Raw genomic sequence first — 144,179 nt, forward strand, 5'->3', positions numbered from 1 at the left:
GTTTATAGTATACAACATAATGACTTGATATATGTATATATAGTGAAATGATGACCATAATAAGTTTAGTTAACATCCATCACCTCACCTAGTCATAATTTTCTTTTCCTTGTGTTGAGAACTTTTAACATCTACTCTTAGCAAGTTTCAAATATATAATATGGTATTGTTAACTATAGTCATCATGCTGTACATTACATCCTTGGGACTTATTTATCTTATAATGTGGAAGTTTATATGTTTTGACGTTTTTGTACCTTTTGAATTGGGTGAAGGTGGTAAAAAGGTACAAACTTCCAGCTTAAATTAATTCTGGAAATTTCAAATCCTACTTATTAAAAACAAAGGCCAAGCATATGTCTAATATTTATTGTACTACATTTTTATTGTTATGAAATATTGCTTGAAACAAGTAAGACTTCGTCTAGGACATAGCCAGTTTTTATCACATGTAGATCTATGTCGTAACTAAATGTGTTGTGACGGAATTTTACCTATAAACCTGAGCTAGTCATATTCAATTGTGGTAGACAGAATAATGGTGCCCCAAAGATATCCACATCCTAATCCCCAGAATCTGTGACTATGTTACCTTACCTGGCAAAAGGGACTTTGCATATGTGATTAAATTAATGATCTTCACGGAGTGAGAGTAGCCTGGATTAGCCAGATGGGCTCCATGTAATCATACGGTTCCTTCTAAGAGGCAGGGAGCAGAGTTAGAGTAAGTGTAGGAGATGTGATGATGGAAGCAAGGTCAGAGAGAGAGAGAGACAGAGAGAGAGAGAGAGAGCGATTTGAAGATGCTATGCTGCTGCTTTTGAAGATAGAGGGAGGGGAGGAGTCAAGGAATGGCCTCTAGAAGCAGGAAAAGGTGAGGAGATGGTTCTCCCCTGGAGCCTCCAGAGGGAATGCAGCTCTGCCAATGCATTTTAGACTTCTGATCTCCTGAATTGTAAGATAATAAATTGTGTGGTTTTTTTTTTGATTTTATTTATTTATTTTTTCCCCCCAAAGCCCCAGTACATAGTTGTATGTCATAGCTGCACAACCTTCTAGTTGCTGCATGTGGGACGCAGCCTCAGCATGGCCAGAGAAGCGGTGCGTGTGTGTGCGCGCCCGGGATCCGAACCCGGACTGCCAGCAGCGGAGCGCACACACTTAACCGCTAAGCCACGGGGCCGGCCCAAATTGTGTTGTTTTAAGCCTCTAAGTTTGTAGTAGTTTGTTACAGCAGTAATAGGAAAATAATACATCAATCACCGCTGATTTTATTTTCTTAACATGTTACAACAAATACTAATTAAAAGCAATTTAAACTTGGGACACTAGTTTTCAAATCTTTAAAGAAACAAGCATGATGAATGTAAAAGTCTGGCTAAATGAAACTTCTGACATATACTGGCACATCAAAAGATGGGAGAGCTGGTCGTGAGCATACAGTGCTTGTCCAGTCCCTTAACACCCATCAGCCTTTAGGTCTACAATGTCCACCCCACCTGGGGCTACTGGGCACTGGAAATGCACCAGTGTGAAATGAGATGTGCTGCAGGTGTAAAATACACCATGAATTTTATAAAGAAGAATGTAAACTATCTCATGAATAATTTTTTAATATTGATCACATGTTGAAATACTATTTTAGATATATTAGGTTAAATAAAACATATTATTAAATTAAATTTCAATTTTTTTTCCTTTTTGAACGTAAAATGGGAAAATTTAAATTACATTTGTGCATCATACTATGTTTCTATTGGACAGTGCTGCTCTAAACAGATGAATTCTATGTAATGATGTAACTAACACAATATAGATTATTTATCACGTCAATGGATATGTTATTCAGTAATGAGTATACCAACACAGTTGAGAGACTTAATGGGTTTATTTGTATATCTATTTATGCATTTTAAAATTAATATCTTCATTTGTTATAGTCACATCCTCCTAGAATCTGATTGCCACAATCTCAAGTTAAATTGTGATGAATTAAGTTAGACTTTGAAAAAAGATCTGGAGGGAAAGTGTAAGGGATTGTGGGAAAAACTGTTGACAGCTCAAAGGTGGCGTTTTTTTTCAAGGGGAAAGGTAGAGTTTTCTGTGGTGGATGAAAGTGATGTTTGCACATGTTTTGTTGCTTTTTTTTCCAAGAAAGGAAAGGTGGTCTATAAATATGAAGGCACTGTTACTAGGAAAACCTCAATTTTAGGTAATGTTTCTTTGTAAAATCAAAAACGTATTTTTCCCCTGGTGTAGGAATACTCACAGAGAAGGATTAGAACTAAAAAGAAGGGGCAGCTTGCCTGGATGAAATCATTCAACTGAAGCCATCAGGAAAAATGTAAGACTTCTTGATTCACTAACACAAATGCGTCTGGGTGAGAACAGAGCATGCTATCAAATGAATGATTAGCTTATAGCTGCCTGGACCATAGGTGAATTTTTATACAGTTTAGGAATATGGATAGAACTAGTATGACAACATCAACATTTGGGATACATATGCCTTTTTACCTTCAGGCAGTAAGGATAGTTTTGAATCACTTAGATCTTTTTGTCTTCTCACAAAGACCTCACATCTTTCTTTTCCTGAAGAAATAGAATTTATTTTGTAATCCAGTCAAAGTTTCATGAAGGCATCTAGCCAGTGTAATTTCCTGGACCAGATCAATGTTTGTAGGATCAAGAAATCTTAGGAAACTAAACAGAATCTGTAAGAAATTATATTTTGAGTGGTGATTACCTTAGAGTTCAGTGAGGAAAAAACTATATATGTATGTATTAGGAATATATATATAATATATGTTTGTATATATAGAATATGTGTGTGTATTAGGAATATATATACATATACAATGTATATATCAATACATATATATTATATATTATGTAATATATATATTATGTATATATACATATGTATCACACATATGTATTTCGAATATACCCATATAGTTATATAAATGCTAAAGCAAAGTGATGAATGTTTGATAAAAGATAGACTTTTGGGCCAGCCCCAGTGGCCTAGTGGTTAAGTTCAGTACACTCCACTTCGGTGGCTTGTGTTCGGTTCCCAGGCATGGACCTACACCACTTGTCTGTCAGTGGCTATGCTGTGGCGGTGGCTCACATACAAAAAGGGAAAGATTGGCAGTGGATGTTAGCTCAGGTCGAATCTTCCTCAGCAAAAAAAAAAAAAAAAAAGAAAGAAGACAGACTTTGCCTTCTGGGCACTCCATGCTATTTTGGGAATGCCAAATATCACCTAGGACAGGAGGTTTGTGGTTCGACCTCAGCCTGAGCAAATCTATATATTAAGGAAGTTTACACAAACATTAAAATTTCAATAAGTGAGTAAATGTCCTAAGTGATTCTTGGCAGGAAGATTTCTTAAATTGCTTGGATCATCCTCCTCCACCTCTGGTTCTTCACTCTATTTCTAGGGGCTGCCAAACCCAGCATCTCCTGCTTGGTGAAAGTATTGACCATCTAAAGTGGTCCATAATGAAATGGTGACTTTTGAAAAGGCTTCTCCACTTTCTGATAATATCCCTGTGTACATTTTTCATGTAGTATATGGACAGGGAAGTTATCAGGGAATAGGGAGAGCTTTTCAAGGAACACTTGGACTGGATGGAAGTCAGCTATCAGAGGCTAATATCCAACTGCACTTCTATTGGCAAATGTCCTGTTTCTTTCCCAATGGAAAATGGAATGTAAATTTCTTGGCTTGCCAAGGGCATAAAAATATCCCATTCATTAAAATAACTTGGCTTTCGTTCTTCAAATAAATAATTCCCTTGATTTCTTAGATAGGATACCAATAGACACAAATGCACTTAGACAGAACCTAGTGTAAGTGGTTACCCCAAATCCAGGATTGTTTTTATATTTGTAGACCATGCACCTCCAGCCTAAGTGCTCTTGATTAAAGTTGTCCAGGCATGAGGCTGAGTGAGGACACACCTGCTTTACCTGCCTTGGGGCGTTACTGAGACTGGTTGGCTTTTCCAGGGCCATAAAACTTTTTATTATTTTTCTGCATATATTATGCCATGGAACCGTGTGGCCTTCTGGGACTTCTGTTACTTATAAAATGACCCAACATTTTTGTTGGCTGAAGTGCTGGGTGAGAATTGCTCATCACTCTTGCAGAGCAACTGGAGACCTCTTTTGGGGTTCATTGGTTAACTGGAGGGCAGTTAATGAATCAACGAAGGAAATGTTAACATTAAATTAAACTGTGTGAGGAAGGATTCCTAGGAGCATCAGATGAGCTAGATGCAGTCAGGGAATTGAGTCAGAATGCAGGGAAAGAACCAAGTGCTTTGTTCTTTTCTAAGGCATGCAGAACTCATTAATGTTGATGGAAATGAAATCCACAGGGCTGAGTGCCTCAAATAAGTCAGAGGTTGGAAACCTTTTGGCTCAACTTTATAGGCCAAAGAATTTCTCTAAAGAGAAGCTTGCTTGACCTACTGTGAGAACATTCATTATTTTCATAAATAATCAATATGCATATTTCTACATATAGTTTCATCACATTTTTTAAAATCCAGCTTCTTAATGGCATAGAGATTATGGGTGGATTAAAACCAAAAGCTTAAAATTTGCTCCCAGAGGATATGGAATTGGTTTTAGAAGAAAGTAATCTTTGGGCTGATACTTAAGTCATAGGACCAGGTGTCTCTTCTTGGTAGGTCCTACTGAATTCTTAATATTCTCAATGATTATAATTGGGCCATTCAGAGCAGGCAAAAGAATGACAGGCAATATAATGCAGAAATTATAAATCAGGCCTTGGAATCAGCATATCAGATGCTAAATCCTTACTAATTTCATTCCTATTTGACATAGTAGAATTTAGTGGTATATAGTATAACAAAATAGTTTACTTCTACTAAATAGAATTTATTTACTAAATAGAATTACATTCTAATAAATGTAATTTAGTACATATAATAGAACAAAATAATTGTGCAAAGGTTTATTCAGCTCTTTTGGTTGTAAAGACTAGAGAGTCACCTATTTCAATAATTAAAAAAATTTTACTGTAGCAGTATACATTTATTCTTGAGGAAGATAGTCTCTCGGAAACCCAAGAGCAAGGTTCATGGCAGAACAGTCTCCATAGAAAATGGAATAGGAACTGGGAAATGGTTTGGAATCCAAGACAAGTCTGGGACCCTCAGAAGTGGGAGTCTATTAATTTCACTCCAGGGGACCAACTTTAATATGAAGACACAATGCATCCAGTGTCTTCTCTATGGCTGCCAAACAACCTGCTTTTTCTGTATTTCACTATTCAGGTTCCTAGAGGTGTTCTAGTCTGTTTGGGTAAGCATTTATTGGCCATGCCACATCTTAGCCCAAGGAACAGTCTATGGATTGGCTGGCCATGGGGTGGGTCTTTGCCCCTAGCCCAAACATGGGTGGTCACTAAGGGAGATATCCCTTCAGCAGGGAGAATGAATGGATGGCTTACTTTTGCTAGAGTTGTGGGTATGACTAGCACAACGATTGATGTGTCTGATAGTCCTTGGGAGTTTGTTACGTTTGGGCTTGACCTACATACCATCTTATTTTCTGACATTTCTCCACAGTCAATGGGACACAGGTGGAAAGAAGACAAAGACTTCTTTATCTGAGAGCACATCTTCTGAATGTCCATTCCAGGAAACTCAGATACCTTTTCTAGGTAAGACTCAACTTTTTAAACTATTCACCTTATAAATGTAAAACATAGAGATTTTCCTACAGGTAAGTGACAGAGCAGAATCAATCTTAGGCAAAAGGGTCAAGAAGACAATGAGATTTTGTTGTCAGGGTCATTCTTTCTTCTCCAACTCAGAGACATTTTACACTCTAGTAAATTAAAGGCAGCTATAGTTTGGTAGGAAGAGGATATGGCTTAGAGTCAGGAGATACCTTTAAATCACACCTTTGCCCCATATCCTATAGCTTTGGGTAAATAAATGAGCTTCTCTGACCTTTAATTTCCTCATTATAAAATGTAACTACTGGGGCCGGCCCCGTGGCCTAGTGGTTAAGTTCAGTGTGCTCCACTTTGGAGGCCTGAGTTCAGTTCCCGGGCATGGACCTACACCACTTGTCAGCGACCATGCTGTGGCAGTGCCCCACATACAAAATGGAGGAAGATTGGCATAGATGTTAGCTCAGGGACCATCTTCCTTAAGCAAAAAGAGGTAGATTGGCAACAGATGTTAGCTCAGGGTCAATCTTCTTCAGCAAAAAGAAAAAATGTAAGTATCATACAAGGTTGTTTTAAATACTATCTGAAAGAGACAGGCATACAGTGGGTGATTATTTAATAAATACTTAAAAAAAATGAGAGTTAGAAGGAGCACCTTAGCACTATCATTTTATAGATTGGAAACTGGGGTCCAGATATGTTATTTCACTTTTTTAAATTCAGCCAACTACTTAATTGCGGTTAAAACTAGAACCCAGGTCTCCTGACTTCCTAGGCTAATGGTGTTGCAAGCTCCTTCTAAGTCTCTCCACTATTCTCAAAACTTGCTCTTTAGAAAGATTGTGTGAATGCACGTAAAGTTATAGCTTCGGTTTCTTTCAATGAACAAAGCATATGTTTATAATCAGACTAAAAATTCCTGAAGTTATTTTTTTAAAAAAAGAAAATATCTGATTCTTATTTACTGTGAAGAGTGAATAAAAGTTAAATAGCCTGAATTGCAAACTGTCCTAGAGGAACACGTGTTTTAATAGCAACTCAAGGCTTAAAGGAGTGAAACTCCTTAGTGAGGCATCCCTGGGCCTGCCTGGCCTCCTGCAGTCACTCTGGCCACCGGCTTACCTCCTGTGGCTCTAAGCCCCAGCACAAAGCCAAGCCTTCTAATTGGTAGTCAGATGCTCCAGACTGAACGACCATGAAACCCAAGATGGTCTGGGCTCACCTGGCTGAACATCACAATCCAGAAGTGTGCTCCATGCCATACATTCCTCTGCCTCGTGGCCAAAACAAGGCATGGGGCAGTGGAAAGTTTGTGTAATTCATTATATTTTCAATTACCAAGGAGTTGACTTTTAAGAAATGTTTGAGTACTAGATTCCAGATCTTCTCAGTAGAATGCAATTGGCTTGTCTGCATAATTATTTTCTTTGCCCAGGAGTGAAAGATTTTCAAAACCTGTCTTCCTTCTTCCACTTATTATAATTCCCTCACAAACACATGTTGTCTATTTTGTGCAAAGCACCATGGGAGATACAAAATGGTATTTGATGCTCTCTTTCCTAATGGAGTCCATTTTCTTGTTGAGATGAGAGTGAATGCTCCATGAGGTCTGGGACCTTGTCTGTTTATTCACTCTTGGGGTTCAGTGCCTAGAACAGTATCTGGCACAGAATAGGCACTCAGGAAATATTTGTCTAATGCATGAATGAATATATCTATATCAAACATTAATCATAGCTAACGTTTATGTCTGCTAGTTTTCTAAGTACAGCTGCTGCCTCATTCCATCCTCACAACGCTATGAGGTAGGAACTATTAACATACCCATTTTGAAGATTGGGAGACTGAGGCTTAGAGAGATTAAATAGCTATCCCAAAGTTGCCCAGGAGTGATCTAGGGATTTATACCAAAGTAATCTGACTCTGAAGTCCGTGCTCTTAGCCACTATGTTGCTCCTGCATGTTATGCTACCTTCTTCCTTGGGGCAAAAGACACTCCTTCCATGTTTTTAAAATTAAAACTGAGGGGTGTTTATAATGGAATCACATTTGTGGCATAAACAGCAAGCGAGCTGGAAAGTTTTGCGGAGTCTGAAACAGATGTGAGACCACAACCACCCCGAGGGATAGGAAGGATTTAACAGGCGAGAAGTAGAGTTCATCTCCCGTTGACTTCTGGGAGAAAAATGACCTTGAAAATCCTCTTTATAATATGATTATGTTATAATCTCATAAAACATTATAATATTATTTTTCATCTTTCACCCGGTTTCAACATCTTAAACAGTTCATGTGGGTGAGAATCCAGTCTCATTCAGATATTTCCTCAGCACTAGCGTGATGCCTTCCTATTGATCAAAAGGAGTTGAATTGTCACTAGGATGGTGAGCTTGAGGGGTTGGGGAAAGCTAACTACACCAAAATATCCTTGCCAAATTTGAATTCTGATAAGCTTGCCTCTTTCGTGCTTTTCTCCAACTTTTCTCATTCTAAGAAATCCTAAAGGAAAAAAACAAAAACAAACCACCACTATTCATATGAAATCATTTTTGGCATCTTCCGAGTTTTCTCTAGGTTCCGGCCCAAGCCAAACTGCTGTTCTTTTCTACCTGCATTCTTCCTACACTTGAGGGATTTCAAGAAATGTCCTTCATGTGTTGGACTTGTGTTAATTTTCTCTAGCTTATTGATTTTTTCCTGAGGTTAAGAACATTTTGCAAATGTGCAAGTACCAAAAGTATTTTGCACACAATGAAATAGGTTTTAAAAAAAATCAGATCAGATTCTGAATATTTCCCCAAGGAAAAGAAGTGCACAAAATAGTCAAATGATTAATTGAAAAACAAAGCAAAGGAACTAAAATATCTCCCTGAACTAGTTCCTAAGGTATGCTTTTTTTCCATTAGGAAACACTGACGAGTCTGCACTGTTTTTTTTTGAAGTGAAACTGTGATGGGAAAATTAATAACTGAATTCGCTGTGTATTTCACACTAACATTAACATTCTTTTTCTTGCCAAACATTTTGCTATGAGCTCAGGCATTTATCCTCTATGCATTTTCCAGCCACTTCAGGTGTTCATCTTTTTTATTCCCAATAAATATTCTACTAAATTTTCTTTTTTTTTTTTTTCAAATTTTATTTATTTTTTTCCCCCAAAGCCCCAGTAGATAGTTATACGTCACAGCTGCACATCCTTCTAGTTGCTGTATGCGGGACGCTGCCTCAGCATAGCCGGAGAAGCAGTGCGTCGGTGCCCGCCTGGGATCTGAACCCGGGCCGCCAGCAGCAAAGCACGCGCACTTAACCGCTAAGCCACGGGCCGGCCCATATTCTACTAAATTTTCAAGTCAATCTTCATGAAAGGTAGAGCAGGTCACCATATCTTTGTAGAGATTGATAATAAGAGCAAATTTTCTTTTGTTCGTCCATAATAAATAACACAAACTCCTGGTTTGAATTTTACTCCATTAAGTAGGGTCTCCTGAGGATCTGATGTTGATAAACAAGTCAATTTTGGAAATGCTTGGTATCCGAAGAAGAGTGGCAAACTATGTATGACCTAACTGATAAGTTGATAAAATGATTGAAATTGCTAAATTGACAAAATGACCAAAGTTGATGAATTGATAAGTGAACATTTCTTGGGCTATATATGCAAAGCCAACTTCAAATTGAGATTCGTCGTCTCTTAAACAGAGGTGGAGATGTAGGGGCTCGTTAGCAATGTGCTTCTTGACTCTCTGCCATAAACCACGGACGAGAATGAGCTCTTCCCAGCCTGTTGTTCTTTCTGACTTACTCTGACCAGGCAAGAATCGGACTTTCACACCCAAATCAGTCAGTCTTTGTAACTGACTCTGCTGCATTGTGCCCCACAGCAGTGCCACCATATAATATTACTCCTGGCTTACTTTGGAGTTAACACAAACTTTTCTTTCTCTGGATCTCATCTTGCTGAAAAACACTCCCCATTCCTGTAAGATCTAATTATAGCTATTGGCATAAATCAAACTCAAAAATGTTGATAGGACTTTATCTCAGGGACTCAGAGGACTGTAAAGAAACACGAATAATAGTAGTATAAACATCAGTAAAAATAGTAGTAAAAGTAGTAAGAATAGTAAAAGTGATAGTTAATGTTTACTGAATGCCTTCTACCCGGGCACAGTGCTAAGCACTTGATGTGCAGTAACAACTTCCTTTTACAGAAGAAGAAACCAAAGCTCAGAGAGGTGAAATAATCTGCTCCAAACCTCACACAGTCTCAGTGAAGGAGCTGGGAAATGCATTTTTCTTTCGAGTTTAGCAGAACTCGCCATCTGGGTGTGTTTTTTTAAGAGGGGAGGTTTTTGACTCTCATTTCAATTTCCCACTTTTCGTTGGATAGATTGAGTTTTCTTCTCCGGGTTTAAAAGCTTTATATTCTATTTTTATTCTTATGGTGGCTGTTCTTCGCTTAAGCCCATTGTCGTATTTATTTTCTTCTATTGATTGCTGCAACTTTTCAATGTCCATATTTCCCCTGAACCAGACAAGCCTCTCTTGTCATTTTGCTCTCTTTCCCCACCACTTCTTATGCCAATATTTTCTGGACTAATTCTAGGGCATATATTATATTTTTTTTTGTTTTGGTCCTAGCCTTTTAAAGATGACTTTCAGGTTGTTTAAGTCTTCTACTCCTTCACTGATTTGTTTTTGTCTGCTTATTCTATCAGTTACAGAAAGAGATATGTTAAAATCTCCTACTATGATTGTGGATGTTCTATTTTTTCTTTTAGATTTTTCAGTTTTTGCGTTATAGATTTTGAACCTATAGTAATAGATGACCAAATGTTGAATAATCATGTATTCCTGGTGAATTGAATCTTTATTGTTGTGAAATGCTCCTTTTCATCTTTAGTAAAGCTTCTTACCTGAAAGTCTATTTTGTGTGATATTAGTATACGTATACTAGGTTTCATTTGACTGATGTTCAGCATGTTTTAGCTTTGTCTATCATTTTATTTTTAATTTTTTTGTGTTTTTTTAGTTAAGGTATATGTTATGGATTGAATGTTTCTGTCCCCTCCCCCCCAAATACATACGCTGAAATCCTAACCCCTATTGTGACTGTATTTGGAGATGAGTCTTCTAAGGAAGTAATTAAGGTGAAATGAGGTCATAACGGTGGAGCCCTGATCTGAAAAGATTAGTATGCTTATAAGAAGAGACATTAGAGAGATTGTTGTTTCTTTCGGCACTCACCCAGAGAAAAGACCATGTAAGGACATAGCAGGAAGGTCGCTATCTATAAGCTAGGGAGAGAGCTATGACCAGGAACCTTGATCTTGGGCTTCACAGTCTCCAGAACTGTGAGAAAATAAATTTCTGTTATTTAGGCCACCCAGTCTATGGAGTCTACGGTATTTTATTATGGCAGCCAAAGCTCATTAATACAAATTTTGGTACCAAGAAGTGGGGTGCTGCTCTAACAAATACCTAAACACGCAGAAGTGGCTTTGGAACTGGGTAATAGTTAGAGGCTGGAAGAGTTTTGGGGTGCATGCTAGAAAAAGTCTAGATTGCTTTAAAGGAAGTGTTGATAGAATATGGATGTTAAAGGCAATTTTGGTGAGGTCTCGGAAGACAATGAGGAACAGGTTATTAGAAACTGAAGGCAAGGTGATCCTTGTTACAAAGTGGCAAAGAACTTGGCTGAATTGCGTTCCAGTGTTTTGCGGAAGGTAGAATTGAATTTGGGTGATGAATGAATTGGATGTTTAGCTGAGGAGATTTCTAAGCAAAGTGTTGAAGGGGCAGCTTGGTTTCTCCTTACTGCTTACAGTAAAATTCTAGAGGAGTGAGATAAAGAGAAGGAATTATTAAGCAAAAAGGAACCAAAACTTGAAGATTTGGAAAATTCTTGACCTATTGATATTGTGAAAAATGAGAAACTACATTCTGAAAAGGACTGTAAGAGTGTGGCTGAACAACCATTTAATAAAGAGATCATGGGTACCTCATGGATTTAATCAACCATCTCAGCAGAAGTCAGGAATAGAGATGGGATTATACCAGCAGAGACACTGGCAGTTTGAACCACAGGGGACAGAGGAAGTGGGACGGAATGAAGGAAGGCTGTCTGACTTCTGGGATTCTACGGGACTGGACAACAGTGTTGTTCAGCTGCAAACATCGTTTATTCTTCAAGAAAAGGAAAGTTTAACCCTGAAGGTGATGCAGAGATCATCAGGGCTGCCACTCCCACCACAGGCTCGGAGGGCAAGGCTGCTTCCTCCTTGGTTTCAGAGGGTTGGGCTGCCTCCTTGGTTTCAGCAGGCTAGCTGTGGGGGCCTTAAGTCCAATGACAAGTGTCCTTGTAAGAGTGAGGCAGCAGAAGATTACATACAGGCACACAGAGGACAAGGTAAAGTGGCCACAGCTGCAGAGACTGGAGTGACGCAACCACGAGACAAAGAAGAGCTGGAGCCACTAGAAGCTGCAAGAGGCAAGGACTGGACTCTCCCCTAGAGCCCTCAGAGGGAGCGTGGCCCTGCCGACACCTTGATTTCGGACTTCTGGCTTCTAGAACTGTGGGAGAATAAATTTCTGTTTTTAATGCCACCAAGTTTTTGGCAATTTGTTGTTATAGCAGCTGCAGGAAAGGAATACAACCCACTACCCTTTCTAAGGTGATTCTCCCCTTCTCTCCCAGCCATTTGTAGTTCCATTATCTTGTTTATTTCACGTTGAGTTTAACCTCATTTCTCTGGGCCTTAGCTTTCTCATTTATAAAATGAGGTGGTTGCTCTAGATACATTACAATTATAACTTGCCTGTTAGAAGGCATGAGCCAAAATAAATGACCCCTTCAAACTCTATTTTATCAGAATATCCTCTCCCCAAATTCACACTTACAAATAGCCCATTAATTTTGTTCGGCAGGTTTTTTGTTTTTATTTTAATTTACACCTAGATAAACAGGAGCGAGCAGCACTTTTCACAAGAAAGAAAGAAAGTAGGAGGGAAACTTCTATTTCCCTCAGCTTCTGTTTCTGGTGTCCAATTTCTGGCTTAAGGACCGTCAGCCTCTGAAGCCCCAAGGATCACTTTTCAAGAATTGTTTGGTGTTGCTGGATACTCCTGGCAAGTTTATTGCACAGACAAGAATAATGGGAGAAAAGTTGGGAAAATGGAAATTGGTAAGGGGAAGGAATAATAGATAAAAGAGATAAAGGAGGGAGAAATAAAAGCAGGTAGTATGGTAAGGGAAAAGACTGGAAAGTGGTATTTTGTGGAAAGAAGCTTGTGATGACCCCACTGGATGTATGCAGATTACCCTGTTAAACACAGCACTATCATTGCAGCCACTATGGAAAACAGTATAGAGATTTCTCAAAAAATTAAAAATAGCAATCCCATATGATCCAGCTATCCCACTACTGGCTATTTATCCAAAGAATATGAAATCAATTCAAAAAGGCTTATGCACCCCTATGTCCATTGCAACATTATGCACAATAGCCAAGACTTGGGAGCAACCCAAGTGCTCATCAACAGACGAATAGATAAAGAAGATGTAGTATATATATACAGTGGAATACTACTCATCCATAAAAAAGATGAAATCATGCCATTTGCGACAACATGAAAGGACCTTGAGGGTATTATGCCAAGTGAAATGAGTCAGACAGAGAAAGACAAACACCGAATGATCTCTCTCATATGTGGAAGATAAACAAACAAACACATAGATAAAGAGAACAGATTAGTGGTTACTAGAGGAAAGGGGGTTAGGGAGAGGGCAAAAGGGGTAAAGGGGCCCGTGTGTATGGTGACGGATAAAAACTAGGCTCTTGGTGGTGAACTTGATGCAGGCTATACAGAAACTGAAATATAATAATGTACACCTGAAATTTACACAATGTTAAAAGCTAATATGATCTCAATAAAATTAAAAAAACAAAGAAGAAATTCTCTAAAATACAAAACAAAACAATGCAAAAAAACCCTTAGCACCATCATATTAAATTATGTTATTAAAAAAAGGGCATTTCAGGAGTATTAGGTTGTTGAGTTATGAAAGTTACAAATGGCTTAACTTTTAAGGGCATGGGTTGGATGAGAATCCACCTTCTCTTAGCTCTGTGACCCTAACTTCTTTAAGCTGTCATTTCCTCATCTGTGAAATGAGCATCCTAATAGTAGCCCCTTCATAGGGTACTTCTGGGGATTAAATAAAATATTCATAGTTAAAACCTTGCACATTGTAGTACTCAATAAGTGTTAACCACTTTCAATATTATTATCATTGTTATAATTATTATTATTGGCATACTAAGTCAGTAACAGAAAATTATAAGCCTCATATTCTAATTCAGCCCTAACTGGAAATTATAACTCAATCTAGCAGCTACAGGTGTCAATTAGCAGTTTAATGAAGAGCTAGTTGTCATAAATTTAAATTATACCTATCTGTATTTAGTTTCATTTTACAGTAAAATTGAGTTATTCCCAAGTCTGTTTGCTAAGAATGGAAAAGAGCTTTCCTATAATAGAAAGAAGTTTTGTTTAGTAGTTTTAAGGACCTTGATCTCTAACTTGGAGACCTTCTAACTTTAAACATGGTTGTAGAATGTAACCTGTGTGCATCATTGTTTGCTGCATGAAGTTGCATTTGCTTGTTGTATGTTGGTTAAAGTACATTATATTTGTTAGAATATGTTTGTTGTAGGAATTGCATTTACCCACCAAGACTTATGATCTACATACCAGCACTATAATCCTTAGCTTGCTACTCATAATTTCTGACTTGAATCTGTGACTTCAGTAGAATATCAGTAACCTTTATCTCTGCAGGCATATTTATAATAAATCTAATTATTCTAACAGATGTAATTGGTAAAGCAGATGCAAGACTTTGTCACTAGAAATAAAGCATTTTAGAAATAACGTTATGTCTTTACAAGATGTCTTCCAAGGAAGACGAATCTGTAAATTTCTTCGTGTCATCAGAATTTATATTATTATTCTGGAGTAGGAGGTCATTATTCCTATTTTGCCAAAGAGTACAAGGGGATCAGTGGCTTCATTAAGGCCAATAGCTGCTCTCTGGTGTGACCAAGACCATAACCTGAATCATCTATTACAAATTCTCTTTCCAGTCTATGACAGTGCTGTACAAAATTGAAATACTTACATGACACCAAAAAAACTAGTGTGTCCTAAATCAGACATCAACCTTTATACAGTCTCTGGATATGAGAGCTGCTCAGGAATTAATAAAGATTATTTGCCTTATTGGATGGAATGCTAAGAAGTTATTTTGGTTGGATTGTGAGCATTTATTAAAGTCTCTATGTGAACAGCAATAAAAGTGTACTACCTATTAAAAGTTACCTATTTGCTTATTTTGCCCACCATTTTCAGATATGAGCTTTGGCATTTCAACAAAATTAATGACCAATTTATTTTGGGTCACCAATTCCTTGCAGTTGATTATTTTTCCCCAGAAATTTCTCTAAGCCAAGTCTTATAGCCAAAATAATTCTTCAACAAAAAGTAATAATTGAGAATAGAGATAATAACTCCATCAAGTCATATGACATAGAAGAAGCTGTCAGTGTTCAACAAATGAAGAGGATAAATGAATGGTTTATGTGTAAAAGAGTAAATGAATGTCAATAAGAAGTAATACACTCACATTCCATCTGCCAGAAATATCACTTTCGGTGGTTGGGGGGAATACCCATTATTGAAATAGTTAAGTGAATATGGAGAAATCTGGAGACTAAAATATTAAACAACCAATCAGCATGTTAATGTCTATTCTGTGCATGACATTTCCATAGACTCTGTGGGAAATACGGACGTGAGTAAGGCACAGCTACTATTTCCAAAGACTTCATAATTTGATTTGTAAAGCAATATTTGATATAGAAATAACAAAACTTTAGAGTGTGAATCAAAAGAGAAAATTTTACAACTGGAAGAGACCTTAGAGATGACCTAGCCTAATCTTCATGGTAAAAGAAATAATTTAATGAGACCTTAAAATGAGTTGGCTTTTTATAATGGTAACTGACGTGACAGGTTCACTCCTTTCATATTTTTTATTTTCTCCCTTCATACCAAGTGCTACTTTCTCAGTTGACCATATGAATTGAGTTATGAATTCCATTCATAATTCATTGAGTTATGAATTCCATTCATAATTCATTGAGTTATGAATAAGAATTGAGCTTTCAATTCCTATGTTGAAATCCTGACACCCAGGGTGAAAGTGTCAGGAGGTGAGGCCTTTGGGAAGTGATTAGTTCCTGAGGGTGGAGTTCTCATGGGTGGGATGAGTGCCTTATTAAAGAGATCTCACAGAGCTCTCTGGCCTTCTTTAGTCATCTACCAAAGGTGTCGTTTACTTTGGAAGGCTTTTGATTTTAGCTCTCTCTCCAAATATACAAGAAGAGGGGTGGGTAAACTTCAAGTTTCGGAGTGGCAGCTCTTTTATCTCCATAGCCTATAACTCCTTCATCCAGCCAAAGGGAGGATTCTGCTCAATGGGATGGTTAAGACTGTTTCTGGGGAGAGGGCAGCAAATATTCAGGAAGGCCAAGGATTAAGAGCTGTTTCAATGATCCCACTATTCTTACTCTGAGAAGCCCAGGAATGACATGACTGTCCCTCTTTGGAAGTCTCCTAACCTGACGCTCATGGACTTCCAGAGATCTGGCAACTCTCTGAATACACATGAGGGCATTTCCTTCTAGAGAAAGAGTGTCTAGCTTTGCTCAATTTATCACCGATGTCTGTTATCCTCCAGAAGTTAAGAACCACTTATTTCTCTAAAGCCTGGTGATACGATAGAATAAAGTGGAACCTAAGTATACCTTGTTTCCAAGGATAAAGTTCAGACAGTTCATTTATTGATTCATGACAAACAAACAAACATTGAGGAAAAGGATGGATAGCTTTAGGGCTTTGGGGGACATGGTTACCTGAATTTGGTTCCTTTTCTCTCTATAGGGAGAGCCTGTGGGGGTTAAGGACCTGAGGTTTCCACACTCAGGCCTAAGGGGGCAGAGGATGTTTCTCCTTCCAGCACCCACGAGAGTCCAACCATTGAGAATTCTCCAAACCACAACTGGAGTCCCAGTGAGCTGTTAAGGATAAGTAGCATCAAATCTCAGGGTTTCATAGGTGAGGGAAAAATAATATCAGGCAGATAACGTAGAGCACAAGTCCAGTGGAACAGAATTGTTGGAAGAGCAGAAGAATGATTGAGTTAAAAAAAATGAACTTCACTTAAGTGCAGCGGATAAAAGGCTTCTTTGAATTTGACAACATGATTTCTGAATTAAACAACTCAGTAGATGAATTGAAGATAGGATGGTGGTTGTTGATGCCTGAATTGGTCAGTTGGATGATCAGCTGCAAGAATTGTCTCCAAGCACAATTGGACACCCTAATTGAAAATGCGGGGTCCAGTCTGGTGGCATAGTGGTTAAGTTCCATGCGCTGGGCATCAGTGGCCCGGGTTCAGGGGTTTGGATCCTGGGTGCGGACCTATACCACTCGCCAAGCCATGCTGGGGCAGCGAGCCACATACAAAATAGAGGAAGAGGAGCACAGACGTTAGCTCAGGGCCAATCTTCCTCAGGAAAAAAAAAGAAAGAAAAGAAAAGAAAATGCAAGCAACTTGCATGTGTGATTTGAAGATCCTTACCATGGAAATAATCAGTGTAACCAAAGGGAAAAAAGACCAGATGGAGAATAAGCATAATTAACAAATACTAGAAAAACATTTGTCTGAAGTAAATAAAGTCCTGAGACTGTTGATTGTAAAAGCTGCCCAAATTATGGGCTTTACTGATGAGAAACTGGTAAGAAAAGGCACATCCCTAGGCATATACTGACGAGGTCCTGGAACTGTAATAATGAAGAGAATATTATAAGCTTCTAGGCAGGAAGAACAAACAACCAACCAAAGCACATATCATTGAAGCATTGGATAATGGCATCCTTTTTCATTTTTCGGTTGAATTTACTGAAAGCTGACAGATAGTGGAATAGCATCAATCAAAGAGTTGCAACCCAAATATTCTCAAATAAGATGTCATTCGCCTGTCAGAGTGAAAGAAAGATATGTGAGCATAAATAAGAATTCAGAGAATATATCAACCATGCACTCTTTTTAAAAGTCCTTGCGAAAATACTCTGAACAATAAATGGACCACAACAGAAATATTTAGATGGAGAAAATATAGAGGCAAGGCAACAGTGGTGAGCAATAAATGTCCCCTTCGTCCCTCCCTCCCTCCCTTCCTCCTTCCCCCCTTCCTTCCTTCCTTCCTCCCTTCTTGTTTCCATCTATACATCTATCTGAATAAGAATATAATACCTCAAAATGTGATCCAGAAGTACTATGCGGGGTCTTTGAAACAGGAACAATATGCTTTAAGGAAGTTTCTTTTCTTTGTTTTCAAACCACTTTATTGAGTATATGTATTTCATGTATACAACTTGATGAGTTTGGAGATAGACACCTGTGAAACCATCACCAAACTCAATACCATAAACATATCCATCACCTCCAAAAGTTTTCTCCTGCCCTCTTTGTTTTTATTTTTTATTTTTGTGATAAGAACACTTAATATGAAATTTAGCCTCTTGGCAAACTTTCAAGTGTACAAGTAACAATACTGCCCAGTATTGTTTACTATAGGTACTGTAGTGTACAGCAGATCTCTAGGACTTATTCATCTTGCATAACTGAAACTTTGTACTCTTTGACCAACACCTTCTTGTTTCCCCTCCCCCCAGCCCTAAGTAGCCACCCTTCTATTCTCTGCTTCTATGAGTTTGACTGTTCTAGATTCCTCATATAAGTGGGATCATTTAGTATTTGTTCTTCTGTGTCTGGCTTATTTCACTTACCATAATATCCTCCATGTTCATCCATGGTGTTGCATATGACAGGATTGCCTTCTTTTTTAAGGCTGAATAATATTTCATTGTATGTGTATACCACATTTTCTTTATTCATTCATCTGTCGATGGACGTATAGATTGCTTCCATGTCTTGGTTATTGTGGATAATGATTCAATGAACATGGAAATGCAGATATCTCTTTGAGATCCTGCTTTCAATTCCTTGGGATATATTCCCAGACACGAGATTGCTGGATCATATGGTAATTGTGTTTTTAATTTTTGAGGTACCTCCATACTATTTTCCATAGTGGCTGCATCAATTCACATTCCCACCACCAGCATATAAAGATTCCCTTTTCTCCACATCCTCACCAACATTTGTTATCTTTTGTTTGTTTTTGTAATAGAAATCCTAACAGGTGTGAGGTCATATTTCATTGTGGTTTTGACTTGCATTTCTCTGATGATTAGTGATGTTGTGTATATTTTCATATACCCGTTGACCATTTGTATGTCTTCTTTGGAGAAAGAGCTATCTATTCAGGTTTCCAATAAACCTTATTTTGAATAAGTCCTATTGAGGTTTTTTTCTTTTTTTTCTTTTTTGCTGTTGGGGGGTTTGAGTTCCTTATGTATTTTGGATATTAACCCTTTATCAGCTATATGGTTTGTAAATATTTCCTTCCATTCTGTAGGTGGCTTTTTCACTTTATGGATTGTTTCCCCTGCTATGCAGAAGTTTTTGTTTGAAATTTCTAATATGTACTACACTAACTCAGAAACACTTAGGAGTTGGTGATTGCATAGATCAGCGGGAAGTAGAAGCATTCCAAGGTTTTCATTTGGGGCAGACGGTGAAGGAGGGGAGGAGAGAGGAGAACGAAGATATTCTATGGGCCTCACCTTATTGGAGTTGAGGAGGAAGTAGAGGTGACGTAGAGCATCCTGGTGGGGTAAAGAGCAGTTAGAGACATAGTTGACAGAGAATGTAGACTAGGGTTCAAATAAAATGTAGCTATATGCTATTTACAAGAAAATAAAACCTCATTTAGGCAATATTATTGGCTAAAATTAAAGATGGAACAAAGAGATAAATTCAAATAAAAAGAAAGAAGGAGTGTGTGGTGGAACTTGGCAGCTGTTTTGTGGTCCAATCACATAAAGATAAGAACAAGGATAGAAGGTCTTAATAGTGGGATTACAGGCTGAGTTGGGTCAGCATGACCTGTGAAGGAAGAGTCCATTATTGTCTGAAACTCAAAACCAACTGCAATATTTGATGCAATTTGGATTGTGTTTCTGTGAACGTCTGACCACTCAAGAACGCTGTTCTTAGAACATATGTAGCTTTGTGACATAAATGCATGCTAGTTAAACAGTATAAAGACTTACATGGAAAGTAAGTCTAAGACTCCATTTCTCAACAGGAGGGCATTCATTAGTCATTCTTTATAAGACCCAGAACAACTATTTTACGACATGAGTGCAGTTTGCTTTATGCAACAAATGGCAATATTAATGACAGACAATGTCAAATTTAAAGTTAAATGCCCTGAAGAGGTACTTTATATAATAATAAAAGGAACAATTTATGAAGTGTATATTACATTTATTAATCTGTTTGTACCAAACAGCATAGCAGCTAACTATACAAAGCAAAATATTTTAGGACAGAGGCAGAATTTGAAAAAAGTAAAATTATTGTGGAAGACAAAATATTTATTTTCCAGAATTGGACAAGTCTAGTAAAAAACAAGAAAAGGACGCATAGGAAAGAAGGATACAATCAATAAACTTTATTTAATAGACATATATTAAACCTTCCATCCTTTGAAGTGAGAATAAATATTTTTCACATATGTTCACAGAACATTTACAGAATAGATCTTGTTCTTGTACTGTACTTGGTCTCAGAAATTCAATAAAATTGAACAAAAATAATAAAAAGTTGGCCTAAAATTTTAGTCCCTTTAGATGACATTTGTATCAAATAAAATATTAAAAGGAAAATTACAAACTATATTGAAACAGTGAAAAGGAGGGGACTTCACATCTAAACCTTTAGAAGCCATCAAAGTCTGTACTCAGAGGAAAATTTTTAGCTTTTAATGCTATCATTATTAAAGAATAAAATCAAATAGGTGCAATAATGACTCCACGTAAGTAATCAGCAAAGGAAAAACAAAATAAACCAAAAGAGATGAGTTGTAAGAAATAAAAACCGAAATTAATGAGCAAAAAATTAACAAAAATTGAGAAAAAGGATAAACAAATCCAAAAGTAAATTTTTAAATACTCATAAAGTAGATGAGCATCTCACAGCCCTGATTAAGGAAAAAAGTGAGAAAGAGTAAAGATGAAGAACAATAAAAGAAACAATCACAGAGAGAAAAGCTTAAAATAATTATAATATAAAAATGCATGCTTCAGGATACAAAATCAACATGCAAAAATCAGTTGTGTTTCTATACACTAACAATGAAGTAGCAGAAAGAGAAATTAAGAATACAATCCTATTTACAATTGCAACAAAAAGAGTAAAATACCTAGGAACAAACTTAACCAAAGAGGTGAAAGACCTGTACACTGAAAACTATAAAACACTGTTGAAAGAAATAGAAGAGATAAAGAAATGGAAAGATATTCTGTGCTCTTGGATTGGAAGAATTAACATAGGTAAAATGTCCATACTTCCTAAAGCAATCTACAGATTCAATGCAGTCCCCATCAAGTTCCAACGACATTTTTCACAGAAATAGAACAAAAAATCCTAAAATTTGTATGGAACAACAAAAGACCCTGAATAGCCAAAGGAATCCTGAGAAAAAAGAACAAAGCTAGAGGTGTCACACTCCCTGATTTCAAAATATACTACAAAGCTGTAGTAATCAAAACAGCATGATACTGGCACAAAAAAAGACACACAGATCAATGGAACAGAATAGAGATCCCAGAAATAAACCCACACATCTATGGACAGCTAATCTTCGACAAGGGAGCCAAGAGCATACAATGGAGAAAGGAAAGTCTCTTCAATAAATGATGTTGGGAAAACTGGACAGCCATATGCAAAAGAATGGAAGTAGACCATTATCTTACACCATACATAAAAATTAACTCAAAATGTTTATAAAGGCTTGAACGTAAGACCTGAAACCATGAAACTTCTAGAAGAAAACATAGGCAATATGCTCTTTGACATTGGTCTTAGCAGCATATTTTCAAGTACCATGTCTGACCAGGCAAGAGAAACAATAGAAAAAATAAACAAATGGGACTACATCAAACTAAAAAGCTTCTGTACAGCAAAGAAACCAACAACAGAACAAAAAGACAACCTAACAATTGGGAGAAGATATTTTCAAACCACATATCTGATAAGGGGTTAATATCCAAAATATATAAAGAACTCATACATCTCAACAACAAAAAAACTAACAACCCAATTAAAAAATGGACAAAAGACCTGAACAGACATTTCTCCAAAGAAGATATACAGATGGCCAACAGGCACATGAAAAGATGTTCAACATCAGTAACTACCAGGGAAATGCAAATCAAAACTACAATGAGACATCACCTCACACCTGCCAGAATGGCTGTAATTAACAAGACAGGAAATAACAAGTATTGGAGAGGATGTGGGAAAAAGAGGATTCTCATACACTGCTGGTGGGAGCACAAACTGGTGCAGCCACTATGGAAAACAGTATGGAGTTTCCTCAAAAAATTAAGAATGGAACTAACATATGATCCAGCTATTCCACTGCTCGTATTTATCCAAAGACATGAAAACATGAATGCATAAATATATATGCACCCCTTTGTTCACTGACACGTTGTTCACAATAGCCAAGACTTGAAAGCAACCTAGGTGCCCATCAAGGGATGGATGGATAAAGAAGATGTGGTGTATACACACAATGGAATATTACTCAGCCATAAAAAAGGATGGAATCTGGCCACTTGTGACAACATGGATGGACCTTGAGGGCACTATGCTAAGCAAAAGAAGTCAGAGGGAGAAAGTCAAATACCGTATGATCTCACTCATAAATAGAAGATAAAAACAACAACAACAAAACACATAGAGACAGAGATTGGATTGGTGGTTACCGGAGGGGAAGAGAGGAGGGAGGAGGGTGAAAGGGGTAATTAGGCATACGTGTATGGTGATGGGTTGTAATCAATCTTTGGGTGGTGATCATGATGTAATCTACACAGAAATTGAAACATAATGATGTACACCCAAAATTTATATAATGTTATAAACCAATGTTACTGCAATATAAAAAAAATGCTTGCAACTCTAGTGTAATAAATTTGAAAAACCTAAAAAAAAATTTCCTAACGAGATAAAAGTTACCAAAACTGACCTCTGAGTAGATTAAATCTTAGATTTAATATAGAAAAGGTGACTATAACCTAAACATTGAAAAAGCACCATCATCAGATGTTTTCATAATTGAGATTTAGCTAATCTTTAAGAAGTGTTTAACTGCAATATTATTTGAGCTGTTGAAGGAAATCTTTCAAATTCATTTTATCAAGCCAAAATAACTTTAAAATAAAACCTGCTAAAGATGGCTAACAAATAAAACCATAGATCACTCTAACTAAGGAATGCAGGAATGCAGAGGGTAAGTCTTAATAAATTTTACCAAATAATATCTGCAGTGCATTTTATGGAGCAGATTTCTCCACTCTGATTTCCATGAGTTGTTGACTATCAGGAAATCTATCAACATAGTCTATCATATCAACACACTAAAGAAAAAAATGTAATTGTATCAATAGATACTTAAAGGCTTTTGATAGAAATTATTAGTCATTTCTTTTTTTTTTTAAACTTTATTTATTTATTTATCCCCCCAAAGCCCCAGTAGATAATTGTATGTCATAGCTGCACATCCTTCTAGTTGCTATATGTGGGACACGGCCTCAGCATGCCCGGAGAAGCGGTGCGTTGGTGCACACCCGGGATCCGAACCCGGGCCGCCAGCAGTGGGGGGCGCGCACTTAACCGCTAAGCCACGGGGCCGGCCCTTATTAGTCATGTCTAATAAAATTGTCAAGTAAAATAGACTATAATGAAATAAGAAAATATAAAGCCACTCAGCAAATACTTTCAATTTCAAAACACGAAAACTGTTTCAATTAAATTAGTTACTAGATAGGGATATCGACTATCACCTTATACTTAACATTATCTTGGAGATGCTAGTGAATGTAGAGGGTAAGAAAAGAAAATAACTTATTTTAATAAAAAATTACTTTTGAATTTGTCTATCTTTTGTCCTAATTTTCATTTATTTGTTACTCATTAATTTCAGATTTTATTTCTTACAACTCTTCTCTTTTGGTTTATTTTGTTTTTCCTTTTCTAATTTCTTAAGTAGAGTATTCTATCTACTTGATCTTCTTCTTTAATAATGAGGGCATTCCTATAAACTTTGAAAAAAGAGATAAAATTATTTCTTTTTGCTGATGATATTATATATCTAGAAAATTCAAGATGTGTAGTAAATATCACTAGATTTAAAAAGGAGAGTTTGGTAAGGGCATGGATACAAGATAAATTTTTAAAAAAACAATAGTTTTTATCTACTTTAACAAAACACTTAGAAATGGGAAAAAATTTTCATTTACAATCATTGGAAAAATATAAAATACTTAAGAATAAGTTGAATAAGAGAGGCAAAGTATCTCTATAAATAAAACTGTAAAATCTTACTGAAAGAAATTAAATAATATTTAAGCAAATGGAAAGGCATACTTGTTTGACAGGAATACTTAATAACAGAAACATTAAATACGTATAGCTAATGGATTTGTAAACATAATGCACTAAAATTAGAATTGGCACTTTTGGGGGGGATGACTGGTCAAAGAAGGTTAAAGTCCATACTGAAGAATAAAGGCCCCAGAATAGCTAAGAAAATATACAAAGGAAGAATAGTGAGAGGTCTTACCTTACTGGATATTAGTACGTATAATAAATACCGCATAATAACAAGACTGCATCTCAGTCTTGTGGTATTGGTGGAGAAATAGAATAAAGAATGAAGAAATAGAGCCCATTGTAGATGATAGTGTATTATATTTCCAAAGTGGTAGTTCATTTTAGTGGTAAATGGGTCAATTATTCAATAAATGATGTTTGGACAATTGGATATTCATCTGGAAGAAAAGAAAAGTGGATTTCTATCTTAGTCTACACTTAAATATAAATTCCAAATGGCTGAAAAGCTTACATGGTCAAAATAAAATTGCAGAAGTCTTACAAGAAGATCTATAAACTAAATATATAAAATCTGTGGACTGAGGAGCATCTTTTCCAGAAGGTATAGACATTCAGAAGCTATAAAAGAAAAGGTAGACGTATTTAAATTTGTAAAAGCTAAAAACCTTGATATAACAAAAGATACCGTAAATAAAACAATATACAAACATTCAACGTGGAGCAAAATATTTGTAACTTATTTGTCCAAATAGCTAATCATTTGACAAAAAGAGAAACAACCTAATTGAAAAATGGGCAAAAATTAGTGAATCCAGTGGGTAACAAATTTATAAAAAGATTCTTAAATTCATTACTAGTAAAGAAAATTCAGATTAAAGTAAAAATAAAATGTCATTTTACACCAGACTGCCAAAAATGGAAAAGAACTACGATAACTATTACTGGTGGTAATTTAGGGAAAGGATTACTCTCATGGTTGGTAGAAATATAAAGTGTTATAGGTTTCAGGAAATCCATCTGCCAACATCTATTAATTTTTTAAAAACATGTATACTTTTGGCCTAGCAATTCCAGTCCTTGGATTCTGTCTCACAGAAAGGAAGGCATCAGTATGTAAGGCTATGTTTGTAGTGGCAAAAACCTCATTAGAAATAATGAATTAGTGCTATATCTCTTGACTTGTAGTGATTTCCACAAGGCATTTTTGAGTGAGAAGGGCAAGACATAGAAATTTTCAGATCCTTGTTTGTAAAATAACCAATAATACTTATATATGTAGACGTATTTACATGTACATCTCTATATAGGATCACTTAGTCAGAGATTATATGAAAGGTTAGGCTAATGGGAGGAGTGGAGAGAAAGAAGATGGGTACCTAAAAAAATCATCCCTTCTCCACTTACAAAGGGTGAATACTAGCCACTGTTGAGGATATTTAATATTGCACAGTATCGACTATGAATGAAATTCCCAATGAGGAAGTCAAACAATTCAAGCTTGTCAAATTGACCACTTTGGAGGATACAGACTTTCTGATATTTGTGTATGAATATGTATTATGTGTAAGTACATATGTATGTATATAATTTTTTGATCTGATGTTTTTGGAAGTAGGTATTATATAACCCATAAACAAGCAATAGATTTTTAAAACCTTTTTTCTAAAACAATAATACCTATAATACCCTAAATAGTGCAAGTGAATATTTGTTTTATGTTTAGTCTTTAATAGCTGAGAGAAAAATAAAACTAAGGGATTTACTTTTTATTCAGAAGATACTCTGTTTCAGACTGATGAAATAATTTTTTTTCTTACATTTATATTGTAATTGTTTGCTTCATGTTCTTTTACTTTCTATGTTTGGAAAATCCTCTATTGAAAATTAAAATTGGACAATAGAATGCTTTTCAAGGAATATGGGGAATGAAAGCCAGGCATTTCCTAGGGCACAAGTGTCCTGCCAGCATCAACCTCAGAAGATCTTCTATGGAAGAAAAGTTAGGGATGTTCTTTTCCTGTCTGTCCACTAATTATCTAAGGTATTTGAGAACTCGGCCCTGTTCAGAGAGGTTTCAACATTTAGATATGGCAATTATTAAATCTGTATTCCAATTTCAGAAGTATTTTTAAGTCAAGTTTTGGACCAATGTGTGGGATGTAAAATTTCTCTTTATGGTCATGTAGTATCAAGTCAAAATCTTGTCGACTCATTTGAGGTGGTATGACACAGGTGTGGACTTCCTCCTCCAACTCTTCACCTTAGTAATGAAAAATGTAGGCACTGATACATTTTTCCTTGACAAATGGCATGAATTTTATGCTCAGCAGCATTGAATTTCAAAGAAGCGTATATTGCCAATTTCAACTACTGAAGAATAATCTACAGGAGAACCAGCATACGTCTTCAGAAATCGAACTCAAATATCAATAACCATCTTTGGAGCAGATGACCTAAAATCAATTTTGAAAAGAAAATTAAAATATTTAAGCATTGGAAATATACCCAATTCACTCACTGGATAAATGCAAACTCAAATTACAATAAGATGTCATTATCCTCTGACTAGCTGTTGGCATCAAAAAGTGCATCTTGACGAAAGTATGGAAAAGCAAAGACTCTCATGTTTTGCTGGTGGGAATATAAACTCGTTTAAATTTTTGGAAAGTAGTTGGTAATATCCACAATAATTTAAAGTAGACAATCTTCAACTCAAAATTCACTCTTCTGGAATTTTTCTACAGATAAACTCTCACATGTATGCATGAGGATGTTCATTGCAACATTTTGCACAATATTGGAAACAATGTGAATGTCTGCCAGTAGGGACCTGGTAAATAAATTATGGTACATCCATAAAGTGGAATATTATGCATCATTTCTAGAAAAATGTGGCAGATCTAAATGTGTCAATAGAGAAATAGCTCTAAAACATTTTAAGGGAGAAAAGCAATGTGTGTACGATGTGAAAAAAGGAAAACATGCATACATAAGATATAAATGGTATACACAAGTATATGTATGTATGTGTCTGTGTTTGTATATACATAGAATGTCTATGTACACACGGGATATATAAAATGATACAAGGGGTTATCCCCAGGAATGAGAACTGGGAAGCTGGAGGACATGGATGGGTTTAATTGTATATTCTTTTATACTATTTGAATTAAAAAAAAGCCAGCATTTATTTAGCACTTAGTATACTCCAGATTTTGTTGTAAGCACTTTATACCCATTTTATGGATGAGGAAACTGAAGTCCAGTAAGCAAGATACTTGTGTTTCCATAGCTGGTAAGGAATGGATCTGTGTTTGAACCCAGGTGCTCAAACTCCAGAAGCTGTGTTCTTACCTAAACATGTGTGTCTATGACCTCTTTCCATAAATTAAAAAAAAAATTTTTAAGTTAAAAACAACCTCATCTAGTTAGAAATTTCAAAACAGTGGAGCCAAGAAAGAAGTATAATTTCATTCACGCTGTTTAGTTGGGAAATAGTTTCTTTTTGCACCTGGTAAAACATTCTCAGTCTTGGACATGTTGTAAGAGTCACTTAGAAAAATCTTGAAATTATGTAACTGCCATGGCTGGACTATGTCATATCCATATGTTTATGTGTCTCTGCAGTAAAGTTATAAGTAGTAGCCTTTGGGCACGATGCTCTCAGGAACTGAAAAGATTTGATGACATGTGCCATGTCTCTGGGGCTTGTGTTTGCTTGGCCTGGTGTGACTAACCTCTTGGCCTACAGGCAAAGCCGACCCGAACTGTACGTGGTTTCATTTCTTCCTGATCAAACTGTCAGTGGTTTTGTTTGTTCTTGATCAGACACTCTTGAACATAAAGCACGGAAGTTAAGTCAAGAACATAAGACAGAAAATATTACCAATTGGAAAGAGCCAGAGGACTTAGGGCAAAAGACCAGTTTTAGATCTTGGCTGATTGTATGACTTCGGACAAGTCACTTATTGTTTCCGAGTCTCAGTTTCCTATCTGTAAAATAAAAATGCTAACGCCTACCACAGAGGTTGTTATGAAGATCAAATGAGGTAACATCTTAAAGTAACCAGCTCAATATCTAGCACATGATAGGTGCCTACATAGGTTGAAGTGTTCAGCTCAACATGCATGGTTGTATGGTGGTTACTCAAAATAAATGAGCTGAGTCTGAATTTGAGTTTCCTGAGAGCAGACACTCAATTCGTAGTTGTTGCTTGAAGGTATGAATTAGTGAATGGATGATTATGGTTAACATAGTCATCTGTATGTAGTACAATACCTGTTTGTTGAATCTTTAATGATGGATAAGTGAGCCAGGCCAAAGACCCAGAGTGTGAATATTTGTCACCCAGGTGTGAGAATGGGAGAGTTAATGGTTCTTGGGTAAAGCATGACGTTTTGAGCGAGTTTTAACTCTGAGTATAGTACACAGTTTAGAATAATCTTCTCAATTCATATCATTGTACAGGTTCTTTGGTGCAATAGAATCTGCCCTCAATGCAGTGATTCATTTGTTAGTTTACTACTGTTATTATATTGTGTTCAAAAGAGCTCAAGTGTTCCAAAGCTTTTGCTTCCGGCTCTCATTACTAATTATTTACATCAATGGTAACCGAGACTCCTGAAGAGTTAGAGAGGGAAAAAGACAGGACGACTCCAGAAGTGGGGACACACTCGAGACAAGTCCTGATTGTCATTTCCTCTCTCAACTCAGCCTCGTGATCATATCACCTTTGGCTGAAATCACATCCTGAAACATGACTGTGCTTCTTTGTACTGGCTCGAGAATGCTTGTCCTACAATGTGAGATTTTGTGCCCCTTCCAGGGAAGGATACTTAAGTCCAGCCCTGATAATAAGGCAGAGCGACTCCAGGGAGAAATGCCCAGTGTCTGGGCCCTGCTATGTTGGGTTTATGCTGAAACACTGAATATCAAAAGCTTTAAGCACAACAATTGTGCTTTTAAAGTCTGGAAGCACTACAAAAATATATGAACCCTCTTAAAAAGAAATAGTTCAGTTAGTAAACTCTGCTTGGCAATTTGCTAATAAATTAAGCTGTGTTTTCCCTGCAAAATTTTTTTAGTAAACAATTATACTATACACATTACATTAAAAAAATCGAACTGAATAGTGTTTTTGTTTTCCATGAACTTGTGTACAGATAGTGAAAATGACATAGAATACAGACGGGCACGGGCGTGAGTCTGACAATTCTTGGCATACGGATGTCACTATTTTCAATCGCTATTTGAAAAATGATAGATACTGTTCTTTTTTGTAACTTTAAATTATCAAGATGCTGCTGTTTGTGTAGCCATGGCATCATGTTGCATCTCTCCTGTCCCCACAAATTGATTTCTACTCATTTACTGAATAGCAGTAGTCATTGGCTCATAAACCTATAAAGTTGAGTCCAGTAGAAATCAGAATGGAACACAATACACATTAAAAAAATTTTTGTTTATTGATGGAACATTAGTTTCTCCCTTCCTTTTTGCTTTTCTCTTTCACCCCTTTCTTTCTTCTACCCACCCATCTTTTAAAAAATATTTTGAAGATATTTCCTGCTGTAAGCGTTTGGATGTACCATACCCAGGATTCTCAGTTTCAAATAACAGGATTCGACTCTGGTTAACTTAAGTCAAAAGAGAAAGAGTTTAATGAACCTCTGTGGGATAACTCACAGCTTGGAGGACCAGACTCTGGCAAGAATTCAGGGAGGCAATGCCAGGCTAAGATCTTGGTGAAGACCCGCTCTCTAACTGGGAACGGACAGATCTTCTGCCTCGTAAGCTTCCATATTGGGAAGTGGGACCTCTACCTCACCCCTTTCTAGAAATTTACTCCAAGTGAGCAGAATGTTTCATGCCAGTCAGCACTAATGAAACATGTCTATTACAATGGGTATCAATGAAACCTTTGCTTTGATGGAAACCACATCTCTGTTTTTCAGAGTTCTAGGAACAAGTAAAGAGCACAGGTTCTTGTAAGCTGATTGATCTAAGAAAAATACCTCTTTGAGAGGACATACTTAACTCTCCCCATCCAGATGACATAACATTCACAGAGCTTTGTCTTTTAAAAGGAATTGCTACAGCTGAGAATGGGCAACCAAGGGGCGAATCACAACTAACAAGAATTGGGTAGTGGGAGATGCCTAAGAGTTTATTGTGTGATTAGAAATTTTACTTGTTCTAAAGGATTTCTCAAGAGGCAGCCACAGACCACCTTCATCAAAATCATTGTTAAAAATGAAGGTTCTTGAGGATCACTCCAGGCCTACAGAACTAGAAACTCTGGGACTGGTCCTAGAAATTGGCAATTTTTACAAACCCCTAAATGAACTATAATCCCGCTAAAGTTTGAGAGACACTAAGGATGTAAAGGAATGTTGGTCTATTAAAAAACTGTTAAATTTTTGTTATAATCACTCATTTTTAGCCTCTCCTCTCTCCACTTACACTTATTGTATCTGTTTTTATTAGATACTACATTTACAGTCATGTGTCACTTAACAATGAGGATACTGTCTGAGAAATGTGTCGTTGTTGTGCAAACATCATAGAGTGCACTTACACAAACCTAGATGGTATAGCCTACTACATACCTAGGCTATATGGCACTAATCTTATAGGACCACCATTGTATATGTGGTCTGTCATTGACTGAAACATTGTTATGTGGTGCATGACTGTAGTTTACAAGGAAAGACGCTATTCTGAGGCTCAATGGATTGGTTGTTGCAGCCAAGTGGGACTCCTTATAGAAAGATGGATATTTGTTTTTTTTTTTTTTTATACATTCATTTTATTTTATTTTATTTATTTATTTATTTTTTAAAATTTTTTGTTTATTGCAGTAACATTGGTTTATAACATTGTATAAATTTCAGGTGTACATCATTGTACTTCTATTTCTGCATAGATTACATCATGTTCACCACCAAAATACTAATTACAACCCATCACCACACACATGTACCGAATTATCCCTTTCGCCCTCCTCCCTCCCCCCTTCCCCTCTGGTAACCACCAATCCAATCTCTGTCCCTATGTGTTTGTTTATTGTTGTTATTATCTACTACTTAATGAAGGAAATCATACGGTATTTGACCTTCTCCCTCTGACTTATTTCACTTTGCATAATACCCTCAATGTCCATCCATGTTGTCACAAATGGCTGGATTTCATCGTTTCTTATGGCTGAGTAGTATTCCATTGGAAAGATGGATATTTGTAAAGCGCTGGTCAACTATTTGGGTAAAGAGTCAATGAGCCCAGTGAAAACTCTTAGAAGGTGAGCAGCTATAGAGTTTCTGGAAGGAAAGGGAACATTTTCTGACAGTGGTTGGTCAGTGCTGAACTTTTCTCCACTGCTTCCAAATTATGAAGATTAATAGTACAAGGGCTTTCTAAACTCAGTGGCTTGGAGTCTGTCTGTGGTCTGTTTTACCGGTTTAGTGTCTGGTAGCTTCTCAATTTGGAAAAAACACTGAACCTTCAATTTTTTTCCCAAATGTATTGTTCAGAACTGGCACTGCTGTTGTGAGTGTTCACTTAGTAGGTCTCAGAGACTAGTAGGTGTTAGAGCCATCTACACTCCCTACCTCTCAGGGGTACATTAAGGATTAAAATGACAGATTCAGTGTCTGGTGAGGGCCCTTTTCCTGGTTTATAGATGGCTGCTTTCTTGCTGGGTCCTCACATGGTGGAGAGAGACAGAGCAAGCTCTCTCCTATCTCTTCTTATAAGGACATTAGTCCCATCATGAGGGCTCCGCCTTTTGACCTAGTTACCTCGTAAAGGCCCCATCTCCAACTCCATCACATTGGAGATTAGGGTTTCAACATATAAATTTGGGAGAGACACAAACACGGATGTTCATAGCACATTGGATCTGCCATATTGATGGCACTTAGTATTTGTTGAATAAATGATTACGTGAATGAGTAAGCACATATTTCTTCTGACATTCTCTCCCGGATTATCTGGGAGATTTTCAGTCTTCTTCACTCTGCTCTAAACTCTCTCTTAGACTCTCTGAAGGTGTCCTCATTGGGTCCCTCTGTTTCACCTTATTGGATGATGTGGCTCACGCAGGAAGGACATACTTGCATGTTGAAGACCCTGGTTATGCCAAATTCTTCTCAATCATGAAGATTCAGCATATGGGAGCACTCTTCTTTTTAACCCACTTAGGCTGAAATTCATCATCATAATGAATATTTTAATTGTGATGGAGGGGATTATTTCCACCTGAGCAGCATTTAGCAGGTTTACTTGGTTGCTGGGAGGATGGGTTAGTGGTTAGTTCAGTGTTTGCCTGCAGATTCTTTATGATGGTTTGGGTACTTTCCTTGGTGATGATCCTTGTTACTGTTGGAAAATGTTTTGTTATCAATTTATTTTTATACAGTATGTGGATGACCTTGGTGAAGAACAACTTAAAGAGCTATCATTATTTGCAGGATGTGCTGTTGTCAATAGTGGCCTCATGCTTTCCATTCTGGCGGAAAAGTCAATTAATATTCAGTCATGGAAGAGAATTGAAATTGCTCTGGCATGCTCGCTCGTGGCACTAAAGATCTTAGGTGGAATCCACATACCGACCAGAGGGATTCTTCCCCTAGATTTAAATGTTCTTCAGCGTTCCATCATCCTGAACTGTGTGTTTATTCCGCTTAGCTTATTTTTTTTTTTTTTTTATGGGGGGAACCAAAGCAACACGGGACACTCTGCCAACATTTACAAAATTTTTTTTCCTGTCAGGGTGTGTGCGCACACGTATCAGGGTCCTTTAAGGCTGTACTTATAAAGGGATCTTAAGTGTGTGTGATGAGTGTCAAAAGGCAGTGAGGGTGACTTCCATCTACGGGGTGTCTGGATTGCTCTGTTTGTGCTGAACTTTTCCACTTTCACGAGTTTAGAAAAACTGCAGGCCTGTGAAGTCATTTAACGTTTTTTGACCATTTAAAGCAAATACATTTCAGCATTTACAGACTATTTTTCTGGATGCCCTTTTTTCTTCTCTTGAAGGCCATAGGCTGAAATAGCCATCCTGGCTCTGTGCCCATCTCTTCAACCAGCCTCTTCTCTTCCCACTGTGTCTTCCTCTCTTTTGGCTGCAGCCACCTGATAGGGAGACGCAGGTGGATCCAGGCTCCAGTCTCTTGAGATCACTTTTACGTGACCAACTCTCCTGGGATTGAGGAGTTTGTCAGACCCTGGACTTTCAGTGCTAAAATCAGCAAAGTTCTGGGGAAACCAGGAAGGTTAGTCACTCTACTTTTATTCTTGTCAAGGGATCTTTAAGAATTCCTGGGGCCAGCCTGATGGCACAGTGGTTAAGTTTGCACTCTCCACTTCAGTGGCCTGGGGTTCACAGGTTCGGATCCTGGGCCTGGACCTACACTACTTGTCAAGCCATGCTGTGATGGTGTCCCACATGAAAAATAGAGGAAGATTGGCGCAGATGTTAGCTCAGGGCTAATCTTCCCCAGAAAAAAAAAAAAAAAAGAAAAAGAAAGAATTCCTAATTCAGTAGCTCCAGTGACTGGACATTAAGTCTGTGACCTTGCATTATTGCCTCAGCACTGACTTTTGCCTTGGTCTAAGGTCAAGAGTCCACTTTGCACCTACATCCAATACAAAGGTCTTGATCATATTTCTTTATGATTGACATCCTATTCTGATTATCTGCCTGGTACTCCAGTTCCTCATAGCCTGGGTCCTGTCATGTTAACTCAGATATGCTCAGGACCTAGAGTCCTGTCCTTGGTCCTCAGCCCACATCTCCATCTAATATGGCCTGCTCTAGTTCTTCAGTGCCAAGACACTACCTGCACCACCTGTTACCTATGCTTAATTGGAAGTCTACCTAGCACTTATGGCAGTGGTCCTCAAAGTGTGATCCTGGGTCCAAGAGCATCAGCATCACATGGGAATGTGTTAGATATGCAAATTCTCAGGCCTCACTCCAGACCTACTGAATCAGAAACTCTGTGGGGTGGGGCCCAGTGATCTGTGGTTTTTTTTTTTTTTTTTTTGCTGAGGAAGATTCGCTCTGAGCTAACATCTGTTGCCAATCTTTCTCTTTTTTTGCTTGAGGAAGATTAGCCCTGACCTAACATCTGTGCCAGTCTTCCTCTATTTTGTATGTGGGTCGCTGCCACAGCATGGCTGATGAGTGGTGTAGGTCCGCACCTGGGATCCAAACCACGAACTCTGGTCCACCGAAGTGGAGTGCACTGAACTTAGCCACTATGCCATAGGGCTGGCCTCCAGTGATCCGTGTTTTAACAAGCCTTCCAGGTGATTCTAATGCACTGTCACGTTTGAGAGACACTACCCTAGATTGTGCACTGTGCCTTGCCAGTTAGACCTTGAAGCCTAAAGCCAAGTGTACCCACCTTGGTGGATATTTATTGTCTCACTCCCTGCCCATTGCTGGCATGGCCTATCTCCTCCTTGATCAGCCTCAAGCTCCCATTCCTACATAGATCCTTAAAGTTTGCTTACTTCCACTTCTGATAGGGACTGTCCAGATTTGCCCAGGACTGAGGGGTTTACTGGGCGTGGGACTTTCAGTACTAAAACTGGGAAAATTCTGGGCAAACTGGGCAGATGAAAAACCTAACTGAGAAAGTCCATTAATGTAGTTAGTGTTATTGACTCATGGAGACAGTAGAAGCAGAGAAGTAGAAGGAGGATTATTGTTGCTTCATGATATTGCCTCATTTAAAACCAAAAGAGGGGCTGGCCCCGTGGCTTAGTGGTTAAGTGTGTGCGCTCTGCTGCTGGCGGCCCGGGTTCGGATCCCGGGCGCGCACCGACGCACTGCTTCTCCGGCCATGCTGAGGCGGCGTCTCACATACAGCAACTAGAAGGATGTGCAGCTATGACATACAACTATCTACTGGGGCTTTGGGGGGGAAAATAAATAAATAAATAAAATCTTTAAAAAAATAAAAAAATAAAACCAAAAGAAAGAAAAGCCAAAAGGAAGACATTCTGTTATGTGTGCATGTGCTAATTGTATACTTGAATAATTTTCAGAATTGAATAGGTTACATTTCAATCAAGGCTGTTTAAAGAATCGTTTTATTTCTTTTCTGCGAAGCAAGCCCAGTGGAGTCAGGTTTTTAGAACGAACTTGCTCTGTGATCTCAGGCAAAGTACTGGTCTTCTGCTTTATCTGTAATTGGGACAGTCATAAATTTTTCTTCTAATTACATCACAGGGGATGAATTGAGGATAAATGAGATTAAGTGGCGTCTATAAAAATACTGTGTTTCTTGGATGGGTGGATGCTGTATAAATATGTCATTTTATTAACAATAATAAACTCATATACAGACACTGTCCAAACAGAACATAATGTCTTTTCCAAGATATAAGAAGAAACTAACGGTAGCATCTGACCTCCTCAGATGGGAGTCATTTCTCCCTCCTGTGAATTCCTGTAGGGCTTACTGTCCAGACTGGTTCTCAGCCTTGACTGCATGTGAGAATCACCTATGGATCTCTTAAAAAACAAAAACAAGTGGATGCTGTCTGGCCACACACCCAGTTGGGTGAGCAGGGCGGGATAGATTGTGGAGAGACCAAAGAAAAGACCCAGAGATGGCAAATGAGACATAGAGGTTTATTGGGAATTACTTACAGGAGATGTCCAGTCGCTGCCCGCTGGACAGCAACGTGCACTGGCAACTGCAGGTGGGGAGGGGGTTGCTTAGGACACAGGGGACACAAAGGCTGTATGCTTGCCAGGAGGGGCTGTCCCCAGTACGGCCAGCATTCCCAGGAACAGTAGCTCACGTGGAAGGGCTCCATGTTCCTTTAAGACGTGATGTTCTTTGAGTGAGATAAGGTAGGATCCAGGCTGGACAGGCCCTGGATTGTTACAAATCCCAGCAGCTGGACGTCCTGCCCGGAAGGGAGCCAGAAGGACGCCTGGTTGCAATGGACTTGTGGGCTTTGGCTGAGCAAGCAAGGCCCGGGCCCTTACAGATGCCAAGGCCCCTTTTCCCCGAGACGGTCTGATTTAATTGATCTCCTGTGGTACTAGGTCATCAGTGGTTTTAGATTCACCAGGTGATTCAAATGTGCAGCCAGGTTGGAGAGTCATGGGTCTAGAATAGTTGCAAACATTAGTCATAAGAATCACTGGGGAGCATGTTAGAAGTATGAGATTAGCCTTTTCTTCAGTCTGCTTGAGTAGATCTGGGATGGGATTCAGGAATCTGCTTAGTGCATAAGCTTACTTGAGGGTTCTGACGGAGCTGGTTGGAAATTTGGTAACTTTAGAAAACTTCAACTCTGACTTTTTTTTTTTTTTTGCACAGTATGTAGCACGTGGTTAGTAGAGGGTCTAACATATGGCAGGTGTGTGCTGAATGAGGCTTGCTGATTTGTGTCTACCAAGTGACAGTGATTTCAGCTCTTAGATTGTAGGGACCAGGCCTTGGGACGTGGGGGCAACTTTTTAAATTATTTGTGCCTCCGTTAAGTTTGATGCAGTTGAGGTAATGTAAGAGCTCAATATACATCTCCATAGTGTTCAGAACCTTAGCCAGCTGGAAAATGCCCCAACAGTAGAAAGATAACCTCACACCACTGATTAGTTTGTAACTCAGCCTTGCGTTTCAGTTTCAGAGATGGTTCAGGAAACAGAGATCCGAAGCAAATTTGAAAAAAGTGCCAGCCAAAAGATATTAGCAGAGCGCACTGCAATATCTGAATCAATGATTTTATTCCATTATTTTTTTCTCTTAGAACCCAGTTTCTAAGCTTGAATTCAGCAAACAATAATCCATTGAGTTTGCTACATGCTATCGTGGCCTCAGAAATGAAAGCCTGCAGAGCACTTTGAACTTTCCTGCTGAAAAATCACAACAGAAAAAGCAAAGCCTTCAGATGTAAAATTGTCAAAAGCCTTTGGACATAAAATTGTTGACTTGGCACTTTAACAAGGCCCACCCTGTTTGCTGCAAAAGGCTAAAAGTCCAAGACAAGCAAAGGCCTATAGCAATCACTTAGAATTAGCCCTGCTGCCCTGTTCACATTACATTACATTTGTCAAGCTCGATAGCATCTCTCTTCTGGAGGAACCAACTTTTTTTTTTAAAGTTGAATTTTGTTTTCTGAGCGATGCCAACATTCCAGCCACATGAGAAAGCCTGAACAGATTTAAACCCCAAATTCAAAGTACTGTTTGTACTACAAACATGTTACAGTTGTCAGTGGGTGGTACACAAACACATTAGGAAGGGGGAATGGAAATTGAATGGACATTAATTTCTGCGGTGAGCTGCCAGGTGGAATGCTATATTTCAGAAGGTCCATCCAAACAGTAAAATGCTTCCCAAAAGTCGATTTCAAGTCATCATGGGGCAAAGCTTTGTTGAGGCTAATTACGGCAGCTCAGCTAGATACTTAAGTCACACCTTCAGTAACAATTTGGGAAAGGCAAGACTTCAGCTGGAGTTCCTCTGCTCTTTCATAGCAAAGCTGGCCTAACAATCCAACAATTAAGAGGGCCCAGGGACACTTATATATATAGTGTGTTGTAACCACTTTTATGGTGTGGCTCATTTTAAGGAAATAAACTAGAGAAATTCCTCACATACTTCATCCCACAAACATTCTATAAAATTCTTGCCGCAACTGGTCCCTTATAATGTCTTTTTAGAACATGGGCCAAGAAATCTGGCATTTTTAAAGAATATTACTATTTCATATGATTTGTGATTTAAATTGTGGATATCTTAATACTGTCAATAGGACTTAAAACATGAATTGCCAAATGTTTAAAATAATTTGACCTTATTTCCTGCTTAATTTGGACTGATACTGTTAGGTAAATTTGTAACTGCTAAGGAAATTAAAAAAAGCTTTATTTTCTTTGTCCCAAATGGTATATACAATACTTCCCCAAGTGCTTCTAAACCCATTGGCTCCACTATAATGTCAAGTAGGACAATGACTTTTGAGAGTTTGGCTAAGCTGGTGACTGGAATTCTGCAGCATGAAATGTCCATAAAAAGGGAACAGAGAATGTGATATTCCACAAGATAGAATAACTCTCTTCTTTGCAGCTGTTTGTCCAAATTCCCTTATTCAGTTGCCCTAATATTTGTGTTTATGTCACTTTTTGGCACTCCAGGATGTATTACTAGAATGAACTTTCAATATCTAGCTCCAAGGAGTAGGACGGTGAAAATAACTGGAATAAACTACTAACAAATGCTTCTATCAGCAAATGGAGATAGGAGAAGGTCATCAGCAAACAGAGATGATAGGACAGGGTCTTGAAGACCTTTTGACTTGTAAATAAAATACTAAATTATGCTTTAATTTGAATACATTTGATTATATTAAAATTTTATTGAAGATTGAGCCACCACTATAGTCTAACAGCAAAAAAAATCAGATTTGTTGGTTGTATCATTAACAATTAGAGGAGGGGACAGTAGAAATTCTTGGTTAGAGAAGAGTGTTCTTGAATCTTCTGAGACTGTGGAAAGTTGGCAGTGGATTCTAGTGATTTTTTTCAGACAAACATTTTAGTCTCTTTTCTTTGGCATTCTGCCCTTGAATTGGTATTTAGATTGTAAGATAAAGGCTTGTGGTGGTCAAGTGATATGAGTTTATAGACACAATCATTATTCTTCTTCATTCCAAATTCCTCAAACCAGAGAAGAGAAACTAGTGTTTATTGAACATCTATTATGAGCCAATTTCTTTCAGATAGGTTAACTCATTTAATCATTTCAAGAAGATTACTCAGTTTGTGCTATTAACTCCACTCTTACAGATGAGATAATTGGACCTCAGAGAAGTTAAGAATCCTGCATGATATCACACTACCACTTAGTGGGGCAGCAGGGCTTCAGACTCAGGTTGCTGATTCCAGAGCCCACACCCTCCGCCACTGCAGTGCACTGTGATGCCAGATGCTAGGTTTCAGAAGCTGTCAGCAAAACAAATGGTTGGAGGTGGGGTAGGGATCCTCAAGAAAAAGAGAACAATCGAATGAGGCTCAAGTCAGACCAAAGCTACATTTCAGGCATTTCACCACCTATGCTTTACTCTGCCCACATCTTTACAGACTTTTAAATACTATAAGAAATGAAAGCATTTGGTTTGTGGAAACCTGAAAAAAGGAAACACACCTGGTGGGAGTGGGGAGTGTTAAGACAACTGGGCTGCATTTGGAATTTAGCTTCTGATGTACATGTTTGATGAGAAGCTGCTTTACTTGAGTATTTTAGGTATGAAATCAAACAAATGCATATAGGATTGTTTTGGATCCCCTGCATTTTAGGTTCCCCCCATTTTTATTAGACAAAAAAAGCCCCACTATTGTAAATATTCTAAAAATAAGTGCCAGAAATATAGTAAATCAAAAACAATGTGCTCTAAAGCATTTGGACATCATGATGAAATCTGGAAATTTTTTGTACACTTAACTTGTTACGCAAAGGAGGTAATTTGCCTACATAAATTTTTCTGGATTTTTAAAAGTATACATGTGTCATCACCCGTGATGAGTATACTATCATCAGCCTCACCTCATATATTCTACCCCTGAATTCATGTCACTTACAGTAAATTGAAAGCCAGAATGATATTTCTGTGACGTTTTAAAAAAACAAATCATTGGTGAAGAAACTCACGCACCTTAAGTGCAATGTACGTATTGAGTCAGGGACCTGGGATGATTTTTTATAATTTTATTTATTTATTTTTTTCTCCAAAGCCCCAGTAGATAGTTGTATGGTCATAGCTGCACATCCTTCTAGTTGCTGTACGTGGGACACGGCCTCAGCATGGCCGGAGAAGCGTTGCGTCGGTGCGCACCCAGGGATCTGAACCCGGGCCGCCAGCAGCGGAGCGCGTGCACTTAACCGCTAAGCCATGGGGCCAGCCCTGGGATGATTTTTTAAAGAAATCATTAAAAAATAAAGGGAGAGGGCCGGTCCGGTGGCTTAGCGGTTAAGTGCACGCGCTCAGCTACTGGCGGCCCGTGGTTCAGATCCCGGGCGCTCACTGAGGCACCGCTTCTCCAGCCATGCTGAGGCCGCGTCCCATGTACAGCAACTAGAAGGGTGTGCAACTATGACATACAACTATCTACTGGGGCTTTGGAGAAAAAAAAGGAGGAGGATTGACAATAGATGTTAGCTCAGAGCCGGTCTTCCTCAGCAAAAAAGAGGAGGATTAGCATGGATGTTAGCTCAGGGCTGATCTTCCTCACAAAAAAAAAAAGGAGGGAAAGCTAAAGGACTATTTTGTAAATCTTCCACTAACTACAGATACAATAAGCCAAAAAAATGCCCAAATAGTGTCACACATTTGAGTTAATTGATTTGTCAGTGACTTTTACCTATGCTTAAATCAAAAAAGTTAAAAGTCTGTGGGGGTAGGGGGGCGGGAACAAGGGGTGAAGGGAGACATGTATATGGTGATGGACAAACAAAAATGTACAACCAAAAATTTCACAATGTTAGAAACTATTAAAACATCAATAAAAAAATTAAAAGAAAAAAGTTAAAAGTCTTCATATACACTATATAAAAATACTTATAAACACATGAATGGCATAGATTTAAATGATGAGGTTTTCTTTTAAGCTAATAAATTATATGGTTGTTGTTTGGTTTAGATGGCACATTTTGACTCTGCAACACAAAGCCTTTGTGTATCTTTACGTCATGCGTACCCAACAATACACATCTAGTTTTACTTGAGGCTTTTCTATACCCTATTATTTGTTGGCTTTTTCTTGAGCAACTAGCAGAGCTTCAAGTATTCCCATTTCTTCAAGTATTTCCTAACTGAGGGGAACTAACACATTAATGACTGATTATAGATAACCCACAATTGTTAGGCTTGAAAATGGTAAAAGTAGGGATATATAAAGAGGAACATCGAAAACAAAACAACAAATATAGGTGATAGTTTAACATAAAAAGCGACTTTTAAGTCAGCAAGAACATATCTCTGTAATTCTGCTACTTTTGGCATTAAGAAATGAATCCTACTACCGTTCTCTGTGGCCTTCTCTGCTTCTTTCTGTGAGCGACCAGCATGATTTGAGGAGGATGTGAAAACAATAGTTCTTGGCCTCAACATGTTGGTGATCGGTGGTGAAGCGAGGCTGATGCTGCCAGAGCTTTACACCAAGTTGCATGGGCTGTGATAAAGATCCTGTGAGGTTCTGGGGAAGACACCCCGGGGTCCAGCTGCGCAAGCCCACCATAACAACCTCCCTCCACAACTGTTCCAAGTTCGGGTTGGCTGAAAATTCCTAAGGAGAGCGTGGGAAAAGAAGAGGAAGAAGAGAAAAGCAGAAGGTAGTTTGGAGTGGGGTGGGTCTCAGGCTCTTTCTAGACATTACTCTATATTCCTGTCCATAAGTGCAGATGGTTGTCACCAAGAGAGGCTTACCTTATATTATTTTATTTACAGCACAGCAATTTTACAAAGTGGTATTAATTCCACTTTAACAATGGACAAACCATAGCTCCGGGAAGGTAAGTATGGTGACTAAGGTCGCTAGGACATGGGGAGCTGGGACTTAAACCCCAGTCTGTGCTTTTGATCACCATTTGATCACTGTGTTGTCTATCTCCCAACACAAACAGCCAAGGAAAAGGGGCAATTGAGGAAGGTCATTGCTTTCTGCTCCTTTCATAGGCCCGTTTTCTTCACTCCATCAGACATCCATTAACAGCTACTCGGTACAACTACTAATCTTAATAAGATCCATCATTTCCCTTCTTTAATGACTCCCACAAGGTGTGTATTTCTCAAAAATGAATGCGTAAGAAATGAACCATTTTAAGCTTATGTTTTTCACTTGAAATCTAGAGTTAGTAAGTATCTAAACATTACCCCCAAACAAGAGAATTATGCTTTCACTTTCTTCCTCTTTGATTAACTCCATACCTGCCATGTTGAAGTTATTTGTGATTTTGGTTATAAATATTTATTAGATTAAAAAATACATTTATTGATGTAAAAAGATACATCAATAACTTTCGAAACGGCTACTGTTTTCTTCACTCTCCACAATTTATTATGTTCCACATCTTCCTCTTTCTTGTATTTTATTTTTAATTTTTTAGAGTGCATCCTATGAGAAATTATTTCAGAAAGGGTAAAAAATAAGATTTTTGAGTCATTCCATATCTGAAAATGTCTTTATTTTGTGTTTCCATTTGAAATTTGTTTGGCATAGGATTCTAGGTTCAACATAATTGTTTTTAGAATTTTGAATATAGTATTCCAACATCTTCTCACACCTGGTGTTGCTGTTGAAATGACAGTGATCTAATTCTCATTCCTTAGTTGATATTTCCCCCCTCCCCAGAAGTGTTTAGGATTTTCTTTTTATCGTTGGATTTTTGAAGTTTCATGTGAATGTGATTTGCTATGGTTCTTTTATTTATTCTGCTTGGCGCTTGGTGGTCCATTGGAATGAAAAGATTCATGTGCTTCTTCAACTCTAGAGAAGTTTCTTCAGTAACTTCTATGTTATCTCCTCTTTTCTATTATCTCTGTGTTCACTCTGGGATCCCTAGCAGACAGCTGCTGAAACGCCTAGATCTATCCTCCATGTCTTCTGGGTCTTCATTCATGCTTTCTATCTCATTTTTCTTTTGTGCAGCATTTTGAGAGAATTGCTTAACTTGATCTTCCAGCCTACCAGTTCATTCTTCAGCTATGTCCATTCTATTTAGACAACATAAAAATGTTTTTTCAACAATAACACTTTAAATTTCTCAGTTCTTTAGTTTGTTTTTCTGTGTGGCAATATCCACCTGATTTCTCTCTGAGAACATCACTATTGTATTAGTTTGCTAGGGCTGCCATAACAAAATGATAGACTGGGCGGCTTAAACAACAGAAATTGATTTTCTCACAGCTCTAGGGGCTGGAAGTCCAAGATCAACATGCTGGCAAGATTGGTTTCCTCTGAGGCTTCTTTCCTTGGCTTACAGATGGCCATCCTCTTGCTGCCTCTTCAAATGGTCTTTCCTCTGTGTATGCACGTGTCTGCCTTCCTTTATGTGTCCTAATCTCCTCTTCTTAGATAAGGACATCAGTCAGATTGGATTAGGGCCCATCCTAACGACCTCATTTTAACTTAATTACCTCTTTAAAGGTCCTATCTCCAAATATAGTTACATTCTGAGATACTAGGGTTTAGGGCTTCAACATATGAATTTGGGGGAGGATACAATTCAGTTCATAACAAAAAATATAAATTTTACTTAAAGTCCTTTCATCACAATTGTTCTATTAATTGTGTTTTCTCAGATGTTATTCAGTTGGTTGGACTTGGTGCCATTCTTTGATGGTGTTGTTTTTACTCAAAAGTTTGGTAATTTTTGGTTGTTTTCTCATCTTTGCCCTTGTCACTTGTGTGAGGATGATGATTGTGGCACCTTTAGTGATTGTGTGGGAGGGACAGAATGCTCTGCTGGGCAAGAGGTGCCATGTAAGGAGGTTCCCTGCTCCTTTTTGGGTCAGTTTCTACCTGGATACCACTGGGTCTTGGACCCTCAAGCCAACATCAGTGCTTTAGCCCAATTGCCAACCTCTCTCCTGGCAGCTGTTTAGCAGGATGTGGGAGGGACTAACCAGTTTAACATCTTCAAAGCTACCTTCAGACTCTTCCCTATTATTTTGTCTATTGACTCCGGAACTTCCTGAACTGCGTGTAGCCTTCTCCTGCATGTGTTTTATGCTGAGGCTCTTTTCAGTTTTGTGACTCTGGAGATATGATTCTGTCTGCTTGCCACTTTTCAGAGATTCCTCAAAATGTCTTCAGATAGTACACTTTCTTTTCTTCTAACATAGTGGTGAATTTATCCTTTTTTATGGATTGTTTTGTTTTTCATGAAATTTTCGGTAGGAGTGATAATGTATATATATATGATTGCTTCTAAAATTGTACATCATTATCAAATAAACTTGGAAATGCCATTGTATTATCATTCAATAGCAGAAGGTATTCAAATACTTTAAAAATGCCATCAATATCTCTGGCTGGATCACAAATAGCTGTTGCCTAATGCCCAACAATCTTCAGATTTCAAATTTTTACTGCTACCATGTTTGTTTCCACATCTCTTCTTTTTTTTTTTTTAAAGATTTTATTTATTTATTTTTTCCCCCCAAAGCCCCAGTAGATGGTTGTATGTCATAGCTGCACATCCTTCCAGTTGCTGTATGTGGGACGCGGCCCCAGCATGGCCAGAGAAGCGGTGCGCACCCGGGATCTGAACCCGGGCTGCCAGCAGCGGAGCGCGTGCACTTAACCGCTAAGCCACGGGGCCGGCCCTCCACATCTCTTCTTAAATGTCTTTGATAACCATGTAGATCTACAAGACATCTAGACCTTAGGATGTATCCACATTTTTGATGAACCATGTTATTAAAAAGTCACTAGTAACCTGTTGAGAGGAGAAAGGTATAAGGAACAGAGGAATTTTATTTTGGATATGTTGTGTTTGAAGTGACTGATTATACGTGGGAACATTGAACAACCAGTTGGAGACACAGTAGAAAACTCTTCAAGCTCCATCTTACCATTCCACATTCATGGAAATCCTACTATATAATTTATGTTATATTATATATAGAGGTACAAAGATTAGCAAAGCATGATACTTCCACTCAAGTAACTCAAAACCTAGTGAGAGTCAGACACATGAGAGAGTCAGACACATATAGAATTACTATAAAAGGTGTGTGCAATGGATACGGAGGATGAGTGGAATAGTGAGGATAAGCCACTCCCAAATCCCTCCCCACTCTGTGGATTCTCTTTGCATTGGAATATGCCAAAGTAAAGTAATATACACGCATCTGGATACTTTGTATGTGCTTGGCTGGCTAACTGGAGCGCTGTTCAGTATGTATTGCACAACCGATCCTTTTCATGTTAGGGGCTTAATCATGGGTGTAGTGAGAGTCTCTCCACACTATTCCTCCTCCACTTCTCTACCCACAATGACACACAAAGTTACTTGAACTCTGGAAAAGTGGCTTTTTGGAAGATGAGGTGTGGTTTCCATGGGGGAGCAGATATAATTATAAGAAGGACCAGCAGAACACAGACTGGGGAAGGAGGAACACTGAACTGAGTCTCAGGAAGGAAATCATCACAATGAGAACACTGGGGAAAAACAAGTCTTGATTTCCTGGGAGTGGTTTTGGCTATGGGTTGTGAAAAAAAGAAAAATGTGCTGGATACTGTCTATTGGTTTTCAGCAATATCCTTGCTCTTCTAAGCTCTGCCTTGCATTGGGGCACTGGAATGCTAACAATTACGTTTCCCAGTTTACCTGGTCAGCAGGTCCCAGTCTAGATTGCCCTAATGTAAGGCATGTATGTGAATTTGGGAAAGCAGAAAAGAAGGAGCCATTGATCTTTGGTTGTAGTGGCAGGAGCTGACTGAGCATCAGCAGATGATGAAAGTGATATTTTGCAAATGGCTACTGGGTGGGTGTCTTCCTGAGAATCATCCATTCTGATGCCAGTGGAAATTTCTTGGGATTCTTGCCCTCTCAGATTGATTGAATATAAATGGAGGCTTCCATGACTGTTGCTCCCTCAGTTTTTCTGACAGTTCTATAAGTCTCTGAATCCTTTTATTAACTTATTTCTTGGTTGAAATACCTAGAGGGGCTTCTGTTTTCCTAACTGAACCCTGATTGACCAAAGAAAAATGACTGCTGCCCGAACTGGCAGGAAAGGTGTGTGTGCCATTTAGGGAGCCTACTTTAGTGCTTTTTCCTGAGATGGTTTCCCCGAGTACAGAGGCATGGATGGATGCTGCTGAATAGAGAGGAGTACATTTCTGGCTGGGCAGAGCATTGGCTCTGGACTGAGGGAATCTCTCTGCACCATGGCCACAGTGACCCCAGGCATTCAGACTTGTTGGGCCTTGTTATATACCATTTCTATAGCCGTGTAGACCATGAAATTCTGTGGGACATCAAGGCAATGAGAGAATGCAAGGAAATTTATACCCAGTTATTGATAATCCTACAAGGTTTGGATCAAACCTGCTACTTATTCCTTGAAGCATTTCCCTGAGTATTTCAAACTTCTTTTTATATTTCAAAGATGAAATTCCTTTTGGTTGGCACTCAAGATAGATCCAACTGCTTATGAATTCTGTCTGTAATTAATAGCTTTATAATGAGTTTTCAGCATAATATATCAAAGCATTTTAAGAAAAACATTAGAACTAAAGACTTTTTTCCTGAATAATTTCATCCACATAGGAGAAAGTGCTTCCTCATTTCAGAATATTAAATGTATATTAGCCTTATAGTAAGTCATTCTTATAATATAGGATCTGATGTGGGGATATCCAGCTGTGGCCTTTTAAATGAAGTTATCACAATGTCATCAGGAACATTAATTATTTATTTGGCTTTGCATAAACATGGGCACAGGAAAATTGTGTTCAGCCCTCATCTGGACTGTCAGCTGTAGTGGTGTTTATATCCACTATCTCCTCTCAGAGCTCAGGCTCTCTCTGACTATGGTCTAGCTGGAAGATTTTCTTTTGCCATATTTCTCTGCTTAAAAACCTTTAAGTAAGTGGAGCGTGAAATTCAAACTCAGTAGCCTGTCATTTGAGAGCTTCTGTCATTAGATACCAGTATCTCTCATAACTGTCATATTTGGTTCCTCTCTCTACCTTTGCAACATGTTTTGTGTATCTCTCCCTCGGTACCTTTGTTTATTTTCTTCCGGTGTCTTTCCTACCGTTAATCTGAATGCTACCCTTTCTTCAAAGGGTAGTTCAGATGTCTTATTCTCCAAAAACATTTCTTAGTTCACACTGCCAATTAGCAATCTCTCCCACCTTTTGAAGTCACAACTAATATATCACCTCTATGATGAGACTGTGAATTCATGTAGGGCAATTCATCTAGGATAGAATCTTATTTTGCTTTATTATCATGCTAGGAAGAGAGTACATAAAATTTACTGAATTCAATGACAGTTTTAATCTGTTGTCCTTGAGTGCTTTAAAAATGACATCTTGGTGAAAACTAATAATACCATTCTCTTAATTAAAACTATTACATTTGAATCAGTTAAAATGCATCTAGGTAAAAGAAGAAGAAGAAGAAATGTCTTTACTTTCAGATGACAGGATTGTTTACATAGATAATCTTAAGAATCTACAAAATAACCATTAGAATACATGAGAGAATTTAGCAAGTTTACAGGATATAATGTTAATATTAAAAAATCAATTATATTTTATACAATAGCAGTAATCAATTGGAAAATGAAATAAAAGCAATTCTGTTTACAATAACATCAAAAAAGTAACATATTGAACATCTAACTGTATGCCAAAAAATTAAGTAACCTAGATGAAATGGACAAATCTCTAGGAACACAAGACCCACCAAGAGTGAATTATGAGGAAATGAAAACCCTGAATATAAGTAGTAAGGAGATTGAAACAATAATCAAAAACCTCCCAACAAAGAAAAGCCCTGGATCTGATGGCTTCACTGGTGAATTCTACCAAACATTTAAAGAAGAATTAATGTTAATCCTTCTCAAACTCTTCCAAAAAAATTGAACATGTGGGAACACTTCTTAACTTATTCTGTGAGACCAGCATTACTCTGATACTAGAGCCAGAAAAAGACACTCCAAGAAAATAAAACTCAGAGAAATATCCCTTAGGAATATTGATGAAAAAATCCTCAACAAAATACTAGCAAACCAAATTTAGTAGCGCATTAAAAGGATCTCAACCATGACCAAGTGAGAATTATTCCTAGAATGCAAAAATGCTTCAACATATGAAAATCAATCAGTGTAATACACCACATTAACAGAATAGAGAAAAAAACTGCATTATCATCTCAATTGAAGCAGAAAAAGTATTTGACAAAATTCAACACCCTTTCATGATAAAAACATTCAACAAAATAGGAATAGAAGGAAACTACCTCAATATGATAAAAGCCATATGTGAAAAATCCATAGCCAACATCATACTCAATGATGAAAGACTGAAAGTTTTTTTTTATGTATATAATCTCTATATGTTTTTTTGCTGAGGAAGATTGGCCCTGAGCTAACATCTGTGCCCATCTTCCTCTATTTCATATGTGGGATGCCTGCCACAGCATGGCTTGATAAACGGTGCATATGTCCGTGCCCGGGATTCGAACCCGTGAATCCTGGGCCACTGAAGTGGAGCATGTGAACTTAACCACTATGCAACCAGGCTGGCCCCAGAAAGACTGAAAGTTTTGCCTTCAAGATCAAGAACAAAGCAAGGATGCCTTCTTTCACCACTTCAATTCAACATAGTACTGGAAGTTCTAGCCAGAGCAATTAGGCAAGAAAAAGAAATAAAAGGCATCCAAAACAGAAAGGAAGAAGTAAATAGTCTTTGCAGATGATATGATCTTATATGTAGAAAACCCTAAAAAGTCTACCACAAAAACTGTCATAACTAATAAAAGAATTCAATAAAGTTATAGGATACAGAGTCAACATACAGAACTTATTTGTGTTTTTATAGACTAAAAATGAACAATCCAGAAAGGAAATTAGGAAAACAATGCCGTTTACAACAGCATCAAATAATAAAATACGTAGGAATAAACTTAAGCAAGAAGGTAAAACTTCACTGAAAACTACAAAACATTGCTGAAAGAAATTAAAAAAGACACAAATAGATGGAGAGACATCCTGTGTTCATTGACTGGAAGACCTAATATTGTTAAGATGTGCATACTACCCAAAGCAATCTACACATACTATGCAATCCCTATTAAATTCCCAACAGCATTTTTTACTAAATTCTTTTATTACAAATCTCCATCTCAGAGGGAGTACCCCAGGGAACTGACCTGGGAGCGTATTTTGGCAGTAGAACTTACAGGACACACAGATAGACTGCATATGGTAGTAGGGAAGAAGGAAGAAGACTCTTGGGTTTCAGCTTGAATAACTTAGTAGATGATGATGTCATTTACTTAGATAGAATAGACTAGGGGAAGTTTGAGTGGGCACTGGATTCAAAGTCTTACTTTGGTCATGCTAATTTTGAGATTACATTAGATATTCAAGAGGTGCTATCCAGGGAGTTGTTGGCGATTTGATTCTGGAGCTGAGGGAGAGGTCATGAGTAAAGATAATACCTTTGGAAGTCATATGATATAAATGGCAGTTGAAGCCCTGAGCTGGATAAGTTTACTTAAGCAGGGACCTGAGTTTAGTTCTGGCTCCCTCTGACATTTTCCAACAGTCACAGCTGCAAATACCAGCAAGTGCTCTATATTGGCTTCCTAGGGCTGCTATAACGAAGTACCACAAACTGGATGGCTTAGAAGAACAGAAATTTACTGTCTCACAGTTCTGGAGGCTGGAAGTCCCAAATCTAGGTGTCAGCAGGGCCATGCTCTCTCTGAAGCATCTAGGGAAATATCTCTGCTTGTCTCTTCCTAGCTTCTGGTGGTCTCAGGCATTCTTTGGCTTGTGACAACGTGACTTGAATCTCTGCTTCCATCTTCACATGGCCTTCCTCTCCCCAGGTGTGTCTTCACATGATCTTCCCACTGTGCCTGGCTGTGCCTGTGTCCAAATTTCTCATTTTTGTAAGTCCATCAGTTATATTGGAGTAGAGTTCCACCCTACTCCAGTATGACCTCATCTTAACTAATTACATCTTCAATGACCCTATTTCTAAATAAAGTTGTATCCATTCTGAGTTACTAGGGCTAGGACTTCAACATATCTTTCTTGAGGGGACACGATTCAACCCATAACAGGATCCTAAAAGAATTTTCTACCAAGTTTACAGAGTTAAAAGGATATTCTTAAATTACAGTCAATGTCACATATGGCATATGACATTTTACATTAACCAGCATATTAAACGTATTAAGCCATTGCATAGTACATCCATTCTGAATAAATAAGAGCCCATAATTATCTATCCTGACAATATTTCCCTTCGAAAGTAAATGCAGAACACTCCAGAAGCATCACACACAGATCAGAACAGTCAGTGTAGAGTAGAGGCATGGAGATGTAATTCCTGGAAAACACCCTCGGATTCCACGTATACAGTGCTTTACCAAATTTGTAGATAATAGTCAAACAGCTGACTCATGTTTCTGGATTTTTGGAAAACAGACACTACGCCACAGTACATACTGATGTGTGTACTCAAAAACAAATGAGGGAAAAGAGCTCACAAAACTGCTGAAGATTCAGAGTAGGCAGAAACACTATGTACTGGCTGAGTCCTTGGACAACCTCAATTTCAACTTTCTGTCCAAGGCTTTGCTTGTTTCAGCTTCACATAATTTTTCACAGTTGTATACTTTTAAAGCATGTAGCACCTATCATTACACTAGTTTCAGAGATAAGAAAGCAGAACGTTTGAAAAAATGATGTAAAGTCATGCAGATGTGTCCGTGGAGATGTTACCCAGCTGAAAGATTCAGGGACTTGAGACTGAGTTTTGTTTTAGAAGCAAGTCAGCTGATGGAGCCCTCCAAAATCCTGACAAGCTGTGTTGATTGGAAATGGCTAGTTGTAATTCCCAAACGTTTTGGTTTTAACCAACTTTTTTTCCTTTAATAGAGGTATAGTTAGAGATAATTAGGAAATCTGATATGGTACTCATTAGTTTGTCTTTTTGCTCAAGCTACTAAGCAAAATTCTATCACGTAATAACCAATAATGTGGTTCAAGAGCCTATGTGATGCTGGGTACTGGGGGCAGGTGATGGGAAGGAAAAAGGCAATGGGATCTACATGCCACTGAAGCCCCCTATTGCAGGCATAGAGCACACTTGAAGTTTTGTTGGCTTGTGGCATGGCCTGGTAATAAAGTTGGCTTTGTAGCCAACTTCCTTGAGACTGAACACACAACTCTACCCTGTGTCATCTGGTTGTCCTGACAAACTGTTTAATTTCTCGGTGCTTCAATTTTCTTGCTTTTGCAAGATGGGAACAATAAAAATCATTTTACAGTGTTGCAATCAAGAGTCAATTTTGTTAAAAGCACAGATTCTTGGGCCTCAAAACTGAATCATCATTTCCAGGAGCAAGGCCCAGCAATCTGTATATTTAATGACAATCTTGGTTTCTGCATATTTAACAAACTCTCAGGGTGCTTTGAGAAACATGAATTACACAGTATGTAAAGTGCCTAGAATAGAGCATATGACGTAATAGGCACTCAGTGAATGTTGGCTTTTTTCCCATCCCTTTCCTTACCAAGTATGTAGAGATGAAGGAAATGTGCTCATGTAATGTGGTCATAGTTGAGCAAGGCAGCAGAATGATTCTCCCAGTGTCTCTCTAACTCCTGATTATCAAGTGTTCTGAGTGATAAAATGTTTGGATAGGATTATTGATTTATGATCCACCAGCCTAATAAGTGTCATAATCTCTTTACCACAGAGCATATCATTTTGGGGGAGCACATATTACTTTTAAAAATAATTTCAACTTTTAATTATATGACATCTAAATTGATTACTGGAATTATTGTTGATAGCTAAAAAAATATCTGGCTGTCATCTTTATTTTGAATTAAAAAATGTCCAAGTTTTCTCTTGCACTTTTTTTTTAAATGGAGAAACTTTACCTAAACTTATGTTGCCAGAGTGCTGTATAAGAAACTCTTGGGGTACATTCGAACTACATGGAAAATCAAGTAAATTTGTCAGAACCTCTGGATTCGAGAGGTGATGGGAAAAAAAAAATGGTTCATAAGACAGTAGCAATTCATTTAGAATGTTGGCTTCATTTCTCAGACATTGATGGAACACTTGTTCTTCATTATTCCATTCCAAAACAATTTTCAGTTGTGAGTTTTCCTAAGGAATATGCTGTGCTCATCTTTTGAGAACTTCTGTTAACAGCACAAACATTGTGATAATTGCAAGTGTAACAGGGACAAAAATTGTGAAGGTGCACAATTTCTTTCCCTTCTCTTGCCCATGAAAGACAATTCTGGCATTGCTCTGCAGGTCTTGCTCCCCAACCCAGCCTTTATTATTCAGCTTCAGTGATCGAGATTGCCCAAGAAATGGAAATGGATGATGCACATTTGAACATGTGAGAAGAGGGAAAAGTAATGGAGGTAGAAAGAAATGGGATAGAGAAAGAAAATCCTTTGTGGATGAGGGATGAAGGGTAATGGGAAGGGAGAGAATTTTGGGAAGAAGCTATACCAGTTGCATGGAGGAATCTGATAGCGTCTATGATGAGATAGGATTTTAAAGATCTTTTGGGGTATTAAGACCGTATTTCCTTCTTTGACATTTCCTTAAGATGCTGAAAAAAACCTTGGAAAGTTCTTTTCCTTATTTATGGCTGTCAACTACAATTCTTTGATTGCAACCCTAGGCTGAACTTGGACCACACTGGGCTCCAGAATTTAATTGGGTTTCACAGTTTAATCGAATTCATTAAGATAAAAACTTTGATTATTTCAAAAAACCTGACTATGTATACAAACACCATTTATAAAGATTCTAACATTTTGGATGATGACAAACTTATGATTCAAGATGATTAGGTTCCAAAGCTCAAGGTTTAAAGATGTGTATGATAATCCTATTGGATTAAAATCATATATATTCTGATTAATCGCTTAGAAGCCAAGAGAACATGAAATATGTAAGAAATCGAGGGAAATGAATTTTTCTAAGACTTCTGCTGCCTGGAACTTTGAGAAGCAAGTTGCTTTCCTTTGGGAACTAAATTAGTATTTTGAGTTATCTCTGCTGGCAAGTACAGTCATGTGTACAACCAGGGCCAAATTCATGGGTGTCTGACTTGTGTAGTCTCACAGGGCCCATGCCCAGAAGGGCTTCAATGCTTGGTTTAATGCTCTGCTGCTGCCATCTTTAAATTCCTAAGAACTTTTTAACAAGACGCCCTACATTTTCATTTTTCAATAAGCCCCATAAATTGTGTACATGAACCTGTGTATAAATGACATAAAAAGACATCTACTCAGATTCTTTGTTAATCAGCCACAAGACTAATTTATTTTTAATTTATTTTTTTACATGTTTTGAGTAGGTAATGCATTCACCTGGCTCAAAATGCTACAATTATTAAAAGAGTGACAGGAAAATATCTTTTCCATCTCTGTCTCCCATCTATCTAGTTCCACCTCCCTCTCCACCTAACAGGCGTTATTTGTTTCTTAGGTTGCATCCCTCCAGAGTTGCTTTATGTATACAAAAGAACTATGAATGAAGAGTCTTGTGTTTCTTTGTTTCATTTTACACAAAAGGTAACATACACTACACAGTTTTTCCACTTAATATTTCTTGGGGATCTTACCATATCTGTACATAGGGAACTTCTTTCTTTTTAACAAGCTGCATTGAAAGTCATTATATCAATGACTCATTGTTTATTTAATTGGTCTCTATTGCTGGACATTTGCCTTATTCCCACTCTTTTGCTATTATAATCAAAGCTGAAGTGAATAACATTGTGCAATCATCATTTTGCTATGGATAAGTATAGCCATTTGATAAATTCTCCAAAGTAGAATTGCTTAGCCAAAGGTTATATATACCTGTAATTTCAGTAGATATGCAAATTGGCTTTCAAAGATATGTTAATTTATGCCAATGATGTGTAAGAGCAAGTTTCCCCTGCAGCCTCACCAACTAGTGAGTTTCTAAAATTTGATTTTTTCCCCCAACCTGATAGTGATGTTTTAATTTGGGATTGAACATCCTTTCATATGTTTAACAGCTTTTAGTTTGAACCATATGAAATTACCAACTTTCAAACACTTTTGACGTGCAGATATTGACATACATAAATCAAATTTCACGACTTAACCTAATTTTATACTTCTTTTATTTCTAAACTATCTGTTCATATCCTTTGCCTATTTTTCTATTGTGTTGGTCTTTTCCTTATTGATTTCTAGGTGAGCTTTACATATCAGGGAGATTAGCCTTTCATGATATGTTTTGAACATTTTTTTCCAAAATTGCCTTTTGACTTGCTTTTGATATGTCTATCCATGCAGAAGTTTTATATTATCAGATTGTCATCTTTTTTCTTTTATGGTTTATTGATTTTGAATTATGGTTAGAAAGATCATCTCCAGTCCAAAATTACAAAGGAATTTCTTTAAATTTCCAAGATTATAAGGGAGCTATCTCTTTTTTTAAAAAGAACATTTATAGTTTTATTTTTTACTATAAAAATCTTTGCTCCATTTGCAATTTGCCCTGGTATAAGATGTGAAGTATGAATACAATTTTATTTTATTTTATTCTTTCTAGTTGGCTACTGAGTTGTCCCAACAGATTTACTGAATAGGACCTTTCTCTCCACTGGTTTGATAGGCCACCTTCACCATATGCTAAATGCCTGTAAACATTTGAGTCTATTTTGAGATTTTCTAGTCTCTTCTATTGATGTATCTCTTCATGTGCTAGTACCTTGCTGCTTTAACTATTGTTATCAGCCCCATGACCCATAGAGAGAAGAATCTGTCCAATAAGGACAATTTTTCATCTTAATGTCCCGATAGCCTCAGTTAAGGACATAAAAGTACTATGTAAGCAACTTCATGTCAAATATTTTTCTGGTAGAAGCTGACTTATAGCAGTAGAAAGTGGAAAAGCAATTGTGATTGTTAATGCTATGTGTCAACTTGGCTAGGCTATGTTTCCCAGTTGTCTGGTCAAACACCAGTCTAGATGTTTCTGTGAATGTATTTTTTTAGATGTGATTAACATTTACAGTCAGTAGACTTTGAGTAAAGCAGATTACCCTCCACTTGTGGGTGGGCCTCATCCAATCAGTTGAAGGCCTTAAGAACAAAGATTGAGGTTTCCTGGAGAAGAAGGAATTTTAACTCAAGACTGTGACATAGAAATCCCACCTGAGTTTCCAGCTTGTCTGGCCTGGCCTGTGAATTTTGGGCTCAAGACTGTAAGGTCATCTTACCTGAATTTCCAGCCTGCTGGCTTGCCCTATGTATTTTAGAATTTCCAGCCCCCACAATTACATGAGTCAATCACTTAAAATAAATCTCTCTATATGTATCCTATTTATCCCCAGAACACTTTTGTCAGAGCTGGGCTTAGACGGAAATGTGAAGCTCGTCCTCTTTTTCCTTCCATGTTTCTTTCCTCTTTCCTGTGAGCTGTCCCCCATCTGGTACCCTGTCCTGCCCCACAGACATCTGTCTCTATACTCTTTCTCTCTACCATTCTCACTAGGTTGCTTTATTTTTATTGGGGAAAGGGGCTGTAGGAGATGAATGGAAAGATTCTTTAGTCAATGAAGGGCCCACAGGTTATTTTATTTAGGAGATAATATATTTTGCTTTTCTTTTGGCTACTTTTGAAGCCTGAGATTGTTACAGAATAACATGAGCTCCTTGAAATCATTGAAAATTGGCCTTTTCTAAAAGAATATTTACTCAGGACTTGACATTATCCTTCTATATTTTGGGAAAAAACTTCTTTTTTTAAAATATGGAGATTATTTAGCACTTTTCCAAATTTTAGATTTCTCCCAATCCTCGTCTACAAACATACATATATATATATACACTTATGATTTCAGTTTTACTATAAAGGGTACAGATCAGGACCAGCCAAATGAAGAAACGCACAGAGTGAAGTCTGGATGGGTCCTCTCTCTGCTTCCACAAATTTTAAAAGAAAAATATTACATTACAGCTTTGTTTTAACTAGACTTTTTCGTGGTTGGGTTGGTTTTTTTTTTGTCACAATACTAAGCAATCCAAGATTGTGTAGTCTGAGAATTTCACACATACGTAAGCATAAGATGAATAAGTCTGGTGTTTATATAAGTGCCACTGCTTCAAAACAAAGGGGCCACTTGGAAGTGAGAGGCAGATAACTCATACATGGTGGCACTGTTTTGATTTCTCAACCAACTGTAGGTCTGGACCAGTGAAGACAACCATTAGGAGTTTCCCTGTCTTGGAAAACACTATGACACATAAATTGCAGCATTACATGCATAGAACAGGATTGGCAAATCTATAATGTGAGTCTCAGAGTGTACCCTGCTAAACTCAATCATTCTTGGAACATACTACTAGTTGGAGAAACGAAAAAATGAGTATCTGGTGATTTGATTGAAGCTGGGCCTTCACATCCCTGAACCACAAAAAAAGGAAACTCGTAAAAGATTATTCCAAATTTGGGCATGCCAAACTTTATACCTGATCAAAATCAAGGTATCAGGATAGTTTTGTGTAAATAAAGATACAGAACTACGAATGCGCAGATAAATAGAAAATGATGTTTTCTATTCACTTAAGAAATATTTTTGAAAATCTCGTAGGGCTTTCCAGAACTTCAGGAATTAACACTGATTTGGTTATCAAAATACAGCAGAGAGTTTAGATCTGTAGTTTTAAATAAGGAAACCAAGTTTTGTGCAGTGGCTTTCACAGTTTTTTGAAAACTGTGAGCCTTTTGTCTAAACCGTACTATGAATGAAGTCAGGGATGGGAGTGGGGTCAATAAAGAAGACAAATCAGAGGAGAAGTACTCTGAGTGAAGGGGGTCTGGGTCTTGGAACCCAGGTTCTCGGTCATGCCACCTGCCCTGCCATTACTAGGGAGGTGCCATGGAGTTTGGAGCTCTTAGTGCTGTGCATAATGCAGTTTGAAAACCACCAGTTCAGTGTTTGTTTGCAATCATAGCACAGCACTTAGATCCAGCAGGTAGACAGAGCATCTTGAAAGATCCTCAGGAAAGCACACACATCTCAACTTATGGGTGAGAGATAAAGCAGCCTTTTGCTGGAGGAGATATGATTGCTCCAGGATAGGCTGCATCTCTGCCTATAAGGGTAGTGGCAATGAGAGATGCAATGGAGACGTGTGTCCTTAGCACAGTCCCATCCACAGAATATTAGCTATTACTCTTATTGCAGCTGCTACTACTAATGGCGTGATTCCTACTAGGACTGCCATCACTGAGCAAAGAGTGGGGATCAAAAGGAAAAAATGAATGCCCACAGATCCCTTATTTTAGTTTTCATTTACTCTCCAGATTCCAAACTTCATTGCTGATAAATAGAATAATGAAAATAAATAACTAAAAATCGTTGATCTCATTTATCCAGTTATTAGCATGGTGTCTAGCTACAGAGTAACTGCTGAACATGCAGTATGGCATTGCATTCTCACAGCAACTCTGTGTGGTGGGTACTTTTATTATCCCCATTTTACAGGGGAGGAAACTGAGGCCCAGAGGGGTCATTTCAATTGCCCATGGTCACAGAGCTACAAAGTGAAAAAAGTAGAACTAACTATTCTGTTCGTATTATGATTGATTGGGGATTTCATCCAGAAAGGGTCAAGAGGTTTTGAAGGAGTGGTATTAAACACACAACCCAAACCCCACTCTGAGATTTACACACTCAGAGCTCCTCTGTACCCTGTGTGCAGAGAACCATTGACAGTGGGAGCGGCTGCTTGATGATCGAAGGGGAGGCAACCTCAAGCAAGGAGAGCAGAAGGATGGTTCTGCAATGCTCGAGATGGCTTCCAGCAAAACAGGGTCACTTTTTTGGAGGGATTCTCTGGACTGGCTGTTGGCAGACACTAAGCCAAAGAGGAAGCAGGGTTCAAGGTGCTCCAGCCAGAAATCAAAGTATTGCAAATTCATGAATAATGGAGGAGAAATGTTTGGTGGGTATCCATCAGTTCAGCCACGCAGATAGAAATCAACAGAAACCTTGATTGTCTATATCAGCTCCAAATACCCCTTTAAGTCTTTCAGTAGCTCCTTTTGCACCCACACATTACAGAATCCCTTATTTTTACCTTGGCTACCAGGCAGTACCTTTTTATCTTCCACCCGTCACCTCCTATTTGACTCTAGCCAGTTTTCTTCACTATTCTAAAGTTGGGTTTTATTTTCCTGTGCCTATCCATTTCAAGTGTTTAGCTCTCATCCAAGTTATTTTTTCCTGCCCTTTAGTATTCAGAATTGAATTCTTAAGTCTCTAAATTCCTCTTTTTCTTTTAAAAACTTATTTTGAAAGCTTCTTCCTAACTGTCTCCCTTCCTGACACCATCACTCACCTCCTGTCCTTCCTGTGCCCCCTCAGGACAGGGGCACCATGTGCATTCAACAATGAGGAAGGTCTTGGCCTGGGTGAAAGGTTAGTGTCTACAGATTGTTGTTGATGATTTCTGCAAGGAGGGCATAAACCAAGAATATCTCAACTTCCAAGACAGTTTACCAACTCCTCAGCTCTTCTAGGAGAAAGACACATTTTTCATCCTAGAAACTTCAGAAGAACCAACCAATGGCCTAGGGAAGACTTAGGGGCCACCAACAAAACTCAGGATAAACCAAAAATATAAATAAATAAAATAGCGACCCTAGAAAAAACTTTAATCACGTAAAACTTAAAACTTTGTCTAAAGTTTATATGGAAGTGCCTTTGATATTAGCTTTCACATCGAAGGGAACCACCAGCAGACCTTTAAACTGCTAATCAAACTGCAGCCCAGTCAAACTGCTAATCGCTTCCTAACTCAGATTTATTACATTTTCATCACATTAGGGCCAAACCTTCAACATCACTTCAGGATAATTTATTTTGGTCACATACCTGAACATTACAAAATCCTGAATGAAATTTCCTTCTTGATCGGGTTCTAAGTTCCCCAAAGTATGCCCCAAATTCACACTGCTAATAGCTTGCATTTACTGAACATTGGGCTACTTCTAATGTGTTTTATGGATCAACATGATTGGGATGTTTATATGTAGTTGATACTTACATATGGAAATGGCAAATACTCCTGGAATGTTCTATATTTTTTCCCCCAAGCCTTTCCCTTTTTTTCTGTACCTTTTATCTGTTCACTCAGTGAACACTTATTGAGTACTTTATGAGTACTTATTGAGTATGGGTGATCACTGTGCCAGATGTTGCAGATGTAAAGATAAGGAGACATGGCCCCTGTCCTTTACGAACTTCCAATAGAGTCAGATGGAACCAGAGAGAAGAGGCTCTTGGCCAATGGTCAGCTTATTAGAAAGACTTTTATTTGAGGTCCTCATTAGGTAGTGTTTTTCCATCAACTGGGAAGTAGCACAGGCTCGGGGAGAGAAGGACCTTATTCATTATTACTTATTATATGATGTTGGGGAAAGTCCCTCAAAACATTCTGAGCTTTAGAGTTCTCATCTATTAAATCAGTATTATTTATCATGGATTTATAAATGAGAGCCATCGTTATCTGGTTAACTCTGTTGCTCTCTTCCTTCCTTCTCAGTCTACCTAAAAAACTTTGAAAACAACATAGATGAAAAATAATGGAATGACTTCAACAAAGACAGTATTCTCCTCTCCTGGGGACATGGTTCATTCTCTGCCAAAATGCTCATTTGACCCTACAAGGTAATTTGAAGTTTTATGTAGTGTTATATTGGGATGTACTTATCAAGAAAAACGCAGAACCTAATCCTATGACACATCAATGTGCTACAGAACCAGGTGTGGACTTCAATGGCACCCATTTGTGGACTCCTGGGCTCCAGAATTCTATCAGCACATTTAATGGAACCGTCTCATGAGCATACCACAGAATCCACACGTCTTACTTGAGTCTCATGTTACATAGAACCTCTCATTCCCTAGGGAACAAACCACCTTCACTGAGTCAGACATCAAACAGAGGCGCCTGGTGGCCAATCTTATGGTTCTTTAGTGGTTACTTGTCAACTCTGAAGTCTGTGAATAATTTAAAACAGATTCTTCATGCATTATTCAGTAAAACCAAACCTGTGATCCAATGTGTGAATACCACATTTCCTGAAGGGAATTTGCTGCCTTTGATTATTTGTACATTTCCTCTTCCCAAATTCCCAAAAATTCAGTTACAAGATTATCTGCTAATCCGAATGACAGTTTTATTAATGTCCCCTTTTAATTGTATTGACATCGTTGTTTTCAGTGTTCGCATATCTTCCAAATACCTCACATGATGGGCAATTCATGAACATTCCTGTTGAATTTACAATGTTGCCCCAACTGGACCTGACATCTGAGTTATTCTGATTATACTACCCATATTTAGGCAAAACTCTTGCTCCTTCACTTTCTCTCTTAGAAAGGAGAATTTTATTTGACTGATCCTTCAGCTTCAGAATTTTTAGTAGAAACATCTGAAACGAAAATTTTCATATCCAAAATATTTTTGGAAATAATGACTAGGAAGTGAAGCATTTATACTATCAACTGGATAGCATTCTGTTATGTTGTAGACTGAAGAATTTACACGTGTCATATAAAAAAAACCACTTTAGGGGGCTATTTCTAGCAGCAGTCCCAGTTTTGGGTGAGCGCGCCCCAATTCCATGGGGCAAATGTTCGCAAAAGCTTTACTCTCTGCCTTACTCTTTTTCCCCTTGACTTCTGTTGGACCAGATCATTAAGACCCTCCTAATTTTGTTTGTTATTGGCCAAAAGGTATGTACTTCCCCTGGAGAGGCATCCCCCAAGACAAGCTCACGCTCTCTCCGGCACAAAAACAAACAACAAACAACTTTAGGTACCTAGGTCATTTCTGAACATGTTATTTTTGTTTCCTGAAGGAATATACTGGACAGGAAGGAAGAGAACACTGTTTCCTGTGCCTGCCGTAACAAATTACCACAAACTCGGCGCCTTGAAACAATAGAGATTTATTGTCTCGCAGTTCTGGAGGCCAGAAGTCTGAAGTCAAGGTGGCAGCAGGGCCACATTCCTTCTAAAGGCTCTAGTGGAGATTCTTTCCCTGCCTCTTCCAGCTTCTGGTGACTTCCCGTGTTCCTTGGCTTTGGCTGTGTTAACTCCAACCTCTGCTTTCCTCTTCACATGCCCTTGCCCTTTGCCTCTTCTCCCTTTGTCTCCTCTTTTCTGAGTCTCTAATAGCATTATCATTGGATTTTAGGCCCACCTGGATAACCCAGGATGATCTCATCTGGGGATCCTAACTTAATTACATCCGCAGAGACCTTTTTTTTGAAATAAGATCACATTCATAGGTTCTAGGGATTAAGATGTGGACATATCTTCCAAGGAGCCACCATTCAACTCACATCCTAAGCTAAGGTTTTATCACTAGCCATTTCACTTTGGGTGTATATAAACTACTTCACAACAACCACTCACTTTCATCCTATCGATCATATAACCTCTGAATTCACTAAAACAGACTTATTTGCCAGAATCAAGAGGTTGATTTTCCTTTATAAGTTCAATTCAATTTCAATAGTTTATCCTGGAGATATTTTCACACACAGCTTGAAAATGGCAAAGCTACCTTTACCAACGGGTATGTTTTGTTTTCTGCTGATGAGTTGTTGAAATTGACCAGCCACTTCCCTAATAAAAGCTTTGCTAAGAATTGAGAAACTTTGTATTTGCAATTCAGCGGTACTCACCACTAGATGGCAGTCTTGGCTCACTAGAGAGCACTCGTCTCTTGCCTAATGGTTTCTCTAGAAGTGGTTGCACTGAGACCACCACTTCCTAAGGCAGTTTTTGCTTCCCTTTAAATACAACAACACAGTTAAAACACTAACATACATATGAATAAATTTATATTCCACAGAAAGAGAAATGAGACACTGACTTAAAACAAAAATGCAAGAACATAATTCCCAGACATTTTGAGCAACCTTCTTCAAGTTTTCTTTATTTTGGGCTAAAGTTGTATGTAGTTATAAATCCAGTTTGCATTACCCATACCCCCTATTCTTTGGTGCAGTGGTTCTCCACCTTGGCTGCACATTGGAATCCTCTGGGGAGCTTTAAAACATACTGATGCCTAGGGGCCAGCTCAGTGGTGTAGTGGTTAAGGTGCACTTTCTGCTTTGGTGGCCCAGGGTTCACAGGTTTGAGTCCCAGGTGTAGACATACGCACCACTCATCAAGCCGTGTGTGGCGGCATCCCACATACAAAATACAGGAAGATGGGCACGGATGTTAGCTCAGGGCTAATCTTCCTCAGCAAAAAAAAAAAAAAAGAAGAAAGATACCGATGCTTGGGTGCCACATGAGAGATCCTGATTTGCCTGGGCATTCGGAGTAAAAGCTGAAAAGATCCAGAGAGAGCCAAAATGCAGCTAGGCTCATGGGAAGGCACAGGAAGCTGTACTCTGAAGGAAACATAGTGAGGTAGAGGAAAGATGCCGTATGGAGGGGAAGGGGGCTGAGAAGTTAGAAGCCAACAGAGGGAGAATTGCCACCTCACCCTGATGGCAGAGGTTCAATAAACAGCTGTTGTTGAGGGGGTCCATTTGGTGATTTGGAATTCACCTTTCTCTTATTGCCCCGAGTATCCACCTAGTAAACCCTCAGGACTTGAGACAGCCTGTGGGACTCTTGTTCTTGCCACCACAAGAGCAGGAACAGAGGACCTTCCAGTGGACAGCATGTGGACTCAGGGGACTTGAGCACAGTGGATTCGGCTAATCCTCCTCTGCTTAAAGCTACCAGGTGACTGACTCATGGCTAACTCAGGCACCCATAAATCCAGAAGCAGAAGACACTGGAGCAGTGGTTCCCAACTTTGACCCTGTCTGACACAAAATTCTGTTTCTATTAGAGATTTCTTAAAAGTTTTTGTGCTTTTCTTTGAAACATTAACATTTATAAGTTTATGTCTAGTGGAGCACCATAAGGGGAATCTCGTCGGAAGAGGAAACATAGAACACTCAACTTCCCTTAGCCCCCGCCTGCTGTTTCTGTGACCCCCAGTTGGGAACACAAAGCACAAGAAGATGAATGGTTCTCAGGCAAGAAGCGACAATGCAACACTGACTTAGAAATGGAGGGTGGGTTTTATCCATTCTTTGTCTAGAATAGAGTTATATGCACACTTTTCTTGGGCAGAGAGGAGAATCAGAGTCTATATCAGTCATTCTCAACCTTGATTACATAATAAAATCCCTTTTTAAAAATATTGATGCCTGGGTTCTACCCACACAGATTTTGATTGAGTGGGTGTGAGACGTGGCTTGGAAATCAGGGTTTTCAAAAAGCATCTGAGGTTATATTAATGTGCAGCCAAGATTGAGAGTGTCTACATACTCTCCCTGATCTACACAGTTACAGCCATCATTTTCTGTGCCCAACCACCAGCCCTCAGTTGGAACGCTGTGTAGACAGAGGCATTTCTTTTACTTTATTTTCAACGTATGCTTTAGAACAGACAAAAATGCATTTAGAATGTACACATATACAATATCACTTAGGTTATTTCCAAAATGCATTTAGAGTTCATTTTTTCCTTTGTTAATATTTCTTCTGAAAGTTGGAGGGAAGATAGAGAAACGTTTATTGATTCAATGAGTATGTATCGATCACCTGCCATGTGCCTGGCACTATTCTATCTGATACTCATGTTGTGTTTTTTTCACATCAGCCATGGAATAACCTCGTGCTCTGTTTTCCACAGTTAACGACAGATGGACACTGCTGTACTCAGAACAGTCACACTATGTCCAAAACAAAGACTCAGCAGAACATCTGAACTTTGCTACCCCCTGTGGCAGTCCGCAAGATGCTTGACAAGTGAGAGTTCACTGATTTAAGTTCTTTCTGAGTAATACAAAATGTTTTTAACAACAATAAAAGCCCCAAACCTCACCAAATAACACTTTGATGTTCAATGGAACTGGGAGAGTGGTTTGGAAAAATGTTCTTAGTTTATTGCAGGTGTTTATCATCAAAACAGAATCACGTTTCCAAGTTTTTGTTTTGAAAGCTGGCATTCCAAAAGATTTCAGAGATGTTTTATGGTGCAGTTCATTGCTTCAAGTTACTGAAATTCATTTAATTTTGTATTATGTTATAAAGTGATTTAGCCACAAAATGGCCAAGCTTGTTAAGTTGTTAGAAAAGAAAACATCAAGTTAAAAACTTAGTTAACTTAGGTAACTAAGTTAGTTAAAGTTAACTAACAAGGCATTGGGTTAACAGCGCTACTTTGGTGTTTGACCTTTATAGCAATATGGTAACACAGCTAATGTTTAACAACAACAATACTAATAAAAATCTTCGTATGGGTACTGTTGTAGTCTTCCATGGGTAGGATATCATGGAAGCCATTGTCTATGAGTGGTTAAGTTAGTGACTTTTGTCTGGTCTGGGTCTAAACTTTCTTTTATATTTGCTCAGGGGCTACTGTACACTAGCCCTAAGCAGAACTTTATCTACTTTGGTCACTTTTATTCAGAGTGGTTTTGCAGACCTGCCAGTCTAGAGGCTGAAACAAATATATGTAGACTTGTTGTTGCTTGTAAGACTTTCTCCAATTATTCATGTAATCCATATGTTGGCTGTTTTGTGCAAACTTTAAGTAGGACTTGGCACCTTTTAGTGGCTAAAAAGAATCAACTCTAGAAAGAATCTATTTAGCCCTATCCCCATGCATTCGTGAGCAACGTGGATTTTGCTAATGTATTTGTGGAGGATAAGGAAGATGATTTTATACCTTAGGAAAATGGCGTAAAATTTCATACATGTCCCTTCCTTGTGTCCCTTCTCCCACGTGTCCCTTCCACGTGCCAAGTATCTTGTCTTCTTTTCCTCTCCTTGCTCACACTAATCTTCCCACCTTTCGCTTGGGCCATCCATAGCTCTCCTTTTTGTGTGAAGAGCATTTAGTCTCAGCACCTCACAGCCCAGCTTACATATTCACAGCCTTATAATGCAGGAGAGCATTAAAAATAAAAATAAAAAATAGCCCCCTATCCCTAGGGTTTCCAGATTTAGCAAATAAAAATACTGCCAGTGTTGCAAGAGACATCTTTACACTAAAAACTTACTTGATGTTTGTCTGAAATTCAATTGAACTAGACCTTTTTTGTGTTTTACCTGGCAACCCTAACTGTCGCCTTCAGAAGCCTTTCTGACCTTCTACCATTTAATATTCTTGGGGAGTTGAAAGCTGACGATTATCATAAAAATTCGCCCTGAGCTACAGTTTTGCTTTTTAAACGTTTCTTGTTTAGCGCACATGAGTTACAGTTTTATTTCTTTTTTGCCCTTCGTCAAACTCTGGTGAAAATTGTCAACATCCGGCCTGACCTGGCTCTTTTAATTGAGAGGGAATATTCCACAAAGAATATTCCCATGTGCACGGACTGAGGCTGGTCTCTGCTAAGCCGCTCACACCAGTGATACTCAACTTCCTGCTCTGCTCGATTGCATCCTTCAAACTTTCTACATATGTTTGAATACGTCCAATGATAACAAACCATAAATTGTAAAACTCAGTTAGAAAACCCTGGGTGTTTTATGTGTATACAGTCAAGATCTGGATATTAGATATCAATTTTGAACTCACTTTTTCAGTGTTTACAATTGGATATTTGGTAGAATGTAGAAAAATTTTAAACATGTGGTGGGGCCGCATATGCTTCTGGAATTGTCTGTGGAAATGGAAATTGTAATCCTTAGACATGGCAACTTATTTTTCAGACTTGTGTTCAGACATTTGGCAGGGCAGCAAGAAAAAGCTTGAGTTTAAGATTTTCATGAACCCTTCTTATGAAAGAGGGCTTTTGGTCTAGATCTTGTGAACCGATTCTCTGTAAAATTCCTGTGAGGGCTTAACGTAAACATATTCAGAATTACCAGGTTAAATCATGTTATCAGTTTCTGTTTTTCAAGGTGCTGATATGAGACACAGAAATTGCAATTTTGGCATGCTCTGAAATTCTCCAAGGATCCTATTCTTGGGTTTTGGAAGCTAAGAAACTTATGTTGATCAATTAGAAAGTCAAGTTTGGTTAAAGGAGGTGGATATTTGGCCAACGTATAAAATCTCAGTCGATATTTAGATTCTTACCGAAATTAACCAATAAATTGTCTTTCACAAAATCAGCACAAGGAATCCTTTGTCTATATGCTGATAAGCTGTTTTTAATCACAGATGAAAAGCAAAACATGCTTTCATAGCCACGTGGCAGAACCATAGTATCGTCTCTCGGGGTAAAGGGCTGGTGGCTGTTTCCCATGAGGCCAGTAGGGTGGCGTCATTGCCTTGGTAGGTGTCATGTTTGATCTGGCCTTCTGTCTTGCATGCTCTAAAACTGGATTTTGGCAGAACAATGAGAGTGGATCCATCTCTCTTGAGCAGACTCGTTAAATAAGCTCACACGGCCGAGGAATGAAGTCAGAATGTCTCTGTCTACCTCTCCCGCGGCATCTCCAGGCCTCTTCCCCATTGTTCCTTCTGCTACAGTCATATGAGTTTTCTTTTAGTTCTTGAATGTTCCTTGCTCTTTATTTCCTATCCATATACTTATATGTTGTTCCCTTTTCCAAGGATGTTGATTCTGCTGTCAATGCCACCTCCACCCCATCTCGCTCTCTCACACACAGACACACACACAGATGCACACATACACACACACAAGCTCAGAGAAGTCTTTATGGATGTGTGACCCTCACCCCTTCTGCTTGGCCCCAGATTATGTTAGGCCTCCATGCTCCATAACCCGTCTCATGCATGGCATTTATCATTCTTCTTTTTTTTTTTTGGTTTTTTTTTTTTTGAGGAAGATCAGCCCTGAGCTAACATCCATGCCAATCTTCCTCCTTTTTTGCTGAGGAAGACCAGCCCTGAGCTAACGTCTATTGCCAATCCTCCTCCTTTTTTTCTCTTTTTCTCCCCAAAGCCCAAGTAGATAGCTGTATGTCATAGTTGCACATCCTTCTAGTTGCTGTATGTGGGACGCTGCCTCAGCATGGCTGGACAAGCAGTGCGCGCCCGAGATCCAAACCCGGGCTGCCAGTAGCAGTGTGCGCGCACTTAACCACTAAGCCACGGGGCCTGCCCCCTATCATTCTTATAATTATTTATTCAATGTCTACCTCCTCCGCGAGGTTGTGAACTCTGTGAGGGCAGACACAGTCCAACACTGGATGACTGCATGATAGCTATGGAATTAACTGTGATGCTTTTATTTCAGAGTGTTTTATTCTCTTTGACAGGTATGGGATCTCAGATCTCAGTTCTGTGAGATGACTATGCTAGCCATCAGTGGGCTTCTTTCTCAAAAATTCTCAAGAAAGATTGACATTTTGCTTCTTGTTGTTCAAATGTGCTCTTTTAATGATTTCCGCTATGTCCAAGCAGAGAAAGGAAGGAGCCCATGGTATCAGGACTTAGGTTTGTGATTTTCTACCTAAACCATAGACTCTGAGAGTGAATGGTGTCTGACAATGATGGCTGGCTCAGTTCTGGACAGCTTGACACATACTAGCTCAAGTTATTGGGCTTTATACTATAAACCAACCAAAAAAAATTCTTAGGAGACCTTTTCAATGTTTTCCCTTTAACGACTTCATTTTTAATGACTTCCCTTTAATGCCTCTTTCTGCTAGGATGAGAAACCTTTTTTTTGCCAATCAAGTTAATTGGTCAGAAGGTTTTGTTTTGGCATGGATGGAATCAGACAAAGGAGTTAGCTGATCTCATAGATTTCCTTCTGGCCTTGTTGGGACCTGGAAGGAGCTCTAGATCCAGATTCAAACCCAGAAAAGTTCTGCCACTGATGGCCTCGTCTTGCCTGGGTCAGTTTCCGCATCGACACGCTTTCTACAGTTCATTCTCATTTGAAATTTTTTATTTAGTATAACAGGCAGAACGTGTGCTATGAAGGAGTCCAGGGATCTTGAAATCCCAGCTCCTCTGTTAATGCATGTATAACTATGGACACGTGATATAAACATTCTGAGCCTCAGTTTCCACTTCTATAAAATGGGATAACGTTGGCATCCACTTAATAGGATTATTGTGAGGCTTAAATGAGACAATTCATGAAAAATCTTCAGTGTAGTTCTCGGCACAGGAGAAGAACTCATTAAACTGTTTCTCATATTTATAAAATGGGATCAGTAATGCCTCCTACCAGTGTTCTTGTGAGGATCAGGAAAGACAGCATACGTGGATGCCAAGCTTTATGTCTGGCCATATGTTTGTCCAATAAAAGTAAATTCTCTCCCCTTCTCTTTGCATTTCAGAAAATGATGTATCATCCTGAAAACTAGAACGAGCCTCTTTCTTGCTCAGATAGTTCCGAGAACACAACACATTTTCTTCTTTTTAAAATTATTTATTTTCCTTCCGACTAAACTCGTAAGTGATCATTATTGCACTGATGTTATAATGACCAGCCTGTAACCCAAACCCTATGATTTTACCCCATTTCTTCATCTTTTCCGCTATCATATATTCCTTGTAGTGATCTTGGTCTTGAGTGACTCTAAGTTATTTTAGTTGTGGGTCTCCTCTATGTTATTTAGATCTCTGCAATCCAAAAGACAATGAGGGCTACTCTGATTTTCGCCTGTCTCTTCTGTCATCTAATTATGTGAGTGCTTCTCAATTTTTAAACATGTTACACTTTGAAACTTCTTTTTGATTGCTTTTATAAAAAGTGACACTGACAATTCATTTGGTTGTAAATTTGGCTCCCATTAAGCAGAGCAAATCTGAATTCTGGGCCCCGGAGCAAAATTCCAGATCAAACCCCTCCTTATGTTTCATTAATCGGAAACTTAAGAGCTTTCTAGAAGGAAAGCTCCCTTTATTTCACGGGTCTTTTCATATACGACTAGCACTGATATTATTTACATCTGTATTTGTGACAGCAAAGATGTCACTTGCAAGTTTCTTTTAGTTACTCCAGTGTATTTGTTTTCACTGAATGTTCTTTCTCCTAAGTTTTGGTCAATAAGTTCCATTACCAAAAGCCATTGCCAGTTTTATAGTTTATTTTCTAAGAGAGGCTTTATTTTCCCTTTTTATAGAATTTACTTGAGTTTTTTTATTTTCTAAAGGACAGTTATAAAAAACCATTCCTTCCCTTCTCTCCCATTTATAGTTGTGTTCATTCCTCTTCCTAAAGAGGTTTAGGGTCATGACATGGGCCTCCAGGAATTCCATTAAGATTGACTGTGGTCTCATATGAAGTCACTTCTTGGTTCTGTCACTGATTTCCCTTCATTCAGAGCAGCTTCATATTGCACATAGAAAGAAATCTTGTTTTCTTGGAACAAGATTGTAGTCGATGGCTCTCTGAGAAGTTATTCTTTTCTTCTTTGCCTGTGTAAGTCTGTGTCCATGCTTGCTCTTCTGTAAAGTTGAGTTCTTCTCAGCTACCTCATGACAGCAATTTTTAAAAGATTAGGTCATTGGCTTTTTCAAATTCCCTCAGGGAATAAATTTTCTTTTCCCAATTTTATATTGTTTCCTATCCTAAATTCAGTGGATGCAGCATCAAGAGACGTCTCAACAAAATAAATACCTACTATATTTTCATTTTATATATTTTTCTTTAAGTTATTCAAGCTTCTCTATCAACAGTTGAAAGTCTTATGAGACATTTTGTTTTCAGCTTTTTTGAGGTGTAATAAAATTGCAAGATATTTAAAGTGTACAAAATGATGATTCGATATATGTGAAAAGATTCCTCCCATTGAGTTAATTGAGACATCCACCACCTCAAATATTTACCTGTTTTTTGGTGAGAACATTTAAGTTCTATTCTCTTAGCAAATTTCAAATGTACGATACAATGTTAGCACCTATAGTCACTATGTTATACATTAGGTCCTCAGAACTTATTCATCTTTATAACTGAAAGTTTGTACCTTTTTACCAACCTCTTTCTATTTCTCCCATGCCCCAGCCCCTGGCAATCACTTTTCAACTCTCTGTTTCTATGAGTTTGACTTTCTTTATTTTTAGATTCCACATATATGTGATACCATGCAGTATTTGTTTTCTTCTGACTGGCTTATTTCACTTAGCATAATGCCCTCAAGGTCCATACATGTTGTCACAAATGACAGAATTTCTTTCTTTTTTAAGGCTGAATAATATTGTATCATCTTTACATTCACATTTTCTTTATTTGTTCATCTGTCGATAGATACTTAGGGAGTTTCCCATACTTTTGTTGTTGTGAAAAATGCTACTCTTTCTTTTTTTTTTTAAATAATAGTTATCTGCATAGAAACATTTTGAAAATTGATTTTAAAAATATCATCAGTCTTTCTTACACCCAAGTAATGTATCTGGCAACAGATAACATCAGTATTTTTAGAGAATTACAATTCCATGATGGGGTATTAGATTAATTTTTCTTTTTTGTATTTTAAGAGCAGTTTTTAAGTTCAAAGGAAAATTGAGAAGAAGATATAGAGATTTCCCATATACTCCCTGCCGCCACACATGCATAGCTTCTGCGTTATCAGCATGCCCCACAGCATGGTACATTTGTTACAATTGATGAACTTGCATTGACACATCATAATCACCCAAAGCCCATGGTATATATTAGGGTTCCCTCTTGGTGTTTATTGTACAGCCTATGGGTTGGACAAGTGTATAATGGCATGTATCCATCATTATAGTATCACATAGAGTATTTTCACTGCCCTAAAAATCCTCTGTGCTCCAGCTGTTCATCCCTCCTTCCCCACTAACCCCTGGCAAACACTGATCTTTTGATTGTCTCCTTAGTTTTGCCATTTATGAGATGCCTCTTTAATATCTATTGACTTGGATCTGGATGATTATATCCCAAGTTCCTTGAGAAAGGGCCTTGAAAAAAACCTGAAAAGTGAAAATAATAAAAGCCAAAGTAGTAGAAATTATTTAGGAACCAGAGAGAAAAAGGATCATGCTTTTGAGAAACTCTGAAGATCTATAAACACAATGAGAAAGCTCTTGCTGTCTCAGCAAAAAGCCTTGACGGCAGATAAGTGTAGCCTGACCGGGGGACCTGGTGATAGATAAGTGATGTCACTGCGCAATGATATCACAGTCACAGCTCAGGAGCTGTATCAAGAGTGAGTCAAGAGCCAGACCTGCAGGGGCACATAAAGGCCACCAGGAGAAGAAGATGGTGTCAACCATAGCCACAGAAGAACTATAATAGCAGCTTAGAGGAATTCCGCAGTCTTCTAGGACTCTTCCAGGGAGTTGAGTCTTGAGAGATTTGAACAACGTTTTTATTGCGTAGATGTTGAGTATGACCACTTTAGTGACTAAAACCTTAGTTCAGTAAATATTATTGTGATCTCTCTGAATCTCAAGGTTCAAAGGAACTTTGAAAATTGTCCAGTTCAGTCTCCCACAGTTACCCAAGTAGAACCCAGTGAAATTTCATTTGCCACATCAGGACCTGGTCCAAAATATGGTGCTTATGATGGGAATCCAGTCCTTGTTGGATACTGTGGCTCTTCCTGCCATGGGAGGTTTTCGTTGGAGGGTTTTTGTTTGTTTGAAGTGGCACCCATGATCAGTGGGCAGATGGTGTCACACGTCTAATAGAAAATAACGTGGCAACAAAAGGAGAAATTCTCAGGCAACGACTGCATTAATCTCAGATATAGATGACTCTTTTTATTTTAAGGAAAGTATTTATAATAAGCCCTTCTTGCACACTCAAAGAAATCCAGGAGCTAAGTTGCAGGTGGGTGTTTGGAGTTGAATTCCTCCATCTTATAAAGAAATAGACACCTTGGAGCTATCCCTTGGTGCTGGAGATGTTGGGAAGTGGAAGAAGAGAGATGACAGGGAAGGTCTAGAGAGGAAGTGCCTGAGAAACATGGCAGAGGTCATGGCCGAAGGAGACACAGGACCCATGAGAAATACTTGTGGAATGGCTAAAAATTTTCAAGAATAAGGTGTCTGATATTCAATTTGAAGTCCTTATTTTCATTTCTGGTATGTTGTGTCTGAATCCCTTTACTAAAATATAATTTTCAAAAACTAAAATCATTATTCTCTTAGAAAACTGTTATTTAATTCATAGTTTAAATTCACTTGTTTAAATAATAATCTGAAGAATAGCTATACACACACATACACACACATATAAATGTGCAGACACACAAATATATATGTGTATATATGTAATATATGCACACACATATGTGTTTAGGTAATCAAGAATGCTGAAATAGATGCAAAATTGAGTAATATCCTACAGGGCAATAAAATGTAATGTTTGGGGTCATCATTTTTACCGGGTGGAAATAAATTGTAGTTATAATGGATACAATTTGTTTATGTTATTATCAGTTTTCTACAGCTTACCCCTACAGAGTCGTAAAATAGCCTAGTCAATAGGTAAGACAATCAAAAGTCCATACCCCTTGGAGGTTCTGCTAGACAATGCCAGCACTGCATGGAAAGGGCATCTGGTTATTGCTTTTGCAATTACTGTACCCATTTCCAAGTCTTTGATAATTCATCCTGACATCCTCCAGAACCCTTCAACTATCATAAAATTCTCTTACAGCAACCGTGTTTTAGTGGTGCTTTGCTAAAATGGAAGTGGAATGAGTGTAGACAAATGTAGAGCAAAGCGGAACAGAATGGACACAGCACATAAAGAATGCCGGAATATCAGTGGATGCCAAGACTCAAGCTGAGAGTAGGATTGGAGCAGAAATCCTCGGGAATCTCAAGGAATATTCTGGCCTCTGCAGCATTTGGGATTGAGGACTTAATTTTATTTGGATAGTAAAATAAAGGAGGATCTCAGAAGGCTGGAAGACTTATGGACAATTGGGTTAATAGATTCTTTGAATAGTAGGATCCAGGAGAAAAGAGGAGGAGACACCTTAAGTGAATTCTTTGATCTTTTCCTCCCCATTAATGACTATTTTTAGAGTTTTAAGAAAGATAACACATGGTAATTTTAAAAAGTTTATAGATAATACTTTCACATAGTTCAAAATATCAAACAGGTGTAAAAACATACTTATTGAGAAGTCTCATTCACATGCTGGTTTCTGTCCATCCTGTTAGGGTTACATTTTATTACATTTATATATTCTCCTATTGCTTTTATGCAGACATATAGACTCTTATTTTTCTCCCTGGTCAGCAATTAGTAGCATCCTTTATGCTGTTTTGTGCCTTACCTTTTATTGAACATATCTTGGAAATCTTTCCATGTCAATACCTAGAGGTCTTCTTGATTCTTTTTGACAGTTGCATAGTATATCATTATACAAATGTACATTTTATCAGTCCCTTATAAATGAACACTGGGATTGTTTTCAATCGTTTTATGTTAAGCATGATAATGCAATAAATTACCTTGAACATGCAGCATTTCCCATGAATGCAGGTATAACTGTAAGATAAATTCCCAGAAGTGGGATTCCTGGGTCGAAGGAGAGGTGTACTGTAGTTAGTTGCATTTTGATAATTGTCTTCTATAGAGGTTGTGCTGTTTTGCACTCCCATCAGTAATATAGAGAAGAGGACGTGATTCCCCAGAGCCTTGCTGTGTTGGATAGTTTCCATTTGCTTCTCCCAATCCACTCTTCAGTGTTCTCCATTCTATCTGTACCCTGGGAGGCCAATCTTAATGTTCAGCGTTAAGAGACTACCTTGTCCTATGGCTTTGTGTTGGGTTCATCTAATGAACGGAGGAGAAGGAGGCTGGAGAGGGAGGAGAGAGAGGTCACGGTACTTATTCTCACTCCTGTTCATGTCAAGTTGCTGTGGGTTGACTGAATCCCTTTACCAAAGACCTCAACTCTGTCTCCTACTTCTGTTCTCTCTGGGTTCTGGTAATCGCTTCCTCTCCTTATTCCTTCAGGCCTACGGGTGGTAATGGCTTTTAGCTTTTGCTAATTTCTGTGCCTATTGGTTTTCCTTAACCCGCATCTTTGTAAATATTCCCTTTGTAAATAGTCACCCCATTCGAATGCGCCATCTCTTTCTTTAAATGACCTTGACTGAAACATATGCCAACAGGATGTGTGGCTAGGCTTTAGTTGACAAGCTGATATGTGGGATCGGTATTTCGGTACAGTTTTAACTTTTTTTTTTTATATTTTGAGAGAGGCTGAACATTTTCCCTATGTTTAAGGGCCATTTGTAATTTTTTTATTCTATGAACTGCTTGTTTCCTTTGTCGATTTCATTCACGTACGTATTCACTTACGCCCATAAATTCACCTATATATTATTCTGGAACATTTTGTTTTACTTTTTTATATCTTTATATTTGATTAATTTGGAGTTTTTTCTGGTCATGGTCTGAGGTATGGATTTGATTTATATTTTCTATAGGCTACCCTGGAGAAGTGGTAACAGATAGATTAAAAAGACCATATTTCAAAGAGTTCTTAGACTTAACCCCAAAGCATGATGAATAAAAGGAAAAATTGATAAATTAGACTTCAAATTTAAAAACTTTTGCTCTGTGAAAGCCCATGTGAAAGGGATGAAAAGAAGAAGTATAGTCTGGGAGAAATATTTGTGAACCACATATCCAACAAAGGCTTGTATCTAGAATATATAAAAGATTCTTAAAACTCAACTAAATTCAAGTAAAAATAATCAATTAGAAAATGACAAAAGATGTGAACAAACATTTTAGTGAAGAAGACATACAGATGGCAAGTAAGCACGTGAAGAGATATTCAACATCATTAGCCATCAGGAAATGCAAATTAAAACCATGATGAGACACCACTACATACCTATCAGAATGGATACAATATAGTGACAGCACCAAATGCTGGTGAGGGTGCAGAGAAACAACCACTCGTATGTTGCTGGTGGGAATGTAAAATTGAACAGCCACTTTGGAGAAGTTTGGCAGTTTCTTATAAAATAAAACCTGCAACTACCATGTGACCTAACAGTTGCATTTTGGGCATTTATTGCAGAGAAATGAAACCTTATATCCATATGAAAACCTGTACACAAAAGTTTATAGCATTTTTATTTGTAATAACCTAAAACTGGAATCAGTCTGTTTTTCCTTCAACTGGTGAATGGTTAAACAAATTGCAGTATTCCCATACCAATCCATACGATGGAATACCACTCAGCAATACAAAGGAATGGACTGTTGATACATACAACAACTTGGACAAATCTCCAGGAAATTATGCTGAGTGAAAAAATCCAATCCCAAAAGGTTATATACTGTATGATTCCACTTACATGATATTTTGAAATGACAAAATTTCAGAAATGGAGGATAGACTAGTGGTTGACAAGGGCTGGCGAAGTGAGGGGGCGGGTGGTGAGTGTGGTTGTATAAAGACAACATGAGAGATCCTTGTGGTGTCAAAACTGCTCAGTATCTTGACTGGGGTAGTGGATGCACAAGGTTTCTTATTGTTTGAGCTACTTCAAATCAGACATTCTGTGACTTGCATCAAAAACTTTGTAACAGATACATCTAATACTTACAGAAAACCAAAGGAACAAATTTTAGTGAAAATCATGTTTAATAATAAATAGAATAATCACAGTCTTCAGTCCTTCCCTACTCTTACCACACTTGTGTGAGTACCTCCAGGATAGGATTACACACAGCAGCCTTGTGTATAATGGGGTGATTATTCTCTGACTGCACCTCATTCTGTCCCTACTGTGAGATGGGCTGATGCAGCTGAACACAGGCAGATAAGCCACTGGTCCTATGGCCTCCACTTGTGTTAAAAAATGTGTAATTTTTGTCTTGGGCCAGGCTGCCTATACAAGGCATAGGAAATTCTGCCCATGTTTTCTTAATGCCTCAAGTTTTGGAATGCAATCCTGACTTCATTGTTGCTTACCCTTCTCCACACTTGAGGTGTCACCGTTGAAAGTCTCGAAAGTCTATAAGTTCTTCTGCGCGTTGCCTATCTTTACTGTACTATCCCTCCTACTATCTGTCACCTCTTCAATCTCTACCTCTCTACTGGATCTTTTGCAACAGTATTTAGAGTCTCTCCCATCTTAATAAGATCCACCCTCCACCTTACTTTCTCTTCCAGCATTGCCCAATTGCTCTTCTCTTCAATAACAACTTGAGAGTATGCACACTTAGTGGCCATTCCCCTCCTTCCCACTCACTCTTCAATCTTTTATAACCTAGCTTCCATACCCATCGCACCACTGAAACTACTGATGTTAATGTCAACCAACGATCTTTTATGTCACTAAATTCAAACACCCTTTATAGACCTCTTTGTTGAACTTCTCAGAAGAATTTGATATTGTTGGGAAAAAAAAACAACCCTAAACAGTATCATTTCTTGACTTGCATGAAAACTCATTCTGTCATTCTCTGGGTTTTCCTTCTAACACTTGTTCCCAGCCAGCCCTAGGACCCAGGTCTCTGGGTTCATAGTCAGAGTTGCAGGATTAAGAACACAAATGATAAGGAACACTTGGGAATCTACTCTTAAGTTGTGCTTGATTTTCTTCTCTACAAAAACAATCTCACAGCATCTGTGAAATTTGTACCATTCTCGATATTTGTATGCAGAATCCCAGCCACAAATTGCAGCCTGGGAGTAGTTTTCCTGCTATAAGACATCAGGTTTCAGGTCGTAGAAAAACAAAATCAAACCATATTGGTGAGGTCTTGGTTTTCAGGGAGATGTGGTGGGGAGACTCGTTCAGAACATCAGTACAGCATCGCGACTGGGATTTTCCCAGAGATGGTCCCCGTCTTTGGATTTGTCTTTGCAAGTACCCTCTCCACGCATGGCTGGCGATCTTGGTCTGTATTATTCATGCGATCTCAGTGGCATGTTGTATATATTTGAAATGCAATTACTAGAATGGTCCCTGTCTTTCCTAATAAACTCTCCTTGCCCACTCCAGGCATATTCTGGATGAGTATTTTTCTTTATAAACAATCTTTTAGATTTTTTGGATATTAAGAGTTAGAATATTCTATTAATATGTTTCTACATTTCTTTATAGGAGGTCCATTCTGTGTCCTTACTGAGCATTATATTTCTAGTTGCTGATGATGCCTAGAACGTATTAGGTGTTCAAACATCTTTTGTTGATAGTAAAGGAGGGAGTTACTGAGTGAGGGAATAAATGGGAGAGTTTAAAACAAAGCATTTATGGAAGAGCCTACTTTAATTAATCATTTACTAGCTTGCCAGCAAGCACCTCAAATCAGGCCAAATATCCAGTGCATTATTCACCCACTTGGACTGTGGTATCTGGTGTCGTCCCAATCTGAGACAGCATATGAATCAGAAAATGTTTTGCTTATCTCCTGGCACCTACTGGAACTCAAAATTAAGACTAGAGGAGAGAAGGCACTAGAACTATTTGTCCTAACTGATTGAGATTTGGGTTTCATAATTACTGAAATGAGCAAACTCCTTTGAACAAAGCAAGAGAACAAGCTGGAAAACAATTTCTATCTGATCAAACCCGTATAATTTCATGTAACTAAATCAATCATTATTGCATGCTTACTAGTTCCAATAATTCCTGGAGGCACGCTATCGCTTTCCTGGGATGCAAAATGAATAAGATGCTGTCTGTCCTACTGAAGGTATTATAACTCAGCAAGACAGACACAGGCAAGTAACTATAATGTAAAGCAAAATGATCATTATAAACGCTGAGTGAAGACAGAAGCAACATCGTTGGGAGCAAAGAGGAACACTTCGTTAATGCTGCTGGAGAATTAGGAACAGTTTCATGGAGGAGAGTGGTATCTGAATTAGGCCTTGAATGATAAGAAGAATTTTGAGAGACAGAGAAGGGGATAAAAGGACATTCCAGGCTCAAAGAATTATGTGAAGCAAAATTTCCCCAGACATTGTAATTTAAAAAGATATTAAATGAGGTAATAATTATAACTCATTCCAGATTTTTCCTCTGACAAGAAGCAGTTAAGAATATTCTAAGGTATAAAGGACCTCTATCCAGAATTGGATAAAATCTGGAATGCTTTTTAAAAAACTGACACAATGATTAATAATTCTTATGGCATTAAGACAGTGTAATGAGCTGTCATAATGAGAGACTAGTCAGGCAACATTTTAAACAAGCTGAATATGCCCCATAAGAATATTTTAAAGGCCAATTAAAATATTTTCTTCAGTCATAGCGTGCTTTCAAAGTTTACATGTAGATCCTGTAATATAAACAAAGATGTTCTCCACTAAGGTCACCTTATCGTCTCTCATTTTTTGACTTTTAGGTCTTGCTTAATATAGGCACAGCTGGGACATACGTTTTATTACTGAAGCCTCTTGAATTTATCTTCTGACTAATGGGCTTTGATTTCAGAACCACAAAACAATACATTTTCTCCACATGGTCTCTTCCGTTCTTGCAAACCCCAGAGAACATGCCATTTGAGTGTGATGGAAATTATTTCACTTTCTCTTGATTTATGGTTAGTGGAGAGAGTAGTTAAGACTGGCATCAGGTTACAGGTTTTATTTATTTTTTTTTCCTCTCAAGATTTCTCATTGCAACAGCATGTTCCAGGGTAACCGCTCTCCCCACCCCCAACCGCTTTCCTGAAACTAGATTCCAGGAAGCACCAGTCCTAAAAGCGATGGGTGTGGAAGTGACAGACAGTTGGCCTGCTGGGCCACTGGTCCCAAAATAGTGCCCTCAGAGCTTTGCTCCAAGCAAGGTGCTGTCCCCTCAGGACATTCTTGGAAAGTCAGTTTGTTTGTCCTTTGTTCACACTCTTCCTTCTTCCTAAAAGGACTTGGGGTGCCTCACAGTGAAAGATTAGCATAGTATTAAAAAGGACATAGAGAATAAAAATCCACCACAAAGATGGGGGTGGTGAGTGGGCAATATGCCAACCAGACCAAACCTCTAGAGCTGGTGTCTTGCCCTCAGCACCATTGACATCCTCGGCTGGGTAATTCTTCATTGTGGTGGGCCCTCCTGTGTATTGTAGGATGGTTATCAGCATTCTGGGCCTCTACCCACTAGATGACAGTAGCAGCCCCCAGTTGTGACAACCAAAAGTGTCTCCAGACATTGCCAGATATCCCCCAGGGGGCAAATCACCTCCAGCTGAGAACATCTGCTGTAGACTAATAAGAAAATATCTGACTTTATACTTCCCATTCATCTCTCCCTGATTCATAACTCCAGACGGTGTACATACATTCCAATATTGTAATACGGCACTTGGCTGTCATGATTCCCATTCCCAGAGCACATTGGTGACCACAGACTGGGATTCAAATCTGGGCTTGCCACTTACTAGTTGTATGGTTGCTACGTCTCAATATCTGTATCTATAAAATGGGAATAACAGCATTATTTGTGAGGATGAATTAACATTATGTTTCTAAAGCACTTATTACAGCATCTGGCACGTAGTAGGTGCTCTATAAGTTCTAATGAGTAGAGGATGGGTCTTTTTTTTTTTTAAAGCCAACGTTCTTTCTCCATCCTGCATGTGGCTAGGGTAAGAGAAGAGAGGTGGCATTTAGTACTGACTTGAGGTGGAGGAAGAAACACATAGCATAGTTATTTCAGAAGATATCCCAAGAAGAGTGCTGGGAAAGGTCTCAGTATCTTGTAAATATTTGACTCATTTTGGGAAGCTCATTCCGCATCCTTTTCCCTTCACCTAGAAAGAGGTGGGACTGAATAAGTGAGGAAAACTCAAGAGCAGCCCAAAGGGAAGGGAATAGGAGCTTAAGGAGACTGGGTAGCCATGGGTGGATGTAGAGAAGAGGAAAAGTCCCAAAGAAAGGTTGTTTCCCTACCTACTGTGAGCCCAGTGGCCCATTGAGGAGTAGGATGTGGGTGAGGGTTGGTGGAATGCACGAGAGTGGAGGAGCTGTTCCCAAACTCTCCCCCTTTGTGGAATCCTATGTCAGCTAGACAAACCTTCTTCAACAACAAAAATCCTTGCTGCAGAGATGGCAAATAAAAATCACTCACTATGGTACAATCTAAAGATAAATTCAGCCCTCAGACAGTAGTTACTCTCGCCTTGGAAGTACTGCCCCATGGTGCCCAGAGTGCTGGGTGATGACTTTGAAACATCCAGATTTAATTATGTTGTAGCCCATTAGCTTAAAGGCAGAAGATGGTTAGTCAAAATGTGACCCTTGTATGCAATTCATTTGGCGAAAACCATTGCTCACACAAGAAGCCTTTTCAAAAGTGATTCAGAATAGGAAACCCTTCCATTTAAAAAACTCTGAATTTTTGTCCTGGGAACTGGACAGCTAAAACTCGAGCAAGATAATTTTAGCCTGTGCAGTTTTTTCCACATAGGACAAGAGAGCCTTCACTTCATGGATTTTGTGGAGAAATTTTTCAGTTCACTGGTCTGCTGTTTGAATCATTATGACCAAGTGGGAGAGAATGAGGATTTGTTCCACTGGGAAATATTCAAATTAGGAAGGATTAAAAAATATCTACAATTATTTTGTATCATCTCCAAGGGAACCCACAACCTCACTTTAATAATATGCTAGGAAATTTCCATCTGGAATAAAAAAGACAATGGAGTCTAAATATGGGTGTCTTAGTGCACACGTGGTGCTGTTAGGAACCAAACCTCTGGCTTTGTTCTGCTTTGCTGAAAGTTCTAGTATATTTTGACCTTCAGTGTGTGGAGACAACCAGGGGACCTTCGACATCTTGTTGAGCTGAAATGTAAGTCCAAATATTATGTTAGCTAACTCACAGCCCAGAATAAAACTTTTGCAGCTTTTTAACTTTTCCTACATACTTACACATCAGCCGGGGTCAATGCCAGAAGCTTCAGAGATTGGGTCTTGTTTTGAACCTGGGGGACCCAGGTGGGACTAAGATAACTGACCTCTAGAGGCATCTCATATCTGCTAGTGGACCAGTCAGGATCCTTACCAGTGTATAAACTGTAACTGGATCCTAGAGCAATGGCGCTCAATCCATCAAGAAACTGATGGGGAAGGAACCTGGACCACCAACTTTGGTACCTGTGAGTTGCTACATTGGTTGTGCTCTAGATGCGACTGAAGAGGAGCTGCATCTTCCCTCCTGCCCCCCTGTCTAGGAGTGGGTGGTAGGCTGAACATGAGAAAAAGGGTACTTCTTGGACGAAAGTTGGGGAAGGAGAGAGCAAGTCCCCAGTTCCTCTGAGCTAGGAAGGGGAGTGTGGGATGGTTGGGCTCTGAAGTGGAGAAGAAGTGGTATTTACATACAGGGAACACTTGGAAATCCTGCATGCTTTTGGCTGACACACGAAATAAGGTGGATGTGAATAGAGTAGACGTTGTCCAAGTGGCTGGATGCTGCCCACTGCATGCCTAGGCAGTAAGAGACCTCACTCTTCACCAGGAGTCTGTGGCTTGGTGGGGAAGAAGAGGCACTCATCCTTTGAGCAGACTCAGAGAGTTATTTTAGGTAGAGAGTGTGGTTGGATGGCCTTTTGCTTCCCCCAATCTCCAAAGCTCCCCATATCCCCATTGAAACTTGGTACAGGGGTAACAGAGTGAAGCCCAGGGTAAGAGAAGTGCTTGCTGTTTGAGCAGAGGAATACCACATGGGAAATGTGCTCTGAAAGGAGGTCAGCTCTAGCTGTGAGAGGACTCAGTCCTTTGGAGACACAATGAGAGGCAGATTCTCTGCTACCCCTTTTCCACACTTTCCTGACACCCTGATTGCTTACTCCTCAGCCATAAAGGAAGCAAATGGAACAGAACAACTGACAAACATGTTGGAGACTGAGGTGAATAAGAGGGAGGGCACTGGGGAGGATGCATAGAGGACCTAAAGGGACTGAGGGGCCCTGGGAGAGGAGATTTATCCCTACCAGCCATAAGACACAGGGCCATGAGGGGAAGTCTCATGAGCCATGTCTATCAAAGATTTGGGAAGGATGAACTCAGGAAAGAAAAGAAGCCACTTCTGAGCCCCCTGATCTACCACCCATCCACATATGCCTCAGCCATTGATGAGTTAGAAGATGTGACTTGAATGTGTAGCAAAGGCCTGTTTTATATGCTCTTCTAGGCTCTATGCGTGGTTACAACAGATTACAGTAAAGTCATTTCTTAATGAATTTTACAGCCCTTTTCTTTCATTATTAAAATCATTACACCAATTAGCACTATATTGTTCCTCTTGTCAGTTCTTTGACAACTACCCTTAATCAGATAGGTTTATGTGCAGGCTGAAGTTGTGAGTTCTGAGGTCTGGTCACTGTGTGGTAATCTCACCAATTTTTCAAGAACATTATTCTTTTTTAATCTCATGCCTTTGTTTCAAATCATGGCTCTTTAGCTAGTCACTATTCACAGGTCTGGCTTTCTTTAATTTTTCCTGAAGCTCAAGTGTGAGGAAAATGGAGCCCAAGGCACCAAATATTTCCTTCTGTTTGGAGGTTGATTCTGACCTGCATCAGACACAGTGGGAATTCTCCTGTTCTCTTTCAGATCTGGTCATGGTCAGTCAGGATTCCTCTTATCACCCAACCCAAGGAGTTGTGTGTTGGTGGAAATCCTTTTGGCTAGTTTGGTAGCCTCCATATTCACTATAACAGGTTTTGGAAAGGTAATGACAAAATCAATAATTTGCAAATCACATGGTTTATTGGTTAAAACTTATTCAAGATAAACCGCCCAATTTTAGGATTAAGAGCCAATAATAAGTCAATACAAGATTATCGTCAGCATATTAGTTATCTATTGCTGTGTAACAATATTACCACAAACTTAGCAGCTTAACACAACACACTATTATTTCACAGTTTCTGTAGGTCAAGAGTCTGGGCTTGGCTCAGCTGGGTCCTCTATTTCACAAGGCTGCAATCAAGATGTCAGCTGGGGCTGCAGTCTCATCTGAGGCTTGACTGGGGAAGGATTCACATCCAAGCTCATGGGGTTGACGAGAGAACTCAGTTCCTTGTGACATGTCGGATTGAGGGCCTCAGTTTCTTGTTGGTAGTTGTCTGGAGGATGCCTTATGTTCCTTGCCATGTGGACCTTCCCCACATAGCCACTTGCTTCCTCAAAGGCAGCAAAGGAGAGAGTGTCCTTGCAAGACAGATGTTATAATTATATATATATTTTTTCGGTAAAGAAGATTGACCCTGAGCTAACATCCATTGCCAATCTTCCTCTTTTTGTTTGAGGAAGATTGTCCCTGAGCTAACATCTGTGCCAATCTTCCTCTATTTTGTATATGGGATGCTGCCACAGCATGGCTTGATGAGTGGTGCGTAGATCCATGCCAGGGATCTGAACCTGCAAACCCCGGGCCTCCAAAGCGGAGCATGAGAACTTAACCACGACACCACCAGGCCAGCCCCTAGATGTTATAATTTTATGTAATGTAATCACATATCCATCCATCTTTGTCATCTTATATTGGTTAGAAGCAAGTCACAGGTACCACCCATACTGAGGGGAGGAGATCACACAAAGGATTGAATACCGGGGGGATACTATGATTATCAAGTGGATCATGGGGATCAACTTAGAGTCTATTTTCCAGTTAGCAATACTGAAAAGCTAATAATACCCATGGCTGGAATTAGAAGTAAATATAGCTGTCACTGCACGTTCACGCTTTGCCAAAGCACATGGGGGAAAGACATGGAATGATCATATTACCTGATTCCTGGCCACTCAGGAATGGCCCACTTGGAATGGGAGCCTGTCTCCCTCTCTTCCCTGATGGTCACAACCTTATGTTGTATAGGAGGCAGCATCTACTCGGATCTGCAAATACTTCTAAGAGGCAGCAATACTGGGTAGGTGGTCAGCTGCCCTCTCCATTCTCTCCTGGTGGGTAGATACAGAGCCCAATTGGTGGACTGCCAATGGGACCCATTTCTTTATCTTTTAAAGGACTTTTGTGTATTTGTGCATATCCTGATAGAAGATACGTGTGTCAGAGGTAATATAGGTTTCCTTGTAGCTTCTCTCTCTGTCCTCTACATTCTTTATTACAAGGTCTTTCCTGTTTTCATCTTCTTTTGCTGCCTCTGCAGAAGTATTTCCTGCTCAAGTTCTCTCTTGCTCTTAGCAGCTTCAACCACACTCTGAAACTATTATATTTAAAGTTAACTCACTCTAAGCTCTCTTTTCCACAGAGTAAACGTGCACACACAACAAATTGCAAACACAGTTTGTCCTTCTGACACAAATCCCAGGCTTGTATCTTGGACTACCTGCTGGTGCTGGGTATTTCTGCTTGGCTCTCTTGGGTTGGATCTTCCTAGTAGCAGATTCTAAGACAAGGATTTGAGTGTAAGTGGTTTATTTGGGAGATGATTCCAGGAAACAGCAGCAGGGAGTGGGGAGGTGAGATAGAAAAGACAACAAAGCTTTTAAAGGGTGTGATGTCAAGCAGGTTACTGCTGTGTGTGGCAGCTGTTTAGTTCCACCAGGATCTACTATAGGATGTGCTTGCGAGTTGTTGCCCTTGCTCCCACCCCCAGGGCGAGGGAGCTGCAATTTTTCAGTCATTGGTTGAGGACTGCCTTTGGGATGCATTAACTCCCTAGCATTTTTGGCCTGCTCCCTGTGGTCCAAATGGGCTACAATGGCCAGAGACTACCTGAGGGTGAGAGTGGCTGGTGCTTGCAGTTGAAAGCCATTGGATTGGGGTCACCTATCACATCTGCTTAACTGTCTCTCAGTTTGTCCCGGAAAAGAACATGGCCGTATTCATCACCTCCTTTCTTTTTATGTCAACATATCTCCCCCTCTTAACACCTCTATCTGTCAACATCACCACTCCTCAGTCACCTAGGCTTGAATTTACTGGATTATCTTCATTTTTCCAATGAGGAATCTGAGGCTCAGAATGTTCAAGTGATTTGCCCAATGTCACGTGACTGGTTGGTAACAGTCTTTCCACTACTCTCTATAGCAGGGTGTCCCAGGAATGGAAAGAGGCCACAGCAGCCCTGCCTACAGAAGCTCTGACTTCAACAAAGTCAGTGACCTAACCTGAGGCAACAGGGGTCACATTCCAGTAGTATTTCTCTCTGGGCTTTCTGTTTTTAACTTCCTGTTTCCTCCAAGCTGAAATTGGTGCACCAGTTCTCTGTACTTACGTAGATGGTTTAATAATTCTCCTGAATCTTTGCCCTGCTACCAATTCCAATTAGTTCTGGAAACTTAGACAAAACACATGCCCTCTCCAGAGCTGATTTTTCTCATTCAATGAATTTAGGGCACCCGTTGAGCCCTAACAATGGGAGACAGGTGACAGAGGTCTTGCTTTTTATAGCGGGCTGGATACAAAGGAAAAACTCAGCCTTATTTATTTTTAATATGGACGGTGGTTTGGATAACCTTCATATGTCAAGCAGAAAATATTGTAGACCTTTTCAAAATATCCATGGGCATGTTCTTTGTCTTCTTATGCAAAGACTTAAAAGTGTGACAGGAATAGCTGCTGATGTGACTAAATAGGGCCATAGCAGTAAAGGCTGTGAAACGTAATGTACTAGAGATAGCATCTCCAGGAGTAACACATAAGCAGCATTCCTCTCATGGTGCGTGAGTTCCTGCAGGTTGTCAGCAATCTGAGGACAGCATTTTTTCTTAGGGTAAGCTAAGATATTCAGTGTTACCCCAGAGGGAGTATCAAATTATCTGGGAGTGTAAGGAATACACAATGGTAGAGATTTTATTTCTAATGAGCAGAGATTGGAAACACATTTGGAAGTCTATCATGATGTTTCTTTTCCTACCTCAGTCTAGTGATCTCATTGGGTTGAATTCTCCGTGGTTTGGCTTCGAACTCGTTTCATTCCCATCTTCCTCTTTCCAATTTGCTGCCCCATTTTATGCTCTGCATCTCGCCTCCCAAGTTCTTGCTCCTTTTCATCTTATTGATTCCTCATCTGTTATTCAACCTGTTGCAAGCCCCCGCTGGTCCTTACCTCCACTTAGTCTTATAAAACAGATTAGTGCATGTGGCAACTGGGGGGACACAGAACAGAGAGACACCAGCAAGCCTCTCCAAGCCAGGCTATATGGTTTTCCTTTAAGGCTTTCTATGCCCCTCCCAAATACCAGATAATAAATTGAGGAAAAGCTTTGTAGAGCAGATAGGGAAACTGAGTCACCAAAGGAGTAAAGGACTCAGTTGGGATTATATGACATAAGTAACCCAAAGAACAAACTTCAGGTCATCTGATTTTTACTGTAATCTTTGATCCAATGGGATGACTCTTCCCTCCAGAGGAGAGGTTGGCAAACTTCAACCCCTGGGCCAAATCCTGCTCAACACCTGTTTTTGCAATTAAAGTTCTATCAGCACACAGACACCCCCATTAGCTTACATGTTATCTCTGCCTGCTTTCGGGTTATCACGTGTTGTCACGGCAACACTCAGTAGTCGCAGCAGAGATGTGTGAGCTGCAAAACCTAAGATATGTCCTCTCAGGTCCTTTATAGAATAGGTTTGCTGACTCCAGAAGGTGGTGAAAGCTTTGAATTTCCTGGGCATGATATTTCTCATAATTGACTTTAGAAATATGCTACAAAGTCTAATTGAAGCTCCAGAGGCCTCCGAGAAACTTGTCTGTGTACAACAGTTTTATTTTCCATCATTGTATTTGTCAGGATTCTCCAAAGAGACAGAACCAATAGGACGTATATATATAATTTATGTATGTATGTATTGTATTTGTACATATGTTATATTCTATAAAGTATATGTGTATATGTTATATATATAAGCAATTCTTTATTTGCTATTCTATATCCTTATATATATCTTATTATATATTATATATTCTTATTATATACATATAAGAAAATATAAGAAAAAAATATATGTATGTAAGAAATTTATTCTGAAGAATTGGACCACATGATTGTGGAGGCTGAGAAGTCCAGACCTAGGAGAACCAATGCTGTAAGTTCAAGTCTGAGTCCGAAGGCAAGAGAAGACTGATGTCACAGCTCAAAGACAGCCAAGCAGTGAGAAAGAATTCTTTCTAACTCAGCCTTTTATTCTGTTCAGGCCTTCAACAGGTTGCATGAGGCCCACCCACACTTGGGAGAGCAATCTGCTTTACTCAGTCCACTGATTCAGATGTTAATCTCATCCAGAAACACCCTCACAGACACGCCCAGAAATAATGTTTATCCAGATATCTGGGCACCATGGAGCCCTATCAAGTTGACATATAAAATGAACCATCACAATCCTTCTTCCCACCCTGGGAGAGGGGAGTTGTGATTCCCCTCTTCTTCTTCTTCTTCTCAGTCCAAATAGGAGTAGTGAGATGTCCTGGACCATTGCTGCATTATGAGATCTCCCAGACTCTGTGTGGTAGTTTGTGCTCTGAGGAAAGAAGACCTGTAGAGAGGCTGTCATTTGTGGTTCCAGAAGTGAAGACATATCTGTCCTTATCCAGTCGGAGTGAAGGACACAGATCCCAGGCAGGACTAGCTCCATAATTTATGAGGCCCAGTGCCAGATGAAAATGCTGGGCCCTTGTTAAAAAAAAATTATTTTGAATTTCAAGATGGCAACAGCAGAGCATTAAACCAAGTGCAGGACCCATCTGAGCACAGGGCCCTGTGCAAATGCACAGATTGCATGCCCAGGAAGCCAGCCTCGATCCTGGGACTTGGGAGCTCAAAGGGGCATCAGAGGGCACCTATTCATAGATTATGACTGTTGCACTTTGAAAACTGGCTACGCCACGCTTCTCAGCTGACTACCTGGAGCGAGAGTGCAGCCGACTTCGGAGAGAGGCCCCACCAGGAGTGCCTGCTTCTCTAACTTGGCATGAGTTGCTGGATTGTGTGCTTTCTGGATCTAAAGAGCAAGTCTGGATCCATAAGCCACTCAGCCCCAGCCTACTCCCCAGCTCTCCCAGTACCTGGACGTTATTTTTAGGTGACCAGGGGTGGAGAGGTTTGACTTGTAATTTTCATGCCTGAGGATTGGATTTCACAGGAAATGTTTCAAAGAGTTTAATACAATGCAACACACGCATATTGACGAGGGCGTATTGGCTTTGTTCTTGTTGCCTTACCATTAAGAATTTCTATTCTTAGTCTGTTTCTCTTCTTGTCACTGCTCCTTCCGAACTCAGTTTTCTCCACCTTCACAATTCTCTCTCGTGCCAGTTCCTGAGCCCCTCACTGCCACACAGATTTTCTTTCCCTCCATCTGCTGCCAACCCCTCTGGTTTTCTATGATGAATAAGTTCATGTTGTTGCCAACTTCCTTTCAGTTTTTTCTAGACTCCTTTCTTTTACTCTTTGCTCTAATCAGATTCTTCTCCTAATTTTTAGACCTTGAATCTAAGGACTGACTTTCTCCCTTTGTCCCTCCGAACCAATCACACAGTGCAACTCATACTTATTCATGGCTCCTGCCTTCCCTGTCCCTGGTGTTTGCTCAACCTTCTCTTCCGTCTTCCATCTTCACTAGATTGCTAAAGGGTCAGGAAATAAGTGACTGGCCACTCTGAATGCCTTAGCTCATTCATCTTTTGTCTTAGTTGTACTTACCCTCCCATCTTCTTAGAAGCTTACTTAGTTTATATGTCCAGCCCTTTCATATTGGTGAGAAGAAAATCATCCACTGTTCTCCCCTGCCCCAAAGTAAAAAGAAACTGAGCACATGGTATATGTATGATCTGCCTGCATTGGAACGGGCAATGAGGAAGAGATTGGAAGTTAAACCACACAGCACTTGAGCCACCAACTGGTGATCTTAGCCAAGGTCAGTGTGGTTGTGGTATTCGGTGGCCTCATGGTGGGCAAGTGCACAGCTCACAGGGAATGTGTGGTTGAACAATCCATCTGCTGCTGTTCAGAATAACAAAGTATATCTATAGACACTGGTAATGAATCAAATGCCTGACTTTGCCTTATGTCCTCTTGAGTTATGGAGAATACTCATGAAAACTGTGCCAATGATCAGAAGTTACTCAACTCCAATTGCTACAATTCAGGCCTTAGAAATGTGGGAATTGGGTTTCCACATTTATTTTAATGTTTGGTTCAATATACCTTTTTTGCTAGAATATGTTCTTTGTCCTCTGTCTATCCTTTTCTCTCCCCCTCACCCAATCCATTAATAGATGGACCAATGCTTTCTTTTTTTTTTTTAATTTGTTATTTATTTATTTTAATTTTTTGTTTATTGCAGTAACATTGGTTTATAACATTGTAAAAATTTCAGGTGTACATCACTGCACTTCCACCTCTGCATAGATCACATCATGTTCACCACCAAAACACCAACTACAACCCATCACCACACACATGCACTGAATTATCCCTTTCACCCTCCTCCCTCCCCCCTTCCCCTCTGGTAACCACCAATCCAATCTCTGTCCCTATGTGTGACTTGGAAGCAACCAAAGTGCCCATCAAGGGACGAATGGATAAAGAAGATGTGGTATATATACACAATGGAATACTACTCAGCCATAAGAAACGATGAAATCCAGCCATTTGTGACAACATGGATGGACATTGAGGGTATAATGCAAAGTGAAATAAGTCAGAGGGAGAAGGTCAAATACCGTATGATTTCCTTCATTAAGTAGTAGATAATAACAACAATGCTTTCTTTATAAAGAAAGGGCATTACTCTTATTTCAATCTTATTAACTATCTTCCCGGCATGATGTTTATTACCTCATACATGTATAGACATTGGGTACTGAGTAACTGCTTGTTGAAAGACTACGTACTAGCCACTCGTCTGGCTCTATCCGATGGTGTCAAAACTTGGCAATCCATCCTCTCCATAAATGCTAGATAATTCTCCTTTATCATTTTACAAGTAAAAATAGAGGCAACTCCTGAGAAATTCTCCCAAATATCTTACCATCCAAGATATTACACCTCTTGGATTTACTCCCCCAAACTCTATAGTGGAAACGTGGTTGAAACCACGAGTTGCAGCTTTTTTTTGTAAATATGTGATGAGTGGGAGATACTTAAACTAAAATCAAGAACCAAGAAGATTTGGGTTGCTGAAAAAGAATGACTGTAAGGTGAAGGGCCTAGAGTGAAATGTACATACATATACATTTGTGTGCACAGGTATATGGCGGTCAAAGGGCAGCTCTTTAACACGTCACCAAATGAGGATTAAGCCTCGCTTACCTCCAGCATAAGTCATCACTCTTGTGGTTTTGCCCATTTCGCAGAAATGATATTTTCCCTCTTGTTTAGAATCTGCTCCTTTGTAGTACATTTTCTTGATTGCAGAGATGGTAGGAGCTATTATTCTGGTGCCATTAGCCTTCTTATTTTGGAAAACCCCATCACCTGTGATAATGAAAATCTTGAAGATCCCACACCAATTTTTCTAATGCCCTGCACTTTCTATCTCTGCATACTCATGTGCTTCTTCTGTCTAAAGCATTTCTCCACCTCTGCCTCACCAACTCTATCTACTCCTAAAGGCCCAGATCCTAACGCCACCATCCTCATGGAGACTTTGCCAATCCTTGCCAGTAAAATTAATCTCTTCTTTGTCTCTTCTTCCCTATCTCTTAGTTTGTGCATCTTCTAAAGTATGGATCATGGTTTGCCTGGCCCAAGAGTAGCTCATTCCCAGGAAAGGTCTCAACTCTTCCTGCACTGCAGGGAAATTCAAAGTAACAACAATCGCTTGTTTAATCTTATATTCTCTGTGGGGCCCAACAAAGAGCCTTGTGTATAATAGGTTCTCAATAACCATTTGTTGCATTAAATTTGATTACATTTTATACATGTTTATAAACGAGAGAGCATTGCCCTACATGGTTTACAAAAAAAAAAATCTGTTGGGATAAAAATAGACAAACAGTAAGAACTTAAGTTGAAGAGTTACGTCTTACACAACGAGGTTGTGTCATTTTGCATTTTTGGAAAGCCTCTTGGAATTAATGCTTCCTAAAGTTCCTGCTGCTCTAGCATTTTGCCCACATGCTGAAAGGCATCAGAATGGATTTTGATAAAATGGAATATTTTTAGGCTTTCTAATCAGCCCGGCACTGCCAAATTCCTGGCCTTTGGTATGTGCTGCTGAGTAATGTCAGATGCTCACACGTACACACATTGACATTTACAAGGCCCGAGGTGGGCTCAGCCAAGTTCACAAACAAAGCCCCCTTTTGATTGGTTCACCAGAGCTTCCTCAGATGCATTCATGGTTTGGTACTAGAGGAGCTGACAGAATGCTGGTACCAAACGAATTTCCATTCATTTCTTCACTCCTGGAAATAACATGTGCAAATAAGGATCAGGTACCCTGTGAAGATTTGGATTCATGAAGTTACATATTCAACCGTGTGAGGGGGATCAGGCCTCTTTGGCATTGGTGCTAATGGAGGCTGCACGTAGGGCTAGGGCTGTTTTAGAACTCTCTGGAGTGGGATTCATACAAATGAAAGTGAACAGGGCTTCACTCCAAACACGTATTGGACGATCTCAGAAAATCCAGATAAGAATCCAAGAGGCCTACTCTCTTCTTTCTGAAAAATATTATCTTTTACATAAAATAAAATAAAATAAAATAAAATAAAATAAAATAAAATAAAATAAAATAAAATAAAATAAAATAAAATAAGAAAGCACTACTTTACTTTTGCGCTCCATAAAAACATCAGACTATATTTAGTAACCTGTGTAATTCCACTGCCTTTTTAGATGGAGGGGCATCCCAAATAGGAGAGAGCAGGACTCTGTGTGTGCGTGTGTGCGTGTGTGTGTGTGTGTGTGTGTTTAAGGACTGAATCTCTGTCTAGACAAAAATAGTAGGTAGGTAGGTTATAGGAAAGAATTTTATAAGACTAAATAAAATAAATTCTATTTCCAAAATAGTGCTGTCATATGAAAGGTATTTCTTTTCACATTATATAGTTAACTCTATGAGAGTTGCGAGTAGCTACTTCCAGAGATGAGGTACTCCTGGGAACTCAAATCGCCTCTCCTAAAAGCTCATGTAGGATTTCCGAGTTCTGGACAGTGTTTTCCACTTAAGGACCAGGATACCACCAATGGCACCTTTTCTTCACCTGCTACAAATGTTAACCCTTCTGCTCCCATCAGGGCTCCGTGGGATGTGGAGGACCCTAACAGTCTATTCTGGCCAAATGCAGGAGGGCACACACTTTTATGATTGAGGGCACTAGGGATTCTGGAAACATCTAAGCCATGTCCAGGCACCTTTAACCTCTTAACCGTGAAGAATCGTTATTGTTAAATTCTGGAGTCATTCTGTGGAAATGAGGCTGCGCAGATGCCCATTCAGAGGCCAACCTCGGATGGAGAAGGATGGGATCACTTTGCACATGGGGATGTCTGGTAATATCTGCCCCAAACCTCCTGGCCTCAGCCACGAGTCATGGCGCTGTGACAGTGGGATGGTCCTGGCTGCAAACTTTGCGTTGCAACAACACCACCACCTTACATTTTATAGTGCTTTCTACTTTCAACTTCGTCTCACACTCACTGTCTGTAAAACAACTCTGGGAAGCATGCAGAGCTGGCCTTATCCCTTTCCTTTCTCTTCTTTTCCCATCAGAGGAGGACAGTGGTGCAGAGACTTGCCTAAGGATGCACAGCCAGTAAAAGACAGAGTTGAGGGTGTAACCTGATGGCTAATCCAGGATTCTGCCCAGTGTGCAGGCACTCAGGACCCACAGCCAGGGAGCTTCTGTCTTTAGATGGAGTAGATGCAATCAGGATCATGTAAGCACCTGTGTCTAATTGAAATACTTACATTTTTTCTTTTCATGATAGAAGAACAAAACATGTATCTATATCTCAAGAACAATAATTTCCATGTTCTTTTTTTTGCTGGGTAAGATTCACCCTGAGCTAACATCTGTTGCCAATCTTCCCCTCTCTCTCTTTTTCTTTCCCTCTCCCCAAAGCCCCAGTACATAGTTGTATATCCTAGCTGTAGGTCCTTCTAGTTCTTCCATGTAAGCCGCTGCCACAGCATGGCTGCTGACAGACGAGTGGTGTGGTTCTGTGCCCGGGAACCGAACCTGGGCCACTGAAGCAGAGCACTGAACTTTAACCACTAGGCTATCAGGGCTGGCTCAAGAATAATAATTTTCAAGACATGCCTCTAGAAGAAGCTTCAAGATTATTGTAGGGCATTTCTATGTCTGAGGTATGATTGGAACTCAGTCTCACATACCTAAGTTAAAAACATCTTATAAGGACTTCATGATGTCAGAGACAACGCACAGCCTGGTGAGGTGTTATTTACTGAAATAGCAGCTGTTTATTTGGTCTTTAAAACTATCACAAGGATGAGTTGATTCACTCTAGTTGTTAGGATGACCCAGATAACCAGACTGATGATGCTCCTTCCAGATATTTCGAATTTTTATTTGCTTCAGCTCTGTAAAAATGGACTGTTTTGCTTTGGGGCCAAGTAGCCTATTTACTGGCAAATAGGAACTGAGAAAATGTAGGTTAGAAACTGATTTCAGGACTTAAACGCAACAGCTTAATTTTAGAGATTTAAAAAATTGAGTGGGAACCAGTCATTTTACAAAGAAGATCTCAGACTAACTCTTTTTAGACTTAGTAAAGAGTTTTATCTTCTGTTCAATTTATTATTTTTCTATATCCTGTCTGTGAGCTAAAGTTTTTTTTTTTTTAAACAGAAGTTTTGCTCATAGTGGTTCTGAACAGAATAGATGTTAAAAATTGGCTTTTTAATTTTTGTGTCTGAATCTTCATTTGTAACATGTCTCTGCCCTCAACCAACTGCTGGTTTTAGGTGCATGATTTCCAAGAGAAAATGAAAAGAAAAATAGTTTAAGTCTAGTCCTTCAAGAATAAACCATGGTAGAGTTTTTAATTAGCACATGGTACCTGTATTAACCTTCCTCACTTTCAACCATTCTAAGCTCAACAAAGTCCCTTTGAACAGTAGGTGTGTTTACAAGCATCATCAAAATGATAGCTGGTTCGTTTCAATATCATTTAAGAATTCGTAGATTGGATAGGAAGCCAACAGGCCTTAGAAGTACTAGGGAATGAATGCCTTAAGAGTTCCCTGTGTCATGATCATGAGCTAAAGTATCTTAATATTCTCAAGTCTCCAAACAAGGTGAGTTTGGAAGAGCTGGCTGAAAGTTGTGTGTCTAATATCTAAGGACAGCTGTGTTTTGATAGCCCAAAATTCTTTCTTTCTTTTTTTTTTTTTTGTAAGGAAGATCAGCCCTGAGCTAACATCCATGCCAATCTTCCTCTTTTTGCTAAGGAAGATTGGCCCTGGGCTAACACCTGTGCCCATCTTCCTCCACTTTATATGAGACGCCGCCACAGCATGACTTGATAAGCGGTGCATCAGTGCGTGCCCGGGATTCAAACCCGGGCTGCCAGCGGCGGAGCAGGTGCACTTAACCACTATGCCACAGGGCCGGCCCCTTTCTTTCATTTTTTGTCAGAGAGACTGAACCAGGCTCTAGTCTTGGCTCTGACACCAATGAGTTGTATGAACCTGGAAAGTCACTTAATTTCAGTGAGACTTTGTTTTCTAATCTGTAGAATGGGTTTGGCATAGTAGACACAAATGGTTGTTTTCAAAGTTATTAAATTAGTCTATTAAATTGTCACGTATTATACTGTGATGTTCTATACAACATGGTACACAGTGAGAACCTTACAGATGAAGATTAAAAATCTTAAAAGGACTTAATTTCATACTTACAAGCTTTTTCTTTTTTCTCAAAGCTCATTCTATAATAAGATTTTCAGGTGCCTCTTTTTTCTTAATTTAACCTAGATATATGACTGCATTCCTTCCTATATGAATATATTTCTTCACTGTGTTATGAACACTATAAGTTAATACATTGTCTGTCTATTTCAGAAATATTTACCTGGTCGTTATTTCTTTCTACCTTCAAGGTGAGCATAGATTATCTGTTTTTGGCAAAGCAGTGGCCCATTCAATCAGATTAGTTAAAATAACAATGATAAAAAGATTGACTTAATAACTGATTATTTTTATTTCTCAACTAGTTGTTTTGGTGTCAGTTTGCTGTCTTATTAGAGATTATGCCAATTTTTGGAAGAGAATGTCAATGTTACAAAGGCATAAAAACACCTCTGACATTCTCGTAAGAGATGCACAATCTCGGGGCTGGCCCGGTGGCATAGTGGTTAAGTTTGTGTGCTCTGCTTTAGTGGCCTGAGGTTCCTGGGTTCATATCCCAGGCATGGGATATGAACAACACTCATCAAGCCATGCTGTGGCAGCACCTCATGTACAAAATAGAGGAAGATTGACACAGATGTTAGCTTAGGGACAATCTTCCTAACCAAAAAAAAAAAAAAAAAAAAGAGATGCACAATCTTTCTCTGGCCATACTCATTCTAATTTCTTGATAGACCTTGATAGACTGATCTGTTAAATTGGTTAAGGGCCATATCCTCTTAGCCTTATCCTGAAATATTCATCCTGCTTCTGAAATTACCATCCTCTTTGTGCTGTGAGCAAAGACCATGTTATAACAGTAAGATTGCCTCTTAGAGGGTCAACTACGAAGATCAAGTTCAAGGTTATGAAGTGCTTAACGATATTGGTATTCACACCTCTTGACTGGACTCAAACTTAAAAAAAAATTTTTTTCAGCAGTTTGAGGTTCACAGCAAAATCAATAGAAAGGTACAGAGATTTCCCATATACTTCGTGCCCCCACACATGCATTGTCTCCTCCCTTATCGACATCCCCCACCACAGTGGTACATTTGTTATAACTGATGAACCTGCAGTGACACAACGTGATCACCCAAAGTCCATGGTTTATGTTAGGCTTCACTCTTGGTGGTGTATATTTTCTGGGTTTGGAAAAATGTATAATGGCATAAATCCATCATTATAGTGTTACACAGAGTATTTTCACTGCCCTAGAAATCCTCTGTGCTCCACCTATTCATCCCTCCCCCTCACCCACCCCCTGGAAACCACTGATTTTTTTATTGTCTCCACAGCTTTGCCTTTATTTGAATGTCATACAGTTAGAAGTATACAGTCTATAGCCTTTTCAGACTGGTTTGTTTCATTTAGTAATACGCATTTAAGATTCCTTCATGTCTTTTTGCGGCTTCATAGCTCATTTACTTTTAGTGCTGAATAATATTCCTCTGTCTAGCTGTACCACAGTTTACTTATCCATTCACCTACTGAAGGACATCTTAGTTGCTTCCAAGTTTTGGCAATTATGAATAAAGTTGCTATGAACATCCACAGGCAGGTTTTTGTGTGGACATATCTTTTCAACTCCTTTGGGTAGATAGCAAGGAGCATGATCCCTGGATCGTATGGTAAAAGTATTTTAGTTTTGTAAGAAACCGCCAAGCTGTCTTCCAAAGTGGCTGTACCATTTTGCATTCCCACCAGCCATGAATGAGAGTTCTTGTTGCCCACATCCTTGTCAGTGTTTGGAGCTGTCAATGGTCCAGATTTTGGCCATCTAGACTCTTAAAATTTTTACAAGATGATGCTGTTAGAAATTTTTTGTGGAATTTTGGCTGTGTGTTCTTTATGTCAAGAAAGAAGTTTGTGCTCTCAAGTATCTTAAAATGGACTCTGGAAGCAGGTACCTTGGATCCTCCAACCTTGAGGAAGTTGTTTCAACTTCCTGAGCCTCAGTTTCCTCCTCTAGAAAACGGGACAATAATGGCATCTATCTTATAAATTCTTGTGAGAATATGTGTGTGGAACAGTGCTTATAAGTATGTCCTATTATGATTATAAAGATATTGATCATTATTTTTACTATTGAGAAGCAAATCACATTCTTGACTCTGATGGAGGCATAGACTCACAGAGTTTTAGGGTTCCAAGGACCCTTAAAGGGTAGATAACCCAACCTCTTGGCCAATGCCTGAATCTCCTACAATAGCGATGTTAAGAAGTAGAACCAACTTGGAGAGTTGAACACAGCCCACCACTGGGTGGGTAAATTAACCTTGAGAGATGAATCTAAAGTACCAGGTCTCCAAAGTCTGACAATATCTTAAAAGCAGATCATAAAGTGTATGGTGTTTATTGTACATCCAGATTTATCAAAAATCTAGATTGATTTCCTCAAATGTAGATGATTTAGTGGTTTTGGTAACGTGAATAATTCAGCTGTCTTCCAATTATCTGAAGAAAGCAAACTAGAAAATGGAAATCCTATAAAAGTTCTAAGGAACAGGGCAGGAATATTCCCACCCACCCTTACAGTCTCCATCTGTCAGTGGAAAGAGGGACCACGTTTGAAATGCAGCTTAGCTCCATATAATTGATAATTCTGCATGTTTTCCCAGAAGATGGAATATTTCTTTCCATTTCTCTATTTCCAATTCACATATGCTGTGTCCAGTATCCTTGTGATTCCCTGGAATTTTCTCTAAGAAACCCAGATATTCCAGCAATAATTCTCAAACCTCACAGAATCCTCTAAAAATAACTTGAAGAAAAGAATTGAGCCCAAGTGGTCCACTACTTGATGGAAACTGGTGGAAAAACAACGATATTGTCAAATAGAAAAGAACTTACTGCAGTCTACAGCGTTCATTAAAAGTGTATATGAATTCCACAAGCCGATGATACTTCTGTTGTCTGGAGGAATTTTCCCTCCAAAGTTTTCAGAATAATATAACATGAAAATTCATTTTAAACCAGTAAATGTGGTAGGAGTATTGTGACTCCAGAATGTAACTTCATCTTCATTTCTGGGCGTTTCCTTGGAGGGTTGAACACCACTGAGGGTTTTTTTTGTTTGTTTGTTTGTTTTGTTTTTTTTACAGGATCATCCAAAGTAAGCTAACGTGTATTTCCATCACTACCCACGGGCTTGGAAGATTTTAAAGACATTCTGTTCAAACTGCAATAAATCCCAGATAGACTCAGAGAAGCTATGCAGGAGGATCTGCTGCAGCATTTGTACAGATGAGTGCCAGTGGACTCAGTCAGGTGCAATAGTCAGACTACAGTCACACGATCAAAAAGACAGAATGGGCTTCCTGATCTGGGTCTTGCAGCACAATTCTAGGTGTGCTCCCATTCACCCTTAAACTTTCTCCTCCCCAGGACATAGCCACGCCCCAGACCTGAGCATTATTTTAAATTCCTTTTTTTCAGGTTGAAAGCATCAGCTACACCTGTAGACTCCACGGCCACAACGAACACACACAACAGATCCCTCCAGATCTGTCCATCCCCATTACTGCCGGTAGAGGGCATCTTCCCATCTTGATGCACCATTGCAAGTGATTTCTGCCTGGGTATCCTGCTCCGTTCTCTGCTCCTGAAACCCTTTTTCCATAGAGCAGCCAGAGTGATCTTTTTAATAGGCTGAAAGCCCTCCAAAGCCTTCTCTTCCCACCTACTATAAAATCCCCATGCTGGGCTGGCTGATCAAGTTCCCCACGGTGTGGTCGTGCATGCATCTCAGACCTCTCTCCTCCATCCTCTCCCTTCCTTTCTTCACTCCTGACAAGAGACCTTGTTTGTGCTCTTCAAGCACGTTGAGACGCTTAAGGTTTTTTCACCAGCCCTGATATCTTTCCAGAATGTTGTCTCTTCATAGAACTTCATATAGATAGATTAAAAAAAATTTCTTTTATATTGGCTGTAGCTTAATATCCCCTTTTCAGACCACTTAGTGTAACAGCCTCTCAGTCACATCACCCTATTTTGATTCTCAATATAGCTTGTATATTTTATAAGCTATACTTAGCACGCATATATATATTTTTTAAAACATCTATTTTCTGTTTTTCGCCTTCATATTGCATGTATGGTAGTGAGCAAGGTTATTGCTTGCCTTATTCACCTCTGCATTCTCAGTGCCCAGCAATACTTGTGAATGAATGCAGGGATGGTGCTGTGTCTAATTTTTCTTATCTCACAGCATCATGCTTTCTCGCTATCAACCGGCTTACTGAAATGACAGGGCTCACCCAGTTGTGAGGAACGGACTCTGAAGCCAGATATGCAGGGCTCAAATCCAAGCGAAGCTACTCACTAGCTGGGCAACTTTAGACAAGCTAATTTCTTGGAAACTCAATTTCCTCCTCTGTAAAGTAGATAGGGCTAATAATAGTATCCATCTCATGGAGTTGTTGAGACAATAAAATGCATAAACATGGTAACACTGATAAAGTACATGGAACCCTGCCTGCCACATAGTAAGCATGATCTACGTGTCTGCTGTTCTTACTGTAGGATGTGTATATATTATTTATATCCATACAGTTTTATTATATATAAAAAACATGACATTTATATGCTTTTATAACTTATTATGTATATCTACATTATATCTATAGCGTTAGCTATTTTTATTATTCTAGTATTTGATAGAGTAGCAAATAAAATGTTACAAGATTTGTGAACTGCCATAAACTAAATGCCAGCCACTCCTTTCTCAGCTGGCTCTATTACAAGATTCAGACAGGTTCCTCCTTCTGGGGTAGCCTCTCTCCCTCCCTCCCCCTATCCCATCCTCTCTTCCCCCTTCTTTCTCCCTCCCGCCTTCCTCCCTCTCTTTCTCTTTTAAATAGCTTTTATTTATTTATTGTAAGAGCACTCAATATGAGATTTACCTTAAATTTTTAAGTGCACAACACAGTATTGTTAACTATAGGCACAATGTTGTACAGCAGATCTCTAGAACTTGCTCTTCTTGTGTAACTGAAATTTATGTAACATTTTTGATGAAGTACACAGCAGCAGCAGCAGAACATGGTGTTACCACAAGCGTCCTGAAGGTGGCAGCAGAGGTCTAAGGTTTGGAAAACACTCGAGCGTTCTTGTAGACACGATATGTGATTTGAAGGGGTGAGAAAAGTTATCCCATGGGCCTGTTTTGGTATCTTAAAATTCCCTTTCATTATTATTGCTGGGAAGGGGTGTGTCATGATATTTCGGGAAGCTGCTCTAATGCAAATGATATCTGGGAAGCGGGAGCCAGCTGTTATTCATTAAAACCTCAGGCAAAATGAGAGCATTAGTGCGTGAATAGGATGCAAGGAAGCGGAACTGTTGGTGGAGGTGAGATAGAGGGTGAGTAGCAGGAAGAGAAGGGCTGGGGTTTGGGCAGGCACGTCCCTTGGTTCCAGGACTCCTTGATCTGTAGGGAGGGGCACAGCCAGGGGAAGTCAGAGCAGAGCCCTCTAAATGGGAAGGGGGAGCAGAGCAGGGTCCCCTCTTGTCCGGGTCTAAGGCAGTGAACGCCTGGAACAGCCTCATCTATAAGCTTTAAATAGCATGTCGATTCTGCAACGTCTATGTGTACAAATCAGATTCTCTGAATCTATTAGAGATCAGGGAAGTAATAAAACGGTTAAAAGGAGACCTGGAACTTTGTCAGGGTTGGGATAGTCCCTCTCCAACTGAATGTGAAATACTTTGTATAGACCACTAGATGACAGTATTGCCCCACAAAAATGCTTACACCAACCCGTTCCATCTTGTAAGCTAAGTGGAAGGCCTACAATCACGTGTTTCCGATTTGTGGCAGTAATTGGAATTATGCTTATAAGGAGCAATTATTCTTTATTTGCACTTTTTTCGTAAATGAATAATATTTTTGTTGTTAATAATGGCTGCTTTAGGTATACTTCAGTTATTATCTTGGGAAGATGGGAGTCTAAAGTTGTATTGTCTGGGACTCTATGCATTTTATGATTCAAAATTATCAGTGAAAAAAACTAAGTAGCATGCGAGTTGAAGTGTAATATCCCCATGGCCAGAATATAGCAACTGCTGCAAAATTGCAAGACAAAAACAATATAAAACTGTTCAGATCATGGTTCACTCTTTGATTTGCAGCCTATGGATTTTTCCTAAAAGCATAAGACAAAATGGTTACAAAATATGGTTTACATATTTAGTAACCATTTATGTATAAAATAGCTCTTTCTAGATGCGTTGACGTGGTTGAAGAGTTTGAAAAGGTGATTATCAAATAAGATCATGTATGTAACATGCCTAACAAAAACCTCACATCGAGCTGGAATCATAAGAAACGGAGGCTGTTGTGCCATTTATTAAGAAGCAATAATAGATTAATGAATAAGTTCAATAAACCTTTACTAGCGTGGCCCAGGAACAGCCAAACAGTGAAATACCAGGCCATCGCTTTAGTGGAAACATCAGGGGGTGAGCCATCTGCTCTGCCTTCCTAGCTGCCTATGTCAGGGCAGGAAAAACAACTTAGGGTTTTCTCCTTCAATAGATGGTGCAGGCCAAAGAGTTCAGCAATGAGCCATTAATACTTTCAAGAATAGCAAATCCATGTTCCCCCCCCACAAAGCCCCAGTAGATAGTTGTATGTCATAGTTGCACATCGTTCTAGTTGCTGTATGTGGGACACAGCCTCAGCATGGCCAAGAAGCGGTACGTCGGTGCGTGCCTGGGATCCGATCCCGGGCCGCCGGCAGCGGAGCGTGCGCACTTAACTGCTAAGCCACCAGACCGGCCCCCATGTTTTTTTTTCTGCTGAGGAAGATTTGCCCTGAGCTAACATCCGTGCCAATCTTCCTCTGTGTTTTAGTACGTGGGTTGCCGCCACAGCATGGCCACTAACGGAGCAGTGTAGGTCTGTGCCCAGGAACTGAACCTGGGCCGCTGAAATGGAGTGCGCCAAACTTAATTACTAGTCCACTGGTGCTGGCCCAAATCCATGTTTTTCTATTTTGCTCAATTTGGATTAAGTCTCCAGCACAAATTTAAAAGAAAACTTGGGGGGCGGGGGCGCAGTTTTGGCTAGGATCTGCATAGTGTCTGGTTGCTTTGGTAGCCTCAGAGCAATAGGACATTTGGTAACCATAGTGACGTTGCGGCTTCAAGACACTATTGGGCAATACAGGGCACAGCAGGCAAAGATGAGTGTCTTCAATGGCTGGGATCATTCAACTTCCACCATCTTTTCTTGTTTTAGACTTCTGCCTCCTATTAGCCACAGATGGAGTGCATTCTTTAATTAAGCAAGATCTCTTGTTTGGACCAATTTAGACTCTATTTATTCAGCAAGTTCCTTCCTTCCTTCCGTCCTTCCTTCCTTCCTTCCTTCCCTCCTTCCTTCCTTCCCTCCTTCCCTCCTTCCCTCTTTCCCTCCTTCCCCCCTTCCCCCCTTCCCCTCTTCCTTCTTTCCTCCCTCCCTCCCTCCCTTCCTCCTTGCTTCCTTCCATCCTCACTCCTTCTCTCCCTCCCTCCCTTTTTTATTTCTTGGCATCCTAATGCCTTGTTACTTACTGTATTCCATTCCTTTTAAGTCCAAACCTTAGAAGCAAGTACTTTATTTAACTTATTTCCTGTTATGGGCTGAAGTGTGTCCCCCCCACTACCCCATTTCCCCATTCATATGTTGAAGTCCTAACCCCCGATATCTTAGAATGTAACTGTATTTGGAGATAGGGTCTCTAAAGAGGTAATTAAGGTTAAATGAGGTCATTAGGGTGGGCCCGAAACTAATGACTGGTGTCCTCACAAGAAGAAATTAGGGCACAGACAGGCACAGATGAAAGATGATGTGAGGACACAGCAAGAAGGTGGGCATCTACAACCCAAGGAGAGAACCCTCAGAAGACATCAACCCTGCTGACACCTTGATCTTGGACTTCCAGCCTCCAGAACTGTAAGACAGAAATTTTCTATTGTTTAAGCTACCCAGTCTGTAGTACTTTGTTATAGCAACCCTAGCAGACTAATACATCCTCTTAGATTCGTGCCAGTTTTGTTTTGCTTTGCTGAGGAAAATTTGCCCTGAGTTAACATCTGTTGCCAATCTTTCTCTATTCTGTATGCGGGTCCCCACCACAGCATGGCCACTGACTAGTGGTGTAGGTCTGTGCCTGGGAACCAAACCCAGGCCACTGTAGTGGAGCATGCCGAACTTAACCACTAGGCCACTGGGGCTGGCCCAATTCTTACCTTTAAAAGAAATTTGGAACACTTCAGGAATTTGCACCTCATCTTTGCACACGGGCCCAATCTTTTCTGTATTGTTCGTTTTAGGATATGTGCTCCTGAAGTGAGCACTCCTCTTAGATTCTCTAACCCCTAAAGTTTTTAAAACAACTGGCTTCCCTAGACTTCAGGTCTCCCCCCTGCTGTCGCCACACCCCACGGTTGTGGCACACTTGGCATTGGCCTGAGTGTGAGTGGACAGTGAATCACAGCATTTCTGAGCAGTTGCATGTCACTTCTAACAGGTACCGCACACTCAGTCATTGTCATATTTAATGTCACTATACGTATGTCAGCATGATCAGGAAATGGAACAAACTTAAAAATGTTGTCTTGTGGGTGGGGAGGAAAGAAGACCATAACGAAAGAGAAAATTTTGATCTAAAACACTCTAGAGCTTTTGTGCTGGCAAAACTTTCCCCCCTCAATAGAATGGACACATATCTTTAGAGCTCATTAAAATTCCGGTGTTTGGGTGAAAATATGGAAATACTGCAGATGGCAGCATGACATCACGCAGGATTATTTTAGAGCAAAACCACTATGTCATTGTCCTCCTTTACTATTTTTTTTTTCCTTTTTCTTTTTTCCTAGTGGGCAAATTACTGGAACCTTTATAAAATGATTATTTATGGTGAAAACTTGGAAAAGCAATTATGCCTGTTTTTCAAGTTCACTCCCATAGCCTGTGCTACAAAGTACCAATCAGTAACATCCCTTTGCAAAGCCTCCAGGCAGATACATTGTTATTCTAGCTCCCCACTTGGAGGATCCCAACCTTAGAGGTAAACATATTTTGAAATTATTTTGAAATTAAATCTCGGAGATGTTCCCAACCTTCTTTCAAGTTCCTAAAGATAAGTTTACCAAATGTTAACAAAGAAGTAATTATTCTCAGAACTTATGGCAACAAAGTAATGAGACTGAGAGCTCCCTTTCCGACTGAGGCAAACGTGCTACTCTGCAAGGGACAGACAGACACAGTTCAATTTCCCCCCATTCATTTTCTTTTTCTTTTTCTTTTTTTTTTTTAATTTTTTGTTTATTGCAGTAACGTTGGTTTATAACATTGCAAAAATTTCAGGTGTACATCATTGTACTTCTATTTCTGCATGGACTACATCATGTTCACCACCAAAATACTAATTACAACCCATCACCACACACATGCACCGAATTATCCCTTTCACCCTCCTCCCTCTCCCTTTCCCCTCTGGTAACCACCAATCCAATCTCTGTCCCTATGTGTTTGTTTATTGTTGTTATTATCTACTACTTAATGAAGGAAATCATGCGGTATTTGGCCTTCTCCCTCTGACTTATTTCACTTCCCCATTCATTTTCTAACCAGAAAAAATAAGTGCTTTGGGGAACTCCAATAATGACCGTTTTCAGCAAAATCTAAAACTCTACATCAGGAATCAGCCAACTTTTTCTCTACAGGTCCAGGCAGTAAATATTTTCAGCTTTTTGGGCCACAAGATCTCTATCACAACTCTGCTGTTGTACCCCGAAAGCAGCCACAGACAATACATACACCAGTGGCTGTATGCCAATAAAACTTATTTACAAAAGCAGGTAGGCAGATTTGGCTGTGGGCCATAGTTTGCCAGCATCTGCTCTAAACCCGGGCTTGCTAACCGTCTGTGTTAGCACAGAAGGTTTGAACTCTTCTGTAGACATTTTGCCCTCCCTCATCTTTTTGTTTTTTTCCTTCCGTGCTCTACTTTATGCATATATTTCAAGCATGATCTTGTGTCATCTTTTTTGGAGGTAAAATGTTGGGTTGGGTGCAGTAGGGAACTGACTCTTGAGGTTGACATTGGAGATGAGTCTAATCACAATGTTGGCCTGGGTATATCCCATTTTTTTTCTTATTTCTTCCCATGGGGCCCATCTGGCTTGGTCTCAACCTTAGGAATTAGAGTTTAGACTTGGGACTGTGCTTGGGTCAGAACTGGCCCAGTAAGTGTGATGGTCATGGAGCAAATGCTCTTCAGGTGCCTTGGAGGTAAAGTGTACACCTATAACCAAACAACCACCTTAGGGAGTAAATTACATTAGTAATTATATTAGAGGTCACATACACATGTGTGTTTCAACAGTCCCCTGTATGTAATGAAATGCATTAAACAGTTCTCAAAAAGGTGATGTGTTTATTAATATATTTATCATAGTCAGGTTCCATAGGTGTGAATTCCAAACACAGTTCACTCAAGGCCAATGTCTAATCTCTGGTTGAAGATGGTCCAGATGTAGATACTGATGATGAGTTTGTGGAAATCAGCAAACGAGCTCCTCAAGGCTACCCTAAGGCAGACCTGAGCCCTGGTTGGCCCCAGAATGTTTTGCTTCTTGAAGGGATTCCCGTGAAGGGGATTGACCTGCTAGGTTGTTTCCCTCCTATTTAGACTGCAGCAGACCTCAGAAGAGTAAAACAAATCATTTCCAGGAATTCACCCTGGTAAACTTCTTTGGGGGCAGGTAGAGATGTAAGGATGCTTTTGATAGCTTCTGGCCTCAGTTTAATTCTAAGCTTATAAGAGCATTATAAGAGATGCACTTGAGCATAAAACTTAAGCTGGTTAAGCATATCTCTTCTGTCACACAAAATCTACTGAAACGACACTTGATAAACTTTGTGTGGATTAATTTATGAATAAACTCCCTCATCAGTATGTGGACTGTGATATCCATTGGCTGAAAAGTAGGCATAAATCTGTGGTTGACTTTCAGATTTTAACCCGGGGTCATTTGAATTCCTGTTTTATGCCAGCTCTCATAGGGAAGTAAAGGCATTCCAGAGGCTTACCTATACAACGAAGGACCTTGTCTGTTTGCATCTTTCTTGCCAGTTTGGAAATCTTATTGCGTGGTCTGGGCTGCAGAAATAGACAAAACTAAATGGAGAAACCTGCTTCATGGAGCAGCCTTGGAAAGTGTGGTTGTTAAGATATAGATAGGCTTTATGTAGGGGGAATTTCCATTATAAATATACTTAAAGGACCAGAAAAGTGAATCCACATGAAAAACATATATTGGGTGCTTAGAAAGTATGCTTTCTATAGACAGGTTGTGTAAAACCATATCAAGGGAATTCTCCAATGGAAGACTTGAGAATTTGCTCAAGGCCTTGGGATGAAAAGTACTACTAACTTGTTTTAATTATTGGCTGAAACTTGATGGAAAGAGGAAAAAATCCTCCAGATGATACAAAGTGGACCTTTTTTCTCATGCTCCGTAGAGGTTTTTTGGGAAACACTTTCCATTTCCACCCTTATTTGGCAAGCTTTGAATATGTATATTCACTGCGTACCTAAACATCTTTCCTGGGTTCTAGAACTATGCTGTTCAATATGGTAGCCACTAGGCCCGTGTTGCTATTAAGCGCTCGAAGTGTGGCTACTGTAAGTGAGGAACTCAATTATTAATTTTAATGAATTTCAGTTAATTTAAATTTGAATAGCCAGATGTGACTCTTGGACACCATATTGGGACCACACAGGTGTAGAACATGTCCATCATCATAGGTCTTATCATTTAGACCATGCCCTCGTCTAGAGTGTAATAGATCAAATTTTTGCTCATCAGGTTGTTTTTAATATTGAAGACTTAGTTTTCTACCAACTGACAAAGTTTAAAAAAGAATGCTATGGAGAAAACAACTCAACTCCCATTTTATTCAGACCTTATTAACATTTGCTCAAATTTCTTTTCCCCCCTCTACTCTGAGTAATTCTGTTTATTTTTATCTGTAGAATTTTATATTTAGTTCCTTCAAATGTCATTAAATCTAAATATATTAATTTCAGGAAACACTTCTTTAATTAGTTGTACTTGAAATGTCTTCGCTAATCCTTACTGTAATAACTGAATGGCCAGTTTCATATTCTCAGTGGGAAAAACAAAAAGAGAGAAAGACCTGTTTTCTTTATTCACGCCAAACAGGAAAATGCTGTGGTTTAGCAATAGAAAATTAAGAGGGAGGAAGCTTTTTAGGTCTTCAAAATGGAGTAAAAAACACAAATGTCAACTTACCTTGCTCCTCTCCCTAATTTCTCAAGAGGGTATCTGGAATACCTAGCTTTGGCTTTTTTTTTGGGCTCACTTTAAGAAAATGTTAACTTCAGGAAAAAGAGATCTTTGTTTGTTTTTGAATCATGGTTTACAACCTAGTGTAATGTTTCAGGATGCAGCTAATTTTCTCAAAATGGTCATATACCAGCAAAATGGTCATTTTCTGATAGTTCTATCAGGAAGAACTAATTGAAAGCAAAATGCATTAAAGTTACTAGGGTGCCTGTCCCCTGAGGGCACCAGTCGTGCCTGTTTTGTCCCTGTGGTAAACCCATGGGCCCCCAAAATGCTTGTACTCTGTGGAATGAATGTATTTGAATGTGCGAGTCAGGTCGTGTATTATTATGAGGGGTGAGGAAAACAACTACAGAAATGTTGGGGATCAGGGCCATCTCTAGATGATTTTCCTGGGCCCTAGGCCCTACTGTTTTGCGGTCCACGCAGCACCTTGGAATAAGTAGCCCCACGGGTAGGAGCCCAGGCTCCTGATCTCTCCATGTGACTATTTCCTGTGTCCCAGAAAGGTTCCTGAAAGGCAGCCCCAGGTGTCAGAGACTGACAGATTAAACTGTCCCAGCTGTCATTTCCCTTTCGAGAGGAGAGCCATTCCCTAGGTCCACATCACCACTCAGTTTCCCATTCATTTCCCTTTGTCATGTCTCATCCTTACATTGTCGGAAAAATACATCAGCAACATCGCGGCCCACTCAGGAGATTGCCAACACCTTCTCCAAATAATAGCGATCAACATATTTAATAGGCTTCAGCTGCCTTTTGGGTGATCTGGCAACAAACTTAACTGCAAAAGAGTCAGATTTTTAAAAAAGAACATTGCTTTATTGCTTAAATGTGGAAAGAATACAGACCACCAGCTAAGCTAATAGTTTTTCGAGAAAGTTAAATGTGTCTGTTGCTACTTCAATAGCATATACATAAATGGAAGGTGACAAAAAGGATTCATATGCAGAAAGGGGCTCAGATTTGCTGGCAAGTTACTGCTATTCTGAACTCTCCACCTGCAACAGTGATCTGAATGCAATCTGAAGAAGCCACTAAAAAACAGTCCACAGACCCTCCAATAACGCTGTCTCCACATAAATAAAAACACAGACCCTCCAATAACGCTGTCTCCACATAAATAAAAACACAGACCCTCCAATAACGCTGTCTCCACATAAATAAAAACACAGACCCTCCAATAACGCTGTCTCCACATAAATAAAAACACAGCGCGATTCAACTTTTCCGTGTCTCCCTCCAGCCTGCTCTTGACTGCTTTTCTCCCTGAAAATGATTCTTTATTTTGCGCTTCCCTCTTACCCTTCTTGGAGGCTGGGTGTATATTACTGGCTAGACTCCAACCAGCAATGGAAACTTCTGAGAATTTTGGCAGACCTGGCTCGTGAAGTTATGCAGAGCGTGGTAAATTTAGCCATTTAGCTGAGTTGTGAGGGCAGAACAGTGATGTATATGGAGAAAGGCATGATTCTCGACAGCTGTTGAGAGCCCTTAAAAGTAATATATGTTCCCCACAAATTTTCATTCTAAAGTTGGTGCACATTTCCAAGGCAGCCCAGAAAGCATACAGCAGCTCATTTTTTTCTTTTTTTCTTAACATTCTATGAACTAATTAAGCTCTGAGAAACCATTTAAACACAAGTAGGCCATGATTTCAACACTTCCACAAAAATCAAAAATTAAAAAGAGGCTGATATTTGAAGTCCTGTTTTCTCTGGCCCTGCCCCTAACGCCTCAAAAACATTTAATAATAAATAGATAAAACTCCACTGAGGATAGAAAATCTCCCCCCCCGCCCCAAATTTTTTTGTATTAGTTTTGCATTAGTTTTGTATTAGTGGGGACTCTTGTCTCTTTCTACTTCTGAGTTTATGGGTAGCCTGTTTTAAACCTCCCCAGCTCCTCAGTTTGACATATAGAAGGGAGATGAGAACTCTTAGGACTTATCATAAAGATAAGCGTTAAAACTCCATGAATTTTGAAATATCAGTAAGTGAAAGGAAACCTATCTGCCAACGTTGACTTTCCCATCTGGACTGATTGTGACTTTTATTTCCTTTGCACCTGCCTCTCTCATCCTTTTCTTTGGGAACAAACACAGTCAGCAGGTTTTCTAGAAAGGATATTAACATACTCAGTTTTCTGGGTTGGGAACAGCAAGTTTCCACCTCCGGTGCCCCCCCGAAGTGTGGTGTGAAAGCATCCTGATGTTTTATTGCACTGATGAGAGAGCAGGAGGCAAAGATAGATGGGGCTTTGTGAAGTGGGGCAGCCAGGAAATAAAGATGGCCGGTTCTACTTCCGGGGACAGTGTGGGCCTGACGTATATTGCCTGCCTGTCCATATTCCCATCCTCGTAGTTAGAAATGGGCTCCCCCTCCAGTCCACCTTGCTGCAGCAAGAGCTACTACAGGTGTTGCTGCGTGGACTTTGTAAGCAGGTCTCATGCGTGCTGTCATGGAAGACTGCGAAACATGGTCTCAATCCCTCACTCCTCCTTGTGCCTACGCTTCCTGCAGATGTGACTTTGCAGCTCCTTCCATCAAGAGCTAGCATCTATGGGGGGCCAACCCGGTGGCATAGTGGTTAAGTTTGTGAGTTCTGCTTCTGTGGCCCGGGGTTTGCAGGTTCGCATCCTGGGCACGGACCTAGGCACTGCTCATTAAGCCATGCTGTGGTGGCATCCCACATATAAAATAAAGGAGGATGGGCACAGAGGTTAGCTCAGGGCCAATCTTCCTCAGCAAAAAGAGGAGGATTGACAACAGATGTTAGCTCAGGGCCAGTCTTCCTTGCCAGAAAAAAAAAAGAGATAGCATCTATTTGCCCACTATTTGCATTTTGGCTAACCTGCTTTGGTCTTTAGAATGTGGTAAAAGTGATGATGAGCCAGTGGAGTCCAGGTCTCTGCAGTAAGCAGAGTTCCAAGATGACCTGCAGTGACCTTCACTCTTGTGTCCTCTCCTTGCCTTGCCTGTGGTTGGCACCTGTGAATAGGATGAGCTATCACTCTTGTGATTATGTTATAGCAGAAGGGATTTTACAGATATAATTAACTTGCCAAATCAGTTGACCTTAAGATAGGGAGATTATCCAGGTGCGCCTGACCTATCACAAGAGCCCTTAAATCTGGGTCTTGAGGTCAGACGCTGAGACAGTCAGAGATCTGAAGCATGAGAGTGACTTGAAGTACCCTTGCTGGCTTGGAGAGGGCCTTGTGGGAAGGAGTGTGGGTAGCCTCTGGCTGCTGAGAGAGGACTCTGACTAAGAGGCAGCAAGGAAACAGGGGCCTTACTCCTATAACCACAAGGAATTGAATTCTGCCAACACCAGGAATGAGATTAGAAGCAGATATTTTTCCCCCAGGGTCTCCAGACAAGAACTCAGACAGGCTTGTTTTCAGCTGTGTGATGCCCAGAGCAGAGAAGCCAGTCATGTTTTGCTGCACTTCTGACTCACCGAACGGTGAGCTGATAAATGATTGTTGTGTTAAGGTGCTAAGTTCATGGTAATTGTTATGCAGCAACAGAATACCAAGAAAGTCTCAAAAGACCTGTGCACTTCTGTTCTCTCCTGGGACCTTGCCAAGGTCATGAGACCATGCCCAGACTAGCCTGTTGGAGAATGAGAGACCGTGTGGAGCAGAGCTGAGGCAGCCCTACTGACAGCTGGCCAACTTCTAGAAGCAGAGCCACCTAAGCAACCCACAGTTGACCTCAAATACCTGAGGGAGCTCAACTCAAAGTAGAGCCACCCAGCTTATCCTAGCCTAGGCTGCAGACCTGCAGAATCATGAGTGCTGTGGTCTGAATGTTTGTGTCCCCTTAGATTCATATGTTGAATCCTAACCCCCAATGTGATGGTATTAGGAGGTGGAACCTTTAGGAGGTGATTAGGGCATGAGGGCGAACCCTCATGAATGGGATTAGTGCCCGTATAAAAGAGCCACCAGAGAGATCCCTGCCCCTTCTTCCCTGTGAGGTTACAGTGAAAAGATGGCTATTTATGAACCAGGAAGCTGGCCCTCACCAGATACCCAATTTGCCAGCACCATGGTCTTGGACTTCTCAGCATTCAAAACTGTGAGAAATAAATGCTTGTTGTTTATAAACCACCCAGTCTGTGGTATTTTGTTATAGCAGCCCAAACAGACTAAGACAAGGAGGTATATAAATAATTGTTGTTTGGTCCATTATGTTTTGGGGTGGTATATTACACAGCAGTATCTAATTGACACACCGCCTATCTTCATGAGCTGGCACCACACTGTTGATGTCTTTACTTAACGCTAACATGTACATTATCACATTTAGAAAGAATGGAACTGACTGCTGAAGATCTGAAGCTTTTCTCTGCTCAGTGATGAGACCTCGTTTCCATGAGATATCCAGGCAGCCTCCTGCCTCACAGCTGATGAAAATTGTGGCTTGGTTTTGATCAGGATTATCACACGGTCCGTGTCAAAATTCCTTATTGCGTCTCCAATTCATAGTAGAAATAGAATCAATTTATAAACATTTGTTATGACCAGGAGCTCAGGGTAAATTATTTTAACAACCCAACTCTTCATAATTGTAAATATGATTGTCAATTGTAAATATGTCAAAAATAAAAGAAAATTGTCTTGCCAAATTTCTGGTTATGGTCAAAAGCAGACAGGCTGTGGCAGACAATAAATGTAAAAAAATGAAGATGAAAGATCGCAATGGTGTACTCGTGTTGTCAGAGTTTAAAGTTGTACAGACATTTATAAATAAGTGCAGTGTGTCTCCACATGAATCTGAACTGTCCTCAGTCAACTCAGGGAGGCTGTTTTGCAAACTTGGGTCTCTTCTTCAGCAGATCACACTCTATTTTGTTTCCTAGATGAACAAGTAGGTGGGAAACAAAGATGTGGGTACTCAATTTCATTTTGAACTCCTGATATGGATATTAAGGATCTTGGATTTAGAAATTTCGGTTTCTATAGTATTATAGTAATAGGAAGACTGCTATAGCATCTAATGTTAATATCTCCATCAGGGAGCCATGATGATGGCTTACCTCCTTCCCCAAATGCACCAAGAAATGAGAGAACAACAACTATGGATGGAGGTCACTGTAAGACTACTGTGAAAAAGGAAATAGATCAGCAATAAGGCTGCCATTGCTGACAGATTGGGTAGGCGAGTGTTCCCGCAGGGGAAAAAATAAATAGTGGCATGCAAAGAACAGCAAGCAGGTTATTAAAAGGTCAGACAGGGAAAATGTCTCTGTGTGAGAAAACTGGAGGTGGAGAAGTGGGTAGGAAATTTAATTCAAAACAGAGAAAAGGAGAACATTGTAAGGTGGGGATGGCGGATATGAATATTCAAGTTCAACTGCAGAGAGGCCGGAGAATGTATCCTTGGTTTCACTGATACAGGGACCTGCAGGTATGTCTCAGGAAAAGCCAGCTCCTGGATTCGTAGTGTGCTTGATGGGATATTTAGTTGGAGACCATGGATGCTTACATGAGAAACACAGTCAGTATTACCTAAGAGGAATTCTGCTACATCTGGGTAAATGAAGATTGCACAATTTGTATAAACAAAATTGTTCCTCATTTGTACTGTTTGACTGGGGGGAGGTGATGAGAAGAGGGCAAACCGACCCCCACTAAAGCTGCAATCTTGCATAATTCCTATTCTAGAAAAATCTGGGTGTTACCAACAAGCAAAATTTGAACTGGTAGGAGAGAGGGATTTCTGTGGGACATTCAGAAGAAGGGAATAATGATTAGGACTCAGCAAAAGTCCAGGTTTTTCTTCTGTAGATGGAATCCTTCCCTCTGGGAAGTGGGGAATCTCCGAAGATTTGGGTGTATATGCCAGTTGTTGCTGACCATCCATTATATAGACTCTCTGGGAAACACTAATCACATAAACTCCTTTATCCCGACCTGTGGACCCCCATCTAGTCCCTTTTCACACCCTGCCCCTCATGCCTACAGCCTTCTTTTGTTCTGGGCAGGGGAAGAGCAGCTTAGTGAGCTGGGTATCAGAGAGAAAGACTCAGAGGTATGTCCGTGACTCAGAATCTTCTTTCTTTGTGAGTCCCCTTCACATGGGCAGCCCCTCCTCGGAGACCCCGCATGACCCGAGGCATCCCTTTACGATAGCACCGATTGCATTATTTTTGGGAGTCCACTTGTTTTTTCCCCCACGCTAGACCGTGCGCTCCTGGCACACAAGTCTTTGTTTTGTTTGTCTCTGACCCTCAGCGCACATCACAGTGCCTGGCACACAATGGCACTCAAATATCCATTAAAATAATGAGACTAAATATGAGAGTACACATATGACCATTCTTCTGTTAAAATATATTCTTTGGCCACTTCCTTTAAAAAAGGATGTGAAATCTTGAAGAGACAAAGGTCTCCAGGCATTATATTTCTGTGCAGCACTTAAGGCTAGAAATAGCTGTCATACAGACCCTGTACTTCAAAGGCAGCAGGAAGCTAAGTGTCGCCATCTTTGATCTATAGCCTACAAGAAAGGACAAAAGGGCAGGAGAGAATGGGTAGTTGATGAAAGCAAGTATCTTGTTTCAAGTTCAAAGCAGTGCTTTTGTGACCTGTTATGTTATCAGGAGTGACACATCCTACCCATACACTTGGGACAAACCTTTGGAGGTCACCACCTCTGTCTGAACTACGAGCTATTGGCACACCTCTGGGCTGAAAGCCCCAGTCACACAGTCCCAAGGCGCTCTGCAGCATTCCCAGGCAGCCGGCAGTTGACTCCAGAGGCTGCTTGCTTCCAAGCCAGGTATGTATTTTATTTTCTGGCAGAGCTATTGTTTCATCACTGTCATAAAACTTCAGGCTTAGGGGACATTTAAGGACGCAGAAGGAACAATCGAGGCTCATTCCTGAAATGAGATATTTTCACTGGCAAGTATAAATGTCTTCATCAAATAGTTGCTTCCCAGCAGATTCTGAATATGGGGAAGTATAATTATAATACAGAGTATGGCACTTTTTCAGGAGTTGAGTATTTATAGACTTTGGCTCCATCACATAGTATCTGCCTGACCTCGGGTTACTCAGTCTTTCTAAGCTTCAATTTCTTTATATGTCAAATGGACATCATAATTTAAACAGGGTATTGGTGAGTGTTGAGGGCTGCTCATTCTTTACTCCTGATGTTTCTTTCCATCTGAAAGGACCTCCTCCTTCCCCTTTCTTCCTTCCCCATTATTATCCTAAGGCTTACAGCCTCTCTCCACTGCCCCCTCACTCATGCAGAATTTCTTTACCCAACTGGTGGTTGTGAAAGACGACGCGTAGTGCATTCCATCCTTTATCACTTCTCCTGGTGGCAAACTGCTTGTAGGGAGTAGGAATTTTTTCTGCTGGGATGGGGCAGGGAGAGGCCAGCGCCCTCCCCCAGCACTGCCTGACTTGTCTGTCATGATGGGCTGCCTCTGAGAAGGTTTCGTATGATCCCTGCCTCGTGGTGTTCACATGCTTGTGTAGTCTCCCCTTCTTGAGTGTGGGCTGGACCTAATGGCTTGCTTCTAACAAACAAAACATGGCAAAAGTGATGAGATATCACTTCTGAGATTAGGTTACAAAAGGGTTGTGACTTCTGTCTTGCTGGCCTTCTCTTTCTGTCTTGTGGAGCCCTTGCTCTGGAGGGAAGCAAGCAGCTATGTTGTAAGTAGCCCTATGGAGAGGTCCACATAGCAAGGGACTAATGTCTCTGGCCAATAGCCAGCAAGGAACTGAGGCCCTCAGTCCAATAGCCTGTGAGGAACTAATTCCTGCCAACAACCAGTGAGTCTGGAAGCCAGTCTTTTCCTAGTTGAGCCTTTAGATGACCACAGTCCTGGCTGATGCCTTGATTGTAGCCTTGTGAGAAATCCTGAGCTAAAGGACCCAGCTATGCTGCACCCAGATTCCTGATCCACATCAACTGTGAGATAATAATATTTGTTGTTTAAAGCTGCTAAGTTTGGGGTTATTTGTTGCACAGCAATAGCTAACTAATACAATCGGGTAGGTCTGGCTAATTCTTGTCTTCAGTTTTAGGAAGCCCTTTGTCCCTCAGACAAATCTTAGCCTCTATTGGTCATGAAGATGATAGTTTACTTCCTACCTGTGTTTTTCTTTTTGCCTGGCTTCCCAATTGTTTATTAATTAGAACCCTGGACAAGGGAAAGGTATGTTATTTTCATCCACTGACCCCTCTGCTAAAATCATCAATTTAAAGCTCTCCATAGATGTTACTTGCCTTCAAGAACTACCATAGCTGCAAGTGAAGTAGTAGGGATCCAGCTTTGCTTGAGACAGAACTTTCCCAGTTCCTCTTCTATCAGCAGAAATCCACACGCTCTTTCTAGGCACTGCTACTGGACTTGACAGAGGCTTATGTACTTTGAAGTCCCTTCACCTCCAAACCCAATTCACAAATGTTTCCAAGGCCACTGTCTTGGCCTTGTCATTTGCTCCTATCAAAACATCCCCATTCAAGCTTAGATCTTAGCAGTGGAAACCTCAAGTTCATGTGAAGCCAGTGTAGGAGGAATTTTGGGGCTTAACCAGCAGTTGAACTTTGAGGTCACTTCAGGAGGAGGACAGGCTTTCCCACCTAATCATAGTGGCATGCCCATGGTACTTTAGGGAGAAACAGAGAGAGAAATCTACAATGTTATTAAATAGTTAAAGACTTTCCAGAAAGTGTTAACAAGGCTAGAAGCATTTGGGCATCCTTTGCTTTTTCTCACTTGTTCTTTCTCAGTTCAGTGAATTTAAATGTGTGCACACTTAATTCCAAAGCTTTGGCCACTCCTGGACATTTTTCAAACATGGTCTAGGAGCATGAATAGCCTCTCACCAGGAGTCACAGCTCCCTGGAGGGAGAGGAATGGGCTCCGCTTGACCCCCTCTGGAGGGGAAGAAGGAGAGATTCGTGGCCTGGCAGCTTGAGAAGGTTAAACCATGCTGTCTCGATTTCTTCCCTTGCGTCCTATTTCAGATTCTGTTTTTTTTAAAAAAAGTATTTAAAAACTGAAAAAGAGCATTTGGATTTTATAAAATACAACAGATCAATTCCTACTTGTGGTTTTACCCTGGAGCCTGGCATGGAGAATAATTTTAACAGATATTTTTCAAAAATCATCAGGCTCACCAAAACTCAAGCTGGCCCATGACATTTGGATTGGATCCATTTTTTTTAATCTAATACTTTTCCGCCCCCAGTGGTCTCTGGCCTTTAATCCTGCTCTCTACATCATGAATTTAGGAAAAATCGTGTATTTGCCCATTGAAGATCTACTTAGACTTCTTTCATATTCATGGATTTCTGGGCAAACATTCATGGATTTCTGCTTGAGTAGGAAAGAGCAGCACGGTTGATAAATTTCCTGTCATTTAGGGAGGCCCCATGATTTTTAATAAACCCCCAATTTCTGTTACTCACCTTTCTCAATTTCCTTTGAGCCTATCCTGGTGGTATGCTTATTTTCATATTTGCATTGGATTACTGAGACTAATCAAAAGTCGTAGGTGATAATTATGAAAAAAGTATTTTAGGAGACATTATATAATTTTAAAGGGTGGTTAATATATAATATGTCTACACAGTCAATTTGTAAAAAGAACTGACATTTCATTAGGGCTGTGTTAGATTGCTGCTGTAACATATTACCACAAACTTAGTGTTTAAAACAACACAAATTTATTATCTTACAGTTCTGGAGGTCGGAAATCTGAAATGGATCTCCCTGGGCTAAAATTAAGATGTCAGCAGGATTGGCTCCTTCTGAAGGCTCTAAGGGGGATATGTTCTCTTGCCTTTCCCAGTTTCTGGAGGCTGCCTGCATTCCTTGGCTTGTGGCCCCACATCGCTCCAATCTCTGCTTCCATCATTACATCTCCTTTGACTCTGACCTTCATGCCTCCTTCTTCGTGCCCTTTTGATTACGTTGGGCCCACTCGGATAATCCAGGTAAATCTCCCCATCTCAAGGTCATTAACTTAATCACATCTGCAAAGTCTCTTTTGCCATGGAAGATAACATATTCACAGGTTATGGGGATGAGTATGTGGACATCTTTCGGGGGAGGGGTCAGTATTCTCTTTACTACAGACATTTTCAGAAGAACACTTACTTGGGTGTCTTGATATAAAAGGTCCCAGACTGTCTCTATCTGATTGTTGGTATCAAGGCCAGGATGAGACAAAAGACTACAGTCCTTATCATTACTATTGCTATTGTTTAGAAAAGATACAACAAATTTTATTGCTGTTCTCTTTTGAATTCCCAGGTAAAACTTCAATAATTCAGCTCTAACTTAGACCATTTTGATGTGCCAGCTTGTCCTACTATAGAGGGAATTACCTTGAATTCAATAAATAAACCATTCAGTAAAGAAATCATGAGTTTAGGAACCATCTAGTTTAAACTTCCTGAAACTACACATATATTGCTATAATTAAATAGCAGACTGTTGCAGATTATTACATGTATGCATACACACACTACATGTAAAATAAAGGCACATTAAACATCCACATGAATCTAAAAACCAATCACTGGAAAGTTTTCATAAAGGCAAGACATGCTAGGCTATTCTTTTGAGCTTATTTACCTGTGGATTTTATTTAATTTTCTGACATACTTCAAGTGGAATAAAATCCTGGTGACCTGTCCATATTTCATCCGCCATAATGAGCATTACAGATCATTAAAGATGGCCGCTTCCTGTGACTCTTCTACCCAGAAATCTCCGTTCATTCCTCACTATCCACTTTAATTCTGCCTGTGTGTCTCCTCCTTGTCTGTTATATGAACATCATTAAAACTGATGTTTCCACTTTTCCCTGAATACCCTTAGTGATTTCCAGCATCTCTTTCTTTTTTCATCTTATTGCCCTCTGCCTAGAAGATGCTTCTCTTTTCTCCACAATCTTAGATCTACCAACCGAAGGCTCAAATCAGATTCTTTGGATTTGTTGAATCCTTTAGCACCCAGGATGCACCCTGGTTGCTTGTAATTTTGAACAGGCTCTTTTTATTTGTGGCAAGGTGCAACTATGAAATGTTAACTAATGTATTTTTTTTTTCCTGGTAACTATTTGCCTCCTGTCCTTTCTCTCCTTTTCAGGCAGCTGCCAGGGCATTAGGATTTTATTAACTTCTCCAAAGGATGATACAGCCAAACCAGAGTTAATTCTCAGTTTTTGGGTTTCAAAAGCCTGGCCTTTGAATTTCACAAAGCAAGCAAGGTTCAGAAGGACTTGGGGGTCATAAAGTCTATTCCAAAGCCAATGAACTGTAAACAGGGGTGTGTGTATCCTGGAGTACACAGGCTTCCCAAAGGGGTACACAGGGACATGGGCAGTGTTGACAAAATCAGTTCCCAGGTCCTCAAATTCCCTACATCCTCTTTTCTCAAACAGTTCTATACATAGACACATGATCTGCAGGGTTTCTTCTTATTTTCTTTTCACACTTGCTCTTTTCCCATTTTCCTCTTATTCATCCCTATTCTTGTTAGTGGAAAATTCCTCAATGCCAACCAAGAGACCCTGTGAAATATTGAAAATGAGAAAGCAAACTGCTCTAATGACTGGCAAACACATCCTTTTACAACTCAGATAGTTTATAATTCTTTGCTCTAAACAAAATTGAAGACCTACTCAGGATTATTCAAAATAATCTTTGATGATAGACCACTATGCTTTGTTTAGGATGTAACTGAAAAAGTTCACAGAATTGAAGGACATTGCTATAACAAAATCTATTCCATTTCCAGCTACTTTTTATTTTTTGTTTGATAAGCCTTTTCAGTGCTATTAAGATGAAGAATAACATTAATGCTGGCCTCTATCTCATTCTAGCAACAAGTGATATTCATTCATGGAGACATGAACTAATTAGGAAAAATAAACCAGTCTTGTCATTTTATTAAGACATGAATTTCTGGTAGAATTTGAGTTTTTATGTTTATTTGTCAACATTTTAAATGTATTTGTATTCTTTTGATTGTGTACTAAATGAGAAGTATTATGATAACTCTTCAGAAGAAAACTTTTTAAAAAACATTTGACCCCATATGGTCACAGGGAATTAAAAAAATGAATGTCAATTTATAGCCCTTTTTTCTTTTAGAAGTGAATTATGGTAGGCTTATTTAGCAAAATTCTTTCAAATGTAATATATTATTGTATTAGGATTAAGTCCTGTGGGGTAAATGAAATCGAAGTAAGACTTCAAGGAACATTATAAAACAAGATACATATGTACGTTTATATATTTTTTTTTTTGCAGGGAAAGATTCACCCTGAGCTAACATCTGTTGCCAATCTTTCTCTTTTTTTAAACTTTCCTCCCCGAAGCCCTGGTGCATAGTTGTATATCCTAGTTGTAAGTCCTTCTAGTTCTTCTCTGTGAGCCACAGCCACAGCATGGCAACTGACAGGTAGTGTGGTTCCGTGACCAGGAAGTGAACCCGGGCCGCCAAAGCAGTGAGTGCTGAACTTTAACCACCAGGCCATCAGGGCTGGCTCTACATTTATATTTTTAAATAGACAATAGTAAATATAAAATTCCTTTGGAATTTAGATTCCATTGGAAACATTTACAAGAATGAATTAATAGCTTTATTTTAGATTTTCAATATTTACAATTCACTGGAAGTCACTTCTAGCAACCATGTAAACTTATGATAAAAAATGAATATTAAAAATGTGATAGGTGGGGGGATCAAGTCTTTTGAAATTATTTTAGGGAATAGATTGGCAAAAAGTGTTGAAGATCAGATCACAAAATTCATCCATAATGATTTAAAAGCAAGATTTCAAGTGAGATTAATAACCTATAGGCTGGGGGTGGCAGAGAGCATTGTTTCAAAGAATGATAGAGCGTGGACTTGCCTCTGACAGCAGGCAGGGTCAGGGGTTGGGGGACAATAATCTGAGTCCAATCTGAGAATACGCAGGACCTAAACCCTCACTGCGGTGTGCAGTCCCTGGGAAGCAGGTGATGTGTGGACAGCAGCAGGAGAGTAGAGCAGGCTGCTTGGGGAAATGCCTGGGATTTCATCAAGTTCCATTCATATGGTTCCTCCTAGTGTCTGCTCTGCGTTTGAAGCCCAGTTGCCCACAGCCATTACCCATCTCATTAATGCATCCTGTTTAGCTTATCTCCCTCCCCTGTGTCACTTTCCTCCCTGCCTCACTCATGCTTTCTGAGATCACCTCCCAAATAAACTGCCTGCATCCAAGTTCTATCTCAGGATCTGCATTTGGGCGCCCCCAAACCAAGACGTGCTGTAAATTACTTTCTTAAATGGAATAAATTTAAGTTCAATTCTGTTTAGCATGCATTTATTGGGTGCTTGCTAGGTTGGCTCTAGGGACACCCAATAGCTATTTATCGATTAATTAATCAGGATGGAATGGCTAGCAGTATCAGCTGAGCCTCTCTCTACTGAGCGTACATAAGAGATTTGGGAAAAACAGATCTTGAGGAAATTAATCTTAAAAAGAGACTATATGTGTAGTTAGGAGCTGATCTGTCAAAAACCAGAAAGCAAATGCTGAGACATAATAAAAGTTGAATATTTAGTGCAATTCTTTTGAATTAACTAGTTTTTCATTACACATTTTTTTTCTTCTGATGAAATTTGCTGCTGCTTCCTCATTGCAACCGGGAACCAGAAAAGAACCCAATTGTAGTATCTGGTTATAAAACAACGGTTCAGCTTTATTTGTGTGCACAAATAAGAATCATATTCTATTCTGGAGTTAATAGGAAATAAGCACGATTTCCCCCTTAACCTTCCTTATGGCTCATGCAAATGCTAGTAATGCAGTTATGTAAATGTCTAGCTGACATTTGGAGTGTTGCCTTGATTATTTAACTGTAAAGTTATAAAATGTCTAATTTGCATGTTACTTTTTTTTTTTTTTTTGCAGCAGTGGTCTAGAGCTTATAAACAAGGCTTTACTTTTAAGAAAAGTGTTTAAAACAGAGGCTTCTGGCAGTGAGAATATAGTCTTACCCAGCATTTGGCTTTGAGCTTTGAGCAGGGAAGTATGTTTATAATTATAATTGGAGAAAACCAAAATTAGAGAGAAATAGTAAGCATGTTAATAACTTTTGTAAGTTATTAACAAGTAGAGCCAGAGGGCTTGGAGGGGAAACTGAGTTTTGAACCTCTCTTTGATGGTTCCTTCAAATGTGTGACCTTGAGTAAGTGGTGACCTCACTTCTTCCATCCGAAATGATGAAGGCCACTTGTGATGCTTAGAATCATCACTGGGGCTTGGTGTCAATTAGTTTGCTTTTTGATGCTCAAAATTACTGAATAAGTTCCTCCTTCACCACAGTGCTGCAGAGTTTTAATAAGGAACAGACATGGGTCAGAAAAAAAACGTAGCATGGTAAGGCAATGCTGGTTCTTATATCCATAGAATGTCTGAGCTGGAAAGAAGCTTAATTATCATCTATGATTTAAAAATCATTTTGGGGCTCTTACTATGTGCTATGTACTCTGCTGAACACTTTACAAAGATGACCTCATTCCATTGTTTCACCAGTCCCATGAGGTAGGCATGATTATGTGCATCTTATAGATGAAGACACAGGCTCCCAGAAGTAATGTGCCCAAGGTCTTAAACCAAAAGTCAGAGCAAAGATTTGTTATGATTTTTTTTAGCAGCTTTTAACTGAATTTTTTTTTTTTTTTTAAAGATTTTATTTATTCAGTTTTTTCCCCCCAAAGCCCCAGTAGATAGTTGTATGTCATAGGTTCACATCCTTCTAGTTGCTGTACGTGGGACTCGGCCTCACGTTGGATGGAGAAGCGGTGCCTCGGGGCGCTCCCGGGATCCGAACCCGGGCCGCCAGCATCAGAGCGCGCACACTTAACCGCTAAGCCACGGAGCCGGCCCTTAACTGAATTTTTATTAGATAATTTTATTAATTGATATATAGCTTTAGTGTACATTTTTATTTTTTTATTGTGGTAAAAACATTTAACATGAGATCTAGCTTCTTAAATTTCTAAGTATACAATACATTATTGTTCACTATAGGTGTAATGTTGTACAGCAGATCTCTAGAGTGTATTCATGTCTTGCTTATGTGAAACTGTATACCCATTGATTAATAACTCACCATTTTTCCCTTCCTCCAGCCCCTGAAAACCACTATTCCTTCTACTTTTCCATTCTATGAATTGGACTGTTTTAGATACCTCATATAAATGGAATCATGCAGTATTTGTCTTTGTATGAGTGCTTTATTTCATTTAACATAATGTCTCAGGGTTCATCCATGTTTTTGCATATTGCAGAATTGCCTTCTTTTTAAAAGCTAAAAGTATTCCATTGTATGTATATACCACATTTTCTTTATCCATTCATATGTTGATGGACACTTAAGTTGTGTCCACATCTTGGCCATTGTGAATAGTGCTGCAATGAACATAGGAGTGCTGAGATCTCTTCGAGATCCTGATTTCAATTCTTCTGGATAAATACCCAGAAGTGGGATTGCTGAATCATATGGTGATTCTATTTTTAATTTCTGAGAAACATCCATACTGTTTTCTGTAGTGACTGCACCATTTTTTGCATTCCCACCAACAGTGTGCAAGACTTTCAATTTCTCTGCATCCTTGACAACCCTTGCTGTCTTTTGTTTGTTTGATAATAGTCATCCTGACAGGTGTGAAATGATATGTCATTGTGATTTTGATTTGCATTTCCCTGATGGTGACGAGCATTTTTTCATATACTTATCGGCCATTTGTATGTCTTATTTGGAAAATGTCTATTCAAATCTGTAGCCTATTTTTTTTTTCTAAGGAAGATTTGCCCTGAGCTAACATCTGTTGCTAATTGCCTCTTTTTTTGCTTGAGGAAGATTAGCCCTGAGCTAATGTCTATGCCAATCTTCCTCTATTTGTATGTGGGACAGCACCACAGCATGGCTGATGAGTAGTGTAGGTCTGCGCCTAGGATCTGAACCTGCGAACCCAGGCCACTGAAGTGGAGCATGCTGAACTTAACCACTGCGCCACTGGGCTGGCCCCAGTAGCCCATTTTTTAATGGGGTTATTTTTTTAAACTATTAACTTATGTTGTATGATCTTTAACCACTATGCATATGTCTTCCTCTTCTTCCTTCCCTCTTTTTTGAAATGAGGCCATTGGAAACTCTTATTACTCCAAGACGCCTGGAGTAGTAAGTGGCAGAGGACTTAGAATGCCGTCTTTGACTCCCAGGCAAGTGAGTTGGTGCTGCACCCCCTGCCACCACCCCAGGCTTCCCTGTGTGACAGAGATGGCTGACATGCAAGTGTGCTGTGACACATAGACTAATTGTTCTCAGTGTTTTAAAATGAAATCTACAAGCCCTGTAGCAGGTTTTGGAGATGCAGATCCCTTGGGTACAAAAGGCCGTCGAGGCTCCTTCACTTCCTCTCCTGGACGCCTTCCTTCCCAGGAATAAAGAGCACAGGAAAGATTTTAATGTCCTTTGGCTGATGAGTGGATATAATTATTATTCTTTAAATGGAAACAACTCAACCAAAGACTTTTCAGATGACTTTTGAAAAAATAAACAAGCAATTTTATACAGGTAGCTTGGGCAGTTTTGTGTTACAAATCCCCAATCTATTCATTTACCAGTTTCCTGCCTTTTCCATCAGACTCCTATTCCTGTTGACTTAGCTTTTCATTTCCCTAGAAAAGTTTATCTGAAAATGTGGGACTTCACTGTACACTTTTTAGTTTTTCTTTTACTAAAATTTCTTTAGTAAATTTAGTTCAGTTTTTTAGTTCTTACTAAAAATTATCCCTAAATGTTCCCTATTTTAAAAATGATTTTTAGTGTTCTCTTTCATTATTATTATTTTTGCTATTCTCTTTTTACTATTTCTTATTACATGCTGATGTCTATTTCTACACTACTTCTAGACTGAGACAAAACAATCTCCTCAAACTCATGATGATTCCATTGTTTTTTCTCTTGAAAAATCTTCATAAATAACTTTTGGAAGTTAGTGATGCTCCTTTATAGACATATCTGTTTATATCTTCAGAGAGTGCCACTGAAGGCATAAACCATGTTTTCTTTCAATCAATAAGTAATTTTTATTTCAAGCGTTTAGTAACTGAATCAAATAACCATCTATTGATGTGTGTGTGTGTAATAGTTAAGAACGTGACCTAAATTACCTGGGTGAAATCTGGCTCAAATCTGGTGTGACCTTGGGCAAATCACCTAACCTTTCTTTGTCTCTTTCTTCTCATCTGTAAAATGTCAAAATACAATAATACCTGTCTCAGAGGGTTCCTAGGAGGATTAATCAAGTTAATATTGGAAAGTACTTGGAATGGTGCCTGGTTCAGTGTAAGTAGCATATAAGTGTTAACTACTTTATAGTAGCATAACTTCTCACAACTCTGCTACGGTTCTAGATCAGCCCTGTCTAATGCAAACATAACGTGGGTCATATACACAATTTAAAATTTTCTAGTAGCCACATTTTAAAAAGGTAAAAAACAGATGAAATTAATTTTAATAATACGTTTCCTTTAACCCACCATATAAAAATATTTCAATGTGTAATCAATATAAAAATTATTCACAAGATACTTTACATTATTTTTTTTATCATATTGTGTCTTTGAAATCAGTGTGTATGTTACACTAGCAGCACCACTCAATTTAGACCAGCCACGTTCAAGTGCTCAGTGGCCACATTTGACTATTGACTATTCTACCAGGCAATGCAGATCTAGATTGTCAAGCATTAAGATGAAAATGCTGACATAATAGTTCTTTTGCCATGGATAGTTTATGCAACATTGTTGCCAGACTATTTTAGTAATACTTTTAATCTAGGAATAGGGTTGGGCTCAAGAAAAGTTGGGCTGAATTTGAAATTTGTCTCTGGAGTTCCTCTGGCCCTGGCTCAGTGCCTTCCTCCGATCTGGCACAGTGCTCCCTGCTGCAGTCAGGATCTCAGGGTGGAGCCTGCCCAACCTCCCTCCAGGCCACACTGCTGTCTGTTCTGTGCCCTGTTTCCCCAGGGATGAAGTTATAGTCCATGCTTGTTATTCACAGTAGTTGCTTCCATAATGTCTCGCAAACACCAAATTAGCAAATACTGAAGTGTTGCTCCTAGGAGAAATATGGGGTTAAGTTCCTATGAGCTTCTGATCACAATATTTTCATCAGCCAATTAATATATAACCTCATTTTATGTATTTCTGTTTAAAGACACCTTATTTACTCTATATTGTTGATTCGTTAACATTGAACTCACGGACAACAGCACTAGAAGCCATGCCTGAATGAAGCTACACAGCACTTCAGCACAATGCTTGGGGGGCAGTTTTAAACAGTGAAATCACCAGCCAAAAGCACAAAAATGTGAAAAACATGGCAGTAAGTAGACTGCAAAAAGGTCATTTGTTTTATGTAATGAGAAGGCAGAGAACCCAGCCTTGTTCTACCACAGCTGGGAATGTGTTGGCCAACTCAGATTTTTTGCTGCTCTGTGCATATCTGTGAATGATCAGGAAATCTCCATGAGTATTGATTTGGAGGTTATAAATAAATTTTAGTGAGTAGGCAAATCAGGGAATAATGAGGATCAGCTCTATTCCTTTTTGACAGCACCTGCATTTTCAGAGATGCTTCCAGTGTATGTGGGTGGGCAGTTGGGAAGCCACTGGGTTCCTTCAAACTTCATCACATGGATGATTGCTCATACCTGGTGAACTGCTCCCTCCCACTCCCAGGGAATGGAGTAGCCAAGTGAGTGTTCCCTGGGGCTTGGTTGGGCAGAGTCAACTACAAGCAGAAAGATCCAGAAAATGAGCAAAGCCGCGCCTTGGGAAAAGGTAAAAGCAGAGGAACCCAAACCATAGTGATCCTCAAGTGCAATGCACCAGCAGGGGTGGGAGATAAAGTCAACTGATGGGGAGCCGGTAAGAGGAGGCATTACCTGAGAGCCAGACACCAGCCAGGAGGATGTTGAAAAGGCCAGGACTCTTGAGTGAATAGGGCTGGTGTCTAGAATTGCTTTTTCTGGGGAACTGACTGGGGCGTAATTAGATTTCTCTGGGATAAAGGCACAGGGTTGTGGGCCAGGGCAGTACCCTGGCTCACGCCTAAGCTTGCTACACGCAATCAGCAACAGATTACGCAAGAATTGTTCATATTTTTGTCTACTCTTAGTCTCATCATTAATCAAGTTGACCTAATTTTCTTAATTCACTGGGACCACACCCTTTGTCTCTTTCTTCAAACCACTTTTTGTTTGAAACAAATAGAAGTATGTGTATATATTGTAAATGATTCTAATTTCACCAAGAAAACAGCAGCATATTTAAAATATATAGTGGTTCTATTATTATACAAGCTTATTCATTATTCTGAGCTCTCCTTTGGGTAAATCTTTTCAAATAACTTGTTTTCTTTTTTGGAATAAAGATTGTGTTTAGCCTGTTTATTACTCAATCCCATGTTTCAGTAGACTTGTTTTTATTGAATAAACTTGATGTGTAACATTGTGTAAGTTTAAGGTGTAAAATGTGTTACTTTGATACATTTATATATTGTAATAAGATTGCTGATATGGTGATATTTATCACATTACATCATTATAGTACAATATTATTGTCTATATTCATTCTACTGTGCATTAGATCTCTATGGCTTATTTATTACTTGTTTTAAGTTTGTACCCGTAAACACCATCACTCTTAGCCCACCTCCCCATTCCCTGGTAATTATCATTTTACTCTCTGTTTTTTACAGGTTTAACATTTTTATATTCCACATATAAGTGATATCATACAGTACTTGTCTTTCTGGTTCTGACTTATCTCATTTAGTATAATGTGCTCAAGGTCCATCCATGTTGTCGCAAATGGAAGGATATCTTCCTTTCTCAAGGTTGAATAATATTCCATTGCATATATGTACCGCATCTTTTTTATCCATTCATCTGTTGATGGGCATTTGGGTTGTTTCCATGTCTTGGCTATTGTGAATAATGCTGTGATAAATTTGACGGTGCATAGATCTCTTCATAATCCCATTTTCATTTCCTTTGTGTATATACCCGGAAGTGGAATTGCCAGATCTTATGGTAGATCTATTTTTAATTTTTTGAGGAAATCCTGTAATATTTTCTATAGTGATTGGACCAATTTACATTCCCACCAACAATGTATAAGGGTTCTCTTTTCACCACATCTTCGCCAGCACCACTTGTCTCTTGTCTTCTTGATAATAGCCATTCTAACAATTGTGAGGTGATACTTCATTGTGGTTTTGATTTGCAATTCAGTGATGATTAGTGATGTTGAGCATCTTTTCATGTGTCTATTGACCATTTTGATGTCCTCTTTGGAGAAATGTTTATTTAATTCTTCTGCCCATTTTTTAATTAGATTGTTTTTTTGTTATTGAATTGACTGAGTTCTTTTTATATTTTGGATATTAATCCCTTATCTGATATATGGTTTGCAAAAATTTTCTCCCATTCTGTACATTGTCTGTTCATTTTGTTAATTGTTTCTTTAGCTGTGCAGAAGCTTTTGAGTTTGATGTAGTCCCATTTGTTGATTTTTCTTTTGTTGTTTGTGCTTTTGGCATCATGCCCAAGACATTATTGCCAAGACTGATATCGATGAGCTTCTTCCCTACATTTTCTTCTAGGAATTTTATGGTATCAGGTCTTATGTTTAAGTCTTTGATCCATTTTGAGTTAATTTTTGTGAGTGGTGTGAGATAGAGGTCCAATTTCCTTGTTCTGCATGTGTTTCTCCAGTTTTCTCAGCACCATTTGTTGAAGAGACTGTCCTTTCCCCATTGGGTATTCTTGGCTCCCTTGTCAAATATTAGTTGACTGTATATGCTGGGGTTTAATTCTGGACTCTCTATTCTGTTCCATTCACAGTAGACATTCTTTAATCATGTTTGTTCTTTTATCTGGGAATATCATCTGGTTCCATTGTTTCCAAACTGGAACTGATTTTTCCTAGTCTTTATTCTGTGTACAATTCAGCCACGTCTCATGGTCTCTTCCTGCCCTGTTCCAAAACACTCTCCACACCCTACCTGTACCTGAAAATGTATTTATATTTTGAACAATACTAACAAGCCCCAATCAGCATATTTTCCCATTTTATTGCAGCTTTGTGAAAATTAGGGGAGAACATAGGCAAAGAGCAGGAAAAATCTATCTGGAATAACATAATATGATCAGTGGGAAACCAAATAACCAAGTTGGAAAAGAATGCTAGGAAATCAATCAATAAATTGGAATCTGGGTAAGATAAAGCTTAGAAAAATTTATCCAGCATTTTTATTGAAGAAGCATCAGGACAATGATATAATGGAAAATTTTGAGAAATAGAAAAAGGATCCCATAACTCTTAACGTTAGCGTGACTCCATAAATGTTACCTATTATTCTGCCGTGCAGTATAGGGTGGTATTCAGGAGTGTCAGCTCAAATCAGACAGACTTGGGACTAAATTCCCAGTCTGTCATTACTGATTGAACAAGTTATTTAAAAGTCTCTCAGCTTTAGTTTTCTTAGCTGTATATGGGCCTAAATAGATAATGCATCTAAAGTGATTAACAAGATACCTGAGGCAAGTCAACCTATCATTAATATAATTTCTTTAAACGTGTATCTCTTAAGCCCCTGCAATGTGCCATCTTCATAGACCTTATGGTCTAGAGAGGGAGGCAGACAATCAAATAAGCCTGCAGGTGGATTATGGCAGATAGAGAAGGAAAAATGCAGAATGTTAGGAGAGCATCAAACAGAGAGATCTGGCCTGCTCTGGGGGGCCAGGGAAGATTGCCTGAGAAAGTGAGGTTGGGCTGAGAAGTAAAGAGGTTTAGGGGTTAAATAGGTAAAGAAGGAGGGGTCCCTGAGACAGGAGCGTGTCCTAGCGAGAGAACTGTACATGCAAAGCCCCCGAGGTAGTGGGGATCACAAGCTTTTCTGGGAACCGAAGGTTGGCTGGTGTGGCTGGAGTACTGAGACTGAGTGAGGGAGTTGCAGGCGATGAATCTGGATAGACGGGCAGAGGCCACATCACGCTGGGCCTTTATCAGAAGTACAGCAGGGAGCCAATGCAGGACTTTAAGCTGGGGGGAGGCACGATCCTCCGTGAGCACAGAATGAAGCAGGGCAAGGGTGAATGTTTGCTCTGACTGTCCTTAAAGAGAGAGCTGATGGCAGCTGCCACCAAGTGGTGACATAAACAATTGGGAAAAATGGAGAGATCCGGGGAATATTTAGGGGGTAAAATGGCCAGGAGTTTGATGGTCTGAGTATGGCAGTTGAGGAAGACAGAGGTATTAAGGACTGGAAACTGAACGTGTGGTGGTGCCATTCATTTGCAATAGGCAAGACAGGAAAAGTACCAACCTGTAGGGTACCTTTGTCCTTACTTACATGCAGACGCATTTCACAAATATGAAACCACAGTGTGCATTTTGCCTAAAAACTTACTTTTATTCATGAAAGAGCATCAATATTCATATGCATATATCTATGCAAACACAAGTCAGCCCTGGTGATCTAGTGGTTAAGATTCAGCACTTTCACTGCCACCGCCCCAGTTCATCTCCTGGTCAGGGAACCACATCACCTGTTGGTGGGTTGATGTACTGTGGTGGTTCTTGTGATGCTGAAAGCTATGTAATGAGATTTCAAATGCCAGCAGGGTCACCCATGGTGGACAGGTTTCAGGGGAGCTTCCAGACTAAGACAGATTAGGAAGAAGGACCAGGCCACCCACTTCTGAAAAAAATTGGCCATGGAAACCCTATAAATCGCAGCAGAGCATTGTCTGATACAGCGCCGGAAAGTGAGAGATTGGCGCAGGATAACTGGGTAGGGTTCCGCTCTGCTGTGCACAGGGTCACTAGAGTCGGAATTGAGTTGACAGCACTAACAACAACAAATGCAAACACATATACACAAAAATATTAGGTTTGCCATGATTGGTGTAAGCTAGTCAAAATCTTTATTGAGCTTTATTATAAATTCAAGAAGTTTGAAAATTGTATGCTATAATTTCTAAAAGTCTGTCTTATATGCTTTTTTTTTTTTTTTTTGTGAGGAAGATCAGCCCTGAGCTAACATCCATGCTAACCCTCCTCTTTTTGCTGAGGAAGACCGGCTCTGAGCTAACATCTATTGCCAATTCTCCTCCTTTTTTTTTCCCCAAAGCCCCAGTAGATAGTTGTATGTCATAGCTGCACATCCTTCTAGTTGCTGTATGTGGGATGCGGCCTCAGCATGGCCAGAGAAGCGGTGCATCGGTGCGCACCTGGGATTCGAACCTGGGCCGCCAGTAGCAGAGCGCGTGCACTTAACTGCTAAGCCACGGGGCTGGCCCTATGCTTTTTTTATAGGTTGTAAATAACTGTAATGTATTAATCTCTTGATCAAACACTTATTTTCTGCCCATAGAATGAAATTCATGGTCTTAGGATTTAGCATCATATTTAAGGCCCTGAGCTACTTTCCTACCTCATCTTCATCATTTCCCTGAGGGTTTTGTGTTTTCTTGGTTTTGATTCTGTTGGTCCCTCTGCTTTGGAGGTCCTCTAAATATTTCTGCCCTAGCTGAACTCCTATTCATCCTTCAAGGCCTCTTTGAAATGTAACTTCTTCTCTGAAGCTTTTCTTGCTCCCTGTCAAATTGTTTCTAAACTGCCTTGTTCTGGGGTGAGTTTATATCACAGACAGACTTGAATTCAAGTGAAGTGGTTCCTATCCATCTCCTCCTTTGGATCGATAGTTTCTAAAATATTTTTGATGAGTCTTCTTCCCCATCAGTAAACATTGCTCAGCATACCCTCTGATTGAATTGGGGTCCCCCGAGAAGTGGGTCTGGAGATAAGGATTTGAGTGCAAGTAATCTCTTTTGGGAGGAAATCCCAGGAAGCGCTTTTCAGGGAGTGAGGAATTGAGACAGGGAAGGGAAGGAAGCCAGGACGAGATGCATTTCTGAGCAGGTAACCACCGCAGGCAACCACGGCTCATTCCCTCTGGGACCTCTGAGGGGCTGTGTAGAGCATGCCTTAGGGTTGTCACACCTGGCAGGCACACTGGAGAGATTGTCCCCCAGAGTCAGTCAGTCAACAGTTGAGAGCTGCTCCAAAGGGCCTTAACTCTCCTGTATTTCTGGCCTGGCCTGGCCTGCTCTGCTTCTGGGCCAAATACACTCCAGCAGCCAGATAGCCCCTCACGCAGAGAGTTGCAGATAGCTAGAGTTGACAGCCATCGGTGATCAGGGAAAAGTGAGTGCTGAAGACACTGATGGTGTCTGCCATGCCCCCATAGATACATATTTTCTTCTTTCTAACTCACATACAACAGTGAAAGCTTCTCCCTCCTCTGAAACAATTAAGAGGATGTGGTATTTGGGAAGGAAAAGAGGGTATTACCAGAGGGGAGTGTGGTAGGAACCTGTTTTTTTTATGGAACGTACCTAGAGTTTTTAGCTAATACATTTTAATGGCGAACATATTAAAAATCAGGGTCTAGAATTTACAGTGGCTGTAGAAGGAAAGTGAAAAAATAACAAGGCTCTGGAGTCTGTTTTTAGTGTGTAAGTGCCACCAGCCACAGGAAGGGGTTGTAAAATCTTATCATGAGACATAGGAGGCATTAAGCAAATAAAAAACGGAGCATTTTCTCAGGAACAATGTAATGCAAAGCCTGTTTAATGAAGAACTCGAAATTTGAACGGGGTCTTAGTTTACGAATGTGTTACCTGAAGTTTTAAAAAATAGCAAATGTATGTTATGTGAAGTATATGCATCAAAGCAGGCTTATCTGATTCTTTTCCAAGAGAGAAAAGAGAAAATTGGTTCTTTTCATTCCATTTTCTATACATTTGTAGCACTCACTGTGCTTCAATTCTTTTCTGTTATGTTCTCTCTTCACTCCTACTCCTTAGTACTTAGTGCTTAGTACTACTTAGTTCCTCTCTCTGGTACTTTTAAGGTATTTTTAAGGTAATGTGATTTCTGGATTTGTGGAGTACATTAATTTTTCGAGAAATGAATCGGTACTGAATTGCAGCCACAGTGCCTGAGTTATGAAGTGTTGTATTTAGGTGATTTGTTGTCCATACACATATGGGGAAAATATCTTAATTTGAGAAAACGTATATAGATTCTCTTATTCGTGTGCACAGTTCCTATCACAAACAACGTTTTAAAATCAAAGGGAGGTCAAATCTTGGAGGGCTTGTGTTACTTTAAGTGACTTTCAAGAACAAAATCAGACCACTCACTGACTAGTTTTTCTGTTTCCAAATCGTATTCCCAGTGGACCGCCAATACAGTCCAGCAGTTTAATTCATTATTATACAAAGTCCAAGTGAGTGAAATTTTAACCTCTGCTTCTAACCACTTCATGTTGGTTTTATCTGTAATTAACTTAGTGAAAGGCATTTGATGACAGATTCTTCTTGTGCTCCAATTACCTAACTTATGAGGTCCTTTAAAGAGGTTAATTTAACCACTTTCTACTGAAAAGTGTCACGTGGTACGGCAGGAATACTGACTAAGAATTCTAGGTGTTTTAACAAGGATTTCCGAAAGACACTATTGGATGAGCCACGTGGCGAATGTTTGTAAAGGCTTGACTGGTGTGGTTAGGTCTGGGGCATACTATGGTCAAAAGAACACAGCACTGAAACCAAAATTAGCTTCAAAGTAACTTAAATCCTAAACATCTCTCAAAAGCCAATACTTTTAAAAATTCCTTTTCCCACCCCGTTCCCATTCGCTGTGCACATTCTCTGCAGGTGAATCTGGGCCTTTATTTTTCAAATGTTCTTCACCTAGGAAAACTCCTCCCCAGGCCCAACCTTCCCCTTTCCTATGCTTTTCGCCCCTGCCACCTGCCTGATTCTGCTTAAAAAAGCATCAGTCCTGCAAAAGTGAGAGCTCCTGGGAGGGCAGAAAAGAGGAAGACAGAATAGGAAAAGCTAGAACCCTTTTTATAGGGAGGAAGGATGGGAAAGGCAAGGAATCCTTATGAAATAATCTTTGTATTTAAAGTATATAGATATGAGTATAGGAAAATTTTTTGTCTGACATCACCAAGGGGAATTTTATTAATGGCAGACATTGCTGCCCTTTATAACAGCCACCCCGAGACATTTGAGAGATGCATCCCAAAATTCCATCCTACATTGTGACTCTTCCAGAAACCCTTCCTGAACCTACTTATATTTCAAAATTGTGCCACTCATGAGTTCCAAAAGTTAAAGACAGTTTGAGAATTCCCAGATATGGTAAATAACTCTATATGCTATCTATACCTTTATGATTTTGAAGACTTCATTCACCTTTCTACCTCTCTTTCCTTCTGTTAATCTCTCATGTTTGAGAGAGAATGCTATTCTCTTAAGCATTTTAGTTAACCTCCTTGGAATTCCTCCAGTTCAGCTGTGTTTTCTTTGAGATATGGCAGTCAGAACTGCTCACAGTATTCCAGGTATATGCGCCAGTTTTGTATGAGGAAGGACAGACTTGTATGATCTACTTTTAACATCCTGTTTTGCTAATGCCCAGCATTATTTTTGTTGTTATAGATTTCCAAAGGACCAATATCTTTAAAAAACACACCATAGTGCAACTATGACATACAACTATATACTGGGGCTTTGGGGAAAAAAAAAGGAGGAGGATTGGCAATAGATGTTAGCTCAGAGCCGGTCTTCCTCAGCAAAAAGAGGAGGATTAGCATGGATGTTAGCTCAGGGCTGATCTTCCTCCAAAAAAAAAAAAAAAACAACACACCATAATAATTCCTACACCATTTTCCTTAGTCATAATCAATCTTGAGAACTATGATAACTATCCTTCTTGAAATATGGTTTGAACTAATTGTTGCATCTGCTTAACATGTACCCACAGAAAATATTATTTGCAATTTTTCTCCATACCTTGGAGATTATAATCAACCCTGGAGATTGTAACCAGGAACAACCTGATGGATAGACTAAGATAAATAATAATCATTGACTACATAAGCATGGATAACATAATGGGTTGAAGAAGGTACTCTTTCAGAGGGACACAAAAACATTTATAGTTGGAGGAACCAGTAAAAGTAAAATCTGATTTTCAAAGATCTTTAACAAAAGATATTTAACTCCACACATAAGGTTCATATTACTTGGTAGAACATTTTATTGGGAAGAAAGAATTGACTAAATGTAGGAAGCAAATTTTACTTACAAGAGAGTGATTCTCCTGCACTCTATCCTGACTTATTTTGACTTAAGGAAGGCTCACACAATGAAAGTTTGAGTTTGCTTATCAAGCCAATGCAGTTAGTAGACTATAGCAGTGGGTTTTAAAGGGTAGTCTAGGAACTCAAGGGTTTCCCAAGATAAATTCAGAGAGTCTGTGAGGTCAAAACTATTTTCATAATAATGCTAAGACATTATTTACATTTTTTGTTTACATTCTCTGACCAGAGTATGAAATGTTCACTGCAACTAATCTTTGAGAAATACCACTTGTTGAGTTTTGGTATAGTATCAAAGAAGAATATCCACAATTATCGGAAAAGGTTATTAAAATACTTCTTCTTTTTCCAGTTACCTATCTGTGTGAGGCTGAATTTTCTTCATGTATTTTAACCAAAACAACAGGTTGCAGCATATTGAATGCAGCAGCAGATGTAAGAGTCCAGCTGCTTTCTATTAAGCCGTACATTAAAGAGACTTGCAAGGTTATAAAACTAAGTTACTCTTCTCACTAAGTTTTTTATTTTAAAAATATAGTTTTTTGGGGCTGGCCCGGTGGTGTAGTGGTTAAGTTCATGTGCTTCACTTCAGCGGCCTGGGTTTGTGGGTTTGGATCCCTGGCGTGGACCTACACCACTCATCAGGCCATGCTGCGGAGGCATCCCACATACAAAATGGAGGGAGATTGGCACAGATGTTAGCTCAGAGCACATCTTCCTCAGCAAGAAAAAAAAATATATATATATATAGTTTTTTTCATAAAAATGTTATTTATGTTAACACTTAATAGGTTTATTATTGTTATTTAAAAATGAATAAATAAATATTTTTAAAATTGCCAACAAATTTCTAATATAGGAACTATCAATTGACATAACCCATATAAACAAAAGCCCTTTGGAGTTCTCAGTAATTTTTGAGAATGTAAGGGGATGCCAAGGCCCAAAATTTTGAGAACTGTTGGGCTTTGGAAAATCCAAGTATCATTTCCACATTCTTTGTGCACATGATTATTTACTTCTTCACAGGGTCCTGTTCTATTTCCTTCACTTGCTACGGTATTTTTATTTATCCCTTAGAACACAAAGCAGTTTCCTACTGGCTTAGAGTTCCAAAATAGGTTAGAGGACATGTAACAGCAAGAAAATGGGCTAGTAATGGTATGATACAAAGAGTAATGTCAATATTACCTGTTTGTAGTCCAGAGTGAGTATATAAAATTCAGCATTTAGCCTCCAAATAATAATTTTATGAGTTGAGCTTATTATCTTGAAATTACGGGCTTTCTTTTTCTATAATGGTAATGACCATGAAGAGAAAAAAAAAAGTGTGAAGTCTGGGAAAGTCATCTAATTCTTAAAAGGTGTAGGAAATTCTGTGCTTTCAAAGATGGGTAAGAAAGAAGTCTTCAAATTTTAGAGAAGATTGAACAATGTAAGAAAGGAAAGCTCATGAAACTAGTGAAGTTTTCCTGCTCCCGAGATGAGTAAGGTTGACACCAGTGGAGCCATCTCATGGCCATGTTTTATGGGCAACTCCCTCCTGTCTACATGTGACGTAAGACATAGGCAGCATTTGACTGAGACCTAGCAAGGACCAGCAATTTCTCAGAAAACACAACCAGATACTATAGAGTCTTTAGATAATCTTTCAAATGGAAACAAAACATTGTGTAACAGGTTAAATGCTATTGTGGTTGCAACCAACTGCTTTTGGGTGCTCAAAGAAATACACCAAGGAACTCTTCTTTGTGAAAACAGATGGGATTTAGAGACAGATTTGAGACTTGCTGTGAGAAGTTAGATTTACTGCAGAGTAAAGCAACTAACCTATGATTTTGCATGTAGGGAATGAAGCACTGATAGCTGGTGTGGTAATCATAATAATGGTCTCTCAAACATATCTATGTTCTAACCCCCAGAACCTGTGAATACATTACCTTACATGGCAAAAAGGACTTTGAAAATGTGATATTAAGGACTTTGAGATGGGGAAATTATCTTGGATTATCCAAGTGGGCCCAGGCTAATCACATAGGTTTTTAAAAGCAGACACTCTTTCCTGGCTCTGGTCAGAGAAAGGGAGATGTGACTACAGAAAAATGATTAGAGATGCAACATTGCTAGCTTTGAAGATGGAGGAAAGGACCGTGAGTCATGGAATGTGGATGGCCTCTAGAAGCTGGAAAAGGCAAGGAAATGGATTTACCCAGAGTCTCCTGAAAAGAATGCAGTCAGTCCTGCAGACATCTTGATTTTGTCATAGTGAGACCCTGATTGGACTCTAATCCAAGAAATGCAAGACAAATTTATTGTCTTGCATTTAAACTTCTAGAGCTTTAAACTTTTAAATTTATGGTAATTTGTTATGGTAGAAAATGAATACAACTGGGTTGAAATTGATAACCCAACTCTCAGCTTTTCATTTTTTCTTCAAGTGCACTATTGTCTGGGCTTCTAATATGCCTTCTAAATCAGTTGACCAAATAATAAGATAGGAAGTCAATGAGGCTTGTTCTATTGTCCTATAGTATTGTCTGTTTCTTTCATGAGGACCCCACTGGAACCCATTTCTAAGTCTTTGATATCAGAGTGAGAAAGGTAGAAAGGCAGCCTCCTGAGGAAATCCTAAAATCTTGCCTTTTCTTTTGGTGGGGAAAGGGAAGAGAGGTAGTGAAGAAGAATCTTAAAAATTACTTGAATCAGTGAAATAATTTATTATGGTTAAGATCCAGAGATACATAAATTTTAGTTTACAGAAGAGAATAGGTCCAAAGAAACGTTAAAAATTGTTCGTCAAAATTTTAAGCCTTGGCCCAATGGTATGACAGTGGTAGGGAACAGGTCAAGGTGGGGCAAGAAAAAAGAAAAGAAACAAAAATTTACTAAGCTGCTTAGAGAGAGAAGAGCAGTTTCTGTTTCTTCATCCCCACCCAATTTTGTGGACTTCGGGCCAAAGCTGCCTGGAGTGGGGGAAGATGAGAATGTACAAATGACAGCAGCAGGGAAGGAGAATGAGGCTGCGACTCTGGATGTGAAATCAGATGAGCCAAAGCAGTTTGAAGCCAGCCAGGAAGTTTGCAAAGCTATGAAAATATCGTTGTGTAAGCGGACTTGATGGGTTCATCTCTTGGTGAGTGCGGAGCCGAAAAGCACAACTAAGGCTGAAGTGAGTGAAGAAAAAAGTTTATTGCTTGTACAAGCAATGGAGAACACTGTGGATAGCTCTCAAAGCAGTGCACCCACCCCCAGCTCAGGGCAGTTGGAGATTTTAGATACTAGAGTGCAGAGGATATGTTACCACTGTGTAACAACTGGGCCTACTCAGGGCGCATGTGCAGGCCATTACATAACGAGTTCAATGCCATTACATAATGAACTCAATGCAACATGCCATTCCGCAGGTATGTTGCAAAAGTTCCAACGTAACTTTTGGACACTCAGGGCTGGAGCAATTTGCAGGGGTCCTGCTGCCATGTGTAAGTTTCACTGTAGGATGGCAACATCTACAAAAACAGGACATCAACTTCTGAAAAACAGCACATTTAGTTTTCTCCTTGTCTAGAAAACATTTGAGGGACTAAGTTTAGTTATGGATCAGATTTTCATTAACCGTTTCCTTGCCTGGCTCTGCCTTTCCATGAGGATCGGGACAATTTCAATTATGTTTACATTTAGCATTTTTATTTTGAAACTTGTACACTTGGTCACGACTTATGTTTAAAGTAAATAATTTACTTTAAATGATTGGCTTTAAATTACTGAAGGGGAATTTTAGTACATCTTAGGGCCAACAGTTTCCCTAGCAGATGACAGCTGGAAGTCGGGGGAAATTAGGCTTACTTGAAAGAATTGGACCTTTTAGACAACTTTTCCCCATTGTGCCAGTTCAGAGCCTACCTGCATTTCATAACCCCGGTGGAAGGGGAATAATTATTCGCCAAAAGTGCCTAGAACATGCTGAACATCATGGTAAAAAGAACATAACATCTAGTAAAATTGCTAAGCAAGGAGTTTAGAGCTACCATCCTAGTCACTTCTGTCTCACCCAGATGGTGTTCCAGACATAAATTTCTGTCAGGAGACAAGGAAAGCAAACCTTTAACCAGCTGCACGTTTTATTTGAAGTCTCATGGCTCTTAGAAAATGCCTCGTGAGTATAAAGAGGTTTAATTGCAAGAGCAATGAATTTGGAGGGCTGAAAAGGAACCGGAGTGGGCAGGAAAGGAGTTTTCTATGTGGTCTGCGTTATACTCCCCAACTAGGTTTAGCTTATAGAAAGTGAGCATTTTTAACTTGTCCTGGCTTCTTTCTACTGGTCTAGGAAGATTCAGTTAACTTAGCTAATTTCCAAGGAACCGGAAGGTTCCATGAACTCAATCTCCCAGCTGATGTTTGTTTGTTGAGCGTTCTATTTCTTCTGTCCCTTAAAGTCACAAATAATACTTTGGACAGTACTTTAACTGTAAGTTGACATTGGCAGACTCTATTTTATAAGTACATGATATTGATTAGCATTAAACACGAAGAAATAAGCCGCAAACCCACGAACATGGGATAAAGGGCTGGTGTTCTGAACTAGGAGAACAACGCCTACAATACCAAGAGGAAGACGGAAAAAACGTATCACCTCGTTAAAAATAATGTTATTACACCGAGATTTTTTTTTTTTTCTGTAACTAACTCTGAATCAGAGCATCCAATAAATTTTACACAGGATGAATGTACTTCTATAAAAACCACGTTCTTTCCTGTGCCGGAGGATGCCGATAAATGCAGGGGATGAGGACGTAAGAAGTGAAATGTAGTGGGAGTAGCCACAGGGAAGTGCTGCCTTTAGCTTGGACCCACGGACAGAGCACTGGAACAGGAGTCAGGAGGCCTGGGTTTTGGCCTTCTTCATCCTTAGCTAAAGGATGAACACAGTACTTCATGATTCCTCATGTGCGTTTCTTCTTCTGTGACATGGTGTCAATACACCAGCGTTATTATTATATAGAGTATATTAGAAAAAGGAAGCAAGACCTCCAACATGGTACCTGACACACTGGTGCTTAATGAGGCTGGCTTTATTTGTTCCTTAGCCTTAATCTAGAAATCGAGGCTAATAATGCTTATTTTACGCCCTCCCCTAAGTACTGCCTCTGTACAGCCAGAGATTCTTCAGGGAAATCCCCCCCTTTTCTGAGACAGCTAAATGTAACTAATACGTCAAATACCATTGACTGTGATGAAGTTGAGGAAACAGAGGTACAGTAGTGAGAACAAAGTAGGGGAGGAAAGCGAGGAACAGGTCAGGAAAGACTACACAGTGGAGGTGACACTGGTCCCCTTGTGGGAGGAGGTAGGAAAGGGGTCACCACCTTGGAAAGGGAAAAGGGGTGCAGACCACCAGAGGACAACTTTTTCTCCTCCTTGGTGGTGGCTAAGGCTTGCATATTTTCTGGCCAGGAGCTGTTGGCACTGCTTCTTTCTCACCTTAAGGATCAGTTGCTGGTTTATTTAGCATTTAGATGTTTTTGGGGAAAGAAAATTGGTATAAACCTATTAAATTATATTGAATAAATGTAAGTAATATGGAGAATACATTTAATATTTCAAGGATTTAGCGGTGAAATTCTATGAAGTTAATTTGAGCGAGGATCTTTGGCATATAAACCGGGTGTTTCTAGTTCCTGTTTCATGGGGCATGACGAACCCTGTCGGAACCATCTGCTCCTGCACAGTTAGCAATCTTAATCTTGAACAGAGGACAGACGTGTTTGTGCTTGCAACCTTTTTCTTTAAATACATTTAACAAGGAACTCACATGCCTGCCTTTGACTCTCCATCCTTTTATCAGTTATATCTTCGTGGCAAACAAATTTCTCTTAAATTTGATAAGAGCCAAAACAGGACTAAAGTTCAGTGTATGCAGTTTCATTTTACCTTTCTCAAACCTCAAAATGTCAACGGTACTTTAAAAGAAATGTTTGTCTTTTCTTATTTTCATTGGGCCCATATTAATCCTCTTAAAAAATATTCCAACTCAGCAGGCTGATCCACTTAGCTGTAAATTTTGGCCTGAGGGTAGTTTACTGAAGGTAGTTTAATACCTTCAGAATCTTCCTTGGACAATTTCAGTGTGTTGAGCATTTTCCCTCAATGTGGTGGTAGGGTCATCCGCAGTATTCTCTCAGCCATCATAATCTGTTTTTGTTTTAGTGTGTTTCAGGATTCTCTTGTGAACATGTGATAAACTTCCAATGACTGTGACTTCCCAAGTTTGAAAAATGATTTTTAAAAGAACATTTCTAGCACGAGAGTAAGCATACTCCTTGTGAGTAAGTATACTCCCCTGATTTCAGTTTATCTGGAATCTGTTGATCCACCCTTCCATTTAGATAGCAAATGCTTCATAGCACCGTTACGTCACTGATCCTGATACAGTTGGGTGTTTCTTTTTACTTCCCATTCCCCATAGCATCCGTTTTTATGATTAGGACATGTTATCTACTTCTAGTTACTTGCTTATTCAGTGAAACTATTAGTGCATAATCTACTATATAGAGATAAAATATGCAGTATAAATAGTAATAAGAATTGTTCCCTGGGACTCAGAGAAAGAGCAGCGGCATGAATCCTAAATATGAATGCTACAATGAAATTGGTTTGGCTTTCAAATTCTCCATTCACTTTATTTCCTTTTTTCTGCCTCAAAAAGTACTGTCTTTATCAGTCACTTTAGGCCAAGTTATGATGTGGTAACAAACAACCCTAAAATCTCGGAGGCTTACAACAACGATGATGTATTTCTCATTTGTGGAACGTATTGGATTTGGCTTGGTTAAAGCTCTGTTCCATATCTTCTGTGCTCTGAAGGCACAGAGAGCATCGACTAATGATAGAACCACATGATGGCTCTTAAAGGTTTTGTTCAGAAGTGGCCCTTGTCACTTCTGCTCACATTTCATTGGCTGTAGCAAGCCACATGGCTAAGCCTGATGGTAATGGAGGGAGTAATATAATCCTCCTGCAAGGAGAGGACCAGCAGGGACATAGCATTAGGAAGGAGCTGGTATAAAAGAACAGCAAATAATTTGAAAAAGTAATTCAATGTAATCTCTAGTCCTTGTTAATATCTCTCACAGCTATACACAGAGACACATGTACAAACAATGTGACTATAAAGTAATGAGCATGATTTTCCATAAAATAATCTTATCTGAATTTTCAATCTCTGAATAACAGATGTCTCTCCGAAAATTTTTTCACCTTCCCCAACATTATTCAAAGGCCTGTGAACATTATTGAATATTCTGAATCCTTAGAGGGTGGTTTGAAATTTGGAAATGGCTAGTCCTCGTTTGTAGTCAATCTGGGTAATTTACTTTAAAGTACTTACAGCCCTTGTGACATTTGGTACACGCCAGTGAGTTAGGCTTTAACTTTCTGTGTAGTTAATTCAAACGAATAGAATGGATCATAGACTATTTTATTAAAGTGAATTTTAACTGAAATTTTAGATTGTCTTCTGTTGTTCACAAAGTGATACTGAAGGCCATTCCAAAAGATGAATTCCAACAATATTTTGAGCAATAGTTGTGTGGATTAAAATATGTGCGTAATATTAGGAGGTGAACACTTGCAAGGTGAAAAACTCACTGAATGCTCACGTTTTGGTTGATTTTGTAAAGAATATAGCAAAACCATACGATGATGTGAATTCTGATAAGTTTTGGTTATGGGCTTTCATTCTCCACCCAAGGGGTGAGATTTGGTTGGGGAAGGTATTCAAGATTCAGTGAATATTTTAAAAAAATAATTAGTCTATCTAATAAGTGAAAATATTTTTCAAATAGTTACTAGAAGATAGAGTGGAAAAAATTGGTTTTCATTAACCTTGCAGTAATTCAATCTTAGCTTTCATGAGCTTGCAATTTTTGGATCCTGTTTACAGCTCTTGGTTCATTTCCTGTATTAGTTAAAATATTTTATAATCATTCCTCATTTCTTTTTTTTTTCTTTTTCTTTTTCTTTTTTTTAAAGAATTTTAAGTCCCTTTAGGAGATGAAACCAAGTCTTTATATTCCTGGCATGCACCCTATAATACTAGTAATTATAGTTACAATATCAATAAAAAATGACATAGTATAGGAATTATTTATAATGTGCTCAGCATTATTTTAAGCAATTTCTCATTTTAACTATTTAAAGCTATGAGATAGTCAATTTATATTATTTCCAGTTTATAAATGAGAACACTGAGTCAACAAGAGGTTAAGAAGCCCGTTCTCACAGCACACATCTAGTAAGTAGTTGACTCCGTTGGCTGCAGAGCCCACGCTCCTGCCAAAATACGTAAGCTGCCATCTATATGTCTGTTTGTTCATTATTCATTCATTTAGAAAAAAATTGAAGCACTAATTATGCGTCAGGCAGTATTTTGGGCACAAGAAAGATAAGATAAAAGATCACAGTATTGGCCTTCACACTTGACTCAGCCTAGCTAGCTAGGAGGAGAAAGTTGAATAAAGTTTTCCAATGTTGAATCTTGAAGAAGTAGGTATTACTCAGAGAACTGGAAAGAGATAAATTTCCCAGCAGAGAAAGAAAACTTGAAAAAAAAGAGAGAAGCAAGATTAAACATTTGGGAAAGGCAAGTACAGCTACATTTAGGACTGTGTCAAGCAAAGGGCAAGCGAGAGGATAGGAAAGCTATAGGCAGAGGCCAGATGATCGCTGCTTTTGTTCTATGCTAAGGATTTCAGACTTTAACCAGAAATGATGGAAGGAGGCTTTGGAGAATTTTAAGACGAGCTTATAATGTTGGTGACTTCTTAGTCCTATCCTAAAAGATATCTGGTACCTTCCCTTGTTGCTTTCCTCATGTACTTAGAGCATACAAAGATGATGTGTATGTTAGTTAAATGGGATAGTGGCACATAGACCTATAAGACGTTCTTGCAAATTAGGTCAGAGTAAATTCTGTATATTAGATAATCTACAGTTCAAGGCAAGGATGTACATTAACCATTACAAGAATGGAAAGAAAACAGAAAAGTAAGCGCAGAGTGTACCTGGTATAAATGTCCAATGTGCTTGAAGAATGGAGTGGAATTATCCAAGAAATTGTTGGCCAGGCCAATGATTGCAAATGGCACCCTTTCTTTGAAAATCTACCTTTGGAAGTGCCTTTGTAATTACATCGTAATATCCAAGCAGATATATTCAGTAATGATTCAATGCTTTGTTTATACCAACCACTACCTCTAGGTTTGTAAATCAATCTTTAAATGGGCACATTTTCTGAAAATACTTTGAAAAACAATTCTCTTTCGATTATATGAATAAAGAAGTGGAAAATCCATGTTGAATTTTAATTCAGCTAAACACTGATTCAAAAAGACAAAATTAGAACTTTTCTTCATTCTTTCTGTCAGCTCATAAAAGATGATCAATACGTGTGCATCCTAGATGGATGAGATTGCAAATGTGTAACTGCTATGCTCAAGGCAAATCACATTATGTAAACCAGCTGGACTGAGTAGGGCTCGCTGTGCTTAATACGATGAAGAAGGCGTGCTTTTCTGCATGTTCTGCTAATACAAAATGATGTGATTTCCAAAAGATAAGAATGTATTTGCCCTTGACAGGCTGTGGCATGCCTAATGGGTATCA

General features: G+C 39.2%; 1 long non-coding RNA gene and 1 pseudogene across 2 annotated transcripts; one reads left to right on the top strand and one right to left on the bottom strand.

Moving 5' to 3' along the window:
* Positions 1–2,261: 2,261 nt before the first annotated feature.
* Positions 2,262–98,685, top strand: LOC147913430 (uncharacterized). 2 transcript variants are annotated; one of them, XR_015548667.1, is made up of 6 exons: positions 2,262–2,344; positions 5,607–5,701; positions 59,722–59,846; positions 63,892–64,007; positions 97,962–98,206; positions 98,296–98,685. It is a non-coding gene; the product is annotated as an uncharacterized LOC147913430 (long non-coding RNA). The 2 variants fall into 2 exon arrangements; XR_015548668.1 differs by lacking the exon at positions 59,722–59,846.
* A 4,414-nt stretch (positions 98,686–103,099) lies between these two features.
* LOC147913431 (U6 spliceosomal RNA) lies at positions 103,100–103,200 on the bottom strand (annotated as a pseudogene).
* Between the last annotated feature and the right edge of the window lie 40,979 nt (positions 103,201–144,179).

The sequence above is a fragment of the Ceratotherium simum genome, chromosome 27, assembly GCF_057802395.1.
Source record: "Ceratotherium simum simum isolate JZ-2026a chromosome 27, ASM5780239v1, whole genome shotgun sequence".
Taxonomy (NCBI): Eukaryota; Metazoa; Chordata; class Mammalia; order Perissodactyla; family Rhinocerotidae; genus Ceratotherium; species Ceratotherium simum.